At 47.3% G+C, this 119,464-nt stretch overlaps 2 protein-coding genes and 1 non-coding gene across 3 annotated transcripts; 1 reads left to right on the forward strand and 2 right to left on the reverse strand.

Annotated features, from left to right (window-relative positions):
* Window positions 1-5,263: 5,263 nt before the first annotated feature.
* On the reverse strand, window positions 5,264-36,755 carry LOC144936123 (transforming growth factor-beta-induced protein ig-h3-like). The gene is made up of 16 exons (XM_078863004.1): window positions 36,617-36,755; window positions 35,593-35,691; window positions 32,216-32,280; window positions 30,582-30,739; window positions 27,978-28,142; window positions 27,428-27,574; window positions 25,748-25,889; window positions 23,787-23,999; window positions 19,232-19,369; window positions 18,152-18,300; window positions 17,360-17,496; window positions 14,016-14,146; window positions 13,289-13,419; window positions 11,811-11,913; window positions 10,088-10,179; window positions 5,264-5,492 (listed from the first exon to the last, which is right to left on the reverse strand). Exons 1-16 carry the CDS (start codon window positions 36,721-36,723, stop codon window positions 5,475-5,477), a joined length of 1,995 nt encoding a protein of 664 aa, XP_078719130.1. The 5' UTR covers window positions 36,724-36,755; the 3' UTR covers window positions 5,264-5,474.
* Window positions 36,756-41,679: 4,924 nt separating this feature from the next.
* Window positions 41,680-119,193, reverse strand: TRPC4 (transient receptor potential cation channel subfamily C member 4). Its single transcript, XM_078863005.1, has 11 exons — window positions 118,953-119,193; window positions 100,375-100,768; window positions 67,198-67,716; window positions 64,397-64,733; window positions 60,766-60,905; window positions 54,048-54,370; window positions 52,317-52,512; window positions 47,992-48,204; window positions 45,164-45,205; window positions 44,037-44,126; window positions 41,680-42,789 (listed from the first exon to the last, which is right to left on the reverse strand). Exons 1-11 carry the CDS (start codon window positions 119,018-119,020, stop codon window positions 41,761-41,763), a joined length of 3,351 nt encoding a protein of 1,116 aa, XP_078719131.1. The 5' UTR covers window positions 119,021-119,193; the 3' UTR covers window positions 41,680-41,760.
* Window positions 51,841-51,916, forward strand: TRNAA-UGC (transfer RNA alanine (anticodon UGC)). Its single transcript has one exon. It is a non-coding gene; the product is annotated as a tRNA-Ala (tRNA).
* Window positions 119,194-119,464: the final 271 nt, after the last annotated feature.

Raw genomic sequence — 119,464 nt, forward strand, 5'->3', positions numbered from 1 at the left:
AGTGCAACAGTTGACATCGCTGTGTGTGCGCACGTGTATATTTATGCGCGGGTGACTCCGTGTCTGTCTTCTTGCATACGTGTTGGAGCTGAAGAGGTAAAAAACGTTAAGGTGCAGCCCTGCAAGTGCCAGCTCACGCCACGGCTGCTGGAAGGGCCTCCGTATGTGGCTCACACTCCCACACTGGTCAGACCATTTTATATAACTATCAAAAGTGCTCTTTAACTTTACCTTCAAGAAACTTGCACATTGAATAGAAGTATGCCACTAATACAAATGAAAGCACAATAATAATTCTATCTGCAGGACATCGTGATGCCTTGCATGGCATATAACTTATGAATATATGGCTACGCAAAACCAGCATGGGTCAGCGTGCGTCGCCATTTATGGAACTGACTCAGTGTTGCAAAGTCCAATATTTTTTTTGGCAGAGGTCAGCAAATACATCGGAACAATCGCTGTTGTTTTCCAGAGTGGTACGTATGCCTTTTGGCGTCCTCTGGTCTAACACCGTTTGAGACGAGGCTCAAAAGAAAGCTGTTTCTGGTGTGGACGAATCAGTTTCAAAGATAATGCATATATTATCAGTGTTTTTTGTTTGCATTCTGACCACAAGCATTGTGGTTAATGCAGACGTGATTCCTTGTAAAAGGTTTCAGTTTGGTTTTTTAACATCGTAATAGCTTAATTCTAGATTTGAAGCTTTCGTGACTGCAAGGATTCATACTCTTAGTTCTTTCGGTAAAGTCACGTAGGTAAAAAATGAAATTAAAATTAATAAATAGAAAGTAAAAAAATATGTTTTATTTAGTTTTTAAAATAAATAAATAAAAACTTTTAAATTACTTTTAATTGCATTTTTTGCCTACGTGACTTTACCGAAAGAACTAAGAGTATGAATCCTCATACCTGTTTTTTGCCAGAAAAAAGGGGAACAACCTTTAATGATGGTACGTATTTTATCGACCCCGGAGATGAAGCCAGGCTGATGCAATCTTCCTCCCTCCCGTCCAACATTCATTTTTGAGCCGCCGCCCGCGTGCTATTTCCACAGCGCTGTCCAGATGGGTTTTGTGGCCATCGTTTGGTTTTCTAAATGAACAGAAAAGCCAAGGGACCGGCATTGGCATTAGTGCCCAAGTACACATTTTTTTAAAAAGAGCAACACTCCCCAAATTCATCATTGACACTGCCTTACAACAGGAAAATATGTCAAAAGGCTGATTTAATATGCCGTGACAGAAAGGGCAGAAAGATGCGTGACTTTCCAAGGGTTTGTTTGATACTTGTGGGCAAATAATAGTCAACTGGCTCGCGTGTGAATTCTAAAACCGTTCATTTGGCAACAATCTCAAAAATGCCAATTTTTCTCCAGACCAGTGGTGGTGTGATCTTTAACTGCATACCAGTCACTCCCTCTCTCTCTGCCCTCCGCGGCTCTCTCCGAAGATGGGCCCAGATACGTCAGCCCCACTCTACGATTTCTCTCATTCACAAGGCAGTGACGGCAATAAACGTGGTGATGAGTGTGTGTTTGTGTGTGTTGGGGAGCGGTAGTGTAGCGGTTAGCGCTACGCTGCGCTATGAACCTAGCGACCCGGGTTCGATTCCCGTTCACGGCCAACACCAGTGACGATTATCTGAACCGGTCCTGGGCCTCCCCTAGGTCGAATCAGCCTGAAATGAGCTCCCAGTGCAGTGTGTAAGCATCGCCACTGGAGAGACAAAGGTGGTCGGGCGAGGTGCTGGCCCACCCACCCCCTCGTGTACCGTTCCGGCCTTCATAGGTGCTCGCTAACAACACTTGCCCCTACAGTCTGTTAAGGCTATATATGGGTGATCTTTGTCTCAGTTCAGCGAACGCGCAGCGCATTGCCACGGTATTTTTAAAGAAACTGCTTGACGACAGTGTAATGCGCGGGAATGAAACGGACGCGCGTCGGCGAAATAAATTCGCAAGCACCGAGTCGATAAAAACACTTTTATTGAGTAGCTTTGGCGACGTCAGCAATCAAATCGACGTCCAAAATTTGCGCCCACGCGGAGATGCATGCAGTAAAAAAAAAAACCGTTCAAGTCGACTGCACACACGGATGGTCTACGGGAATCCGATATGTCATCAAGCAGACACTATTATACATTTTTATTCGTAAAGGAAAAAAAATATATCTTAATATTACAAATTCCGGGATGGCCGACTGATTCATTGCTTGGGTAATGGCTTTTCACATCGTGCCCTCGTCGGGTTCATCTAAACAAGTGGGCAAAATCCGGCTCATGTACCACCCTCACGGGAAACGTGGAACATTCCAAAATAAACACTGCTCATCTGCAGTGAGCCGTGCGAATGCACCGCTTGCAGGGATGTTCAATTTGGAATGTTCCACAAACAAGGAGGTGATGGGGGGATTTTAACCCAAGGATAAGCCCAAGCGTTGATCTCAAGGTACGCCAAGGATGGGCTATGTGGTGTCAGCTTATCAATGAATGAAAACATACATTGTCCCTTAAAATGAGGGATGGTATTTCCTCTACATTGATTCGTGGTAAATGCACATCCGCTGAAGTTTAGAATTGCCGTGATGTCGTTCGGGAGAGAATGAAGGTAAAAATAAAACTACAAAAATACAGTGGCTTTCGATGATTAATTCTGAGTGGGTTTACACGTTGAGGCAGATTCAAATGTGCGGCATTAATATTTGCAACGTAAATAATACAAGAAGGAAAAAAAAACATTGGCAGTATGATATTCAAAACAAATAATAATGATAAGGGAAAAAAACGTCATACATTCTACAACACATTACAAACGACTATATGTGTTTATCTGACATACAGCGGAACCTGTTCAATAAGCGAACACACGAGAAAATGGTAAAGACACACACAGGATAATATAAGAGAGATATCACGTGCAGATTGCTTTAAAATGGTTTGGATAGAGCTCAGTTTTTTTGGGACAGCATGGTTCCCAAATCGTGAGGTTGATGAGTTAAATCCTGGTCAAGGTCAGCTCAGCGCCAGCACCGTCACCTCTCTGGGGCCTGTACATTAGCACCATTTGGTGAGGCTGCTATCCACAGCTTGGGGGATGAACAGTGGTTGTATGAAGGGGGGGGGGGTGACTAGTGGCCTCCATAGGAATGTGGAATTTCCATCACCGGTTCAAAGGAGAGAATCACCACCCAGTGTCCGTCAGAACAGAGAAAATCTGACTTAATTCATTTGAAAACGTGTCGCCTTACTGTGGCTGTGTGGTTGAAAGCCTTGTTTGCCGCAGCAACAGCGCGTCGCTTTAATTCCATTGTAGTTTCAAGCATTAACCTGCGGTGACCCTAACTGACATTTGACCTTCACTGGTGCCCTCGCCCCTCCCAATGGGTTGCCAATAACCCGCGGTGACCCTGACTGACATTTGACCTTCCCTGGTGCCCTCAATCCCCCTTCCCTCCCCTCCCAATGGGTTGCCAACAACGCCAAATCGTTTGGCTTCTCAGATGCGTTTTCCGGCGGTGTTCTCGCGTCGTTTTGGCAGCAATGACCGACGTCTCGCTCCACGCGATGGGTGCATTTTTCAGGAGCCAAAGGTGGAGCGGCTCAAGCTCTGCCTCAACACGCAGCCGCTCGGCAAAAGAAAAGAAAAAACCCTTCCAGAGCAGGAAGAGTACCGGCCACTGTTGTTTTCTTGTTGTTGTTGCGCGGAGGTATTTAACATTCTGAAATCTCGTTTATCCGAAAGCGCCCCCCGGCTTGGAAAAACGGGCGTCGCTCACGTCTGCCGTGACGCAAGAGAGTGCCGTTTGAAGCTTCGCGCTTCCGCAGAAGAATGGCATTAAGTCGTGCGAGTGCTCCCGATGTTTTTCCTCGCCGGCTCACTTCTCCGTCGGGAGTTGTTTTTTCAGCGAGCCTATCGTCAAGAGCCACGTGGAGCCATCAGCGGCAGAGTCGGCCGCGAGCTCACTCCATTAGCTTGGGCACGCAACCTCGCAACGGCCATTACCTGACTGCGAATGTTAAACAAAGCTCCAATTAAGGTCATATCGCCAAGAATAGTTTTTTTTCATATCCATCTATTTCGATTTTTTTTTGTAATCTTCATATCTTGTGGATAATTATTGCAGTTGTAACAATTGGCTACACGTTAATATCGTATCGATTAAATAAGCAATATATTTTATTGCATGTAGATAAGAGTATAAATAAAATACAAACTCAACAGACTATATGTGAATATAGTTGTTCAGCGGTTAGCAGACTGCACTATGAACCTGGTGGTCTGAGTGGATGACTAACGTCACCCACACCGCAGTGACCATCGGGGTGAAGTATGGTCAAACAACCACTACGACCGACACACCATGGGGAGATCCTGATCCACGAGTGGATTGACAGGGGACTGTGAGTTTAAGTTTAAATACGGCGTGTAATGATACAGAGCAAACGCGCTCCCACGGTAGAACATGTTTCTGATGCCATACATGTCTGTTGACTGCGATGGAAATTCCACATTCCCATGATGGAAAACCAGTCTATCCATAGTAGCGCTCATTTTAATAACCCCTAAGGTGACGACGAGCTGAGTTGACCTCAAAACCAGACTGCGTATGCATACAGCTTTGTACACGCACACACTCGCACACGCTCGCGCACACTCGTACGGGCTTATCCGCGGCAGTGCTTGCGTTGCGGTGTACCGTGTTGCTTTTTAAATCCTTTATATTAAGTTCGCTTGCTTTGCTTAGGACCGTGCAAATCTTTCGGTCGTTTTTTAACCCACTTCCCGTGATCCAATCGAGCTGACGTTTTCGACACAGACTCATTGTGCGTGACAATTAATGTTCGTGAAATTTTTCCCCCAAAATTTTACACTTTTTAGGACAAAAATATTATATTTAATTACCAATTGCTTAATGGTGCAATGCAATCATCTAACCCATATGTGGCAGCCATCTCAAGCCAGAGGACGAGAGGACTCTAGCCGCCACGCATATAAAGGATTTATAGTGAAAAACTTTGTTTTTACGGGTTATACTTGTTCAAGTCTGCCGTGGCCGCGTGTGAGTCGGTCGCCTTTGCTGTTGAGGCCGAACAAGAGCAAAGCGTTGTGGCTCGCTTGCCTTCATTGACTCTGGGGGGGGGGGGGGGGCGTTGGGACCGTGTCCACAAAGCCGCGGCGGAGTGCGTGACCGGCGGTGACCTCGTAAGCGGCACGCACCGCGCCGCGACTCCGTCCCCGATAATTAGCCAACGACGTCGAATCGAGGGGCTGGGAGTTGTTGTTTTTTGTATATCTCTCGAAGACAGGTTCCGCCGTACCTACTATTTCTCAATTAAAATCCGTGCATACAAAAGAAAAACCTGAATATGGAATTAATGTGCTCAACTGTGACCCTGGTAAGTTCTTCTTCTGAACACCCTCTTGTTGCTTCTGTTCGTGTTTTCACCACGCGGCGTCCGTAGTCCGACCGTCCTCACATGCGCCTCGGTCTCTGCGCGGGGGTGGGAGAAACGTCAGGGCACACGGAGAAGCACGGCGGCGCGACGCGCTGTAGCGGTGAGGGCCGTCGCCTCCCCACGCCGTGCGGGTCAAGGGGCGCTATTTGACCATACTTCAGGGTTGCTGAAGGCCGGGGAGAGTAGACGTGGAAGCGTAGAAGTGCAGTGCAACAGTGACCTTTGCTGCACTGCTCTCTGCTGCTGCTGCTGCAACAACGGTGGTTTTTTTTTTAGGAGTTTGACAGAAACGTTTAGATAGATGGATGCCCGATAGCTCGGCCCTAAATGGTGACAAGCCTCTACCAGTTAATAACCAAGATCCCCCGTAACCCCAGGGCGCTACTGCTGATCTGAGCACCGGGCTATGAATATCGCCGCGTAAAATTAACGCCGCTAAAGGCGCATGAAAATATAGTGCCCTCCTAAATTTAACCTGACATGCTTCGTGTGAACTGCTTGAGCGTACGGAAATAAACACATCCCAAGTGCTTGGGTGAAGAGTGAGGGGCCCTGTCGCCGCGTTTCGTGTTGTCGCTGCGTTCCGTGTTTTGCAAACCAACGCTGAGTGCGAGGGAAAACGCCGCAGAGGGATTTATATGAAACGATTGCTGTACGTGGATGTGGCTCTTGCTTTAACGCAAACACATAAATCGCTAAATATGAAATACAAGCCATTCAATGCACCAATTTCGTACGAATCATAAGCGATGCGATGCACGCATCATGAGCCTAACAATCGATATTGATGAAGGAATCGATGTATCCTTACACTCGGAGATTAATTTCAGCTGGATATGTCCCGGGTCAGTGACCCAGAGGATAGACTTGCACTGGACACTGCACATCCTGTTCCACATCCACTAGCACTGTTGGCTACGTACGGTGTGAAAGAAATTCAACATACATATGCCGCATCAATTACGGCTGTGTCTACCAATCACGCGCCTACTACTCTCAAACCAGCGACTTGGAATACGTTCAATGAGAAATTAATCCCTGGTTACACCCTAATTTTGACAGATGTTCGTATGCGGATGCTTGTTGACATACCGGCTATTCATACAATGTAGTGAAAGAGTCAAGCATGTCTAGACACTCACAGTTCCACCCCAAAAACAAAAACCACTCCTGCAACAACAACCGCCGTTCGCCACTAAGTGGCGGTCACGTCACCACGTCGCTTATGCCAGGATAGGTGCACACTCAGCCGCAGCCGCGGTGTCGCAAACATGCAGAGAGATATAACGACATCGTTCTGGCCCTTTTCGTTTTGTTTCGGGCCATATTAAATTGGTTTCGTATGTCAGCAGGAATTCAACATACTGTAAGTTCCTATAGTAAAAAAAAATATTTTTCTTTAAAGCAATTTTCCCGTGGAATCTGGAAGCTGCGGTCGGCGTACGGGAATCGGGTTCTTTGATGACTTCACTCCTCATGAGGCCACAGATTGATATCATCCCTCATCCCAAGTCACCCGAAAGTTTACACACGTTTAGCTTAAAATACCTCTGCACGATCATTATTAATAATAATGTATACGGAGTGCATTATCGCACTTGCATATTGTTTGCTATCCGCAGTCATAACTACGCCGTTACTGCCATAATTTTTGAAGCATGGCATGAATTATTTTTCTTTGAATTTGAGGATTTTATTAAATGGCAGTGCTTCGATGCGTAATTATACCTGACCCACTGTAACTATGTCAGATTCTCTCTCCCCGTAAACCTGAAGGCCAGTCGCCATACACGTCTGGTTCTTCACAGTGAAGGAGTCAACTTGTTGCCAATGTTCCCCAGGTCATGACGGACTTCTCTCGCGATATTTTAAGCAACGGTTCGGTGCTGCGTTGTATAATCCAGTGGGTGTGCGTGCATGTGCTTGACGCAGTGGTTAGTGCGCTATGCTACGAGCCCGGCGGATCGAGTTCGATTCCCGTTGACTGACCAACACCAGTGACGATTATCTGATCCGGTCGTGGGCCTCCCCTAAGTCGACTTGGCCTAAAATTTGTACTTCGTGCGATGTGTGTACATCACCACTCGGGAGACAAAGACGGCCAGGCGTGGTGCTGGCCATCCAACCCCATCATGTGCCGTGCCGGCCTTTAAAGTTGCTACTTGCTAACAGCACTTGCGCCAACAGTCTGCTAAGGCTACACGGAGGATCATTGTTTTTGTGACCACATTTGTCCACCTTTATCGACCCGGGGCACACGTTTTGGGTGCTTATCACCTTCCTGGGCATCTTAAAAGCTGGAGAACATGGTGTGACCGTGTATATATATATTTTTTACCGAACCTGTTAATGTGTTGCACCGTTGCCGTCATAATAATTCTCTTTCAGGGCCGCCCCAGTTTGGCCCCGTGAGCCATCCGGTAGCCCTGCTGCATCTTAATGACCCAGAGCAAAACGTCGATGCCAAACATGGAGAAGCAGCAACTCCCTTGAACCTTGCGAGTCAGCTCTCTCGGCCCGATTCATTCCCATCAAGCGGCGCGTAGCCTTCTCTTGAGCTTCGTGCGTAATTCCCCCCCCCCCCCCCCCAATTACTCAAACTACGTAAGTGGAGCGTATTTACAGCAGGAAGACATTGCCGAGGAGCCTTACAGACGAGGAAAATACGAACATTTTCTTCGTGAACGTGGCCTGAGGAGTAAGCTCGACGGTAAAAGATAAACACCTGATACAAATTGAAGACAGTCACTGAAAATGTTGGGTTATTTTCCGCCAGTCAATTTATGAAAAGGTTTCAAAAGAATCTCATTTAAACTTTTCGGCTTTATGTGTATGTTGAACTTCTTTCGCGCCATACATAGCCGACCGTGCTAACCGGAGGTGCGGGAGAAGGACAATAAACTAAACACTGGAAGCAGTTCTAGAGAAAGGAGTTTTCAATCAAGATGATTTAAAAGTGCACAGCTCTGGTGGCTTCCTAATATCGGAAGAAAGAGCGTTCCAGACGGTCACAGAAGCGCGCCTGAAAGCGGTGACCGTGTGGGTAAAAAGCTCTCGTGTCAATTGTGAACCAACATATGACCCAACTACTAACTTCTTTCCACGTCTGGTCACACAGTCCCAACTCTGGGCTCTCGGGTGACCGTCGGGTAGCTCCGCTATGAACCTGGCGTGATGTCTGCATGCCCAGTTGGGGCGTTGATATCAGTGCGTGTGTGGAAGTGAGATGGAGTTTGGCATTTGCAGGACTCCGAGGAACGGCGTGGAGAGAAGTCTGCTGCCAATCGTGGGCAGACAATGGATGATCGTGATTATGATGATGAATACACAACGGTTGATGCTTGTGATAATTTAGTCCTTCATCCAGCAGTTGACAACACATGGCCGTTGCTGCTGATGGTTTAAATTAATTGAATAAAAAAAACATACTTTTAAATGCAAACGTTTCCCGAATCTTTTTTTAACGATCGGTATAACACCAAATTTCCAAAAATATTCTAAACATGCATTTACACGCTCTAAATTGAAATCTCACAAGGACAATTTTTAGCTCTCCCACAAGCAAGAGACTATTACTTTGCGAGTAAAAAAAAAAAAAGGCATATAGGTAAAGGTGCAGCCCTGCAATTTCCTGCTCACGCCACTGCTGGCGGAAGGGCCTCCACTGGAGCGAGCTCTTGAGGCGGGAGTACTCGCACTTTACCCCACCGCACGCCAGAGGTTGCAAACGGGTTTTGATTCCTTACCCGTACCCGTACCCGGCCGCACCAGGGTCGCAAATGGGTACCCGTACCCGTACCTGGCCGGGTATGGGTACCCGTTCCCTACCCGTACCCTACCCGAAATGCGTGACAAACGGCTACTCACCAGTGACTCACGGCCTACCCGTACCCGTACCCGGCTGTACCAGGGTCGCAAACGGGTACCCGTAACCGTACCCGGCCGGGTACGGGTAGCCGGGTATCGGGTAGGGTACGGGTATCGGGTACCCGGTTGCGATCTCTGCCGCACGCAACCTGCCAATCGACTAACTGCGGCGAGCACATTTATGCTGCTGCTTCTGCGTGGACAGAGGCGGCGCGGGGTGGGAGGGTTAAAGGAACTCGTGTCGTTGTTTCCACTGCCGTGCCTGGGAGATCAAATCGAAGTGGCCACCTCTGGACTGCTGACGTCTTGACTGCAAGTCCAGTGTGATGGTGGGCCATTAAACTATGAACTCAAACTTTACATTTTAGCAGGTAAGGCCCCAACTGAGCTACATAGCTCTTTTTCAGAAGTAATCTGGCCATCACATGTGATAGCTTAACGGAGTCGCTTATTGCGTGGACATTTATAGCAGCCAAATAATTTAAACGCGCGTTGATTCTAAATGTGGAGGGAAAAACCTGAGGACCCCGGGCAAAAATCCACGCGACCGTGGGGAGAAAATTCAAGCTCCAAATATACAGATACACGGCATCAGGGTCAGGATGGAACCCACCACCTCCTGTATACCAGGCGAGGTAGTTAACATCTCACCACGGCAGCCATCCCCCGTGTGTTTTGTCTATCTGTTGATGAAACTGTTGATGAATAATTGATTGAAACTACAAGTAAACCACGTCCGATGGTGATTCGACGTGCGTCTCACCAGAGTGTGTTTCCGTCCAGTTAAGCGCTGAAAGATAGCGAGCTGTTCGTCAGTCATTGGCCGATCGTTCACCATGGCATTGGTCCATTGAGCTGCAACGACAACACGACGATACATTAACGCGTGGCCAAGACGTGGATTCTAGATTTGAAGCTTTCGTGACTGCAAGGATTCATACTCTTCGTTTTTTCGGTAAAGTCACGGAGGTAAAAAAAATGAAATAAAAATTAATAAAAATGAAATGATAAAAATAAAATAATAAAAATCACGACGTTTCGGAGGCAACACAAGTCCTACGTCATCAGGTGGGACCGTCACAGCCAGATTTGCTGTATCAAGATCAAGTATCAAGATCAAGATACAGCAAATCTGGCTGTGACGGTCCCACCTGATGACGGAGACTTGTGTTGCCTCCGAAACGTCGTGATTTTTATGATTTTATTTTTATTCATTTTTATTTCATTTTTTTTACCTACGTGACTTTACCGAAAAAACGAAGAGTACAAAACGTGGATGCCCCCCTCCCGCCCTGGTCCGAGCCACATCCTGTTTACATTCCACCTCCCTCCCCACCCCCACCCCCCCAAGTTCCGCTTACAACATCTCCACATCTTTAATTCTCCTCATTTAGGTCAATTAGCCGTGCCGGTCAGGCTTACATTGCTTACACGCACGGCACTGGTTGAGTGTGTGTCGGCGCATCCGTCTGCGCTGTTGAATCGACACATCGTACGTACGGCAGTACATGTATGTAAACGCACCTCTTCGATGAAGCACTTATCTACACAAAGTGTTAAGGACTTAACGATTCATCGATTAAAATCAATTGTAATGGTCACGATACATGGAGTGAATCGCGATAATTTAATTATTTGCAATTTTACGATGTCGTTGTGTGTAGTTCGTGTGACTCCTACAGCCACTGGAGGTGCCTATATTGCACCTCATTGTTAACCAAAGAATCCCGTCTGGAATGATCTGGTGACACAGAATGATGCCTTACTCCCTTTATTGCCATGGGTTTCTGTCCATCCAATATATACGCATTTACATTCACTGCAAACGTTTAAAAAACTTTCAAATGTGTCTCCTGTATTTATTTGTACAAACGGATTCAGGCGCACCTTCGAACGCGATCATATTAATCTCTCCCCAGAGTTCTGCCTAAACAAGCGCAGGCCTCAGCGCGCGGAAGCCCGTTCACAAAGACAAAGATTCCCCCGTGTAGCCTTGACAAACTGTTGGGCCAAGTGCTGTTGGCGAGCACCTATGTGGGACGTAAATCTACCCAGGACATTAAGAGTCCTATACAGTATTTTTGTTTATCAGTTCACAAAAATAATAATCACATAACACAATTCACAAACAACACATGTACATGCCGTTCTCCCCCTCTCCCGGTATTGTTATGGTGTGCACCTCAGAGGTGACAACCCGAGGCGAGTGTGCATGTATGTTGAACTTCTTTCGCACCGTACGTAGCCAACCGTGTTAATTGGAGGTGCGGGGAGAAGGACAACAAACTGGACACAAAAAGCAGTTGTAAAGAAATGAGTTTTCAATCTAGATTATTTAAAAGTGCATCGCTCCGGTGGCTTCCGAATATCGGAGGGAAGAGCGTCCCAGCGCATCCGAAAGCGCTCGATGCGGCGGGCGTCTTTGTTCGGTGGCGAGCCAAAATCCGCTGCGAGAGCGTGGACGATGGGGGGGGGGGGACACTTACCCCCGGGCAGAATGACCCCGTCAATGGCGTGAATCACTCCGTTCACACCCAAGATGTCGGCCTGCACCATCTTCTTGTTGTTCACGTAGGTGGTGCCATTCCTCTGCAATGGCAGTCAGTGGAAAAAGACAAAAACACAAGCGTCCGATGTTGCTTCGAGCGAACTGTGCTTGTATGTGCCGGGCCGAGTACACGCGCAGTCCCGTTTGCAACTCCACTGCTGGATGAGGACTGCGGTGAGCGATGTGCTTGTGAATTTATAGATTTGTTTTAAAGGGAGCTAATTGATATTTATTTTTTTGATGTTCATTGCATTGCCTAGGAAATAGTGCGTCCATACATCTGTCTGAGAACTCTTCTCTATATGATCTATCCCAACATAAACGAATTATGAATCACTGAACGATATGATTCATCATGCATAACAACAATATTATAATTTTCGTGACAAGTTATTCCGGCAATACCTCATAGCGTTGTCAAAGACAAACTCCAAATACAATTGTAATGAATCAGCCTCCAAAATACACGTGTTTAAACGAAGCTATAACAAAAGCTTCAATTTCATGTCTCCCCAGAAACGTGTTGCCTCATGAACCAATGCCACTTGGAAAACCGCGGCCTGGTCTGCACATCACTGAGTCATCAGCGAGGAGCGCGCTACTAATCATAAATAATCAGTCAAGCTTCTCAGTAGCATTTGGTTGTTTAAAGAAATCTCACAAATACCGCTGGGAAACATTAATCTTTAGGCCATGAGTGCTGTTGAATCACACGTTGTTATTTTCAGTGATTTAGCCACCTCCCTTACTAACGTATCTATTTGTTTGATTTGTGTACGGTAATGTGCTAAAGCAATACATCTAAAAAGCAGCCGCTCAATGACACAAGCAGCTAGACCCAAAGTTACGTTGGTGATTAGTGACGGTGATTATGGTGAGGCGAGACGGTGGTTGTGGTGAGTAGTGACAGTGGTTGTGGTGAGGGGTGACAGTGATTGTGGTGAGGGGTGACGGTGGTTGTGGTGAGGGGTGGCGGGCAGAGGTCGCAACCGGGTACCCGATACCCGTACCCTACCCGATACCCGGCTACCCGTACCCAGCCAGGTACGGGTACGGGTACCCGTTTGCGACCCTGGTGCGGCCGGGTACGGGTACGGGTAGGCCGTGAGTCACTGGTGAGTAACCGTTTGTCACTCATTTCGGGTAGGGTACGGGTAGGGAACGGGTACCCGTACCCGGCCAGGTACGGGTACGGGTACCCATTTGCGACCCTGGTGCGGCCGGGTACGGGTACGGGTAAAGAATCAAAACCCGTTTGCGACCTCTGGTGGCGGGTGGTTGTGTGGTTGTGGTGAGCAAACTGGGATGAGGGCTGACGGTCAGTGGTGGCGGCGGCGAGGGGTGGCGGCGAGGAACGGCGGTGAGGGGAGGCGGTGAGGGGAGACGGTGGTTGTGGTGAGGGGAGAGCCGCCGTACCACGATGACGTCGAGGCGCGTGCCCTGCGCCGTCTTCACGAGGTTGCTGCCCACGGGGACGATGCCTCCGCTCACGAGGATGCCCTGGCTGACGTGGCCATTGATCAGAGCGGTCAGCTCCTTACGATTCCCTGCGGGCGACGGAGAGATGCCCGACTCCAGCAGCTGTTGCCACCACATCCGCGGTGGCTCACACAGAACCACTCAGTCAGGCCTTGGGAGCATTCTCCTGACTGATTGGCCGAATAGGAGAACTTTGTGCGAGACACAGCAACTCAGTGTCACCGTGCAAAGCCCTTGCAGAGTGGCAGAAGCCACTGAGAAATGATAGCCCAATGAAGTGGCTTTTTAAGTGGAACATTTTCGCAGCCAAATATTACAAACGCATGTTTTTTTTTTTACATGTGGAGGAGAAAAACCAGAGAACCCGGAAAAAAAAATCTACGTGACCACGGGGAGAACATGGAAACTCCAAATATACAGTCATTGTCAGGATCGGGATCGGGATCGAACCCACAACCTCCTGCATAGCAGGCGAAGCATTTAACATCTCGCCACCGCGTCACCCCATTTAACCATTACACACGAAGGGCAGCATCCCAAGTTGGGGGGAAAAAAAGCTACGTAATAAAAGTGTGCTGGGGGGAGGGGGGGGCGCTGTGAGTGGGGGGGGGGGGCCGGGGGGGGGGCGAAACAAAGAGCGGCGCTCAGGGGAAGGGCAACGCACGCTTCAGTTTGGTGAGCTCGGCAGGGCCCAGCGATTTAAAGGCCTCGTTCGTGGGCGCAAACAGCGTCATCTCGCCCTGGCGCCCGAACTTCTGTGCCAGCCCAGCCACGTTCACCAGGGACAGCAGCGTGCTGCAACACAAAGACAAAGGTCACCCGTGTAGCCTCAACTCACTGCAGGGGCAAGTGCGGTTAGCGAGCGCCTACGATTGGCCGCGCGGCACACTGCGAGGGGGGTGGGTGGCCAGCAACCACGCCCGGCCGCCTTTGTCTCTCCAGTGACGATGTTTACACACTGCACCAAGTACTCATTTGAGGCTAAGTCGACCTAGGGGAGGCCCAGGACCGGTTCAAATAATCATCACTGGTGTTGGCCGCGAGCGGGATTTGAACTCGGTTTCCCCGGGGTTCGTAGCGCACCGCTTACCCTACCGCTACACACCACACACGCACACCGCACACACGCACACCACACACACGCACACCACACACACGCACACCACACGCACACACACACATGTACCACACACGCACACCACACACACGCACACCACACACACGCACACCACACACACGCACACCACACACACGCACACCACACGCACACACACACATGTACCACACACGCACACCACACACACGCACACCACACACACGCACACCACACACACGCAGACACCACACACGCGCACACCACACACACGCACACCACACGTACCACACAAACCACACACGCACACCACACACGCGCACACCACACACACGCACACCACACACACGCACACCACACACAGGGGGGCACACGGGGAGACGGTGGTAGGGTGGGCGGTGGAGGAGGAGGGTGGAGGAGACGAGGGAAGGGGCGACGGGCAGGCGCAGGAGCGGGGTGAGAAAGGTGAAGCTCGCCCTGGGTTGAACAGAGGTCCGTGTGTTAAAACAAATGAATGCATCCACTCAGCGATGCCGAGTAAGGGAATTTTAAACAACGACCGAGGGAGAGAGGAGTTGGTGGTGGGGGGGGCAAATAAAGCGTCTGGTTTCGTTTCGGTAGGCTTTCGTATTTCTCTAACACGTGTTTGTTTTAAATATCCTCCTATATTTTCCTTGAGTGAAGAAAAGTTTTTTTTTTCTTCTGCAGGACCATAATTAATCAAAAAGGCATGTGGAGAGATGAGTATGAATGGCGTTGTGTGTGCGTTGATATCAGTGGGGGAGCGGCAGTGTCGTCGTTCGCGCACTGAACTTCGGACGTTGCTCACGGCTAACACCAGTGGTGAATATCTGAAAAAAAGAGGTTGTGGGTCTCCTCTGGGTCAACTTAGCCTCAAATGAATAAAATTCACAGACTGTTGGGGCAAGTGCTGTTAGCGAGCAGCTACGATGGCACCATGCCTGGTCACTTCCTTACCATACCAGGTACTTATTTAAGGCTGAGTCGACCTAGGGAAGGCACAGGACTGGTTCAAATATTCGCCACTGCTCTTGGTCATGAGCGGGTATCGAACTCGGGTCACCGGGTTCGTAGCGCAGTGCGTTAACTGCTTTGCCACCGCTCCTCGTTACTATTGTTCCACGAAGACTACGGTTGCCCGTATGGCCTTAAACAGACTGTTGGGGGCGAGTGCTGTTAGCGAGCACCTGCACACGACCATCCGCAAAGACAGACGGGGGGAACGTTGCTTGCTTTATTTACAATTTGTGGCCACCAATCCAGATGCTGAGCCTTGCCAATCACAACAACGGGCAGAGGTGACTCAACGTCCAATTCCTGTCAACAGGTTGGGTTGAAGCGCGTATACGTGTGGGAGGGAGGGAGGAGTGGTGGAACTTCTTAGCAATAGAAATGTGGCTTCGAGGTCGGTCATTGTGCGTTAGGCAGCGTCGCGCATGCAGAACACCTGGTTTGTTTAATTGGGAATCTGAACTTTAATGCTTTTTTTTTAAATCCACTGTTTAAAGAAAAGCTTCACGCTCCTGAGATGACGCAGCTGGTCATGAGGTCGCGGCGTTGCGGACTGCGGCGCTACGCCGGCGGCAGTCTGCGCAGGGCATTGCAGAGACAGATCTGTTCGTTGTACTGTAATTCTATGCCCCCGCATATACGCTCACTGCCGTCACCAGCCCGTACTGACCAGCGTGGTGAAGTACGATCAAATGATCCCCCAAATTCCTCCATTCATCCAACAGCAGACTGAGCAAGGTGGATTTAGGAAAGGTTTTTCTACCACTGACCTCCATACAGCCTAACAATCAGAGCCTAGAAAGAGCAAATGAGCATCAAGGAACATCATGCCGGACTATTATCCAAGCTCTCACCAACCAAGGGATTAGTAAGCAATATAGTTATATGATCAAACACATTTACAAGGAAGGAACTGGTACATACACGCACACACGCATGGGTATTATGTATAACCAGGTAAGACACCACGAAGACAAAGGAGGCCTGGGGTACGAACAGAATATGTGGAGTTCAGAAATATTTCCGTGCAGAAGACAAGAGTTGTAAATTCAACAAAGAATACATCAGCAAAATGAAAGTCGGAAATGAAGGTTCATTTTAAAACACATTAACCACGAATAAAAATGTTCAATAAATAATCCGATTATTATAACCACGTAGTTTTGTAAATCAAAAACGATCCCTTGCAATGAAGACATGTCAACATATAATGTAGGAAAGCTCGTTAAAATGTCCTTGCCAATTTTACAAATTGGTAGTTGTGGTATGAACCTCGCACGCAATGCTCTGCTCTAGTGAAAGATGCCACAGGGATCTTCAATGTTGATTTATTTTCTTCCAGCAGACAGAATTCCAACGAAGTAACGCGCGAACGAGACACATCGCGAACGGGAACAGACAGGAAGGCTCCAAGACTCCCAAAGGCATCGTTGCTTGGCTTAAGGAAATCATAGCTTCCTTCAAAACAGGTTGAGCCGTTCATGAACCACAAGGTCTTTTCATCTCTGGATGGCAGACGTGTGAAGCCTTGATATTACCAGACATCTGTACGCGATGTGATACGGTGGCGGGACGTTAATTATTATCATTATATTTACAGAGAAAACATCAATCGTAGTCTCGTCTTCACGGCTGACGGTAGGTAATAATTATACCTTAAAAAGAGCGTTGAGATTTTCAAACTGTTGACCAACTCTCAGCCTCGGATTGCCAATGATTATTCGACGTAGCATTGCCGAGCGATTTAAAATCTACGTTTCAGTGGACAGCTGCTATTAAAACCGCGGTGAGAATCAACAGCACTGGCGTTGCGTGCGCACGAGGGAGACAGATAATGGCGCAGCTCGGGGTCCCTCTTGACGCAGGACGCGGGGCGGACTCACCTGAAGCGAGCGTCGTTGCGGAGGAGCTCCATGATGGTGCTGGTGGCCGGCTTGATGACCTTGTCGACCACGAAGAGTGCGCCCGTGTTGGTGGACTTGTCGCGCACGTTCACGCACGACGTCTCGACGCAGATCGCCTGGGGGGGGGGGGGGGGAACGCGACGGCGTCAATACCGCCGCGGCGGTCGGATCATCCTCGACACGTGCCCCATCCCGCCCGATCTCGGCTTTGGCAGGGGTCGAGGCTGGATAGCGCTCGGATGGGCTGGCCACCACGCATGGATCGGGTGCTGTAGGCATCGGCAGAGGGCACTGCAGAAAAATCTATTGCAACGACGGCTGCGCTCGCCGCCTTCACCAAACGGCACTGACCGCGCGTGGGCAAAGCGTGAGTCTTGAGCCCGGGGCAGGGGAAGACGCTCCAGTGGGAGGGGAAGCGAATGAGAACGTTACCGTCCACTGCCATGGCGACTTGACGTGTCCTCTGGTGGCTCACGTCAGGTCGAATCCTTCCCTTGGCAACTTTTCCGATTACTACCGACAATCATTTTCTGCACGTAGCCAACCGTGCAAATTGGAGGTGCGGGGGTAAGGACAACAAACTAAACACTCAAAAGCAGCTCCGTCGATCGCGCGAGCTCAGTCCCTCCTCCGTTTGCGCGCTGGAGGAGACGATCGGCGGCGTTCTCGGCGTTCCCGCCGCGGACGGCACGGGGGGGGGGGGGGGCACTCGCTGCGAGCCGCGTCGGTGCGCGAGCGTGCGACGGGGAGGGAGAGACGCGCGGCACTTACCCGGTGGTAGAGGAAGACGCGTAGCTGCTGCCCGCCAAGCGTCTCGAGTTTCTGGCCGTGATACAGCTGATTGGAGAGGTGGCGGCCACGGACCACGTGATTGAGCAGCATCTTCTGCGTGCTGTCCGACGAGGTCGACATCGCGGAATCTGTCGGACGGGGAACGCCCGAAGCGTTTCACGGCGACGTTTCGTCACGACGGTCAAAACAAACGTCGTTCGTGCGTACGGCCGATCTCGCGTTCGCTGCGGCTCGAGCGCTTTTGCCCGGCGGCTCAGTGGCAGGGCAAGCGACTCGAAATCGGAAGGCTGCGAGTTCACATTCTGGCTGGGGTCATTGCCTCCTGGCATCATTAAAACGAGTTGCCCTTTTGGCGGCGAGCCGACAGTTGGTTGTCCTGCGGATGAAGTCGTCGTCCCGGCGGAGGGACAGGGAACGTTCGCCGCTGGCTCGGGGCCATAAGCAGGAAACGAGCACCGCCTCAATGCCCACGTGAGCAGGGACATCGCTTTGACTTTCGAGAGAGCTTTGACAAGGGGCACCCGGCGATAACAGCAAACGACGACGACGGCAATCGACATCAATGATGTGACGGATAACATAACAGTCAACACCCTACCACCTGGTTGATTACGTTCTTCCTGAGAATGCAAAATTTGAGAGAGAGATGAAACACAGAACCAGAGACATATAGACAGACATCACAGATATCTGTCTGCTTATATGTCTGTCTATAGGTCTCTGGTTCTGTGTTTTATCCCTCTCTCAAATTTAGCATTCTCAGGAAGAACGTAATCAACCAGGTAGGGTGTTGACTGTTATGTTATCCGACTCTCTGTTGTATTACATTACATGTCTAAGTATACTAGATTTGTGTTTCTATTTCATTTATACCTGATGACGATTGCTTGTGTTGCAATCGAAACGTAGTATGCTAGTATTTAATTTATTACTTTCTCTTTATACGTCACTTTACCGTAAGAACCACAGAGTAATTCCTGCAGTCACGAAAGCTCCAAATTAAGTATCAATGATGTGAGGCAGAGAAGCCCCCCGCCCCTTGCTGGGAGCAGTCCCTACCTTCCATGGCGCTGTCCTTGGGCGCCAGGATCGTGTACTCCTCCCCCACCTTCAGGCTGGACTTGAGGCCGGCCTCTGCGAAGACGTCCATGAAAGTCTCCACGCCGTACTTCTCGGCGACGTCGAACACGTCCTTGGCTGCGGGCAGACGAGGGGTCGGGGTTCTGGGTTGGCGATGGCGATGGTCGGGGGGGGGGGGGGCGTTTAAACGACTCGCGGCGTCTCCTGAGGCCATGAGATCAAAGTCTCGCGCCCTGGAGTCAACGATTTCCAGGGTCCATCGATTTAGTTCTGTTTTTTTGTTGTTGTTCGATTTGACGTCAGTCGCACGCGAACCGTTCCAATCCGTAGGCGACGGGGAAACCCATTTCTACAGAGAAAATTTAGTCTGAGTGAAGACGAGTTGAAGATTTCTCTTTTTTTAGCCAGGAGAGAATTCACAGAGACCAGTGTCAGTCTCATTTGCAAGGGTGACCTGGGAAAGACGGAATCGGTCTGTGGTCGTTACTCTGTCTCACTGATGCCTCTCGGTTGTCCACATTTTCTCAACGTATTGGACGGTGGGCTAAGACAAAATGACGGAATGCAGTTATTCTGCCACACTCTGAGTCTGAAGTTTCCTACTTTGGGATGTTTGGCCAATACCATTACCAGTTACATTGAATGTGTTTTAATTATGGCAGGATGAAACTCATGCCAAACAAGGTGGGGGAAACATACAAACTCCATAGGGAGAGAGGCACGCGTGTTACCACTGGGCCACTCTGCCGTCCAAAGTGCCATTCATTATGAACTCGATGACAATTAGGCAGTCTGAGCTGCGTGGTTGACATGTTGGCCGAGACGTTCGTTTTACGTTTGGGATTTTTTTTACCGAATGTCTTTTCAATGATTCACAGGAACACAGGAGAAGAATCTAGAAACAATCATAGTCTAAACTAAACTATTTTACCAGGTAAGGCCCACTGAGCTAAATAGCTCTGTGTCAGAAGCGACCTGGCCACAAATGGTAGCTCAACAAAGTTGCTTATTACGTGGAAATGTATTGCAGCAGCCAAATACTATAAACGCGTGATGTTGATTCTAAATGTGGAGGGAAAAACCGGAGAACCTGGAGAAAAATCCACACGACTGCGGTCAAAACTGTGGTGTTTGCGAACACTTGGGATTCTTACTCTTTGTTTTTTCGGTAAAGTCACGTAGGTGAAAACAAAATAAACTAAAAAGAAAACAACTAAATTAAATCACGACGTTTCGGAATCAACACAAGCATCCGTCATCAGGTGTGACTGCTCCAGCAAAGTTACTGTAGCGTATGAAGAGGGCTATTTAGAGACACGTGTCTATATAGGGTACTAGGGGGGGAGCAGCCAAGGGATCGGGGGGGGGGCATGCGGCAGGTAGTGTGAATGCTCTCAAATCTCGATAGGATGACGCCAACGCCATGGTGGACACGTGGAAGTTTAGACGGATTAGACTCAGACGTGGGACGTTCTGCCCATAGAACTCCGCCTGACCTCTGAGATTCTCCCGTTCAGAAACGAATAAATAAACGCATTTAGTAAGATATCTCACCTCTTCTTGGTTCTTTCGGTAAAGTCACGTAGAAGGGAAATAATAAAATAATAAAAATAAAACATTATAAAATATGATTTCCCTTCTACGTGACTTTACCGAAAGAACCAAGAAGATGAATCCCTGCAGTCACGAAAGCTTTAAATCGAAATATATCTCACTTCGCTTTGGAGGAATTGGGTAGTCGTTTTTTTTAGGGCGCAAGTGTCATTGATGTGTGTTGAGCATTTGTAAGAAGATACCATTTGTATGCTCTGTCACTGATTAATTACACTGTGTGTTATATCTTACATATGTGTTTCTGTGACTTTTACTGACCATTATTTTATTATACTGTACAGTGCTCTAGAACCTCTGTGCGGCTTGTTGCGCTTTAGAAATCTTTCAAATAATAAAACATTGTGAAATCTCTACACCGTAAAGTGTGCGTGTAATGTATTTAGCTCGATCAAATAAACAAAAAACTGATGTCGAATTCTAATTATTTTACCTTTGCTAAGAACGTATCACAGCAGCACAGCGTATTACGCAGCTGTGTGCGAGTGATGTAGTATGACTGATGGGAATAATAAAACCCCATATCCCTCATCGGGCTGGAGCAACAGAACTATCTGCTCGAGGTCTTAGGCTCGGGAGGGCCCAAATAAGGGCTAACGACTCGTCAGAACTGACATCTCGTGCAGGGGCTTAAACGCAAGGGAAATCCTCTGAGGTCATTTCCCAAACGTGAAACGTCCAGGCGTGCGGCCAATTTGGTCCGTCGTAAAACACCGGCGCCCGTTCGCGTTTAAATTTTTATTTTTTTGCCGAGGCCAAACTCGAACACCGTGAGGTGAAGGGCACAAACCCTTCACCTGAGGTGAAGGGCACAAACCCTTCACCTCACGTGCGGAGGCGTTTCAAGAGTGTGAATTATATTCAGCGGCGATACCCCGATTTACGTCTCGTCCCTTTGACGTCGGCAATTCATTATGAACACCGACACCCGATTTGCGGCGCTTCAACCCCCGCTCACGGCATCATCTGTCCCTTCTCAGCCGTCACCCCCACCACCGACTACCCTGTACGCGAACCACTTTGCGTCGCGCGTAAGGAAATGGATCGTGCTGCAGAGCGCAATGTATTATTAACGTACGGTACTTTGGCGATTGGGAAAAATTGCTTTGACTGACGTCGTCTCAATATTTCGTTGTCGCACCTTACAGGAACGCATCCCTGACGTTAACTGGGGTATTACTGTGTATGATTTGTCGACAGTGATACACCACCTCTCGTTAAGAGACTGCGTGGTTCACAACACTGCGGTCTTAAAATAATGAATAGGGGGCACCGCAGAGGTGAGATGTTAACCATCTCGCCCGGTACACAGGAGTGCGTTGGTTCGATCCCCAGTCTGACTCCTGCTGTATATTTGGAGTTTGCGTGTTCTCCCTGTGGTTGCATGGATTTTTATACGGGTCCTCGGGTTTTCCCTCCACATTTATAAACACGCGTTTAGAGTATTTGGCTGCTATAAATGTCCACGTGATCAGCCACTTTGTTGAGCTGTCATTTGTGGCCAGGTCGCTTCTGAAAAAGATCTACAAAGCTCAGTGGGCCTTACCTGCTAAAATAAAATTAGTTTAGTTTATATAAATAATAGGTGACATTTCAGGCAATGCCCCCTCCTACAGAACACATAAAATGCGTACAACTTTTTCTTTCAAGGCCGCATTGTTCCTGATGAATGTGTTACGTTTGTTGTTGTTGTTATTTGTGCATTGCTGCCAAAGCGGCAGCAGCATCACAAAAAATGTGCACGGTTCATGACGACGGATGTGTACGTACTGTGTGCATGTGGGTCTACACATTTGGTACGATGCTTTGTTGACACTCACACGGCAGGGCAGTGAGTGTGCAGTAGAAACAACAGTTGGAATTCCACACAGCACCCATCCTAGCATGCAAGGAATGCAGTACACTACACCTGGACATGCCTCTTGCATTTGATCTTTTGAAGGCACATATTCAAGTTCTGTCTTTCACACTCTGCACAAGGGTACGCCAAGAAGCACGCTATTCACCACACGATCTGTCATCACCCAGCACTCAACCTCACCTGCTCTCTCCAGTATATATATAAAAGATTCTATGTCATCATCATCATCATCAGCAGCAGCAGCCATATTCTATCCACTACGGAATGGAGGTGTGCCAAGGACGTGGCAATTCCTCGCGGCCCTGCGACTCCACAAATTAATTAATTTCGTTCCTGTGCGCGATCTGATTTCACCGCTCCAACTGGCACAGCGGCAGTCCTCTCTCGTGTGTTGTCTCCTTTGACTGGCAGTCCGTTTACCTGTCTCGTCCGTCCGTTAACATCCCTTCTGGCGATTGTGTTTCGTGAGGACGGCCAGGAAACTCTAAGGTCTACCACAAGGATGGAGCAATGGGATGACCGATGAGCGCCGCATCGTTGCATCGCGAGGCCGTGACCGACGGCGACAGATTGGGCAGGCCTTCACCCAGCAGCGGATAGATCGTGTCTCATTCCCGATGATGATGACGATGATTACACTCGATCAATCTGTTCTTCATTGCATATAAGTATACATATGTCACGTAGCCTTTTTGCAGTTGTGCTGTGTTTGTTCTTAATCCGCGACGAGCGGTTCAACCCGAGGACACATCGGAGGGCCTTTGCGTATTTATTTAAATAATGTATATTAATTATAACTATCAATCACATATTTTAATTTATTTGGCGATGCTGCTGCTGCCGCTGGCAGTGGTGCAGAAGCAAGTTGAGCCAAAAAAAAACCGAGCCAACTCGACGCACTCGTCAATGATACCGTTGCGGCCTTAGAATTAAGCGAATCTACGAATACAATCGGCGACGTCCCGGGCTGAATCGGTCCCGGCTCTGTTAATTGTTCCTCCGCCGTAGGCCCCCCGTGCCACCGGCCACTGCGGAGTTCGCGGTGCCGAGGCTGCTTTTCACCTGTGTCGGGCAGCAGCAGGTCGTCGATGAGGTGGATGACCCCGTTAGTGGTGACGATGTCCTTGCGTATCACGTTCACCTTCCCGTTCAGGGTGATGTCGTCGCCGTTGCACGTGACCTGCAGCTTCGTCCCCTCGGCCGTCTCCACGGCGGTGGTGCCCAGGATGGACTCGGAGCATTGCAGGGACGAGATGAGGTGGTTGTTCACCATGGCTGTCGGGACAGGAGCGCTCGGTTATTTAGGGAGAGAGGATATAATGAACATCGTCATCGTCGGCATCGTGAGACATTTTGTGTCCACTGCTAGATGAATGAGCAATGTAAACTCTGCCTGCCTGTGTAGATGCACGGGGTAGAAGGTATGCAATGATTTGTCCCTCTGGTGACGCTATACATCCCGATACCTCTTCTTGGTTCTTTCGGTAAACCAAGAAGATGAATCCCTACAGTCACGAAAGCTTTAAATCGAAATCCCTATACCTGTCCGCCCATAAGGTTTACCCGTATTCTTGTACAGGGAAAATTAGTGTCCTGGATCATACGATGTTACGCCGTTTCAATACGGGCCAAAAAGTATTTTTGTCTATTTGTTTGTGTTTCTCCCTTGTGATGGGACTTTGTGGGATGAACGTTGAGATTTATAAGGGCGCGGGGTGACCAGTAAGGTCTGAATTGGTCTGTAATAAAGTAGGCACTGATAAGGGGGTTGCCAGATATGCGTTCTCACAATTAAAAGTTTCGATTCGATTCGCGAATCCGCTCCTTCTGGTCTCATTTTAACCGTCTAATATCTCGTGACCATCTCGTTTGCTGTATGCATGTTCGTTGAACTTCTTTCGCACCGTACGTAGCCAACTGTGCTCATCGGAGGCGCGTCGATGGCTCTTGGTTGATCGCGTTCAATGCCAGAATTGCGCGCGGTTTTTCGCGCGGCCTCTTAAACCATTCTTGGACGCGGCAATCGACGCATTTACAATGCGTGCAACGATCTACGCTAGTCGATAAATTTGACACCGCGCGCCTTCTACGCAGGAAGGCAACGCACAACTGACGGCTTTAAAACACCGCGTGCTCTCTAGACGGCAACTTAGCGACGCGGGTACAATCTGAGATTGGGGCGGGCAGAGTGGGAGGGGGGGGGCTCACACAGGGAACGACGTTGCAGTCATCGGTGATTATTGCGCAGCCCATCAATCCGCACCACAACGGGGAAACCCATTTTAACCCCCTCCCCCCCCACCTCCCACCTGGGAGGTAATCACCCCGGAGCGTTGATCCCTGGATCTGACACGCGCTGGCTTAGTACGTGACACGGTAATTAGCTCCCCGAATCGTACCGGCCATCTCATGCTTGGTTGTTAGACTTTCTCAACCCCCCCACCACCCTCGGCTCACCCCTCGGCCCACCCCATAATTGTTAGTGCCAGGAACTAAGCGTTACGGGAGGCCTGCTGCTGTCTCAAGTGGTTTTATTTCATTAGTTGCGTTTCTTCGGCAGTAACGACCCACAATTATGCGCTAAGTGTGGTGCGTGCGTGCGCGCGCATGCATTGCACGCCACGAGATGACCGCGCGTGCAAAACGGCATTTAATTTTGTCCCCGGGGGAGGACAAAAATAAATCGAGACCAGCATTAAAATATGAATTGCACTCAATTGAAACACCTGTTTGGCTGAAACATCCCTCCACGTGGAAATGTGCACGTGGTGACAATCGGCCGTGGGACATACCAAGCACCGCGATTTCTGAAAGGGTATTTCTTTTTTGTTCGTTAAAAATGCTCGCCTCCAGAATGTCGAGTCGATGTCCAACCAAGGGAACATTCAAGTACGACGTTTGAGCCAGATTTGTCGCGCAGGAGTGTTCCATTTAGCACACGAAGGCGATATTGAAAACGTAATTTCACCTCTTCCTTTTTGGAACGACACAGTCCCCCCCCGCCCCGCTGCTAATTGAATTACCCTTGAGTGCCGGAGGATCTGCCAGGATTCTGTTGAGCGTTCCCTTGGGGATTTTTTTAAACGCCTCATTGCTGGGCACGAACAGAGTGATGGGCCCCTCCGAGTTGAGCATTGGCATCAGTCCGGAGGCCTCCACTGCCGCCTGCGGACACCACGAAGAGACAGAAACGCAGATCTGAGATGCGAATGGGCGTTCATGGCCGTAGCTGCGTCAGCTAAAGAGGCCACGGTCAAGATATTAATGTTTTCTTTCACAAAAATTGGGCATTTAACTGTTGACAAAAGCTTGTTTTTTAGATGTATTTCCAGTGATGCAACATAATCCCCTTATCCCAGGCCCGGCTCCAGCCGTCGATGCTGTTGACTCCCTGCCCCTGTTCACGTCGAGGTTGAAGAACTTCCCCTTTCTCCCAGGCCCGGCTCCTCATGGATGGATGTGAACCATCGTCAACAGTGGGGTGTTTGGTGGTTTAACTGCCAAGGCGAGTGAACTTGGCCGGACCCGAGGGATGTTTGGTGGCGGTAGGGCCCAGCCCCAGAAGCCTCCTCAAGCCGGCACTCATTTCTCCTCCGCTTACGATACGAACTGCCTCTCTCTGCAGAGATGCGGGTCACATCTAAAGTTCACAATGAATACAATGTTGTCTTGCATTTGAAAGCTCGACTCTCATCACGGACGAGCAAAGACAAAGACCCCCCCCCCCTCCCGTATAGCCTCAACTGGCTGTTGGAGCAAGTGCTGTTAGCGAGCACCAATGAAGGCCGGCACGGCGCACGAGTTTGTGATCAACACCACGCACGGCCGCCTTTGTCTCCCCAGCGGCGACGGTTCAGGTGACCGTCACTGGTGTTGGCCGTGGGAGGGAAATGGAACTCGTGTCTCTGCCGGGTTGGTAGCGCAGCACCAACACCACGCCATTCGCAACGAGGTGACGTCACAATGGTGCCAGGCCAGGTGCACTTTGAGGCCACGCGAAGTGTCGAAGGCTCGCTGGCAGGAGGTCTCGGGACAGACCCAGCGGGTTGGTTGCCATGGGTTGGCTGACTGAGATGACCGGCAGACGCACCAAGCTGTTGCCCCCCCCCGCCCCTACTGTGCCAACTTGCTGCGTTTTGTTTTTATCCGCCGGGCGCTCCGCTCGTCGTTGTGAGCGTCGCTCCTCTAAGGCCCTCCATTGTTGTTGCTGGAGGGCGACTGACTCCAACTGCGCAGCAGCAGCAGCAGCGTCCTTCAGGAGCCTCTTCCAGACACGCGCGTGTGGGGCCGTCCATAAATGACGTCACGCGATTTTGGACGATTTTTGACCCCCCCCCCCCTCGTCACACGGCGTCACAAAAAGTCAGACCCCCCCCCTCGAATATGACGTCACAAAGCTCTGCCCCCCCCCCCCAAAAATAAAACATGATTTAAATCGCTTTAAACTATTGTCATTGTAGTGCGTATTTAATGTGGCGCTGCACTCTGATGTTGTAGGAGAAAATTTATTAAAAAGTCTATTCAATTAAGTAGAACGTGTTGTCTATATTTATTCAAAGTTGAGCATTTTGATGTGACGTCACATTTCTCAAACACCCCCCCCCCCCCACCCCCTCGTCACACATCGTCACAAATGTCTGACCCCACCCCCTCCCCCCCCTAGGTGCGTGACGTCATTTATGGACGGCCCCCTGTCCACACACCCGCATCGACTCCATGTCCTCGTCGTAGCTGATGACATCGCCGATCATGTTGGACACGGGCACGACGACGCGGTCGATGACGTGCACCACGCCGTTGGTCGCCAGGTGGTTGGGGCGGATGAGACGGGCGCAGTTCATGGTGATGATCTGCGAACGACAACGGGAGAGAGAGAGACGCTCTCGTTTCGAGGCCGTGACTCAGAGAGGGCACTCCGGGGGGAGGGGTTCAGGGTGGTGCTGAGAGGTGCAGGAAGGCCCTGTCCTGCGATTATAAGCGTCAAGCAGTTAGTTCACCAGCATTGCTTGAAGATACACTGTGCTTTGAAACCGGTGCAGAGTTTGCGTGTATTGAACCAAAGCTTGAACGTCTTTCGCACCGTACTTAGCCAACCGTGCTGCTGGGATTGTGCACTTCCAGAAGGCCACGTGGCTGATGGCACGTGTCATTTGTGTGTGTTTTCTTTATTTTATTTGCGCGGAGCGACAGACGCGTGTGCGCGACGGAGACGGAGCAGGTGAATCAGGTGGGTGCGGGCGGGCGCGCTCTCACCCCGTTGGGGTAGTGGTTCACGTAGAGCTTCTGCTTCTCGTACATGGAGGTGAGCACCGTGCCGTCCTTGAGGTCACTCGTGAGCAGCCGCCGGTCCACCATGTGGTAGCGCAGAGCGTTGAGCAGCTCGATGTTCACGTTGGTCGTGAGCGAGTCGCGAACCTCCTGCACGCGAGAGGTTAAACCAGGGATCAGGATTTAGTCGCGAACCTCCTGCACGCGAGGTTAAACCAGGGATCAGGATTTTCCTCACCGAGGGCCGCTAAAGGACTTTTACAAACCGTTGGCGAGACAGGCAATTAAACAATTTGAACAATAATGTCGCCTCTTCTTTTTCTACATTTCTGGTTTTGCTCATGAATAAAATCAATCGGTATGTCTTGACAACATCAGAGATTGGTGCCAGAAAGATGTTGCACTACTTGGGCACATTGGCACAAGACGGAGAGGAAAGTGGACCCCGACAGGGTATCTGCCCATCGTGATGATGATGATGATGTTTGCCCACGTGAGAACGTGTTTAGATTGGCTCCGTCAGGTGGTGGAGGGTTCTCGTTAAACATTGGGATACCAACACGACCGAACCCAAAGTAAACTAATGATGAATCATAGTGCTGGTCATGAATGGATCGATATGTGTTAACGGGCCGTTTCAAAGTGGTGGTTGTGGGTCATATGAAATGAAGTTATGCCCGTGCTTATTAACACGAGACGCACACACAGGAATATTTGTGTGTAGGTGCATATGTGTGTGTGTTAGGCCATGTGTGTGGGGAGCGGTAGTGTAGCGGTTAGCGCGCTGCGCTACGAACCTGGCGACCCGGGTTCGATTCCCGCTCACGGCCAACGCCCAGTGACGATTATCTGAACCGGTCCTGGGCCTCCCCTAGGTCGACTCAGCCTCAAATGAGTACCTGGTGCGATGTGTAAACATCGCCACTGGGGAGACAAAGGCAGCCGGCCGTGGTGTTGGCCACCCACCCCCTCGTGTGCCGTGCTGGCCTTCATAGGTGCTCGCTAACAGCACTTGCCCCTACAGTCTGTTCAGGCTATACAGGGGATCTTTTTGTGTTAGTCCATGTGTGTGTGTACCTCCATATCTGTGTGTGTGTAAGTCGATGTCTTTGTGTGTGGGGGTCAATGTCTGTGTGTGTAGGTCGATGTGTGTGTCTGTCTTTTTCGCCCGGGCAACGCCGGGCACTTACCGCTAGTCTCCTATAGAAAGGAACAACGATCAAAAGAATGCCCCTCTAATTGTATAACCTAACAATAGCTTTATCCAGGGTTTCGGCCGAGGAGGGGGATACACACACACACGTGGACTTACGGGGACTCCTTCACGTTCCCTAGCGAGCATGTGAATAGACACGCGCACACACACAAGGGAACATTGATCTGTACGGTCTAATAGTAGACCGCTCTTATAAAATATCTTAACAAAGCTTTCAACTAATCGCCAACATCTTGCAGTGTTCTTAAAAAGTATAGAACACCCTGTGAAGTGCTGAATAGGAACAAGTTCCCACACACACCGATTTCATCTTTTCGCTAACGGCCGATAATCAGGGCTAGGCACCCATGAGAGAGAGAGAGAGGGAGGGGTGGAGAGAGGGGCACGCACGGAAATAATAACAATTAAAAAAGCTTAAAGTGCCATTGGCAAAAGCCCTGCGCTTGTGCGCTTGACTTAACAAAGAGTGCAACATCGTTCTCAGCGGGGGGAAACCGTTTGGCCCCAACTAAGTGGTGAATTGAAGGACCCACCCTCCAGCTAATTTAAACCCGGACGCCGATGCTATACAGCGCTAAGCCTGCCTCTAATGTCATGCACAGTGCACACAAGGCAAACGCGCAACAAAGACCGATTTCCCCAGAGAATGAAAAGGACCTTCAAACGAAATACTCCCTGCAATTTTTGGCGGAATTAAAGTCACGTGCATTTGCTAAAAGCACGTTTCAAATGCACGGCTTTACACAGATTGACACTTCTTATCGTGCGAGCAAACAGAAGCTTCTGTTTGCGTTGTTCACTCCCGAGAGGCGGCTGCGTAACGGCGTCGCATGGCTGCACGACCCCAGAGGATGACACCGTGGGACGGCTGCTGTCACCTCTTCAGTCGGCCCCTCACCGCAGCCGGGGGGGGGGGGGCGACTGAAGGTTCTACCTCGCAATTCAATGACTTGTCCCTGTTAGGGGACACAATTCGAATGATACTGGTAGGAACCTCCTGGTTCCACCAGCCCACAGGGGATTATTGTGTCCGTCCGTCGTGCATCCAAAAATGGGAGGGGTCGGGCTGGGTGGAGAGGGTGGGGAGGGGCTGGGTGGGGAGGGGAGGGTGGGGAGGGGCTGGGGGGAGGGGCTGGTCATCCCGTGGTGCCCTTATAAAACTCAACGTTTAGCCTACTCACGCCAGCTTGTGCCCGCCCTCACAGTCGGGCATATTTGCGGAATACACCACGCCGCCGTTGACCCTGGCCACTTACCGAGCAACCCAACGTTCCTACCAGCTCCCTCCGCAGGAATGTGTTTAATTAATTATCTTGGTAGCGTTGTGGTTAAATGTATCGAGCCGAGGCTCCCGTGTGCAGTGGAGGACCTACCTTGGGCAGCTCTAACCACGCCTCATTGCTGGGAGCGAACATGGTGTGAGCTCCAGGCCCCTCGATCTCAGGCCGCAGTCCCGACTGGTTCGAGTATTTCTGCGTGAGAGTGGCCTCGATGGGATCCAGCGTCTCGTAAACGTTCACGATGGGAGTGACTGGTGCACGGAAAAAAAAGGCAGGGAGGAAAAACACGTCGTGTTCACGATCACAACAGCAGCAGCAGAAGCAGCGGAAGCATTGAGATTATTACATTTAAATGCACACAGTCGCTGGCATACAAATATCTCCTGTATAGCTTTAACAGACTGATGGGGCAAGCGCTGTTAGTGAGCACTTATGAAGGTCGGAACGGTACACGAGGAAATGGGTGGCCAGCACCACGCCCGGCCACGTTTATCTCCCGAGTGAAAATGTTAACACACAGCACCAGGTACTCATTTGCGGCTGAGTCAACCTAGGGGAGGCACAGCACGGGTTCAGATAATGATCACTGGTGTTGGCCGTTAGCGGGAATCGAACTCGGGTCACTGGGTCCATAGTACAGCGCGCTAACCGCTGCGCCACCACTCCCCATCATTGTGTGTTTTGTGTGCGATGGGGGAAACACAAAGCACTTGTGAAACCCACATCCTGGCACAATGTGGGAATGTTTTCATAACAGTGCGCAGAAGAAAAAAACAAGAATCTATTCCTAACACAGAGGAAGTGGAATTGAGTCTTGGTCATGGTGATTTGATCCCCATATTGAAATTGCATAGACAGCATAATGCTCACTTAGACCACTGACAACCAGCCCCAACTCAGATATCATTGAACGCCAGTGGTGAGTGATATTAGTTCTGGGAGGCCAACACATGATCGACATGGCATGCGGAGGTATTCATCCAGCAGTGGAGTTAAAAAGTGATGTAAATTATTATTATGATATAGAACCAAACCTCACTTAATCTCGTTACAATTCACATATTCAACGTATTTCATTTTATTTAACTGGATGGTTTGTTTTATGAATTGTGCAGAAATATATAATTATTTGAGAATGGTGGTAAAGGTTTTAGTTGAAACTATGAAGATATTGATTCATATGCAAAGATAATTCACTTTGTTCAAAAGTATAACGGGAGGGGGCGGGGGGGCTTACAAGATTTCCCATTATTCTCAAATATTTAACGCTGGGTGAACAAATATTCAGGAGGCACACATATATAACATGTATTTTTAAATCATTTATATTAAGTTCACTTGCTTGCTTGCTTGCGCGCTTACGACCGTGCAAATCTTTCGGTCGTTTTTTAACCCACTTCCCGTGATCCAATCGAGCTGACATTTTGCACACAGACTCGTTGTGCGTGACAATTTATTTTCGTGAAAATTTTTTTCCTAAATTTTCCACTTTTTAGGAGAAATTATTTTTTTCATATTTAATTTAAAATACCAATGTGATAAAAATGAAACTCTTACTCAAGAAAAACAGAAATGAATAATAAAATAAAACCGATGCCACGCATATAAAGGATTTATAGTCAAAAACTTTGTTTTTACGGCTAAATTTTTTTTCCTGACACCGACGTTACAGTGATGGAATGAGGGTTCGCCCGTGCTCACATCGATGAGCGTAAAAAGACACTCACTTGCCGAACAGCCATCGACGCCGTCCACTCTGACGTAGCCTGGGCAGCACTCGTGGGTCACGATCCTGTGCGAGAGAGGGCAGCGAGAGGCCCACGTGTGAAAGGCAGGCACCGCTTGCTCCCACATTCCAGGACAAATAAGGCCCCCAGTTGTCCAGCAGTGGCCTCTTCCTCCAGATGCCTGCCGTACATGTTGCTTTCCCCGTTGCCATGCCCGGGGCCAAGCTAAACCCTGACCTTTTGTGTTGTTGTTGTTGTTACACAACGGTGGGCTTCTTCAACAGGTGGCAACACGAATTATGAGTTCCTCCTGCCTTGCTACCGGGAGGTACGGGTCCCGGAGTCGTTCGTGCACATGACAGGTTTCAGAGCAAGGGTCAAATCCCTCACTTTATTTCGACGCCGCATCTCCCATAATTGATGCTCGAAAGGCCCTCTGGGGTTTCTAGGTGGGTCAGTTGTAAGTGAAATGACTTATGGCTTTGAAGCCACTTTGTCTACCCACCCTTTCGTCTCCCCCCCCCCCCCAACAATGTGTTTTTTTTTTTTCAAAAGGAATGACAGCCCTGCATGTGGCTCGTCCAGACGCGGGCGTAGAAGGTGCAGGCGGGAAGCAGAGTTACTCATGCACAGTCTGCGGCCTGACCTTTCAAACAATGAGCGCCTGCCAGACATTGCGCTCATTTTTTTCTTCGTTTTTTCCATTATGTATTTCCCGAGGCACCAGCTCCCTCTGCCCCCCACCCCCCACTACAACCACCCCCTGGCGGGTTGAAGTCTCAGAGCCAAGCTAATTAAGAGGCCGTTTAGGATTTTATGCCCCGCTAAACGCGTCCGCAAATCGTGCGAGGGCTTGTACGAATTACACATCCCGGGCAGAGCTTATTTTCGGAGCGCTGGGTTCACGCCCTGCGCACACACCTGTACACACACACACCTACACACACCTGTACACACACCTGTACACACACCTGTACACACACCTGTACACACACACACCTGTACAAAGACAAAGATCCCCCGTATAGCCTTAACAGACTGTAGGGGCAAGTGCTGTTAGCGAGCACCTATGAAGGCCCGCACGGCACACGAGGGGGTGGGTGGCCAACACCACGCCCGACCGCCTTTGTCTCCCCAGTGGCGATGTTTACACACCGCACCAGGTACTCATTTAAGGCTGAGTCGACCTAGGGGAGGCCCAGGACCGGTTCAGATAATCGTCACTGGTGTTAGCCGTGAGCGGGAATCGAACCCGGGTCGCCAGGTTCATAGCGCAGCGCGCTAACCGCTACACTACCGCTCCCCATTCACACCTGTACACACACCTGTACACACACACACCTGCACACACACACACCTGTACACACACACAGACCTGTACACACACCTGTACACACACACCTGTACACACACACACCTGCACACACACACCTGTACACACACACCTGCACACACACCTGTACACACACACACACCTGCACACACCTGTACACACACACACCTGTAAACACACACACCTGTACTGATCGTAAATGCAGATGTGCGGGAGTCGCCGGAGCTGACGTGAACCCTGAAGCCGGAGCTGGCTACACCGTTCAAGCGGAATGAAGCAGATATGCAACAGTGTTCTTTTACATTAAAGTTGAGGGCGTTTCAAAGAGTTGTGATTCCAAAACTTCAGTCTCCCATGACCACCACCACTGTGCAACTTTCCACGTCTATCAAGTCAAGCGAACGTGATCTACGTTACACAGAAAGCATGGACATTTCCCGGTGCAACGGTGCGACTCACTTGAAGTGTCATTATTATATTCGCGCCATACCCACACACCCACGAAAATAGCAGGTGTGGACCAAATATAACTGGAATGGACTGAGCAGGAATTGTGTTGCCTCCTATACTAGTCCAGTGAACTCCATGCCTTGTTTTATGGACGGGTTTTCACTATGCCCTACAAAGTGCAGGACAGATCGTGGAAGGGGAGTGGGGGGTAACCGAGTCAAAAATAGGGTTTTGCAGCGTTCCGCTTTTTTAAAAATAGTCCAAAAGACTGCAGAGGTCAACAAATACCGTTAACTCTACACACGTGTTCAATTTATTAAACCGATTCGTTCAACACTCTGACGGGGGGGGGGGGTGGAGGGGGGCTACGTGTTTACCTGGTTATTTTTACAAATGCCGTCACACGATCGATGTGACGAATGTGGCGTAATTTTGGCAAAGAAACGTTCTTGGTATCCGACCCCCGGGTGCACCACTACGTTGTGGGATTTGAACCCACGACCTTCTTGCTTGCGAGGCAAGCGTTCAACCAACTCATCCATCCTCACGTCTATATTTACGCGTGCGCAATAAAAGTGGTGCTAACGTACAAGCGCACAAACGTGACGGCGTGAAAAAGTTCACGGTGCACTCTCCGTGCACCGTTTAATGTTGTTATCGTGCAAAAGGGCTTCAAATTATCCGTAGCGTGCCGCATTATTTGATTGCGTTCAGATGAGACCTTTTCAACCCATCGTATATTACGGGGATGAGTAGTATTCTATGTTTTAGTGTGGAAATACTCCGTTCTGACACAGTGGTTCATGCACTTCACTATGAACCCAGCGACCTCAGTTTGATTCCCATCAGTGACAGTGATATCTGAAACGGTCCCGAACACTGCCTTAATCCATCGTACACTGACCAGAGTAGTGAAGTATGGTCTTTTAGTTTCCTTGACTTTGGTGGGAGAAGGCCTTTATCCAATAGTGCATTTACAAAGGGCTATAGATTGTTGTTTATTTTTGTACACTATTAAACTGCATAGCAAACAGTACATAATCACATATTTACCATACCGTCATTTACATGTTTTTTTGACACTAGTGAATATCATATTAAATACTGGAATGAATCTGAGCTGCACACACAGTACAGCTTTAACTAAGTTAAATTATTTATACGGAAAGCCTTACTGAGTCTTTAAACTAATTTAACTCAATTTATCTGAACGCCATTTCTTGCATTCTCCACCGACACAAATAATAATCATTAATTATATTTATTCATGAAGCCTCACTGAGTCCAACGTGGGGATTGTTTGGCCAATTCCACCGGTAAGTGTTTGGCATCATGTGGGAGGAAGCCACAGAATCTGGAGAACACCCAACCACCTCGCGGTGCCACACCTACAACACCTGGCAAACCTCCGGTGGCTTCGCGCCCCAGTACCAAACCAGGCTCAAGCCCAAGCTTGTCATCTGGATTACCTCGAGAGAAATTCTTAAGTCCTGCGGAGGCACAAGATTCGTAACCAGATTGCTGGGTTGGACCCAACACGTCTGGCTCATTCAATGCGAGCTGTCGCTGAAACGAACGCTCGCTCCGCACTCACGTTTTCTTGCCGCAGATCTGCTTCTGGTACCACTGCTTGCAGTTGGAGTAGTATTTCTTATCTGTGTCCACCACCTTCTGCACGGCGCACACGTTGGCCCTGTGGTGAGATCATCAGCTCGGTTAATGCGGAGCCAAAGATCCCCCAGACAGCCTTAACGGACTGTTGGGGCAAGTGCTGTTAGCAAGCGGCAACTATGACGGCCGGCACAGCACGCGAGGGGGTTGCACCACGCCCCGTTGCCCCTGTGGCGATGTTTACACACCGCACCAAGTACTCATTTGAGGCTGAGTCAACCCAGGGGAAGCCCAGGACCAATTCAGATTGTCGTCGCTTACCCACGGACATACGCGTACGCCTCGCACAGCGTGAACACATTGCTCGCGGTGTCTAACGTGAACAGTTAATCGTAATAAATGTAATTAACGTGTTCACCTCTGTGGTGCATATACCCTCTAGAAAGGGAATTTAGGTCTAACATTTGTTTTTAAGCCGTGGAAAGGCTGAACTTATTTTTCTACATGCGTCGTTACACACACAAACTTTGAATACATTTTTTAATTCCATGAGTTTTTGCGGTGCGTATATATACATTTTTACTTGGCATGTTAGATACGGAATTGTACACGTAACAATTCTGACCAACATTGTGAATTAAATTTGCTTAAATGGAAGTACTTTCAGAAATGTTGTCATATATAAAATAATGCCTTAACGTATAAGTTGCTAAAATACTCTCTCTATATAAATGTAAATCGCACCTTATCTCATGGGAGATGAGTACACGCAAGAAAAAAACGACATTTAAAAATCTCACGAAACAAAGGTAATCGAGAAGACATTGCCAACAAATTAATCGCGCAATAAATTCAACGCAGCCCTTTGCAAAAAGCCATCGCTTTTTGCTCCGACCGCAACCAAAATTTGACCGTCGCTCGCAAAAACGTCGACAAGCGGCAAGATCTCGGACGAGAAAGAGAGAGAGAGAGCAAGAAAGATGGGGGGGGGGGGGGGTTGCTGTTACCCTTGTGTCCGGCCGCGGATGCGACTGTGGGACACGGTGCGGTCGAAGTGCGATGCGTTCGCCACCAGCGAGAACGCTAGCGCAACGAGGAGACACGAGGCGAGCATGGTGCAGGTTCCCAGAGAGCCGAGCAGCGACACGAATGGGGTGGCCTCCGTCGCTCCACCGTCGTTATATAGGGGCTCAGGAGCCGGCTCCGGGTAGGCGGAGAAATTGCGGCCACGTTATTTGAGTGCCACTGGCTCTCCCCCCCCACCCCCCCCAAAAAAAGTGTTTTTCAAAGTGCGGCCACGGGGGGTTTTGCACGGAGGCAAATGCCCTCCAGTGGCAAGGAGGGGTAATTTTGCGTGTCACGCAATCGTTTTTAAGCTCCTTTTGTCAATCCACTGCTGGATGAAAGCATCCCCATGCCGTGTTAGTCGTGGGGGGGAGTAGGGTAGGTGGTGGCGGTGGGGAGAGCTGTTTGACCGTACTTCAACACGCCGGTCAGTGCAGGTTTGTGAAGAGGAGACCACTCAGGATTGTTTCAAATATCGCTCGAATTTTTATGTTAGGCGTCTGACGGAGTTGGGTCGCCAGACTCGTAGCGCAGCGCGCTAACCACTGTGCCACTGCTCCACCCTGCCTGTACCGTGTAATATGCATCGGTGGCTGGATATCCTAAGAGTTTGCACTCTCACCGCTAACCTAACTATTTCAGACTCTGTCTTCTCGACAGAGCTGCTCTCCACCTGACGACGGCTGCTTGCGTTGTGGCCGAAACGTCGTGAGAATTATTTCATTATGTTTAATTTTTATTATTTATTATTTCCATTCTACGTGACATTACCGAAAGAACCAAGAAGATGAATCCCTGCAGTCACGAAAGCTTTAAATCGAAATTTAACTATGGACATTAAGTTGACGTCGTATGCCGTTGTCACGGCCCAAATCCCACGTTTGAAAGATTACATAGAGCAAGGCCACTCCACGTATCACTCGCCAAAGTACCAGGGGGGGAGCATTGTCAAAGTTCCTATGCTCACTCGCCACCGATGCTAGCCGAGGTCACGGGGTTGTGAGCATAGGAACTTTGACAATGCCCCCCCCCCTGGTACTTTGGCTCGCCGTTGTAAAGGCTGAGTGATGGCTGCTGTGGAGCATTAGTAGCTCAGATGTCACGAGCCGCTGATGTTCGCCATGACTGGGGAATACAGCTCGGGTTGTCAAGATTGTCGATGGGAATTTGTGGATGTCACTCATGGAGAGTTTTCCCAAGATTCTGATCCTCTCATCCGTCAAGGTCCACATTTTCATGTTCCCAAATCTTCAAAGACAAATTTAAATTCTGCACGGTGTTGGGGCATGTAGAATGTAAGTGTGGAATATCTATCCAGGATACTTCAATTTAGTGCCTGGTGTGAATTAATTGTGCGCTGATTTTTGCACATTCAAAAACCACAAATATAAATGTAACCAAATATTTCACTTAATAATGACTGTATTTGTCAGAAATAAGCCAAAATACATTTTAAATACAGAACTCTGCTGGTCTGCTTCCACTGGGGCAGCCAATTGGGTGCAACGAAATCTCTTACCAGCAGTCCTATTTGTCCAGTTACTTGTGGCACATTCACACATTTTCTCTTACAGATAAGTGGAGTACAATCGGGTTAACCCCGCGGATAATAGTATCCACAATGATAGTGATTCCCCACACATCGCCAGTACGTTGCGCGGGGCCTTATTGTCCGGACTCAACAACTCTTTGTGCCGTTTAAAAAAAAATAGACAGATCTTACATGGTGATGTAACTCAAGTGACCTCTGGTGGATAAAATGCTCAGTGGTTGGCAGATTTCTTCGGCTCGAACACGAACGGTTCAAAAACAAGAGTCGAACAAATCTGGCTTGCATCGCACTCTCGCAAAGGAGCCATGGATACATTATGTTTGTTTGAACGTGAAGTGCCCTTTTTGCTTAAATATATATTTTAACAAGACAACAAACAACTTGGGATCTCGTACCTTCATTTAGAACGTTTTGTTCCAAGCTGGTGGGGAAATTCTGAGCGCACCCTAACGGCGAAACCACAATTCCTCGGGCAATAAAATCTTGAAAACTATAAATAATGAACTAATGGCTAATAAACATGTTCATAACTATCAATGCTTAATTTTTGTCCATTATACACATCCTGGCCCATCTAAGAACAGATTCCAATATGAAGCAATTCACGATTTACTCGTTTGCCAACGGCTTCCAATTTATGGTCTCGGTGCAGGCGCTTTGTTCCTATGCACAGTAAACACAGTTTAACCCTCGCCCTTATTCCTCGTGATGCTTGCCAGTGGCTTAAACAGCTTAACGGGGTTAAGAAATGGGAAATTTTCCACCAGGGCGGTCAAATATCGCAGAGGTGAGAATTGTGCAGCCAATTGCCCAGTCGAAAGTTCATATTCTGATCCGCGGACTAAATAAATAAAATAAACTCATTTAATTTTACCAGGTAAGGCCCCCTGAGCTGTATAGCTGTTTTTCAAATGCGACCTGGCCACAAATTAGAACTCAACGAAGTGGCTTATCATGTTGAAATTTGCAGCAGCCAAATACTCTAAACGCGTGATGTTGATTCTAGATGTGGAGGGAAAAACCGGAGGACAAGAGAAAAATCCACGTGACCACGGGTAGAGAGAGAGAACATTCAAACTCCAAATACTCAGGCAGAGCCGGCCCAGCCACTAAGCGACCCTTGCAATTGCAAAGGGCCCCGTGGCCAGCAGAGGGCCCCCTAGAGTCACTGCTAGCTAGTGGGTGAAAAAAATCATACATCAAAGGGGCCTCCAACCAAATTTTGTTTAGGGCCCCCAAAGGTCTAGGGCCGGTTCTGTACTCAGGCAACAGGGTTGTGGCTCGAACCTACGACCTCTTGTATACCAGGCGAGGCCGTTAACATCTCGCCGCCGTGGCGCCACGATGAATGTAGACCGGACTCCAACGAAAGAACCAAAGAGTATGGATTCCTGCAGTCACGCAAGCTTCAAACCAAGATTGGACTCCAACACTCCATGGACTCGCCAGCACCAACCTCTCCTATCTCGTTGCCACGCTGTCGTTGGGGCGGTGACACGACCCAGCCGTGGGCAGAAGTTCGCGGTTCGAATCCAACGGCCACCTTGGTTATCGCTGCGCGTGCACTAACCGTAAACACAGCGTCTGCTTCACAGGCCACGTTAAATATCCCGCGGCGTGATTCACAGGAGCAGGACATTGTGACCTGCCATCGTGGTCCAATAATTGAGAAGTTACCTGCGAATGACTCGATTGGTATCACACACGGCAACATTGCCTCCCCACTGAGATGCTACTGATGATTGCGTCTGTGAAACGCAGCGCCTTTGTGGTAGCCTTGCGCTATGGGCGCGAATATCAAATGTATGACATTCTTATTAATATTGATTTGCAAATCTACGTCTCCATTGTATTGCAATCATGCCCGCACACAAACCGTAAATACGCACTCATCAATTAACGATTACATCCGTATGTTTATTACATTGCAATATAACAGTTTGTAGTGTCGTCGGCTACTGCATTAATTACGTAACACAGCGTTTTGTTGATTTTCCTCGTTTCAACAGTACATTGGCAAAGATATAGAATCCAGTGTATGCTTTGTATACAATGCATAGTGGCGCTCTACACATACCTATGCAGTCTATTCCAAATACAGCGGGTACGTCTACACAACATCCTCTTGCTAAAAGTGCGTGCAGGCCGCATGGCTCAGTGCTTCTCATATGCGCATATTGCCAATCCGTTTGGCAGATTAGCAGAAGGATTATATGCTGCGCGGTGCTCTTAAAGTCACGCGTAGAGTGTGTAACTTTGGCCTCAAGGTCTCCGAACACCGTAATACATTTGTGGCAGGATGCGTGTTTCTGTTTTTTTTTTGCAGCAAACCGGACAGCGGGATGAAAATTCACAGGCCTTGCTAATTGGTGCGAGGCATAGTGGCCTCCATCTGTTGCCATGACGATGTACAAGGGTACATGGCAGGGGGTGGGGGGGGGTTAATCAACTACAGAGTAAACAAAGCAACGTTGGGGAAACGTTAGAATGTGATTAGGACCGTCGGAGCAATGTTCAATCAACATTGGTCCAACGTTCCAATATCACTGGGAGCCGTTATAGTAAAACATTTAAAACACAAGCTTTAACAGGCAAAATATAACAAAAAAAAACAACTTAAACTATACTAGTACAGTATTGGAATATGACTTACAAATATGATCATTGGTAAAAGTTGAAGAAAAAAAACCTAAATATATTATTTTCCATTTGGGGGCCACGAACAGACGGCCATCTTGGTGCAGTCTTGTCAGAAAAGTGATCAGGTGACCGTGAGCAGCCAATCACGAGGCTGCAATCCTCCCTACAAATGCATCCTCAAAGTCAAGAGATTGTGATCCTGGAAGGAATGGCTTCCAATTTCGTTGCAGAATTCAGCCTTGAAGCTGGAAACCAACGGCAGCTTGCAGCAGCACACGAAATATGCTCAAGGTCTCACTTTGATCCAAAATCAAACTAGCTTCGCTTGCAGCTTCCACCAAAGCGTTGGCTCCTGAAGTAGATTTGAAATTTGTCTTTGAATCAAACAGAACGAGCAGAAATGGGATTATTTTGCTTTAACTCCTACGAGTTTTGGAGTCTTGGAAAGTTGTAAGCATCTACATGTGTGAACAAATTCATCTCTTAGATGCCATGTGACGCAGCGTCCACATAAAACGTGTGCAGTTTATCAGTATTCCAAAAAGTACTCCCTGCCCTCAGCATCTTAATTTTTAAAAAGTTTCTTTACTAGTTTCTTTCGAACACGTATCTTTTCAGGAGCCTGAACAACATAACATTTTTATCAGAACAAAAAAATCCACAACTTCTGCCGCAGTCCCAGTTCAGAAGAAGCAGCTTCCTCGGACAAAACTTAATCGGTTTTTTTAATCTTCCAACTCCAGAACTCTAAAGTTCACAGAGTACCTCTTTTGTTGATGTTGCTATTGATGTCAATATATATTTTTTTCAATCTTCAATAAAATGGCAAGTACAAGCGGCTCGAAATAAATAAAAAAAGAACAAAAAAAACAAACTACGAACGAGCCATTGAGATCAGAGTCGAGTTGTTACATAGGGCCCCGACATGCCGTGCCACGGTCCATCCCCAAACACCGCGTCCTCCTCCTCCTCTCCGTGCTCAAACACCACGTTGGCGAAGTCGAACCGCGACGACTCGGGGCTGAAGACGCAGGCGAGCCTCTCCAACGATCCCTGCGACGCCTCGTCTCCCCTCTCGTCCGCCACCATCGACGCGCTGGAGGAAGCCGCCGCGCAGTCCGCGGCCGTCGCACGACACGGGGGGCCGGTGGCCGAGGTGACGGAGCAGGGATTGGCGGCGGCGGCGCCGCGCGACGGCGAGCACCCGGGAACGTCCGCGCCCGCGAGGTGCGACGGCGAGTAGAAGCCGAAGCGGAACCGCCGCTTGCGCCGAGGCGGCGGTGCCGCTGCGGCCTGCACGCCCGCCTGCCGGAGGCCGCTCCCTCCTCGCCGCCGCGCCACGCTCTCGGACAGCGAGCGGATGCGCCGCACGTTGCGCCGCGGCAGCAGCTCCAGCTTGCCGAGGAAGCGGCCGCCGGGCCGCGGCAGGTGCCTGTTGAGCCGCCCGCCGACCCCGTTCACGCACGTCCCGCCGAAGCCGCCGAACCCGTCCGATATGAGCACGCCGTTGCTCCCGTGGCCGAAGGAGAGCGCGTCCCAGGTCTCCGCCTGCGTGGGGATCAAGAATTCGGGCCGGCACGCGGTGCGCGCCTCGGCCGGCTCGCGCCGCTCGCCGCCGCCGGCATCGTCTGTCTGCGGGGGGCGCGGAGTGACGTCGAACGGGCAGCCGTGGGGCGGGTGGCCTCCGTCTCGCTGGGTCGCGTGGCCCGCAGCGCCGCCTCCGAGGTCAGAGTCGTCCGCCAGGCTGGCGTGGGCGCCGCCCCCCGCCCCGCGGCGTGGGAAGCACGTGTCCGTCTCGGGGCTGCTCTTGTCGGGCGTCGTGGAAATCTGCGAGGTGTCAACGGACGAGCCGCGCCGCTGGGAAGCCGCGTCGAGCATGCTCATGACCTCGTAGCGGAAGCTCGAGATGTCCTGCTTTAGCTCCTGGGGACAACAGAGATTCGGCCCTTGGCCACCACATCCAACTGGGCTACTGGATTAGTTGAGAATCCTTTTGAGATATCTCGTGAAGCAGTGCAGCTCCCACGTGTTCGCAAACTGCCCGCAGAAGCAGATGTCATAGATCTACTTATGAGATTACTTCTAATTTCCTTTAATCCACAGATTAGGAGATAGAGTTTATCACACACCCAGTATATGGGAAAACTTTTGTCGCATGAAAAAGTAATATACTCTATATATTACTTCTGAGAGCTTGGAATTTATCCAAGTTCAGTGAAAAAATGTAATACAGGTTTTTTGGGTTAGATCGCATAAATATATAAATGTGTCGTCAACCCGTCACCATCCGACACAGCCAACTAGTAAGGTTTGTCACTTAAACAGAACGTGCCAATTCATCACTAGTACAGCACACCGGTGTGTTGGAGAGCCAAGCCACAACATTTACAATATGAGTACGACGTTTCGCCAGTAATTACAACTAGCATCATCAGGTGACAGCCAGATTTGTGAAGTCCTCCTGTTTCGTTCCTGACATAGAGGGGTAGATGTGATGACAACACTTGTGTGTGGGGGGGGGGAAGTAATGAATCTATATAAATGACTGGGTATTCATTGCCATTTGGGTTACTTATATGGTAATCAACGTGCATTATGCATTATGCGAGCCCATTGTCCTTGTACTTCTTGTCGATTGTGTGTACTAAAATAGCCATACCAACGGCAATCCAACGGATTTAACGACACATTTATATATTTACGCGATCTAACCCAAAAAAAAAACCTGTATTATAGATTATATTGATAATGAAAGCCTACGTGTTAAAAAAAAAAACGTACAGTAAAACCTTGGATTGCGAGTAACTTGGTCTGCGAGTGTTTTGCAAGACGAGCAAAATGTTTTAATAAATATTAATTTGATAAACGAGCGAGGTCTTGCAATACGAGTAGTACGTGTTTACGCTTTGTCTGCCGAGCGTCACGTGATCACAACTGATATACGAGTGCTTTGGATTACAAACACGTTTCCGGAACGAATTATGCTCGCAATCCAAGGTTTTACTGTAATTGTTCTTTTGTGCACTCATTGGGTTGAGTGCCCTGATCATGAGTATCAGGACGATCATACACAAACCTCTCCAAAATGAATACCTTATTGAGCATGTACCACTGAGAAGACGCCAGCAGCTAGCATCTGCTGATGAGCTGCAGCAGGGCCGAAGCCTTACCTTGAAGCTATCCTCAACCAGGCTCTCCCCGGACCTCTCGTTCCTGACCATCGCTGCCACGTAGCGCTTAACGAGATTCTTGATGACCTCCTGAAACACAGGGTGGGGCGGTGAAATCGTAAAATTTTATTTTTAAGTTATACTGGATGGCGGGCGGACAAAGGATGAGTCATTTATTGTCCTTCCTCCGTTAATGTCTTAATGTGGCCCATTCCCTCATCGACAGTGTCCCCAATGGCTACCGAGGGGTTTGTCACGAGACTGGTTCCCAACACAGAATGCTCGTGACTTATGACCACGTAAATCACCACTTCTTAATGCTCGTGATCGCATGAGAAACGACAGTTCATGAGTGTGATGATGCAGTGGAGCTCCGTAATAGGCGTTTATAAAACTAGTTAAAGAAATAACATCAGCGCAAACATATAACGTCTAATGCAGGAAGCAAATTAGCATGGGGAATAATGATGTATTACAGTGGAACCTCGGTATACGACCGCTTTGGAATAAGTCGAATCTGGTATACGTCGTGTTTTTTCGAGAAAAAAATGTCTTGGGATACGACGTCTTGCTTGGGATACGACGCGTTTGCTAGAACTTGTATGGGTCGGGATGAGTCACCGCGTTCAGTACCCGCGTATGCCCCTTTCACGACTGAAACAAAGCGAGAGGGGCGGGGTGGTGTGGGGGAGAGGGGCGGGGTGGTGTGGGGGAGAGGGGCGGGGGGCGTGGGGGGCTGCCCCCATGGAGGGTGGCGCCCCGGGTCGAGGCGCGCGCGACGTGCGGGGTTGAGGCACGCCACGTGACCAGCGCAGCTGGAAGCAGCGCGGTTCACGTGGCTTCTGTATGCATTTTAGTAATTAGTGTCTAAATTATTTCATACTACCCCATTAATGTATAATATGCCATATAAAATATCATTTATTTTCCTCTGGAACGGATTATTTCCTTTCCCTTTATTTCTTATGGGAAAAAATTCGTTTGGTATACGTCATTTTCGGTACAAGTCCTACCTTCTGGAACGAATTAATGACGCATACCGAGGTACCACTGTATTATATTATCAGTCGTGAGTAATACATCAGCGGGGAGCGGCTGAGCGTTAAATATCAGAAACCCATTGTTACCTGATATTCATGAGTTCTTCTTAAGTTGTCTGAAGTCTTCTTCTATACAGATAAAAGAAAAACAATGTTAAATGCAGTGCACCAAAATTGGTTTATGGTACATTTCACGTAAAAGTTTTGTGGTTGGTTGAATGGAAATGGAGCAGAAATGTGTTAGCGTACAATATTTGGTTTAACACGTTGACTTTCCAAAACAAAAACCTGTATTATGGATCGTACAATATTTGTTTACGTGTGTCGGAGTTTTTGTATTTATTTTCCAGGACGTATGCATGTTGGATTTCTTTGGTGCCGCACGTAGCTAACAGTTCTAGTCGGAGGTACGATTTCCACCACTTATGACAAGAATAAACCTCACCACCCACAGTCGTTAACCCAGCTTCTAGAAATACGGGCACGCTGCCACAGTGATGTAGTGGTTTGCACACCGGACTTGCAATCCAGAGGTCACCGGCTCGATCTCCTGGCATGGTGGTTGAAACAGTGGTGAAACTTTCTTAAATCCCCCCCCGCCTCCACCATCAAGCGGAATAAATGGGTTGAACCACAGTTATTTCTTTCGGACTCTGTCTTCTCGACAGACCTGTTCTCCACCTGAGGACGGCTGCTTGCGTTGTGGCCGAAACGTCGTGAGAATTATTTGATTATGTTTTATTTTTATTATTTTATTATTTCCATTCTACGTGACTTTACCGAAAGAACCAAGAAAACACAGTTATTTCATCAGCAGGTCGCATGCGGTGACGTTGTATTCTGTTCTTGCGATGATGGCAGTCGTACGTTCTGGAGCTACATTTCAATGTCGAGACAGTGTGGTGTTGTTATTCATCCTCCTTCGTTCATGGAGTGCAGACTACAGTTGTTTGACTCGACGGTCCACAGTTTTGGTTGCACGGCCCTAATTGTGCCACTGTGGTTTGTGCATTTAATGTTCCACATATGGAAGGAGATGTGCGCATCGGTCTGTTGTTGTTCTGATGGTTCCACCGGTGTCTTCGAGCAGGAATGTCAGAGCCAGGAGGTGCGATATTTTGGGTCTTGATGAGGTGTATATTTGAGAGGTAAAGTGTGGGTACTCCCACATGTTTGAAGATGGACTATCTCGAGCTCCCTTTGGTGGAGGCCCTTCCGCCAGCAGTTGCATGAACAAACAGTTGCAGGGCTGCACCTTCGACTTTGTCCATAACTACGCTCTCCAAGAACTAAACAATTCAGAGATTTCAAACCTTGAGAATTAAGGTCCACTGCCAAAAACGTGAGCATATTATACACTCCTCATCTTGCGGTGCTCTGGTATTAAATGATGGCTGCAGTAAATGGTTTTTCAGTCTGCCTCTAAACTATCGACAAAGCTGTCCATTGGAGGAAAATGCAGTAAAAAAAAGAACGGATTCCAATTTATTTCGTTACCAAATATCGATCCGCCGCAGTGCAGCAGTTTAACTCCGCTGCTATATATAGAAAACTGCCGATTCACCTCTGAACTTATCGAATCGGTTCCTGGACCGAGCGCCACCCCTTTATTGCTTTTTAAACTTCCTGGTGTGAGCTGGGCTCGAGTGATTGAACATGACCGGCTTCCACCATGCACTAGGCATGCAGAGGTAAGAGGCAATGGCGCAGCAGTGCAATTTCCTGCTTGAACCACTTCTGGTTGCTGGACTTCCACGAGGCAATTTTGGCCTACTCTCTCATGCTCGGAGAGGTGAGATTACCCACATTTTACACTTTACCCACCGTATGCAACCTCCCGATCGATTCACTGTGGTGTACCCAGTTACACTAAACTAAATTATAATTCGTTTTTTTTTATTTTACCACTGAGCTACATAGCTCTTCTTCTTGGTTCTTTCGGTAAAGTCACGTAGAAGGGAAATAATAAAAAGAAAACATGATAAAATAATTCTCACGACGTTTCGGCCACAACGCAAGCAGCCGTCCTCAGGTGAAGAATGAAGAAACGTCGTGAGAATTATTTTATTATGTTTTATTTTTATTATTTTATTACTTCCCTTCTACGTGACTTTACCGAAAGAACCAAGAAGATGAATCCCTGCAGTCACGAAAGCTTTAAATCGATACATAGCTCTTTTTCAGAAGCGACCTGGGCACAAATGATAGCGCCACAAAGTGGCTTATCATCGTGTAAATGTATAGCAGCCAAATACACGGAGGACCGAGAGAAAAATCCACATGACCACGGGGAGAACATGCAAACCCAAATATATAGGAGTCAGGGTCGGGATGGAACTCATGACCTCCTGTATACCAGGCCAGGTAGTTAACATCTCGCCACTGTGACGCCTTACTGGGCGAACAGAGGTGGTGGCGGATTTAACAAAAACCTGCCCCGTTGTTTCAACTGCCACTCCGGGAGACTGAACCAGTGACCTCTGAACTGCAAGCCCAGCGTGCTCACCATTACACCACAGCAGCATCCACAGTGGTGTAGACGTATTCAACTGTATTACAATCATAAAGTTGTTATATTTGTAGAACGTGGTATGACTTTTAAGTAAAAAAAAATCTCACCGATGACGATTTCATCTCATATCAGATAGCTTCGGATACGCGGTCTAAATTTGGATTATAGCGTGCTTTGATTCCTTTTTGGTGGCATCTTCATTTAATTTGTATTTGAAATCGGCCAATAAATTTGCATTACGGATAAAGATGTGTATTTATTGGGCACTTAAGATACCTTCCATCTCATCTCAACCATTCCACTGCCCTGCTGTCGTCTAGCCAAACGGGGCCCTCCCAGAGTGGCATCTGTCCCTGTTCATAATTCCTGGTCAATTTTTTTTGCAGTGCAATTGAACGTTTACCCCGATGGCGCCGAACTTGCGATGCTTCCTGATGGGCTCGCCTGCCGTGCCGGGGCCGCACGGGCAGATGCAAGCGCGCACGTAGCGGCACAGGTACCACGCGGACTTGGGGCTCGGCACGATGTTGAAGGGGGGCGGCAGTGTGGCACCCTCCTCGAAGTAGCTCATCCACAGCTTGGTCCGCGCAAACTTCCACTCGATGTCGGCGTGGTCCTGCGAAGGACGCGGGCGTGTTACAGGGCACGGGGTGGGGGGGGGACTCGACGCAGGGCCGTTGAAAGTGAGCCCGAGGCACGCTGGGCCGTTCAAAGAAAGATCCAGCGTGTTCTTGGTTCTTTCGGTAAAGTCACGTAGAAGGGAAATAATAAAATAATCAAAATAAAACATAATAAAATAATTCTCACGACGTTTCGGCCACAACGCAAGCAGCCGTCCTCAGGTGAAAAACAGGTCTGTCGGGAAGACGGCATCTGAATGAAACACCCCAGGCTTGGAGCCTCCTACGCATTCCACAAGTAGTGACTAATCCCATATCTGCATTTCCCATAAATATGCTAAATTCCTCTTGATATGCACATTCTTTTGTCAAGGCGCTCTTCCCCCTCTAACCCAGCTTAAATATACGCTCCAAGCCTGGGGTGTTTCATTCAGACGCTGTTTTCCCGACAGACCTGTTTTTCACCTGAGGACGGCTGCTTGCGTTGTGGCCGAAACGCCGTGAGATTTTATGATGTTTTATTTGTGTTATTTTATTATTTCCCTTCTACGTGACTTTACCGAAAGAACCAAGAAGATGAATCCCTGCAGTCACGAAAGCTTTAAATCGAAAGATCCCGCGTGGCTCGTCACTTTGTCCCAGCGCTGCAAGAGCCAAGCTATCGAAGCATCAGAAAAGGGCGCATGGAGGAAGATGTGGCGGAACTAAGATTGAAGTCAGAATGTTGAGAATCAGAATACTTAAGAATATAAGTTCACCGAGTCTGTGAGTAGAATATCATGGTCAAAAGTGTCAAAGGCTTTTGACAAATCGAGGAATCGTGAACAGCAGTAGTGGCCTTTATCCAGGTTACTGAAGAGAAACTCTTATACTGCACATCATCATAGCTGTGGCCGTGCAGCAATCCTCACGAAGACCAAACTTTGCTGTGCAGGAGATTGCGAATTTTTAGGTAGCACTTTATTTGTGATTGAAGTATTTCATTAAGTAGAACGTGTTGTCTATATTTATTTAAATGTGTGCATTTTGATGTGACGTTACGTTTCTCAAACTCCTACCTCCCTCGTCACACATCGTCACAAATGTCTGACACCCCCCCCCCCCCCTAGGTGCGTGACGTCATTTATGGACGGCCCCTTTGGCTGAGCTGCTGCCCCTCCCCTGCCCACAACGCCGACTACACTGTCCATTGTTCTTTAGTGGTCACCCATCCAAGCACTATGCAGGTTCAAACCTGCTTAGCTTTCGAGGTCTTGATTCCACGTGATTTGGATCAGAGGCAGATGCACGTGTGATGGTTTGGCATGCAACGATCGCATAACTAAAATGAAATCTGCTCACAAAACCGTACAAAGTTACACGACTCCTGCAGCCACTAGAGGTCGCTACGGTGAAGTAAATATTACTCTAGAAACAAATTAAAAAATTCACGACGTTTCGGAAGCAACACAAGCCTCTGTCTTCAGGTGGAACCGTCACAGCCACGACAGCTGTATCAAGTAAATGAGAGATCACAAGAAATACTACCCCGTATATATAATGGTTGAGGGGGGAAGGGCCAGGAACCATTATATATACGGGGTAGTATTTCTTGTGATCTCTCATTTACTTGATACAGCTGTCGTGGCTGTGACGGTTCCACCTGAAGACGGAGGCTTGTGTTGCTTCCGAAACGTCGTGAATTTTTTAATTTGTTTCATTTTACTTTAATTAACTTTATTAATTAAAATTTTTTACCTACGTGACTTTACCGAAAAAACCTAAGAGTATGAATCCTTGCAGTCACGAAAGCTTCAAATCTAGAATGACTCTAGAATTGAATCGTGACCCCGAATTGTGGCAATTTATCAAATCACCTGGTTTAGGGAGGGGGGGGGGGTGTTGAATCATTGCTCCCCTCACACAGCGTTCAGTTTTTCTGTCCCCCTGACTTGGCACGAATGTTTCTGCGTCAGCAAAACTCGGCGCAGATGTTTGTATCATTCCGTGTAATTTACTTTAGCGCCGGAGTTGACGATGCATCTATAATGCTTCTTTGTGCTGCTGCGGCGAGCCAGCAGCAGCAAGCAAGCAAGGCAGTAGCGGCACTGCTATTGCAGCCGTGCAATCTACTCAAAATAAACAGGCGGTCTTTCCACTAGGTGGCACATTGGCAACGCATTTAAATGGTTCGCAGTGTTTTCAAAGCTGCTGCTGATGCTGCGGCTGGACTGGTCATGTTGGCGGCACGGCGTTGACTCAATCGGGGCCACCCAGAAACGCTGGACTGAACGAAACGAGGAGCGCTGACTTTGGACATTTCCCCGTGAATTTTGTGAAATGGAGCACGTCGCTGGCAATGCAAAACAAGAACCAGAAATAAATAATAAAAATCGCCGAGCATTGAGCTTGCAGTACGGTGCACGACAGGATGGAACACAAACGCTGGCTTGCTTTGCTTTTTTAAAATGTATGAACACCCCACTTTTCTCAACTGAAATCTAAACAATTTTACTTTACCAGGTAAAGTCCACTCAGCTATTGAGCTCTTTTTCAGAAGCCACAAATGATAGCTCAACGAAGTGGCTGATCTGGAAATGTATAGCCGCCGAATACTTTATAAACACGTGTTTATAAATGTGGAGGGGAAAACCGGAGGACCCGGTGAAAAATCCACGCGACCACGGGGAGAAAATGCAAACTCCAAATATACAGGCATCAGGGTCAGGATCAAACTCACCAGGCGAGGTAGTTAACATCTCACTACCGTGGTGACCCACCGTGTTTTGGAAAGCATTACAACTTGTCTATGAATATTGCCACTTGTACCATTTTCCAACGAAGTGAATTGGGTTTTTTTCCATTTGGCTATATATATTATTTTCTATACCAAATATTTATTCTGCACACTTGTAATGTGTGTGTAGTGCATGGGGGGGGGGGGGGGGGTGCAGTCTAGAATTGAAAAGAAGGCGGTGGTGGTAGGAAGGGTATGTATGTGGCCTGGACTCATGGGTTGAGGGCATGTATTTTGTCAAATAGATGGGATCACACAAGTGGTTTCACTGAAAGTTTTCAGATAGATCGACTTCCTCGTGGGTGTACCAACTCGTGCTTTTAACGAGAAATTAACACGCTATCTATTAATGCCTCATTAGAGATGCTACATGATGTTAAAGAACACCTGGGAAATTAGGAATTCTTACTCAACGATCAACACGGATACCCGAGGGGCACGTAGGATCCATTGTGAATGTGACCTCGTGTGGACAAAACCATTAGTCGCAATTTGTTCTCATTGATCCTTGTGATGAGTCTGCAAGTGTTGTCTGTCGTCAGGCGTTGTCAGAAATGTATTTTATTGTAATGCTACAATCGCGCGCAACTTTGCGGATTGCGTTTTGCAGGTTATTCGTTAGACGGTTAATTTTGGTGTCACTCCGCGCTGTTCAAACACGGTTGCAATTCATCGGAACATTTCAAATTGAGGCTTATCAGATGAAGTATAAGACAGAGGCAAGCCTGCCGGGTAGTGCGCAGCCAAAATACACGTGAAACTTATACACGATGAGCGTCCGCTTACATAAATACATGACAGAGCCCAAGGGTCAGTGTTTACATATCCTTAAAAGTAGGCCCTGCTTACACGGGATGCTGCCGTGGTGTAATGGTTAGCACACTGGACTTGCAATCCAGAGGTCGCCGGTTCGATCTTCCGGCGCGGCTGTTGAAACAATGGGAACATTTCTTAAATCCCCCCCGCCTCCGTCCCCCCTAGAAAGTAGAAATGGGTTGACCACAGTTAGTCGGTCAGCAGGTCACGTGAGGTGGGCCAAAGCGCGGGTAATACCACCTCTTCCAGGGCGTTTGGAAGAGTAGGCCAAAATGCCCATCTCGAGGGGCTCTCTAGAACTCCCCTTAAGTGGAGGCCCTTCCGTCAGCAGTGGCGTGAGCAAACAATTTCATTGGTGCTCCATAAGCGCTTACATCTTTAGGCCCTGCTCAAGACCACTATTAGATATGCGCTCACCACCACGGCCCCCACTCTCACAAGAGCAGGGACAATGGCTGGTTTTGCATTGCTTTGACCTGGCCAGGTGGGTGCGTGTGTGTGTGTGCGAGCACTGACCGCGATGAGCTGGTAGGAGTTGTTCATCATCGCGATGAGCATGTTGAGCAGCACCACGAGCGAGATGATGTTGTATGTGCCGAACATGGTGGCGCCCACGAACTCGGTGAACTCGTGGGGCGCGCGCACGTTGGTCACGTAGAGGTTGATGAGCCCGAAGATCGACCAGAAGAGCGACTGCAGCGTCTCAAACAGCCTGGCACGTCACGGGGGAAATGAAGAGCGAGAGTGGGTACGTGATAATTTGTATATTTATCCAGGAAAGTCACACTGAGTCATCAGGAGGGCCCTGCATTGGGATTTTACTTAAAGATTTTTTTCAGCCAATTTGTGTCGATTTATACAAGTGGGAGGTAGCCGGAGCACCCGGTGGGAACCCACGCGCACAGATGGAAACAGATGGTGACTTTTCCACTCACTGTACCACTCACTGTCCTGGCAAGTCAGACTATGTCACCACCTCGACACTCACGGGAAGGGAGTTTCACAAACATTTGTGCGATCTGCCAACCCTCGCTGCCTCCACAGTGCTGGATTACAGGCCACATGCATAGCCACCACCGACCGGCCAAGGGTACTGTATGCATTTAGAGGTGCACTTAAATGCCCAGCATCTCAAAGCGCCTTACATATCATCTCAATCCGCCTTACATATCATCTCAACCCTTTAGCAGCTTAGCCTAGGGGACCCCCAGTGGCAGCTGTCCCTGTGCGGCACCAGGAGTTCGCAGCACCGGCCTGAAAATGGGTCCTGTCTGCCAGTAGGAGGTTGCATTGCTACGTGACATTTCCTAATTATGCAATGATGCATGGATTTGTTGATTAACATCGATCCTTAAGGCAATTGCACAATTGGAAAATTTCAGGGAAATCATATTCGTTGCACGGTTTTGTAATGAGGGTGTTAGCAACTTGTGATCTTTCTAATGATCAGCAAAGTGTTATTAAGGTTTCTTTTTGAAATGTTTCATTCGTGGGGTCCCAGCTCCCCTAATAATGAGTTGTCACTGCAAGAAGGGGGAGCAGGGAACATTCTTGAGATTCGGTGGAGACATCTCTGGGTGAAGGGCAATGTTATTATTGTTGTTGTTGTTGTTTAAAAAAGAAAGAGTATAGGAGTTACGTGTGAGAGTAGAGTCAGGAGCGAGAGAGGCTGGGAGGAGACAATTTCGTGTGCATGGAAGGGTATAGCGGTTCATCTTCAGGTGCTACAAGGGGGTGTTAGGGGAGATGGAGAACCACAACAGATGCCCAAACCGTCCAAAATCGATGATCGTCAAAACCTTAATGTGCACGAGCCAGTAAGCCTGAAATTAAATCCATGCAGTGCAATTCAAATTCAATGTCATTTATTTCACCAAGTGAAATTCATTAAACCCTTTTGCATGAGGGGACCTTGGTAACCATACTCTTAGGTTTTTTCGGTAAAGTCACGTAGGTAAAAAATAAAAATAATATAAATAATAATAGAAATAAAATAATAAATCACGACGTTTCGGAGGCAACACAAGTCTCCGTCATCAGGTGGGACCGTCACAGCTAAATTGACTGCATCAGTAACCGCAGCTACACAGTGGCAGTTATTTTATAGCCTGCTTAGATTCGGGCTGCTGTACCGACACGCATCGGCATACTCCTGCGCACGACGTCACAGGCACGGAATGATTTGTGATTTGGTGACATGCGCGCTCGCCCGCACGCCCGCCCGCCCGCCCCCACGCTCGTGCCCACGTTGAGAAAGCGTTGTTTTGCTTCTCGCAGCGGATGCCCTTGCAGGTGTCATTCCCCTGCCCGGCGGACGTCTCGTAGTAGAAGTACAGCTGGTTGAGGCCGTTGGCGAAGGCGAGCAGCACGAGGCAGTAGATGAAGAGGAACTTGAGGATGTCGAGCAGCATGCGGCCCAGCGAGATCTGCAGGGGCCCCAGGTGCGAGTTGGCCGTGAAAAGCGAGATGAGACGCAGCGAGCTGAAGATGTTGGCGATGGCGAAGAGGGCCTCGGCCACGAGCGTCGGGTGCCACATCTCCCACTGCTCGCGCGCCTTCGAGCCGCTGTACTGTGAGGGTAGGGGCGGCGAAAGGGAGAGAGGGTGGAGATGGAGGAAGGATTGGCAGGGTGAGATATTTGTCAGCGCCGTACCTCCGCACTGGTGGTCCGTGTGACCTCCAGTTTTGGATTCTGTGAAGGAAGAAAAACTCGTGGGTTTGTGCAACACTTTCCAACGCGCGTTTTGCCCGCAGAGGGCTTTAATTAGCGGCAATGACGGCAGCGTTGATATTAGGCACACGACTAACGGCAGGTCTGTCGATGGCGATGAGATAACGGGGCTTGGATGACGGCTCTGACGAGCAATTGACGGACGGGGCTAACGCGTAAATGCTTTCAAGTTGAGTTGCAAAGCGTCAAGAATGCTTTGCAAATGTTTTTTACCTGGAATGAAAACGCACGTAAACACATTACGGTACAGCATTAATCGTGGTGCATAAGATAATTTGATACATATATAAAAAAAACATACTCGCCATGTTTATCGCGACCGCTGCCTTATAACCGAAATACGTACGGTATGTTTGATAGGCTTACACATATAGAATATCTTGAAATGTTATCTGATGTTGCAGGTAATGGTGTACTAGATATTATACAGCTGTAGAAATAATAATGAACACGTTTAACACGTAGACTTTCGCGACCAATATTATTCATAATAAAGGTTCTTGGGTCAGATCGCGTTATTTATAAATGTGTCGTAACCCTCCACCACCCGACACGGCCAAACAGTAAAAAAAGTGTCACGTTGACAAAAGACAAATAGTTCACTACTTTAACCCACCGGTGTGTTACTGTTTGGCCGTGTCAGGTGGTGGAGGGTTACGACACATCTATAAATAACGTGATCTAACCCAAAAACCTTTATTATGAATAATGAACAATTTCGATTTAAAGCTTTCGTGACTGCAGGTATTCATCTTCTTGGTTCTTGCGGTAAAGTCACGTAGAAGGGAAGTAATAAAATAATAAAAATAAAACATAATAAAATAATGATTTTAAAATAAAACATAATAAAATAATTATTTTAAAATGAAACATAATAAAATAATTCTGTTATTATGTTTTATTTTTATTATTTTATTACTTCCCTTCTACGTGACTTTACCGAAAGAACCAAGAAGAATAATGAACAATTTACAACCCTTTGTCAATCCATTGCAATATCAAGGCATCCCTGCAGTATATCGGCCATTGGGGGGTCGGTTGTTTGACCGTGCATCACCGTGCTGCTGAGTGCGGATTGGTGTAGGCGCCTTCGATTCCGATGTCTCGCCGCTGATTTTTTTGCCATGGGTGAGACTCAAACTCAGGTCACCTGGGTTCGCAGTGTAGTGGGATTACCACCACTGCACCAGCGCTCCCCTTGCCCCCTCCACCCCCCCACTCTCCCCATTCTGTAAGAAGGTAGTGTTTTAATGGTGAATGGCATGAGCTTAAAAGGACTCCCTTGATTAAACTGTCACACGACAATGCAGCAAATTGTTTACAGGAAACACCATTAACAAGGCTATGAGATCCGTCATATGTGCACCCCGTGGTGACAGGTTTTTTTATCCTGAAAAATACAGTCCTTTTCAGCTTGGCAGTTCCATTGATGGGGTTTGAATTAATTAAACATGTGACTTCCTATCTCGGAAGGCAAGCACGCTAAAGAATAAGCCTTGAAAAACAGCACTGTCATGTAGAAGACTACACACAACCCTTTCATAGCTTTTGAATGAATGAATAATATATTTTGAAGATATGATAGACACACGGACAATTCATCCTGCGATTTCAAATGCTGCCTTTTCTCCTCGATGGAGTATGCCCATTGTTGTAGATAGGGTTGCCTTTAGGCCCATTTATATCCGGCGCAGAGAGACACGCACCAATTCCTGCACAAACCCGCGCCCCAAAGTGCGGCCAACCAGACGACGCAAATTAAATCGCCGTGCGGCCAGACTTCAATGACCATTATTGGCCACTCTTTCGAACGGGGAAGCATTTTTTGTAAGAAACTGGTAATTGAGTAGATCACTCTGCGCAAACCACTCTGAAGTTTGGTGCCACGTCTGTGGCTTTTTCCATGAAATCCTGCGAAAACTAACGGAAACAGCAATTCTACGCGGTCATTCGTTTGATTGCTTCGTCGTGAGATTGAGCCAGTGGGTGGCTTTCGTTGGTGCCCCGTTGTTAAAGGTAACAACATCCTCACGTTACACCTTGCGAAGTTGATTGTTGGAGTCAAATATAATTGCCCCTGCTTTTTTTCTCTCCTCAGTTTAACCTCAGAAAGAATTTGTGGCTTCCAATATTTCATATCTGGGAGACAAGCTGACAGCACTGCTAAGTCAGAGACCCAATCGGACTTCACTGAAATATTCTGTTGTGTCATCGGTGTAGAAATGAAAGTTCACCTCAAATTGTCGAATTATATTGATTTGGCAAATTGTGCCATGGCTATGACCAGGGAGACAGACAACGCGCTATTGAAAAGTAGCAATCGCCACACCCCCAATTTGCTTGGCAATGGCGACTGCTCATGTGCAAGTGCCAAATCAGCGCGTGCATTTCTTGCTAAATGTGGAATGCAAGATCGGGCGTGCATGTTGGGAACCAGACGTGAAGATTCTGGTCTTTAAAAACAACTCAAAATGTTGCGTTATAATTTTTCCTAATTATATGCCATTTGTGCTGTTGGTGTCATTTCATGAGACGTATTTCAGTTTTGAACCTCTTGCAAATAGGCAGTGCACCACCCAGCTTCTGGAAAATGACAGAATTCTGAGCTTTTAAAAAATACCTTGCAATCGCTGAAGATTCACAGATAAGCTGGTGAGCCATTGACTTCTATTGCCCAAGCTCTGGAGTTCTCGATATACGGTATAAGGCTTTCCTGGGTCAAACAACCTAAGCAAGCGAATCAACTCCGCTGTATGTGAGAATCCAGTTTAATCCACGGGTGGTTGTCCACACTCAAACTCAAGATGTCGGTGATGCCAGCTCAGTGGTCTGATGCAGGGGTGCAACTATCGGAGGCAGGCCGGAGTGGGGGGGGGGGTATGTGGCAGCGTTATGCGACACATAGGGGCATAGTGGGCTCAGTCGGCCACAAGAAGGGGGGCCCAGAATCAATAGATAGACAAGTAAAAAAATGTAATGAAAAGGAATAAAACAAAAAATTCCAACAATTAACCATAAATGCCAAAAAAACATTGTTACAAATGAAATAAATAATGTTTTCGAAAAATGCATTGCGTACAATATAGCAGCGCTACTACTGGTGTTTGTTACTGAACACCACGCTTTTTTCCAAATGACATGCGCATGAAAGCAAGACGCTTGATAACGCAATTGCGAGCATTGTACCTGTAAACGTTTTATTAATACCGTCACCGTGAGACTGTCTTCCTCTAAACCCAATGCACGGTGCAAATAAAATAATACATGGTTATAGCCTACATATGATTGGAAATGGGTTAAACACATTCCGTAGCTATTTAAGTAAAAGGGAGTCGGGAGAAAGGAGTGGGTGCCCCCAGTCGTATCATCCATACCCCCGTTAAAATAGGCCGTTACGCCCCTGGCCCTGATGCAGTGTTAACCCGCTGAGTTATACGGCCAGCTCTGGGAATCTCTTCATTTTCTTGGTTCTTTCGGTAAAGTCACGTAGAAGGGAAATAAAAAAATAAAACATAATAAAATACAATTCTCACGACGTTTCGGCCACAACGCAAGCAGCCGTCCTCAGGTGAAGAACAGGTCTGTCGGAAAGACAGCGTCTGAATGACGCTGTCTTTCCGCCAGACCTGTTATTTTATTATTTCCCTTCTACGTGACTTTACCGAAAGAACCAAGAATATGAATCCCTGCAGTCACGAAAGCTTTCAATCGAAATTTAATCTCTTCATTGTGATTGCATTTGATGTTTGGCGCTGGGAAACTCAACACTTCAGACTAATCTCTGAGACGTTAGCGTCAGAGCGATGTCTAGCGGAAGGTCAACAAAGCCCCTTCTGCATCGTCAAGCGTGGCCAGTGATGCCGACTCACGACTTGGCACAGGAACATTTAGGCCTGGCAGAGCGCATCGACTTTTGGCAAAGTTACATAAGCGTCGAGGCTCCGTGTACGCGCTGGGTTCCTCTTCGAGACTCAGTGTTCGAGCCCGTGGTCGGGCAGGGGACTAATTAACGTTACATTTGCACCGTGCAAATCTTCTCACGAGCGAGTCGTGCCAATTCATGGACGATTGTCCGGGTGAAAATAATAAAATGGCCACCTCTCGTTATTTTCCCTGGTCACTCTCAGCTGCCGGGCCCACATTTTTGGTGACGAATGGCATATCATCGTCATCGGCCATCTTCTGAACAGTTTCAATTACGCGTTTAACCTGTGTCTGCTCTCTAATCCGCGTGTTCTTCTTTCCATCTCTCAATGTAATTTCACGCATGCATAGATGGAGGCTCCGCCAGACTCAAATGGCCTCCACGAACGTGTGAAACTGTAGACTACGTTTTTTTAAAAGAACGAGGTGGGCAATCAAGGAGAGAAAAAAAAAGTCAAATGGTGTTCATATGTAAGACAAATTTAAGGTATAATTAAAGGCAATGCTACACCCAGGGCAGGAAATGGGCCAACGGCGCTTGTTGATGGTTCATTTAATTCGTATCGAGCGGTCCCGTCATTGACAAAACCTTCCTGATTAACTGGAACCAACATCGATACGTCAAATTACCTTGCCCAATGTCAGCACAGCGAGGTGCATTACGGACCCCCGAGGACAGCCGCCGCTGGCGGTCAGCCTCGATGCACGGAATCAGAGCGTTTGCTGCCTAAACCGCCGTGACGCACATTCAGTCGCTGTGCACATTTAATCCGGCGCCGCAGGGGTTTGCGCCGACCGTGCTTCTGACAGAGGCGGCGGCCGCTGCTGTTTACGTGACCACGCCAAGACAAAATCTCGCTCCACCCGCGTGCGCCAGACTGCCAGCCAGCCGGCCAGGCCGAGATAGCGTGAAATCCAGCCCCGGGGCAACGAAATAGAGACACCAGCGTATCCATTAACGGGGGTTCGAGCGCCCGTTACTTGATTACGGAGTAAACAAGTTGGGGGTTGGAGTAAATGGTCTGGCCGAGTGGTGCTGTGGCACAGAGACTCGACTCGCAGTCTGGAAGGTTGTGAATTCATTTCCCAGCTTGAAGTTGATTCGGAATGTCGTGCTTCGGGGGAGGGTGTGAATACAATTTGTACCGCTTTGTGGAAAGGCAACGTAGTTTGAGTCATGGATGGACTGGCTCCCACCATAGCAATGTGGAATTTGTGTCACTGGCTCAAGGCCCCTAGTGGAGATGAGTACTACGCAACACACATTTAGCTTTTATTTTAGGACACTCTCACGTGTGGGCCAGTTATACTTTTTTTTAAATCAATGACTATAGCAGGAAAATTTGATGTTAATTTACTTATATTTTTACTTATTCATCCAGGAACGCCACACTGAGCTGTATGACTCTTTTTCAGGAAGGTCCTGCATTGGGTTTTAAAAATATTTTCAGCCGAGTAATGAGTATTCTTAGGTTTTTTCGGTAAAGTCACGTAGGTAAAAAATTAAAATTAATAAAAGTAAAATAAAATAATATAAAATAACTTTTATTAATTTTAATTTTTTACCTACATGACTTTACCGAAAAAAACCTAAGAATATGAATCCTTGCAGTCACGAAAGCTTCAAATCGAGTAATGTGTGCTTATTATACACAAATGGGAGGAAAGGAGTGCATCTGGAGAAAACCCACGCATGCGAGAGGGCAACACTCTATCCCCATACAGATAGAAACAGATGGCAATTAGTCAACTTGCTGCACTGCCTTCTACTGGCGAGCCAGGGTGTGGCTCCTCCATGAGGGGCATTTAACAACATCTGCACAGTGATTCACCAACCCTCCACAGTTCTGGATTGCAGGCCATGTGCATATCCACCGTCGCCCGGCTGGAGAACAATCCATGTATACAATAGCCGATGGTCAACTTGTAGGCATTCACTATTCACTGTGTGAGAACACTACGAGTTGCCCTGTCTCCTTTCCTCAATACATGCAAAACCATCACAATCGTCATCGTCTCCACTCGATTATTGTCAAGCAAAACCAGAAACATCGCAACCCTCTAGTGTGACCTTGTTTAACGGGGGGATGGGGGGGGGCATATGCAAAATCAGAGGGGGTACAACACCAGCCGATGTCAAACATACAATTCACAAATGTTGACTATATACACATGGGGGGGGGGGGGGCGGCGGGGGTGCAGTGGGGGTGTGTTCTCACTCAAGCCCTCCTTCTGGGTCACCAGGCCTAAACGACAGCCCAGAGAGGGCATCATCAGCAGCAGTGGCGGCGGTGGGGGCACGTGACTTACTTTCAGGTACGCCACGAGCTTGAGTGAGATGGTGGCGAGATAGAGGGAGTTCATGACAAAGTCCATCAAGTTCCACCAGTCGTGCACGTACTCCGAGAAGCCGCCATCCCACATCTGCTTGATCTCAGCCCAGATCAATCCTGCGCGTTGCACACGGGAAGGAACGCCGTCCGTGAGAACGTCCAGAATGGAGCGACGGATCGAGCTTGCGCGCGGAAAAACCTGACGGATTGTTGGATCGCAGGAAATGTGAGAGAGACGTGGCGATGGCTCGCGGAGGCTTTCGTCCGGCAGTGGAAAACTCGTGGCTGATGATGATCACACAGGGGTGATGAACGCATGCGGCAGGTTGCACATCGTGTGGTTAATATTGTGGATGCTGTAGTTGCTTGACAGTGCCCAGGCCAAGGTTGCTGTCAAGGTCGTGAGGCTAGAGCCCACATCAGGCAACTTTTAATGCTGTGTTTCCATGACACCGGCAAGTGTGCTGGCTTTGTGTACCAGGTTATTGCCAGGATCTGCTCACGTGTATGTTGAACTTCTTTCGCACGGTTGGCTACGTACGGTGCAGGGAAAGGACAACAAACTAAACACAAAAAGGAGTTCTAAAAAAATAAATGTTTGATCAAGATCAGTGGTTCTTAACCTTGTTGGAGGTACTGAACCCCACCAGTTTCATATGCGCATTCACCGAACCCTTCTTAATTGGAAAAATAAAATATGATTTTTTCAAATTCAAAACATAGGTAGGTATATGTTTTACTGGTGCACAAAATGAACCGTGCGTCAACATCACTGTGTTCAAAGAACAAAACCAGCAAAACATGACTTTCACACAAAAACTAAATAATGAATACTTACTGCAAATCACTGTGACTTCTACTGTTGCCTTTCAGAGACCAGTTCAGAAATGCGCGGCTTCACCTTGGCAAGTGCCACTCTCATGTCATCTAGATTCTAGATGTAAAAGTGCATAGCTCCAATGGCTTCATAATAGGAAGAGCGTTCCAGACGGCCACAGAAGTGCATCTGCGAGGGCGGGATGCAGTGACTGCCTTTGTTCGATGGCTAGCCAAGAGTCACTGCTGCTAGGATGACTGGAGATGGTTTATGCTACGTTCCCATGACAATCCTTACACCGGTTTGACCTGACGTCAAGCGAGTTTGGTTACACGGGGCTTTCCACTACGGAGCTGCAGTACTCTGACCTGGGATGCCCTCGGAACCAATGTGGAAATCGTGGCTCATGAATTGTGGGCATATAGATTTTGGCTGTACTGTTGATTCCGGAAACCAAATGGGCCATTCCTGGGCCACTCAGCGCGGATGACAGTGGTTGTGGAAACTTAGCACAAGTATCCTGGGCTGAAGTCTTAGCACAAGGAAGCAAATAGGTGACTCAGCTGGCAAGTGCTATCCTGTGTCAGAGAAATCAAACAATTCTGCTGAGTGGCTGGGTTTGAAACCTGAGCAGACCAGTTTGACTTGACACACACGCGAAAAAAAAATCACTGAATTTAATTTACGAGCAAGTCTGTGCATTATTGAGTGTTAAATGTTGCTATATTGATCAAATAATGACAAAATTAGATGAGTTATTATTTAGCAATACGTGGTTGGATGATTGCAATTGTGATGTGTTTAGACGCTGGTTACTAAAGGTGTTTCCAGGTAAAGTGGATGATGATGATGTTGGTGGTGATGATGATAATGGCGTTGGTGGTCTTGGTGTCGACAGTTGGTAGTGACAATGACGATTCTGATGAATGACCGAAGCAATTCGGAGAAGCTGTACGATGCCTCATCCCTGGGTTATTCCCTGCCACCGGTAGGGGTTTAGTTTTACCCGGCAGCTGATGCCAGTAACAAAATTAGAAAAAAATAATTGAAATATATAAATGACAAAAGCATTAAGGCCAAGAAAATGTGCTCTTAATGAACATTAATTTTAATGCAGGATACACGAATCAGATTCCAATTATACCCTTCAGCAATTAAAGTGAGAGCAGATGTTTAAATACAACAATTAAATTAGCTTCAACTTCAAGGGGTTCTCACACACACACGCACGTCTACGCATGTGTACAGTTATACGACATTATCCACTCCACGCAGTTGGGCTGCACGGCATCTCTGATGCGTTCTCGGGTTGTTACTGCTGCGTGTCGTTCCGCACAATGTCCGAAGTTTTGCTCCACGTGCTGGGAGCTTCTACAGGAATGTCATTCTTAATGAGCCCAGAACGTCATGCGGGGTGCAACCCGACAACGTTCCGACCTGTCTACCCGTTGACTCTTTTTTTGAAGGCTGAGCCGACCTACTGGCGGATAAGTTTGTGTTCCAATAACAATACAATTGCCACAGGCGCTGTATGTGTGTGTGTTGAACTTATTTCGCAGCGTACGTTGGCCAACCGTGCTATTTGGAGGTGCGGGGGAAGGACAACAAATCTAGATTTGAAGTTTTCGTGACTGCAGGGATCCATACTCTTTGGTTCTTTCGGTAAAGTCACGTAGGTATAAAATAAAATAAATCACGACGTTTCGGGCGCAACACAAGCGTCCGTCATCAGGTGACTGAGCGGACCTAGCGGTGATCCAAGAGACGGGTGAGATATCACTCGGAATGAAACTCGGATGACCGGGTTTGTACTGATTGCGGGCACCTCTGAGGTCCGGGATGTCACACAAGGCGGTGGTTGTGGTTTAGTAGCACGCCCGGACGTCTTTGTCTGCCCAATGCTGATGTTTATGTACCGTACCAGGTACTCGTTCCAGTACAGGACCGCTTGTGTTGCGATCGAAACGTCGTGGGCTTTTTGTTTTTAATTTAGATTTTTTTGTTTTCTATCTACGTGACTTTACCGAAAGAACCAAGCATATAGGCATTCACAACTTACTATTATTTTACAGCCCTTCTGTAAATCCGCTGCTGGAAGAAGGCCTCCCCCATACACAACGAGTTGGGGCACCGGCGTTGTTTGTGACCATACTTCACTGCCACCCCCCCCCCCGGCTCAGGTTTCGACTCTCGCCCGCCGACAGAGGTCGCAAACGGGTTTTAATTCCTTACCCGTACCCGGCCGCACCAGGGTCGCAAATGGGTACCCGTATCCGGCCGGGTACGGGTACCCATTCCCTACCCTACCCGAAATGAGTGACAAACGGTTACTCACCATCTTCTTGGTTATTTCTGTAAAGTCACGTAGAAGGGAAGTAATAAAATAATAAAAAATAAAACATAATAAAACAATTCTCGCCTCGACAGACCTGGTTTTCACCTGAGGACGGCTGCTTGCGTTGTGGCCGAAACGTCGTGAGAATTGTTTTATTATGTTTTATTTTTTATTACTTCCCTTCTACGTGACTTTACCGAAAGAACCAAGAAGATGAATCCCTGCAGTCACGAAAGCTTAAAATCGAAGGTTACTCACCAGTGACTCACGGCCTACCCGTACCCGTACCCGGCCGCACCAGGGTCGCAAACGGGTACCCGTACCCGGCCAGAGGAGTTTGTGAGAGCACAAAAAGGAGCGTGGCTCCGCCGCGCCGCCCAATCTACTCCACGAATATTTCTACGCCACGCACGTGGAGGAGTGGGGGGGGCAAGCAAAGCTTGAGAAGGCACGAACCTAATATCCAGGGCAGGATCATCCACTCGACAAGCGTCGGGGACGGCCCCTGCATGTTCGGGTCGGTGCGCGCGATCTGCTGCGACGCGAGCAACAGCAGGAAGAGGAAGGTGAGGTACGACGCCGTGTGGCAGATGAACTTGATGAAGGGCTTCCTCAGGAAGAAGGCCATGCGGCTGCGTGGCGCGAGCAGGTAGCACACGGAGAAGAGCGGGAAGAGCAGCCCCAGCGTGGCGCACGTCACGAGCTTCACGGCCCAGTGGCGGCGCCGCCAACCGGGGAAGCCGTCGTACCACAGCGACGCCAGCAGCTGCTGGCAGTTGGGCTGCGCGACAAACTGCGGACGAACGGCAAAGGACGAAAAATGACAAAGGTCCCCCGTGAACTCCGGAGTTGCGTTCAGTTTGTTTGGCGAGATTATTGATGGAGAAAAAAAATTCGCCGATGAGGTTGCTGGATGATGTACTCCCACGCCACGCTCCCCCGCTGAGCCTCCACCTTGAGTTTGCGTGGTTGGTGGTGGTGTTTTTGGCAAGAGCCCTCCATAAACACCGTGGAGCCCATTCATAGCAGCCCGAGCAAACATTGTAATTTTTTTACGCCATTACATTTCATCAAGGTGGACTGAAGGTCATACGATAAAATACGTGGATTAGTTTTGCCATGAAGAAATCAAATAACGTTCAGGCCCATCTGCCTTTAGGCCGACAGGCTTTTCCTTGATAGAGAGGACACCAGAACTTGTGACGCATGCAGTGAAGGATTAGCAGTGTCGCCATCCCAGAAGAGCTATTAATACGTGGTGGCAACAGTAGCAATGCTGCCTCGAGATTTCTGGGAACAATCCTCGGGATTAACTATATCTCACAAAGTATCGATCAATGGAGGCAAAGCCAGACGATACTTGGGCAGTGGGTTATACCAAGGGTCAGAAATCAAAGCAGCTCTATCCAAATTAATTGAGGGGTCATGCTCATCTCCATTGATGGCTTTTAACCAGTGCTGGAAGTTCCACATTTCCATGGCAAGCAACAGTCCCTCCGCAAGATAATGCCTGTCGACCATTCAGCAGTGAATAATGGCAAAGCACCGATTTTATTTTGTATTACATATCAATATTTAACAGCCTCTAGAAGATATTAAACATATGGAAGATGCACAGATGAGCTCAAAGCAGCATTGAGGGACATACCAAGGAGGTGAATGGGTATTGCTCATGCTGATGACAAAACTGTATACTCACGGATGCGTGGGGTCAAATGCAGGGTCACCAGAAAGGTCTAGCACCAAACTTTAATTAACGAGCGTGATACTTTACTCCGTAAGCAATTGCCAAGGCCATGACATTTTACAGTAAACTCAAATGGGACCTAATTTTCACGGTCAAATGCATGTTCCTTAGCCACATTGGCCGGAAACTAGAAAAAATATATATATATTTTTTTACAATCAATGGGATCCACATGAAGAGCACCGACCGACCTGTCGCCAGCATAAACTCAATGCGATGTTAACTGAGAGACGCGTACATTGCAAGCATTTGCTTCTGGTTTAGATCATTTGGCTGCTATACATGTACACACAATAAGCCACTTTCGTTGAGCTATCATTTGTGGCCAGATCGCTTACGAAAAAGAGCTACATAGCTCAGTGGGCCTTACCTGGTAAAATAAAAATAAAAATCTTTAGTTCATTAGACCCGCAGAATGCGGTCGCTCTAGTCAGAATCCTGACAGCTAATCAGGGCCGAGCCTGCATCGCCTGCTTTGATAGGTGATCAGCGGCTCGTACCTAAGTAACCCAGACGTGACAGAGCGTGGTACGGTGGCGAGTTGTTAACTCCCTCACCTGGTACACAGGAGGTCATGAGTTCGAGCTAGATCCTGACGCCTATATATTTGGAGTTTGCGTGTCTCTCTCCCTATGGTCGCGTGGATTTTTCTCCGGTTCCTCCAGTTTTTTCCTCCACATTTAGAATCAACGTGCATTTAGATTATTTGGCTCCTATACATCTTCACATGATATGCCACTTTGTTGAGCTATCATTTGTGGCCATGTCGCTTTTGAAAAAGAGCTATATAGCCCAATGGTGCCTTACTTGGTTAATGTAGAAATAGTTTAGTTCATTAAACCCGCCGAATGCGGTCGCTTTAGTCCAGGGGTCGGTAAGCAAAATAACAAGAAGAGCCATTGCTTTCAAATTCGGTCAAAAACTCAATATTTCAAGAGCCGCAACGCAATGCGAATACAAGACGGTTGCCCTTAATAAATAATAACATCACGAAGCAATCCTTCAAGAGCCGCACGTGGCTCCGGAGCACACAGGTTGCCGACCCCTGCTCCAGTCGGCTTTTCGAAGGCTAAGCAAGACCGAGCCTGCATCGCGCGCTTGGACTGGCACGCGATGCAAGTTCAAGTTCATGTATTAGGTAGAGCCCTGTGAGCCATTCGGCTCTTGAATCGGGTGCAACCGCAACAAACAAAAAACAAAAACATGAACAAAAAAACATCTTAAAGTGAATATGTGACTGAGTGCAAACAGAAAATCCAAGAAAAGACAGCAAACTATTGCAGAAAAAAGCACCGTACACCAACGCTGTGTGCAAAAATCCCAGTGGGATGCAAGTCAAACAACCAACAACAACCACAAGACAACTTAGATTAAGGCCATCAGTCTAACTCTGTACTACAACAAACAAACATGGCTAAACCAATACACTTTTCGAAATCACCAAAATAAAGCCATGAAACCAATGAAACAGTGGTCATAGGAACTGTGCGCGGGGGCCCATGGCACGCACCTCCTTCTGGTGGTACTTGATGGCGAGCTTGAGCCTCTCGAGGTTGAAGGCGTCCGGCGTCTCGGGCGCACCGTCGCTCTCCTCCTTATAATTGAGCACGATCTCGAGCTCGCGCGTGCTGCGCGTCTGGTCGAGCAGCTCCTTGGCGAACTGCTTGCACTGCTGCGACAGCTCCTCGTACTCGGCCTTGAACTCGTTCTCCACGCGGCTCAGCTCGCACAGCTCGCAGCTCAGCGTGAACGCCGTGAGGAAGGGGTCCTCGCTCGCCAGCGCCACCAGGCACGGGCTTGCGAGGGCGCGGTAGACCGCGAGTCGCGAGCGCGAGTGCCGCAGGCCGTCGGCCTCCGAGCCGGCGGCGCACTGCAGGCAAGCGCAGCGAACGGCGTGCGGCCGGGGCACCGAGACGCCGCGTGTCAGGAGCAGCTTGATGAGCTCGTAATTGTTGGTGTGCGCCGCCAGGATGATGGGCGTCATGTCGGGCGTGAACTCGGACGAGTGACCCTCGGCGAATTCCGGGAGCTGGTCGGCAGAGATAGACGCGCGCGTTAGGAAAAAACGTGAGTTCTGGTGGTCGCGGTGCACCGACTAGGGGAGGGCCCAAGGTGCGGTGACCCCTATGGCCCCCACGACTTCGTTTCACACGGCCCGAGGCCACTTTGAGGCCTAACCGCATCTAAACGGCCGAGCAAACTATACTTTACTTTTCGATTTAAAGCCTTCGTGACTGCAGGGATTCATCTTCTTGGTTCTTTCGGTAAAGTCACGTAGAAGGGAAGTAATAAAATAATAAAAAATAAAACATAATAAAATAATTCTCACGAAGTTTCGGCCACAACGCAAGCAGCCTTCCTGGCCGAAACGTCGTGAGAATTATTTTATTATGTTTTATTTTTTTATTATTTTATTACTTCCCTTCTACGTGACTTTACCAAAAGAACCAAGAAGATATACTTTACTTGTTGTCGCGAGCAAACCAAGCCGCACTAATCGGGTGTTCGACGGGGGAATGTTTTTTGATCTGGCAACAACGCCGCATTCATAATAATTGGAGCGTGCTCGGCGAGTTCTGTCACAAGAGCTTGTTTAATGTCCCCTTGGCCTTTCTGTGATCATCAACCATCAGGCGCATGCGGAATAATTGGTGGTATTCATTTTCATACGAATAGAAAAGATTGGTAGTCGTGCAAATGCAGCCAAAATTGGAGTGGAGCTAAGGAACACTCCACTGTGATGAGTGCAAGTACAAGGTTCCAATTGGTGCCTCATCGTAAATTACCAGCCAAGATCGCCATGAAAGTCATCCTCATTCATCAAAGCCTTCAGGGACACGACACCGAGCATAGTGCCAAGTGAAAACGCATCCGTCACTACTTCTCAGGTGAACACAGTCATGCATTGCAAGCGGAAACTTAACGTCTCACTTAATATTTTCCGGATCACAAGTCGACCGAGAGGTGGCCCATGCCGAGTTAGGCACTGCCTTGGCAAAGATGTGTACTGGATGTGGTGCCTGGGGTGATGGGATATTTTCTGGGTAACTGACCCGGACAAGAACCCGGCTGAAGTTAAGCCCCGGGTTGTAACCGTGCACTTTTACGGAGGCCCGCCGCCCCCCCTGAGGATATCTGTGCTGAGCTGATTCCATAAGAAATGAGAGAAAGTAGCAAGGCACACACCTCGATGGCCCATGACAGAACTGCGCGCTGCCATCAACAGCTGGCGACGGCACCCGCCCTCATCCCTCCCCATGTCACGCGAATGCACGCACCGCGTACGGAGATTACAGCGCCGCACAGGTGTTCCATTCACCGCTGGGTGCCCCCCCCACCCCACTGCACACTACTAACTATGCTTCACATCCTACGGTCACAGAATGACGCGATCACCTATAATACAGGGTGCTTAAATTATTTTTTAAACGGAATTTGAGTTTTGTATTCCGTTATTCCATTTGAACGCTGTACCAGATCGTGTCGATGTCTCTTCTCGCTTGAGAAGGAGATGTACAGGGCGCTTCAAAAATGTTTGAACACTTCTGAAAATTTGCAGCAACGCCACGAGAAATGCGCCTTCGGGCTCTGGAAACCACCTGGAGAAGATTCCAGGCACGCATCGACAATGATGGCGAACAAGTGAGAGACTCTTTGACTTGTTGAAGCTCTTAATGTACATTTATTATCAAATGTATTATACGTTGTATTTCCATTAAAAACGATAGTCTCATATAAGTGTTAACATTTTTTTGAAGCAGCCTGTATTTTCGTCTTTAATCAGGAACGAGTGCTCTGAGTTGTGCAGGCTTGGCTCTGAGCAGTGTGGGCTGATGCATTCCAAAGACCGCTCAAGTGATTGTTGGAGCTCTTCCCATCCCCATAGGGACGTGGCATGACGAACGCGTGCGTAATGCGTTTACGTATTAAATATGAAGTGCAGTGTATTGTTTGAAATGCTGAGCATTGGTTCGTAATAATAGTCTTTACTTACAGTCCCTTGTCAATCCAATGCCAGACGATGCAACTCTCCCACGATGCGAGTTATGGTCAGGATTTGATATCGTCTCATAGCACGATGAGATAACCACTGAGCCACCACTCTCCCATAACGGTAAAGCCAAGAATACTAGTTAGAAAAAACGATCACATATATTTGAAACGGACCCAATAAAAAATTGGCCAAACGTTGAAGCAGGACCTCCTGTAAATAGTTTTTTTAGGTTCAGTGAGGCTTTCGTGTACAACTGCAGTTGGGACTATATCACATTCATGGTGTCTGTTTAAAAATTCCATTAAAAAAACCTTCCACATCAATAAAATATTCAACAGCCTTATTACAATGTGTTCATTTGAGGTAATCATCACAAAACTCAAGCTACACTTTCAACCCTGTCAAATTTATGTCAGAAACACTTTTTCATATTTGCATACGAGGAAAAGTGCCTGTGAATAAGTCATCCATAATCTCGGAAGCTAAGCAGAATTGAGCCTGGATAGTGTTCGGATGGGCAACCACCATGCATGCCAGGTTGTCATAGGCTGCTATGGGGACTGTGCTGCATGGTGAGCAGTGGAGGGCAGTGCAGCCAAATACATTGCTGTATTGTACTTCTATGATACCATATATAGGCCCCCCCATCCTCCAACCCCGCGGTGACCAGCGTGGTGAAGTATGGTCAAATAGCTCACACGACACCCACGACGTGGGGAGGCCCTCACCTCCCTCTGTGGACCGACAGAAATGGCCGCACGTGTAGATGAAATTGTCCGAGAATGCGTAAAACAAATTAAGGAAGTCTTTCTATCGAACGTTGACGCAAGGCCACGACTTTTCTCCTGGCTGGCCATCATTAGTGCCACCGCCTGGATAAAACCCCCTCTGCAGCATGGGCACATTTCGTTCTGCTCCTGTCCAACAAGGGACCAAGGAGCGTCCCAGATGATTGGGCTGTCGTCCAGACATCACGAACGATGGCAAAATAAATCTGCGGAAGCCTTTGTGTCGTTCTCTAGCACACACGCGCGCGCGTATACACACACACACACAGGTGCACGCATCATTCGGTGGACAGCGAGCTATGAATAACTCCTCCGCTGCCAGGGTCATTGCTGTGTTCATGCATTCGCATGAATTATGAGGAGCATGGTTTTCAAACAGACGAATGTAAGGAACCACTTAACCACTTTTGTAAATAAAGAGGTCACACTACGTAACAGAATGAGCAGTGGATATCGGATGACCCTAACGGGTTCTTGAAAGAGGTCTTTTGAGTTAAGAGACTAAATCAAGGGTTAAACTTCAAGCGGTCACTCTACGTGTGTTATGTGTGTTATACTTCCAATTAAAGGGGAGTGGTGGTGCAGTGGTTTGCGCGCAGCACACTCTGAACTCAATGACCTGAATGTAATTCTTGACCACGGCTAACATCAGTGATGAGTGACGGCTGAACAGGTCCTGGACCTCTCATTCACCGCCTACACCAACCTGGACCGATCAGCGCGGTAATGTAATGGGAAACATAGAAATCCATCATTCGGAGACCTTCCAGCAAGTGGAATTATAAAGGGATGAAAAAGTATTACTTATAAATTATTACTTTAGATATCAATGGACACTAATGTTGTGACAGTGGGATATAATGGCACAATTAAATAAACCGACTGCTGTAACAATGCAGTGACACCTTTCAACGACCAATAAACCAAAACGTAGGAAAACAAGCAAAACTGTCAGCGTACCAAAAAAATACAATCACGATATAAAATGCTGTAAACCACCGCACGTCCTACCACAAATGAACCACAGATGCTGGCACACGCCTCAAGAAACCCAATAAACCCAATGCCGCTGTACAGCACTGCGATGAGGAACGCCAACACCATCGCTGACGTCGAGACTCGGCAGGGCCCCGAAGCCAACGGACAGACATTGGGAGAGTGGGGGGGACAAGCTTGACGTGATTCCCTCGGTGCATGTCTCAGGGTTCCAGCCCGTGGTCTTACATGGGAAACAATGGATGTAGCATTCGCACGGTTCAAAAGTGCTCCATGAGCGAGCAGTGCTAATTTGTTTTTTTTCGGTAAAGTCACGTAGGTAAAAAATAGAAATAAATTAAATGACGACGTTTCAGGCGCAACACAAGCGTCCTTACACTAAGCGGTGTGCCTTAACTAATTAATTAAAATTTATTAAATCAATAAATTAATTCGGGATTTAATTTTTTTTTTACCTACGTGACTTTACCGAAAAAACCAAAGAGTATGAATCCTTGCAGTCACGAAAACTTCAAATCTAGAATCAGTGCTAATTTGTGGGCGATTGTGGTGGCGGGTAATCATAATAATCAAATGTCTATTTGCTTTTCATTTTGCTTGGTCGCTCTTAGCTGTTGGGCCACAGTTTCTGTGATTGATAGAATGTCATCATCTTCATCGGCCATGATCAATCCATCGCTGGATGAAGGCCTCCCCAAGTTGTCTCCATCTGTTACGACCCAGCGACGTTAATCCTCCACCCAGGACATGATTTCATTGCTCCATCGCCCCATTGGATACACCGTCATCTCTTCTAGGTACGCGTCCTACCTAAGCCCATTTTCTTTTATAAACAGTGTGAAAGGGGTAATTAATTAATGTTTATTCTCGAATCTACGTGTTCTTCTTTCTGCCCCTCAATGTAATTGCATGCACGTATCTACGTAGTTTCTTTTTTCTCGAGAATCCATTTGAAAAATCTAATTAATTTTTTTGGCCGCTCATCATTTTTCTATCTACGTGACTTTATCGAAAGACCCAAAGAGTACTCATCAGGCGCCAGCCGATTGAGAGCTGTGTAAATGAAAAAAAAAAACTGTACAGCAGTATAAAATCGATGCAGTGCAAGAAATTAAACTCAGAGATATTTTGTAAATACAATTCATTTTTTGCGATTTAAAGCTTTCGTGACTGCAGGGATTCATATTCTTGGATCTTTCGGTAAAGTCACGTAGAAGGGAAATAATAAAATAAAATAATAAAAATAAAACATAATAAAATTATCATATAGAAGGGAAGTAATAAAATAATAAAAATAAAACAATAAAATAATTCTCACGACGTTTCGGCCACAACACAAGCAGCCGTCCTCAGGTGAAGACCAGGTCTTTGTTGTGTTGTGGCCGAAACGTCGTGAGAATTATTTTATTTTATTTTTATTATTTTATGACTTCCCTTCTACGTGACTTTACCGAAAGAACCAAGAAGATGAATCCCTGCAATCACGAAAGCTTTACATAGAAAATTATCATAAATTGTCCCCCCCCCCCCCCCCAAATAATACGAATCCTAGGCAGAGATTTCTAAGCGTAATACACGAAGACTAACATGAGGGTAATTGCTAGGTAGTCAAGCCAACCATGTGCTCTGTGGAAGGCTGCTCGTGGGGTTGATTTTTTCAGGCGCAGTGAGAAATCTTGCAATCACGACATCAGCCGTCTATGCCTGCGCGTGTAATCAAAGAGAGTGGCCTTAGTCCCTTAGTGGAATCTGCATTACTTTAATGTAAAGATGCAAAAAAAAACCACCCTGAAATCTTTGCGTTCAATCCAAAGGGGTTTCTATATTTAATGAAAGATCTATGAGAAAAAAAATAACATGTACCACCTATAGGCGCTGTGCAAACAGAGCGATCGCTGTTTAGTGATATCAGTTGAGTGAATTAATTAACAGCGAGAAATAATTAACAGGCTTGCAGATGGATCGATCGATGAACTGATGGATGAGTTTTCAACTCGAGGGCCACTTCTACTGCAAGTGGATGTGTACGAGTGTGTGTGTGTGTGCATTCTCCAGATAATGCGCAACCCTCTGATGGGCGTTTAAACGTTCAATACCGTCACACCGCAGCGTTCTGAGTTAGGACCGCAGTGTGCCAAGCGAAAACAGATGCTCCCGTGCACTTTTTTTTTCATGTTGCAATGGGAAAACACGTGATGGGTGTTCTGATGGCTTTGCACATGATGTACCTGATACATGGTTGATGACGTTTCAAGTATATTTCGGTAAAAGCACCAGCCGTTTCTTGGTCAGCAGGTCACGTGTGGTGGGACAAAGTGTGGGTAACGTTCACCTAGATTTGAAGCTTTCGTGACTGCAAGGATTCATACTCTTAGTTCTTTCGGTAAAGTCACGTAGGTAAAAAATGAAATTAAAATTAATAAAAATAAAACAATAAAAATCACGTTTCGGAGGCAACACAAGCTTCCGTCTTATTTTTATTAATTTTAATTTCATGTTTTACTTACGTGACTTTACCGAAAGAACTAAGAGTATAACGTCCACCTCTTTCAACATGTTTGGTAAAATATCCCTCGAGTGAAGGCCCTTCTGACGGCAACGGCATCAGCAGGAAATTAGCGGGGCTGCTGCTTTAACTGCACCTCTGACTGGCTGGCAGTGGCGGCTCGCGACTGTGATTCATTCATTGCCTTGTCGGCAAGGGGTTAGTGCAGGGGTCGGCAACCTACGGCTCCGGAGCCGCATGCGGCTCTTTACGGGCTGCTTCTTGACGATATGTACGTATGTACAGTATGTACTCAGATGCATTGCGGCTCTTGAAATACTGAATTTTGTACCGAATTGGAAAGAAATGGCTCTTCTAGTTATTTTGGTTGCCGACCCCTGGGTTAGTGGATCGCATAGATTTGTGAGACTTCCAAATCCGCTGGGCTGCTAAGTGGCCGTGAGACGGAAGCCATGAGACGGAAACACCTGAAGTGAGTCGTGAAACCATCAGTGTGAACATTTGAATGCTGTACCATCTTATGCGCACGTTTGCTCCAGGTACTGTGGAGGGCAAGATTTTCCATTCATAAAAATGAGCACATCCCCTAGCAGGATCGTTTTCTAGATGATCCTTATTATTGACTTGCTGGTGTCACCGTGGCACTTTTGTGCAAAAGACACAGGAAATGAGCACTCACAAATTGCAAATACACAATTGCATTGGTTTGCCACCTGTCCTGTTTTTTCCAAGATTGTCCTGTTTTTGAGGAAGTCATCCGGTGAAAGGCGGAACTCTTCCGTGGACATTAAAAGTCCAGATTTTATTCAGTTAATTTAACAATAATAAGAATAATGCACCACTCAAGACAATATATATACATTTCGATTTAAAGCTTTCGTGACTGCAGGGATTCATCTTCTTGGTTCTTTCGGTAAAGTCACGTATAAGGGAAGTAATAAAATAAAAAAAATATAACATAATAAAATAATTTTCACGACGTTTCGGCCACAACGCAAACAGCCGTCCTCAGGTGAAGACCGGGTCTGTCGGGGAGAATTATTTTATTATGTTTTATTTTTATTATTATTTTATTACTTCCATTCTACGTGACTTTACCGAAAGAACCAAGAAGATGAATATATATCCATTTAGTGCTCCACTCTTCTGGTAATTGTAATATATTCTTCTTTCCATGATATTTCATGGCTTTACGTATCTCAAGAGATGGCAGCTCATTTCGTACAAGAAGAATTAATCACAATTATCTGGGGCATCTGCATATTATTCTGTAATGCATTCCTGAAATCCAGCTCTCTGGAGGCAAGGATTGCGAATTATGTAAACATCACCTCGTGTCTGTGACACACCAATCCCCAGGGCTATGAGGTGGCTGTTATTATTTATGATTTCATTATTATTACGCTCGTTTCCCCCCCCCCAGGATTGTGTCACCGAGTCTCCAAACTCTTTTTTTTGCAGTCTCCAGCCAAGTTTTCACAGTAGGGGGGGGGGGGAGCTGCGGTGTAATCCCCAAATAAGTAACTTGCAGGAATGTTTTTCAGCATTGAGATATATCGCCAACACCAGCAACATTATCACGGTGATCTTTTTTGCCGGTATCAAAGTATGAAAAATAAGAATAGGTTTTACCCTTTGTGGCAAGAAAACAGGTGTTATGTTCAAACGCCAAATATATACCTTTGGAAGGAATCAAGTCTGCATTAAGCACACTTACTTGTGGTGAACGTGCAAACAAACTGATAATATATGCATAGCTTTTGTCGGTTTATCATAGAATATCGCAAGGAGAGTGTTGTAGATGTAGGTTGCGATGGGTGGCGCACGTGTGTAAGGGTGAAAGGGAGAGAGGGCAGATTACCTAGACGGGCAATGAAGCGACACCCAGAAGGTGGGACAAGCATACGGAGGAGAGAAGGCCTGAAGGCAGACGGTGGTGGTGGTGAGACTGTAAGAGTGGCCCTTAAAGGTCGAGTATCCACTTTACAACAACTGTCGGCTCCAGCGGACTTAAAAGTGATGGTGGGAGGTGGTGGCGCCAATGGCGTTAGTCAACACGACCTTTTGAAACATTACAAACAGGGCCCTCTGTAACATGACTTTTGAGATTCGTTTGAAACGTCCCTCAGTAAATGAATGGATGTTAACGTTACCCACCAAACACGTGTCTTACGAGCTGACAACTGCAATAACCATTTAAACAATCCATGACGGAAAGTTCCCCAAATTTACCCAAACGGTAATTAATTAGTTCAATGCCTTAACATCTGCAGACGTGTGTGTAGGACAAAAAAACCCATAACTCTCCAATATAATTATTGTAAGCATTTAAATGTGTTGCTTAATATTGTTCTGAATGTATCATCACACAGTATTAGTATGCTGGTAAAATCTTGCTATAATAAACAAAACACTCCATTCTAGATTTGAAGCTTGTGTTGCCTCCGAAACGTCGTGATTTTTATTTTTTTATTTTTATTTTATTTTACTTTTATCAATTTTAATGTAAAAATTTTACCTACGTGACTTTACCGAAAAAACCTAAGAATATGAAAACACTCCATAATTGATTGAACAGAGTTTGCAACGAGAATCTTACTGACACAATGCAATGTAGATAATGCATTTAGGCAAGTGTAACACGGAACATGCATGCCATGTGCCTGCTCATAAATAAATGTAATAAAGCTCGTGTGAAGAAAACAACAAATAATTTCGATGATCCTAGGAGTGGAAATATATTGAGTAATTGCAATCAAGGGCTAAAAATGCAACTTAGAGCCACAGCTATGAAAAACACAATCCAGAGAATCTGGCGTTTTAATATTTTGTCCCCCATTGCTCTGTAAAGGCGATGACCACAATAAAAAAAATCGAAGAAAAAAAAACCGAGACCAATCAATCACTTATATTCAGCTTGTGTCAGCAGCCGGATTATTACTTTGTGCCGTTTTGACCAATCTCGACACCAATGTTCAAAGGTGACCCGTGACCACAATCAGATGCCTGGAATTGCATTGTAGGTCAAAAGGTCACAGAGCAATGTCAGACCACTTCAGAGAATGTTCCTGAGAGAGGCTGCCGATGCCGGGCTGGCTGGGCTGGTTTGGTGGGTAGCTTGATTTGGATGGGGAGACAAAGAAGCATTCTAAATAAAGGGCACGATATTGTTTTTTTAAAGAGCTCTTTTTTTGGTCTTTCCAGGACTGCCCCTCTGAATTAAATCAGTCACGCAGGCCACTATGAGACACTGCACACCAATTGTGGCAGTGAAAGTCGATGCCAAGACTCGCAGGTCTCTGATTGATGTCCCACTGACTGCGCATGCATGGAACCCGCAGTCGCCACTACCACCACCGCCACTGCTCCCACCACAATCACTGAAACATCTACTACTATCATCATCATCGCCACCACCACCACCATCACCAATATATATGATCCTTGCCCGAAGATGAAAAGGAACCGTTAAATTCGCTTTGATCAAAGACTTCGTTTTGTAGATATCTCGAGCGAACGCGTTCAACGCTGTGTGCATTTAGCATGATCTGTAGCTGAAGTTGACAGCGAATCCAGGTGTTGCCATCCATTCTTAAACGGTCATTGCTGCACAGCCCACATTACCACCCAGCTGTTGGCCGTGTGGCTCATTATTGCAAGTGTATCCATTAGACGCACAATGATGCATTGCAGCTTAGATTAAAATCAATTATGCTCGCAAGTGCATACAATCATGTGCGTAAAAATGTAATTACGCACAATCGATGCAAATTACATGCAAATGATATGCCGTGACGTTGAGGCTAACGAAGCGATCAAAACTGCACCAACGAGACAACAAAAATATTGAGAAACAATTGAAACAAGACGGTGGGGGTCGTGGTGACACTGGCGGTGGTGGTAACATTGAAGTGTCGAAGGTGGTGATGGTGGTGGGTGTGGTGGTATTAGTGGTCAGGTTGATGGTGGGCAAGGTGGTAGTTATGGTGAGGGTGGTGGTGATGTCGGTGGGAGTAGTGGTGAGGGTGGTGGTCGTGGTGGGAGTGGTGGTGGGGTTGATGAGGGTGGTGATGGTGATGATGGTAGCAGCTGTGGTGGCAGTAGCTGTTATTATCTACAAATATAATATTTCGAATGGATATTTCTTGACCTATATTTGTGACATATGTACATTTAAATCACTAGCACGTTTTTACACCGGTGCGTGGTATAAAAAAAATCACACTTTTGACAATTATTCTCCTGCGATTTGCAACCCCGGTCAGCAAATCTTGCGGGGTGCGTAAAAATCCGTTCTCGTGATGTCGAAGCAATTGGAAGGCGAATGTCATCAGCAGCTGAACACGAAGCTTCACAGTCTCTTGCCGTGAAGCAGCACCCGGCCTGATGACTATTGGCTCCGTGTTTTGGCTCGTGCCCGAGACTTGGACGGACGGTTCCTAATCCTAACTCTAAAGCATTTGGATGAAGAACGACATGATCCCAAAGCTCTACTTTCCGTACTATCCATTCGCAGTTCAAGAGGACGACGACGACGATGCTCCAGGCCCACCTCAGGCTCGCAAGGCACGCAAAAAAGCAGCTGCTGCTGTTGCTGCTCCAGGCGTTCGCCCTCCTGGTCGACCCAAAAAATCGCGTGCCCCAGAACCAAATCAACGGTCAATATTGAAAATTTGTTTTTAGCAAGTCTCAGTACACTAAATAAACCTTCGAGTCACGTCAAACTTGCGACGGGGTCTATTAAAAACTGATTAAAAGTTTAGATTTTAGACTGCTTTATGAGGATCGGTGTGTTAAGGTGCACCAGTGGACCGCCAATACGTCTACGTGTACTTTAAAAAATATTGCAATTTTAGATTTCCAATTTCATGCAGAATAATACTATTCAAGAATCTGCCAGCTACATCATGATCCACATTAACCCCTTGTGGGTTGCTGGAACATCACAGCCTCCCCGTCATACCAAACTCATGCCTAACAAGTGTAGAGGAGTAAAATGGAGACGTGACGTCAGGTGTGCCGTTCAGTGCGATGACGTCACGCCTCCTAGGGTACTTAAGGGATACCCCGTGACGTAAGCGGGGTCACTGTGGGAACGGGTAGAGTAAGCAGGGTGAAGAAGGAACCAGGGGTAGAGAGAGGGATCGAGTAGGGAGTCTGGGTGGAAGCCGGTGGTAGCCGTAGAGCTGCTTCTCTCTCCGCTCGGTGGAGTCGGCAGAGTCCACGATCCGACACGAGAGAGAGAGAGACCGGAGCTAGCCGGCAGGGACCCGGACTCAGAGTAGGTCCCCTAGCCCCTGGGAGTTGTGTACCCTGCTGTGTATCATTGTAACAGCTTTAATAAACCCTGGCGAAAGCCCTTCACTTACCTCCGTCTCCGCGTGCGTCCGTCGGAACTTCTCTACACAAGCAACAATGCCCCCACAATCGTTTACAATGTGAATGTACAATGTGAATATTCACCGTGTGGGATGCCTGCAATGATTCACTCCACCAGGGCTTGATGGATTGTCATCATACAGCATTGTGATTGATTCACGATTCAATATTTTTTGTTCTCGTTTATATTGCCTGCTTGTACATGCAGTTTTGTTCACTATATCAGCTTGCTACTGCTACCACGAATAAATAATAATAATTATTATTAAACAACACTACAGAAATGTGTATATGTATGTATTTCTAGATTTGAAGCTTTCGTGACTGCAAGGATTCATATTCTTAGGTTTTTTCGGTAAAGTCACGTAGGTAAAAAATAAAAATTTATAAAAGTAAAATAAAAATAAAATAAAAATCATTCAAACGCTGTCTCCCCGACAGACCTGGTCTTCACCTGAGGACGGCTGCTTGCGTTGTGGCCGAAACGTGAGAATTATTTGATTATGTTTATTTTTATTATTTTATTATTTTCCCTTCTACGTGACTTTACCGAAAGAACCAAGAAGATGAATCCCTGCAGTCACGAAAGCTTTAAATCGAAAAATAAAAATCACGACGTTTCGGAGGCAACACAAGCTTCTGTCTTCAGGTGGAACCGTCACAGCACGATAGCTGTATCAAGTGTATGTATGTTGAATCTCTTTTGTCAATCGGAAGTGCGGGGGAAGGACAACAAACTAAACACAAAAAGCATTTGTAAAGAAATGGGTTTTTAGTTTAGAAAATACTTACACAAGTGTCGTCAGGAAATGTGCGTCACTGCAAGTTACCCGAAGTCACACTAGATCAAGTTAAAAACTGTTACGATGCAGCGTGCATGCCAAAATCTCCAAAAGCTAAACTGAAGTAATTTATCACAGAGACGTATCGTAGCAAGAGAAATATCCAAAGCCATTTGGAACAGCTGCCATTTTACATATATATGTAAGATTTGTTACATTTTATATTTTACAGTTGCAATGTTCAATGTTATTCTGAATGACAAAAACTGCTCTGCGGATTTTTTTTTCATGAGAAATGTTGCACAGTTTTAAATTAAACATGTTTATGGTGAGGCTCGTGCATAGGGATGGTTTGGCCTTTAAGCCGGCTCTCTGTCAGCCCTTCCCGTGCCCCCCCCCGCCACAACGTGCATTGAAAGGAGATTCACAGCCCATGGATGTTTGGAAAAAAACAGGCACTGACCGAGAAGGCGTCAGGAGAGAGAATGAATTATCCTCCAGCAAAGGCAGAAAGATTTGTTTCACTGCAGAAATTTGTTTAATCAGTGGACCTACCACCAGGATGTCTGCAGCGCCTGTCCTTCTTGCCCCAAGCAGACTCCAAAATAGCCGTTCCTGCTGGCAAAATGATGACTTTAGAGACAAATCCGGGCAACGGCATTAAATTGTACGTCGGTAGGAATACACCGTCAGAATCATCGCTAGCGGGCGGAGGAGGCAAGCTTTAGTAATTGCATGCGGACCTACGGTCCTTTGCCAAACAGCGATTGCCGAACAACGACTTAAAGATTGCTGTGGAAGGCAGGCACATGCGTTGCTCATCAAATCGGCTTCGGCACACTTGTGGGACCCACTCGGCAAAGTCTCACAGGTTCAATGACTGGGCAGCCGTGTAGCGGATTGTGTAAAATGTTTTGTTACACACAAGTGGTGTTTTCTTTGTTTTTTCCCCCCAAATTGTATTTATCGCGGTCACGTCGTGAGACAGAGAATCCATTTGAAGCTCTCACACAGCAGTGCACCCGTCGATGTTTGCGAGTGGCTAACAAGAAGCGGACATCACAGAACCACTTCTGATATGTCCCTTCAAGTGACCTCTGATCCACACTCGGGGTGCATATTATCACATGCTCTGCTGCAACGAAATGTTTGTTGTATGGTAGTCAAACCGATTTTATTTATTTATTCTCAGAGCTGGACTCTAAGCAAATGCACGGAAACAGATTTAATATGATGGGTTTCCTCGCTGCCGTCTTTGATGACCAGGCAGAGACCATCAGCTCACTCAACTTGACAGCCCGCTTTAATGACAAGCTGCTCCTTGCATTCAAATCCAAGATCTTAGCAGGGCCAGTTCAGTGTCCTGACCTCTTGAGCCACGGAGTCCGCTTACAAGCGTTTGTTTTTAGGATTGCATTCATATTTAACGAAGGTTCTTGTACGCTCTACCATCTCGGTTAACATTTGTGCTTGTGGTAGGAACGCAATTGTTAATCGAATCAAAGTGATTCTTACGCTTGCAGAACCTACAATGAAACATCCGCGAAAGAATCGTTTAATTATGATTTACTCAAATGCTGTAAAATGAATGCGCGAAACTACACCTACTCAACGTTTAAACGGAAATGTAATACCGTACCTCAATCATAGAATGAGTGCTGCAATGATTCTTCTTTTTCAAAAAGGGAGACAAAAACGACGTGTCTCCCTTTTCGATTTGAAGATCTTCGGGCACCAAATAGTGGAAGTTTTAGAGGCCAACCAACCACGTGTCCAAGCTCGATTGAGGAAAGGCGATTCCACCGTCGACCACATACACACTCTCAATCAACTCCTGAAAATGGTCCCACCTGATGACGGAGACTTGTGTTGCCTCCGAAACGTCGTGATTTTTATTTTATTTTACTTTCATTAATTTTAATGTTTTACCTACGTGACTTTACCGAAAAAACCTAAGAATATGAATCATTGCAGTCACGAAAGCTTCAAATCTAGAAAAAAAAAAATCCTGAAAATGGCATATGAATATCGACGCCACTATTGCCTGGCCTGGAGTTGATTATGAAAAGGAATTCGATTCAGCGGAAACGTAAGTGATCATCCAGCGTTCACGAAACTGAGGTGTTGATTAGATGTCATGTTGACATTGCCAACGCCACTCCGAAGGAACTGCTGCGTTGAGATTGCGCGGAGAAATTGCACAAATCACAAGAGGAAAGCACAAATCATAAGAGGAGTCAGGCAAAGGAGACACGTTCTCACCGAGGATATTTACAGCGACGTTATTCGACATCTTCTGAGAACATTTTATTTTCAGAAATAATGGCACAACGTAAATTGATGGGGAAAATAGTTTTAGTCGTTTCGGATTTTGCTGTGAAAATTCATTACGAGAAAGGGATTGCAGAACTTGACAAAGGAGGCTGCAAGTTTTGGACTTGAGATGAATAAGAGCAAAACAAAAGTACTCGATATCGTGTATACATGTAACGAAATCTCCAGATGCTGTTTACATCAAAAGAATGAAAGCTTCAAATCTTGAGCAGTGACCATGTGAAATTAAATTAAATTCAACAAACACAACGCGGACAAGATAACCATGAGGTCCGTGGTAACACAAACGGTAAATTGTTGAGGAATCTGTTTTGAATGGACAGAGGCAACATTGGGGCTTGTTGCATCAGTGCGGAAATCGATTGAGTGTCATCTTCCTGACGGCGTCTGTTATCAACGGTCGAGGAGTGTAACTTGAAATGTGTGGGCAGTCGGGTGTTGAGCAGTGGAAAGGGAAGGGCATGACCCAAGATAGCCATGAGATAAATTGTGTGGACAGGCCACAGTAAAATACATGAAGAAATAACAAACCGAATCGTGAGCAGCAGGACAACTCGTGCGAGGTATGCAGCGATACGAAGACAAAGACAACGATCCCCCGTATAGCCTCGACAGACTGTTGGGGCAAGTGCCTTTAGCTAGCACCCATGAAGACCGGCACAGCACACGACGGAGTGGGTGGTCAACACCACGCCTGGGCCGCCTTTAAAGGTTTGATTTTAAATGAAATATCACCCCCGACTCAAGGGAGGTTTCAAAACATTGGACAGCACTGATTCAATTGGGTCGGATTAAAATATCAGAAAATTAAGACAGGAATGTCAAAAATGCAGCACCCCCTTAATTCATCAGGGGGAATACAATGAACGTTTCATATTTCTACCACTCGAGGACAACAATCCGTCCATGTGCCGCGCACGGGATGATTTCATCGCTTCGTCTCCGCGGCGGACGTGATCCCTCAGGCGCGCTCCTCGCTCCGGCCGCCGATCCGCCGTTAGTCTCGACCAAGGAGCACCATTCCCTTATAGGGGGCCGTCCATAAATGACGTCACGCGATTTTGGACGATTTTAACTATTGTCATTGTAGTGCGTATTTAATGTGGCGCTGCACTCTGATGTTGTAGGATAAAACGTTTATTGAAAAGTATATTTAATTAAGTAGAACGTGTTGTCTATATTTATTTAAAGTTGCGCATTTTGATGTGACGTCACATTTCTAAAACTAACCCTCCCCCCCTCGTCACACATCGTCACAAATGTCTGACCCCCCCCCCCCAGGTGCGTGACGTCATTTATGGACGGCCCCTAGCCACGTGTCCAGCCCAAGCCCACGTTCATTGCGGTCAATATGTGAGTTGGGGAGACCTTCATTCAGCACTGGATAGCTCACGTGTTGTTTGTCCTCCTTCCCCCGCACCTCCGATTAGCACACAGTTGGCTACGTACGGTGCGAAAGAAGTTCAACATACTGTACATATTTGGCTGACGTTGATGATGATGATGACTCGAGAGCAGTGTGCGGACGTCAAAGTTGGTGCATAATGGGCAATGATGAAGAAGACACCACATTCCCTCACAAGCTGCTGTGTGCACTCAAATATATGAGAGAAAAAAAACACATCTTGTCTCACTACGGACTTCATTCAAAATTCCCCATTGCAACAACAGCCACCACAATAAAGGCAATTATTATATCATCAGCGGATGAAGGCCGTCCCATGACATCAACAAATAAAAGGCCATCTGATCGCTGATATACATATTTTTGTTTGTCAAATTTTTATTGCACAGATGTGTCTTCAGGTGTAATTAAAAAAAAACAACTCACATCGAGTTGGCGGATCTCACAAAGGGTGTTACATATAAGGAGTTCCACTGGTTAGAAGCATCAGCAGGCGTTGTGACCCGGGGGAGCATTACTACTGAAGCATCTTGTGAATGGAGTATACGACTTGGGATAGAAACAGAGTGGAGTTCAGTCAAGTAAGAAGGAGCAAGACCGTTTAGTGCCTTGTAACTTAAAAAGCAGAATCTTGAAATCGGGCCGAGAATGAACTGGGAGCCAATGTAATGAGGCCAGGATTGGTGTAATGTGGACAGATTTTTTTTTAGAATGTGTGAACACTCAGGGGGCAAGCTGCATGTTGTACAACTTAGCAATGTCTTCGCGGATATTGCTGTAATGAGTGCCTTGCAGTGATCAAGTCGAGAAGAATTGAAGGAGTGGATTTAACTTCATTGCACCGGCAGAGGAGAGACAGGGTTTGAGTTTGGCAATATTTCAGAGATTTGGTAGCAAGTTGGGAAGAACAATAAAGCAAGCTCTCAATGACGGATGTTGGGAAGTTAACCTTGTAGAGTTGGTGTCGGGAGTCCAATATAATTGCCTCAGTTTAGACTGGGAAAGTTTCGTGGCATCCAATATTTAATATCTGGGAGACAAGCTGACAGCACTGTCAAGCTAGAGACCTGATCGTGCTTGACTGAAAGATACAATTGTGTCATTGGCATCGAAATGAAAGCTCACCCCAAACTGCTGACTGACATTGTTCAATGATAGCATAATAATCATAGAGAACAGTTGAGGGCCCAAAATGGATCCCCAAGGGACACCGCATACTTCTCTTGATAGCAAAGAAGTAGACCTCCCCCCAAGCGACACTGAGACAACAATGTCACCTGTTTGAGGGATGTGAGGTAATTCGTCTCAAAGCAGTGCTTGAAACTCCCAGTGTCCCTGAGGGGAGGTCGAACAAAATTGAATTATCAGCTGTGTCAGAGGCTGCCCTTGAGTCTTGCAAAAAATAAGAACGTACTTTTTGGCCAAAGGCAGAGTTAATAAGTCATTGACTACCTCAACAAGATCAGTTTTCCGTGCTATGAGCTGGAGGGAGTTCAGGTAGAATTTTCTCATGTAAATCTTTGAAAGTTGAGGACATTCTGTAGCTGATCTGTCTCCACATCTCCACATATTAATTAAAAAAAGATCCATTAGCCATTACAGCAGCTTTGCAGATCAATATTATTCAGCAGCGTTTATTTAAGCAAGCAAACCCTGGACCAGATTAAACCTCCTGGGTCTCGTCAGCAGTCAGTATTGTTAAACAAATGCTGCTAGATTATCAGGTGCAGTTGGCAAGAACACTCCATGTAATCTATGGGACCCCACTTTAACACAAAAAGCAGTACATGTGGATAGGCTATTTTGTGGGCAAAACTGTAAAAATTAGATGGGGAAAAATGCCTTTATATTTTGTACGTTTATTTACCGAGGAAAGCATCACTTTAGTCTCAAGACTCTTTGACAGGAGGGTCTCGCCAAGTTTTCACAGTAGGCGTGACGTAGCTGCGTATACACCTGGTTAAGTAATTCTCGGGAAATTCTTCAGCATTGGGATCTTTATTTCCCCCAATACCAGTTACGTTGCATTTTTCTTTGGCTCTGGGAGGAAACTGGAGAACCCAGAGGGAACCCATGCAGAACAGGGTGAGGACATCAACCCCACATAACGGAATTAAGACCACACAGTGTGCCTATTCATAGCATTGCTCGAGGATAAAATCATTGCATACCTAATTATAACATAAAGCATATAACGGGTTGATTTTTCCAGAAATGGCTCTGCTCTAAAGGAGGGTCAGGGCCTGAAACAGCCAAATATAGTTTGTTCTACTACAGGGCAGTATTGATGACGAACGTGGTGAGTCAAAGAAATAAATAATGCCAATGTAAATATAATCAATTTCTTTCCTACTTTTAATCACATTCTCAAGTAACAAACCGGATGCGCTTTACCCCGCCTGCGGTAATGTGGTTGCTGTGTCGAATACGTGTCGCGTGTCAGTGTCTCGTATCGTGTAACATTTGAGAAATTGTGTGTGCACTCATAAGAACCCGCCATCTGGCTTCCCTGGTCTCTGTTTCTAATTTTTAACAGCCTGTGACTGGGTACGTAATCACGTCAAGAGCCGAGTGGGGAGTTTGTTGTTGTTGTTTTTCAAGGGAGTGCTAAAATCGGAGATCAACTTGACCTTCACGTTTCATGAAAGGCATGTGTAAAAAAAAAGCATGTGTTAAAGAAAATGTGTAAAAAAAAGTTGGTTAAGGGGGAGTGCCTTTGAAATATATTAGCAGGTTAAATTAAATACGATTGAAAGGTGTTCTACACACCTGATGGATATCTAAAGACCAAAACAATAGACCACTTGGCTGACGGGGTACCTACGCAGACGGACAGTCAGGAAGTGCGTTATAGGCATCTGATTGGTGCAGGGAGGCCTCAAAGAGGATTGGTTACGGCCAGAGAAATGAACTGATTGGTTGAGAAATTCAAACGTAAAAGGCGGGAAAAGGAGGGTGGACTGTCGGGGTAACGGTTGATAACGATTGGAGAAGGAGGACGAGCATTAGCTGAGGGAAATGGGGTAAGTGAACCTTTGCGAAAGGGGGCTCGATGGATATAAAAGGGGAGAGCACGAGGGGAAATGACGGTTGGAGAAAATACGAAGTGTAAGCATCAAGAACCAAAGCCGGGGCCTATGAATAGCGTTGTGTCCGAAATTATGGCTCATAATAAGAAAGCAAGAATGTGTCGGCATCACTATAACCGGTGTCAGAATTGGGGTTTCTGACAAATGTCGCGCCCAATCTGATGAAGGCACCCACCGGTGACGTCCGACGATGAGGAGGTCTTCATCCAGAATGTCTGGGACGAAGAGGACCCGGAGACCAATCTCGGGGACGTGAGAGAGGCTGTGGGGGCGCCGGTGGTGACAGAACAGGGGCAGCCGCAGCAACCGGAGCATCCAATCCAATCACCCGAGCGCCGCCCATGACCCAAGGATGGGAGCGGCTAGAGGGACGGATCGACTGCTTCACAGACGTGGTCTCCCAGCTCGTGGTGCAAGCTCGCCGGGAAGGAGGGGAGAATGGGAGTGGTGGAGGTGGTGGCGGGAGAACCGGTGGTCGGCGCCATCCGGCCGACCGCTGTGGAGGCCGGGGAGCCAGGGATGCTTGGAACACTGGTGGTGGCCAGGACACTACTGCCAGAGACAGCGCCGGTGGAGCACAAGAGAGCACCCGACAGGCCTCACTGGCTGGGGCCGGTCTTGTGGCAGCAGGAGGTAACTGGGGAGCCTTCACCAGGTGGTTTGAGGCCGCATACCAGGCATTGGACTGGACGGAGGAAGAGGCGTTGAAGGCACTGCCCACGACTTTAAACGATGAAGCCCTTGCCATCTTCAAGGCCATACCGGCAGAGCGAAGGGCCACGCTGCAAGCAACCTGCCGCAAGATGGCTGAAGTTTTTCAGCCGCCATCCAACGCGAAGAGGAAGTTCCAACAGTGCAAAAGAGAGGAAGCAAAGTCGCCCCTCACCAAACATAACACTCTAACGGCGCTCGGGCAGGCGGCTTACTCTCGGCTGGACAAAGCGGCGTTGCATTCGTTAGTGATGGAGAGAATGCTGGCCTTGGTTCACGAGATGGGCGCTGTACTGTCCATAGTGGAGGAGGAAGCACAGACCTCCTTGTGGGTAGCCCGGTGTCTGCGGGCACAAGAAGAAATGAACTAGCGGACCTGAGTGGTGGCACCTATAGATAAAGGTCCTGGGGTGCGGCGCCTGAACGTCCTGCCCAAGCTGCAAAACAAGGGTTGCCCCACCCGTCACGGTGGCAGTTGCAGGCAGCGGAGAGCCACTGGAAGGAGTGGTGGTGGCGGTCCATGGGTGGACGAGGCCCAGAGGGACGACTCCACAATGACCTCGAGGTTGGGGGCCAAGAGGGGAGAGAGCGACTCTAGAGCAGGGCCTGCCCATCACCTACCATCGTTGAGGCCGGCCCCGGCACATTGGGCGTAGATGAAGGAACGACCCTCTGCCATCAGCGAAGACAGCGTCCACCTCTTCATCGGTGGCTGCTGCACTACAACACCAGGCGAGCCTCGACACCCCAGACACCCGGCTGGATAGTTCACCTCACGCATCTATGGAATCATCACCTCTCACCACCTCCACCGCCACTTTTGATGTACCATCAGAGTCGGTGAGCGTCGGGAATAACGGAGTCGCGAAATCCCTTAAAGAGGGTCGGGACTCACTCCTCCACAGGTGGCTCGAGTCGGGAAACCCGTGGAAGAAGCTGGCTCAGCGGGTCGAAGCGGCAGCCGCGGGGACCTCGGTTGTGGTGGGTTCTGTAGAAGAGGTCTGCATTTTGATTGATACGGGGGCGTCGGCCACTATTATTTCCCACCAGATATTTGACTTGCCACCGTCTAGTGGCCGTCGCTTATCGCCGGTCTCCAGCACGTACGTGGCGGCAAACAGCGGTAGCATGGGGATTGTGGGGCAAATCTATGCGCTGGTGCAGATTGGGGAGTTCGCCTTGTCGGGACACATTGGTTTCCAGCACGTTAGCCGTTCCATGCCTGCTGGCAACCGATTTCTTAAACAGAATGCCTCTCCGGATACGCACTTACCAGGGTTGCATAGAAATGCCGTCGGGAGCTCGCATTTTTTTCCTGCAATCGGTGGGCCAGTGTATGCAACGATTGATGTCTGTTGCAGGTGCTGGTCAGTGAGTCCGTGATTGCACCTCGAGCCATGCACATTCTGGTACCCTTACGATACCGAAAACCGCAAGTGACAACATGGTTGGAGAGAAGACGAAGTTCAAGGATCAAGAACAGAAGGCCGGGCCTAGGAATTGCGTTGTGTCCAAAATATAGGCTCTTAATGATAAAGCAAAAATGTGTGTCCGCGTCACTACACATACGTTGACAGATACATGATCCATTTACACAGGGCTTTATTTTTCATTGATATATTGCTGCCCGCCCATCACCAATAGCAGGGCGAGGGACATGGGGGAGGGGGATGGCGAGGGAATATGTTCCGGAGCTAAGCTTCGGACAGCTCCAACTCAAATTAAGCTCTACGTTAAAATACAGAGTATGTCAACATTCTTTTGTTTTAGAGAACGCAATTGATTTTGACAATTGAACCTTATGGCGGTACCCCGGGGTACCATAGTACCATAGTACCCCGGGGTACCATAGTACCCCGGCTGTCGCATAATGTCCGTGATGCAGTCATTTTTAGTCTGTTGATGGTCGGCGATGCGGCAATCGACTCACTCGACGAGCTGTACACGATACACTTTGGTGCATACGAGCGTTCAGGGTTTCAGCGCAATCGTCCTCGCTTGCGTTTCGACGTCGCGGAGTAGCACCGATTTCTGATTGATTGGTACCCCAGTCGCGGAGTTAAGTACACCCCTGGAAAATTGGTGTCCCAGAAATTAAATATATAATTGCATCGGCCATTTTGTATTATTTGGTACCCCGGGGTACCGCCATAAGGGTCAATTGTTCAGGTGGAGGGCAATTTTTCGTTCCAGCTTGCACAAAAAAAACAAGATCCCCCATATAGCCTTAACAGACTTTTGAGGCACGTGCTGTTTGCGAGCACCTATGAAAGCCGGCACGACACACGAGGGGGTGGGCGACCAGCACCACGCCCGGCCGCATTTACCTCCCTAGTGCCAATGTTTACAGATCGACCTATGTATGGGAGGCCCAGGATCCGTTCAGATAATCGCCACTGGTGTTGTCTGTGAGCGGGAATCGAACTTGGGTGGCCGGATTCGTAGTTCTGCGCGCTAACCGCTACACTACCACTCCCCAAGACACACACAACACACGTACACCCCCGATTTTTTTTTAATGGTGCAATACGCTCTATTTATCTATCTATCGTGAGCATACAGAAAGTCCGACATTGTGTTCGCGTGTCCCATCTCAGAGACAATGCCGCCTCCCCTTACGCACGCAGCTTAGCGAGGGTCCGAGTGACGCAATGCCGCATTTCATACGCACCGGTAGCGCGTTGTGCGGGGCGAGTGGAAAATAAGCGCATAAATCAGGGCACAAAGGCGCAATGTTCGCGGCAGGTGTCTGCGTAGGAATAAAAAACACAATCTCATTAGCGCACGCGGCGAGAGATTAACCGGTGTGCGGAGGGCCGGCGGTGCGGAGGGCCGGCGATGCAAAGGTTTTTTTTTAACGATCTGAATGGCTTCTAATCTTAGAGGGGCCACGTGGGTGTACATTGTGTTTGCAAAGCCAGTGGCCGTGAGTGCAGTCAGGCGCATGTTTGTTCACGTGTCAGATCCACGCTTGTTCAATCACATGCGACACCTCAATGATGGAAATTTCGTAAATACATTGCAGCATTTGTTTTTTTTTTATGGGAAACTGTCCCTTGGCCATCCGCAGCCACCCATCATTAGTGTTTTTTAGTGCAGTAATTATTTTGTGTAAACTCGTGAAAAAAGTTGCGCCGAGGGCGAATGCAGTTTACGCACAGTCCATTAGGCAGAATGAAGAGCGTGTATGAATGATCCCATCGTTATACTAATGTGAGATGTTCTTATTTGTATGCTTTGGCTTCAGTTTCAATCTCGAGATCCACATTATGATATACTCTTCTGCCGCAACTAATATGCAACTTTTCTGATGAGCTTGAGGAAAGATGTCTCGTTCTCAAACGGCCACCTACGTATTGATTTATTTTGCGCTGATAAGGCTCCATTACTGAGAGGGAGTGCTCTCATCAATTGAACCTCGCATTTGCTCATCAAGCCTAACTTCTAGTGAGATCCAGAAAGCCAAAACCAATGCGTTGTGTGTTTGCTTCATGAAAATGCTGCAGGTTAATATAAGGGCAGAAGGCCGAAAGGGTGATCGACATTTAATTTTACGTGGAAAACCAGAACAAAATCAACGGATGTATTTCCATTCATGGACAAGGCACTCTGCATCAAATCAGCTTCCAACTAAAGGTAGCAGCAGGAAGCATATGTAAACGTTAATAGGTATTTGTAAAACAAATTTCAGAAATTAATGGCACCGCATTCGTCATGAACGCTGTCTTATTACGGACAAACAAATGTCGCAAGCTGACATTTTGGGCAACGTCCCTTCTTCATTGCAGAAAGTGAGGCGAGAGAGACTGTGAAGTCCTCTGTCTGGCCCGTCCCCCCTACTCTGAATAAGGGTCGTTACCCAAAACGTCACCTTACGAGATATATAATGTTGATGTCATGAAGCAGCGTTGGTGATGCATGCGGCGAAATGTTGGTTTATTTATTTATTTTCCCCCTTCATGTTTTTTAAATTTTTTATTTCAGTCAAGAGACTTAACTCACACGGATAGCATTCGTAGGTGGTGCTGCCGGACCTACCGGATGATTTTATTTCTAATCGTCGGTGTCATCATCCGCATCCGTGAAGTGCACTTCTCAGAGACATCGTGAAAAAAATCACATTCGCAAGCTGAAATTCAGTTCACTCGCTTGCAACACTGCCTTGGTTGCGGTGACCTTAAGGTCGTGAGAGAATACTGTTGTCTCCGTGAAAGATGTTTAGTTGGAGACGCCACCGTATGACTGCTCTTGCGGGTGTGAGGAGCTACCGTACAGAATAATTTTCTATACCTCTGTTGTGGTAACTTTTGTTCTTTTTTCTACCTTTTTGTTTTCATACAATTTCTTCATATGTTTATGCAGATTTTTCCTATGGGTTTTATTTACTCTTTGGTTATTTCGGTAAAGTCACGTAGAAAGAACATTTTGTTATTTATAATATGCATATTATTTAATTAATTTTCTTTCTACGTGACTTTACCGAAAGAACCAAAGAGTAATTCCTGCAGTTACGAAAGCTTCAAATCTGGTTTCATTTACTTATAAAAAACAATATAATTGCTAAACATAGCATTTAGCCCTGAATGTGATTATGCGTATAATTGTTCTACAGCGTTGTGAGATGCAATTAGCATGAATGACGCTATGAAAATAAAAATAAAATATATATCCTTGCTTTGCTTGTGGGTGTAAGAGGACTCCGGAGTGCAACCAACGTAGGTTATTAGTACTTTGGCTAGTATTTTGACAAAATATGCTATTTCTCTTTCCCGTGTCTCATTTTCTATTTAGGGGCCGTCCATAAATGACATCATGCACCTAGGGGAGGGGGGTCAGATATTTGTGACGATGTGTGACAAGGGGGGGGGGGGGGTTGAGAAATGTGACGTCATATCAAAATGCGCAACTTTAAATAAATATAGACAACACGTTCTACTGTATTAAATATACTTTTTAATAAATGTTTTCTCCAACATCAGAGTGCAGCGGCACATTAAATACCCACTACAATGACAATAGTTTAAAGCGATTTGAAGCATGTTTATTTTTTTTGGGGGGGGGGGGCAGAGCTTTGTGATGTCATATTTGAGGGGGGTCTGATTTTTTGTGATGCCGTGTGACGACGGGGGGGTCAAAAATCGTCTAGAATCGCGTGACGTCATTTATGGACGGCCCCTTAGATATTAAAAAAAACCTCTCCTGTGATTAAACCTTATAGAGCTTGATGGGATAAGCTTGTATAAAAAATAAAAACATATTGAGCAAACATTAAACAATAAATTTGATCAGTTAAATGTACATATGTAAATGTGAAATGCTTTGTGACAATACAAGTGAGTTTTCATTCATGCCTCTGCTCAGAAAGATGGTTAATTAACTCAGATCCTTCCACAGTGTCCTAATCCAATCTCCGATCAATTTCATGATTGCTCTCGCTGTCTTTAAGAGCCTTCGATGTGCTCGCCCATTTCTACTGCTCCTCTCTCATTTCGTTTAAATACCCCCCCCCCCTCCATGATCCCTCTCTGGCCGAGCCACCACGGGTTCCTACCACAGCTCCGAGTCAACTTTCGCTCACTGGGAGGTTGCTCGTTCTTTGCTGCCCCCAATGTCTAGAACTCCTCGTCCCAAGCCATCCATGCAGTCGACTCGCTGTCCCCTGTTCAATACACACTCAAGGTCTTATTTTTATTCAGACTGTCTGTATCTCTGTATAAATTAAATAAAATTCTTCTTGGTTCTTTCGGTAAAGTCACGTAGAAGGGAAGTAATAAAATAATACAAATAAAACATAATAAAATAATTCTCACGACGTTTCGGCCACAATGCAAGCAGCCGTCCTCAGGTGAAGACCAGGTCTGTCGGGGAGACATACTTCTTTTATTATGTTTTATTTTATTATTTTATTACTTCCCTTCTACGTGACTTTACCGAAAGAACCAAGAATATGAATCCCTGCAGTCACGAAAGCTTTAAATCGAAAGTTAAATAAAATTATTGTTCTGTACAGCGTCTTGAGATGCAGTTGCATTTAGATGATATAAAAAAACAAATTCAATTCTTAATATATTTGAAAGCTTTTCGCTCCATATAATATGCACAATTAATATATATTAATTAAGCCTACTACCCGATCCAAAGTAAACCAGCGTTGCGCCTAAGTTAGTGCTTGAATGGGTGACCACCATGGCTTGCCAGGTGTTGTAGGTGTGTGGCGACGAGGTGACCATGGGATTGACCGTGCTGATTGTCTCCTGTGGTGGGTTTTCTCGGGGTCCTTAAGTTTCCTCACACACGAAGTCAAACTCTCATGGAATTGGCCAAACAACTAAAAGGGAGGACCCCTTCTGGGAATATCTTCTTTTGACTCAGCGAGGCTTGTCCTGAGTAAATATTTGACATTAATATCATTATATTGATGATGAATTATATTAATGATATTAATCAACGTGGGGAAATGCATTTAGTACAACGTATCGGGAGAAGCAAGCAGGTAGAAAGAAAAAAAACAGCCACAAATGAATTGCAAAGTCCTCATATCTGAATTTCTGCCCATACATTTGAATTAATTCTGCCTCAAAGTCTCTGGAATTACCCCGAACTTATCAGAGGAAAAGCTCCTGGTACAGGATTGCAATAAATAAAAAAAACGCATAGGGACCTCACCAGCGGATTTACATATTCATCATAAAATAAAATGTACCCTGCATTCTGGGCGTGGAATGGTGAGGTGGGGACTTTCAGAATATTTAAGAGAGTGGTGGTGAAGCGTTTTAGGTCAACAGATCCATTCCTATAGCACACAGGCCACTTGCTGCTGCTGATTGAATTGCGAGGAGCAATGATGGAGAACTACTCTCGTTTTAGCCACAGTAACATTTTCAGAAATGTTTGCCTTTTTTTAAAATGGACTTTGGGTTTTTCATTCCGTTATTCCATTTGTACGCTGTACCATTTCTTATCGATGTCTCTTCTCCCTTGAGAAGGAGATGTACAGGGTGCTTAATTTTTTTTTTTTACACTTCTGAGAATTTTCAACAACACCACGAGAAATGTGCCCCCAGACTCTGGGGACCACCTGGAGAAGATTCCAGGCGCGTGTTGACAATGATGGCGAATGCGTCGAGACTATGACTTTTGAAGCTATTAACATACATTTGTTATCATATTCCAGTGTATTATCCGTTATTTTTCCATTCAAAAGGATAGTCCCATATAAGTGTTGAAACATTGTTGAAGCACCCTGTATTTGGTCCTAACTGGGCTCTCAACCTGGTGATAAGTAAAGGGTCTAACGTCTAATCTCATAACAATCGCATTGTACGGCCCATTGTCGACACAACACTGAGGGTTGGTCGTGGGGACTGTTCGACCATACATCACCACCCCTGTCAGTGTGAGTTGACAAAGGGAGAGGGTCCGCACGACTGCTTCGGGTATCACCCGCCGATGTTCGCCATGGCCAGAAATAAATCTCAGGTCGCTGGCGTGCTAAACCCTTTCCGGCTAAATCTAAAAATAGAAAAATGAAAACGTCGCGAAGCGTTGTCTTCTAGGAGTGAGCTCACGGTTTACGTGAAACTTTTTATAATCTGTACACATATTCTTTGGGACTTTCGGTAAAGTCACGTAGATAGTTTCAAAGAAAATAACCAAAAACTGCGACGTTTCGATCACAACGCAAGCGATCGTCATCAGGAGGAGAAAAGAGGGGGAAAGCTGCTGACGCAGGCTGTTTTAAAGGTTTAAAATGGGTGTAGCCCAAGGGTCATAAACGAAGTGGGCGGGGCTAGTTATGTTAATGTGATAAATTAGCATGTTTGTGAGAGATTACCATGTTAATGTAAGATCGGAGAGCGGCCTCCACAAATGCGCGAAGGTAGCCACAGGTAAGCCACCTCTGCGCCATCGTGGAGGAGATGTACAGGGCTCTTTTTTCCTCCTGATGACGATCGCTTGTGTTGTGATCGAAACGTCGTAGTTTTTTGTTATTTTCTTTGATTGAATCTGTACACAATTTGTCGTTCCCTCGAGGACGCCGGCATTTTTAAAATCACCTGCTTAAGACTTAGCCATGAGCATTCGTGGCCCTCCGTGAACGTGGCTGCAATCACAATGCTTCCCTGAGTGTCTGTGACATCTGGCTGTGGGTAGAGAGGGGTCACGAGTAGTGACGTCTGACGGGACTCTGTTGAATCTGACTCTCATCGCCACTCCTGGAGTGATTCCAATCCGTTGTAATAACACGGCAAGAGACAGGCCATTTCTCACGGCTGTGCAGCTATTTATTGTTGGGGATTTCTGAAAGATTGGCGACCACTGGGAAAGAGGATGATAAAGATCCACGCAACATCACCAGGCACAAGAATGGACCATTTCAAAATCGCCATATTTGAACACTACCTGCAACTTTGTTTTGGTAGGAATATAACAACCGTTCATGTACAGTTCGCAAAAAACACAGGTCAACTTTACCAAAAAAGATAATGAATCTGGATATAGATAGGATAGCGGAAATTAATTATTCATTAAAATAAATGACTGTGTAAGGTGTTGTTTTCTTGGAGAAAGCCACCAACATTGAATCCATTGGCCTTTAGCCCTTCAAGAGTCATGTTTCCGAGAAGTACTTGTTTAAATGTGGAAACCTTGGACTGATTTCCACTGCAATGAGTCATGGGAGAGGTGTAATCATTTACGCCAGTGCCATCGGGCTTCTGAAGCTTTCGACCGAAGCATCACTCCCACAGACAATATGGGCCAAACAAACGAGCTAAAAATAACGTCCAACGTGGAATTAATACCAGTAGACGGTAGACCAAGGTGCACCGCATTCATAATGGCCACATTTTAAAACTGCCTGCAACTTTGTTGAATAAACTTTTAACAACTATTCATGTACTTCGTGCAAACACGGGTCACCTTGACCAAAAATTATAAAATAATGTCAGGCCGTCGCCTGTTACTGAGACTCTGAAACTCAGTGCTGCCTGTCGCATGGTCGGCAAATCGGCCCCACTAAACCGCCTCTCCCGCTACTACGCCTTGCCGAGTGGGGAGGAGGAGGGTGTCTGGCCATCCATATGGGATAAACTGAGCCAGAGGGCCAACACGGTGAGAATGAGCTCGTCATGAGCCAACAGCCGTCCACACCCACTGAGATGCCAGTGATGACAATGAAAAATAAACAACCCACCTCCAATTTTTCGATTTAAAGCTTTCGTGACTGCAGGGATTCATCTTCTTGGTTTTTTCGGTAAAGTCACGTAGAAGGGAAATAATAAAATAATAAAAATAAAACAATAAAAAATAAAACATAATAAAATAAATAATTGTTTTATTATGTTTTATTTTTATTATTTTATTACTTCCCTTCTACGTGACTTTACCGAAAGAACCAAGAAGATGAACCCACCTCCACAAAAGAATATCTTGATAATCCAGAGGCCTGGAATCCCAGAGTCGGAAAAATTCCATACGGTGACAGGGAAGACACGACAGAGAAATGTCGTCTGGGACACACAAATAAGCAAGGTCTAAGACACTTAGGAAACTAGATTTGTTGAATTCCTTAGAGGAGGAGAAATTATAACTTAAATTCTGTGCAGAATCTGCAAGGCCATCTGACAGTCTGGCAATTGGCCAATGCAATGGTCCAAATGTGTAATGATATCGATATTTGAAAAAAAGGAAATATCATACAATGTAAATATAACCATTTATTTATTTCTACTATGTTTTAAAAATGTGTCAACCCACAGGTAGAAGCCTCTTTATAGGAAGAAGAAGCAGGTGTCAGGGCTGGAGGAAGTACAGCAGAACACATTTTCAACCTCTGAGAAATATAATGAACATCAGAAAGACCTCCATCATATTTTTATTGATTAAAAAAAAGCCTTCGATCGTATATGACAATAAGGTCTCATGGGGGCGGGGTTATGAAGACGTTTAAGAGTCCAAGTAAAATAATAGCTGAAGAATCATTATACAACAGTACAATGGGTGGAGATCTGATGGAAAATGCTTTTAGTGAGTCGTTCCACAAACAACAGGGTTGTCCGTTATGACCATGCATATATAACGTGTATTTAGAACACGATGTCAGACGCGTGTAAATCGTTTGACAGTTCTGTACCATTCTGAGAATGATTGATCTGCAATCTTAGATTCGCAGATGACATTGATCTGATTGCAAAGTCAGCAGAAGGATGGCAGGTCTATGAAGTTACCCTTGACAGGGTGGCAACATCATATGGAATTGTAATTAGTGGCGAGAAAAGCCAGGCGATGCCCCGGTAGGAGAGGACATCTATGTAAGGAGAGAAAAAACATGATTAAGGGAACTCCTTTAAACATTTCGGAGCAAACTTCAAGGAAGACAGAAGATCGGAAAAGAGGCTTAGACCAGATTGGTCATTGCAACATGAATGTTACAAAACACAAGGATATGAGAAGACAAAGATGCATCTCTGCAGTCCAACATTAATATACTCCAAATAAGGTTAATCGTTATGGTATTGCCGTATGTGTCTCTGAATCTTGGACACTGATTAGTGACAGCTAACAGGGGATTCAGGATTTTTGAGATGTGGTGTTCCTAAGACTGATTTGAATGCCATAGGCTCACTTGTACAAATGAGTCAATTCGTGTTAACATGACTAAAGAGCTTAAGTTCATCTTGTTTAACCAGGTGAGAACTCAAGAGGCCAGAATAGTCTCCACTGCAAGAGTGACCCGGGGAATTAGTCTGCCAGTATGGGCCACGATTGCTATGATTTGGGATTATACATGCTCTTGCGAATGACGTCAATGGATCTTGAACGTCCATTGTGAAGTAGACGCCACGTAGTATTATTACCACTACAGTTAGTACATGCGCGGTAATAACCAGGGTGGTCGCACGGATTCAAACCGGGAACCTCTGCAACAAGCGGCGAAGGCGCGGCCGCTGGGCTATCCCTCCACTCTCACACATCCGATGAGCACGGTTGGCCACGTACGGTGCGAAAGAAGTGCAGCATACGTACATGCGTAGGGGATTCACTTTCTCACACGCCCCGCTACACGGAAATATTTAATCGTACGGCAGTCAAACCAATAAGTTTCATTCTCGGTGACGGATTTTTGCTGCTCGATAAAAAATTATTGTAACAGCAATATAGTAGTATACTCTCTGGTTCTTTCGGTAAAGTCACGTAGATATAAAAGATAATAAAACAATACGACGTTTCGGTCGCAACACAAGCGTCCGTCATCAGGTGAGAAAGAATGGTCTGCTGTTGTGGCTTTATATAGGCACTGGGGGGGGGGGGAAGGGGGGGTAGAGTCGTGGCTGCAGGAGTTCACGGGGGGGAGAGGGGGGAGGGTTTGTGGTGTGCAGGGACGGGTGGGGGCTGGAGAAATTAGTATGTCAATGTGCTTGAATTAGTAAACGAAAACAGCACGGGTGTAAGAGTGAGAATCACAGCAGTTAAAACTTGACGTGGTGTATCACGTCCTTCCAATGATTGCTTAATCTGCAATATACTTCCTGCCGTTAAAAAATGTTTTTATTACGCATTTTCCACACAATTTGCATGATCCATGTTCTTGTTTTTTTTATCCGAGCCACCCACCCCTGCCCTGCAGTGCCGGATTAAGCTAGTGCGGGGCCTGTAGCGCATGTTATAAAGGGGCCCTAAATAAAATAAAACACAAATATTGAAACAAATGTTTAACTTGCATAGTAAAGTAATTGTATTTTTTCATTTGCTATACAGCCAGATAAAACGACAAATCGCTAACCTTAAACAGCCAGTCGTTCATAAAAGTTGAAGGCAGTATAGTACTTTAGTAATAGAGCAAGTGCAGAATCACTAAACCGGAATTGATAGCTTGAAAGCATTTAGCGCGGGGCCCTTGAAAGTGCGGGGCCCGTAGCATATGTAGCTATATTCTTTGGGTCTTTCGGTGAAGTCACGTAGGTGGGTTGAAAGAAAATAACAAAAAAAATAACAAAAAACTACGACGTTTCGATCACAACACAAGTGAACGTCATCAGGAGGATGTCGAAACGTCGCAGTTTTTTTGTTCGTTATTTTTTTGTTATTTGTGCAGTTTATATTTATCCCACGTTTGTAATGGGACCCGAATGCAGAGTGCAGTGACTTCACACTGAAACCTTTCTTATTCTTTGTGTAAAGTTACGTAGATAGGTTCAAATTAATAAAAAATAAAATTAATTTCAACCTATCTACGTGACTTTACCGAAAGACCCAAAGAACATGAATTCCTGCAGTCACGAAAGCTTTTCAGTCAAGATTCATACGTAGCTACTTCTGCTGCTGTCCACCGGTGCCCTGCCATTCCCCACAGGAAGTCGCGCGTTCACCTGCGCGCCCGCTCAACCCCAAAGCAGAGGTCGCAACCGGGTACCCGATACCCGTACCCTACCCGATACCCGGCTACCCGTACCCGGCCGGGTACGGGTACCCGTTTGCGACCCTGGTGCGGCCGGGTACGGGTAGGCCGTGAGTCACTGGTGAGTAACCGTTTGTCACTCATTTCGGGTAGGGTACGGGTACGGGTAGGGAACGGCTACCTGTACCCGGCCGGGTATGGGTACGGGTACCCATTTGCGACCCTGGTGCGGCCGGGTACGGGTAAGGAATCAAAACCCGTTTGCGACCTCTGCCCCAAAGCCGACGCTGCCGACGACCTCACCTGTGGCACGCACTTGATGTGGTCCAGCAGCAGCTGCACGGCACCTATGGCCTCCTTGCGGATGGCGTGCAGGAGCGCGTCCCACGCCGACAGCTTGTAGCTCAGCAGCAGCTCGACGATCTCCAGGTTGTCGTTGTCGATGGCGAGCAGCAGCGCGCTGCGCCCCAGCGGGTCCAGGCAGTTGACGTCGATGTGGCCGTAGACCGACACGTCGTCCAGCGCCCGCTTCACCGTGCAGTAGTCGCCGCTCTCGACGGCCGCCAGGAAGGCCCGCTCGGCCGGTGAGAGGCCCGCCTCGGCTCGCACGATGCGCAGGGGGATGCGGTCGCGGCGTTGTTCGCTCGCGCCCGCGCGTCTGTAGTAGGACTGGGCCATATGTCCGGAGGCCACCCGCCTGCGTGGCGACATTCGGGGGGAGAGAAATGTTCGCAGTAAGAATTCGCCCCCAACTGCCGCGCGGCTACTGCGAGATGTTTACTGCCTCGCCTGGTCTACAGGAGGTCGTGGGTTCGATCACGACCCTTGACGCCTGCTGTATGTTTGCGTCTCTCTCTCTCTCTCTCATCATCACGGTGGCTATGAGAATTTAACTACCTTGCCTGGTCTACAGGATGTCGTGGGTTCGATCCCGACCCTTGACGCCTGCTGGAAATTTGGGGTTTGCGTCTCTCTCTCTCTCATCATCACAGTGGCTAGGAGATGTTAACTACCTCGCCTGGTCTGCAGGAGGTCGTGGGTTAGATCCTGACCCTTGACGCCTGCTGTGTATTTGGAGTTTGCGTCTCTCTTTCATCATCACCGTGGCTAGGAGATGTTACCTACCTCGCCTTGTATACAGGAGGGCGTGGGTTAGATCCTGACCCTTGACGCCTGCTGTGTATTTGGAGTTTGCATCTCTCTCTCTCTCTCATCATCACCGTGGCTAGGAGAAGTTAACTACCTCGCCTAGTCTACAGGAGGTCGTGGGTTCGATCCCGACCCTGACGCCTGCCGTGTATTTGGAGTTTTCATCTCTTTCTCTCTCATCATCACGATGGCTAGGAGAAGTTAACTACCTCGCCTGGTCTACAGGAGGTCGTGGGTTCGATCCCGACCCTTTACGCCTGCTGTATATTTGGGAGTTTGCATGTGTCTCTCCTCGTAGTTGCGTGAATTTTTCTCCGGGTTCTCCGGGTTTTCCCTCCACATTTATAAACATGCGTTTAGAACATTTGGCTGCTATACATTTCCACGTGATAAGCCACTTCGTTGAACGATTATTTGTGACCAGGAAAACGAGCTGTATAGCTCAGTTGTCCTTATCTGGTAAAATAAAAATAGTAAAATAGTTTCTGCCCGTGATACATATCGCGGCTTCATGATGGTTGCCCTGTGCTTTAACAGCGGAGCGAACACCACATTTTTCTCACGCTGATCTTCATGACATAAGCAAACGATTGTGTTGACTGGATGATAACCGAGCCACTAAATTACTGTGTCAGTGGTAAGTCAAAGCAGGTACTGTACGAGGTGAGTGGTGGCCAGATGGCGGGACGGCAATGGATTTTAGAATCCGTGTGAAGCTTTGAGTGTTACCCTGGTCGTATATGTAGCATAATACCAAGAGGAACCACCACCCGGTCAGCACTAAGGCGACGCAGGTACAAGATGCCGAGAGGTGACCAGAAGATGGCACGACCAGCAACGGACTTTGCAATGTGACCGTGCGAAGCGTGGAGTTGTACCTCCGTCTCGAACATGTGCGGCTTTTTGCTTTCTGCAGGACACTCTGGTTTACTCCCACACGCCCCAACGCGCATGCATCGAATTAGCCAAGGACCCTGCTGAAAGCGACGTCTCGAGACACGGCAGGTAAATATAACACGGGGCAACGACGCCTCTCTGCTAAAGGCACAAACTGCGCTCGGCATGGGCGGGTTCCGAGGACGTTCCAACTTACAGCCCAGTCCGTGTAGATGTTGAGTGTGCAGACTGTGCAATTGCATCTGGCCCCGTGGGTCGGGGGGGGGTGCCCAGGGTGCTGCGCTACATAGAGGGGACCCCCCCCCCCCGTTTCATTGCCTGCACAAGGGCCCATTCCGGCTACGGGACGGCACCGATTGCACGCTTGAAGATGCGGTTGACGCGTACGAGCAGGTCACTGCAGTCGGGCATGGTGATGATGTACACCTGTAGCCCTGTGTGCGATCACGTGTGCACCTAGGGGCTGTGTGATGAATGGAACCAGTCAGCCTGCGGCCGCGTCTGCGGCACCGAAGCTGTTATGCCCCTGCCTGCTGCACGTATTTCATTCTTTGCTTTTATTACCTTGACTCAACAGGGAAGTTCAACCTGTGTAGGCCCCCTCCCTTCCTCCTTAGGCCCCCAGGCGCTTCCTCCGTAGCTGCAATAGGGGCGCCGCGGTGGCGAGATATTAACTACCTCGCCTGGTGTGCGGTCGGTCGTGGATTCGATCCCAACCTTGACGCCTGCTGTATATTTGGAGTTTGCGTGTTCTCCCCGTCGTCCCGCGGATTTTTCTCCGGGTCCTTTTTATAAACATGGGCTTAAGAGTTATAAATGTCCACACGATGAGCCCTTTCGTTGAGCTATCATTTGTGGCCAAGACTTTATCATGGGGTGGATTTTTCTTACCGATTCCTTGTTTTTCCACGAGCCACAGCAGGATGTACAGCAAGTAGGTTGCTTAATCCATCTGTGCGTAACTTGGGTGATATTTCCGTCAGTGTGTGGGCTTTCTACACAGGCGTATGTGTCCTTTTGTGTGAAACGACGATTCTTTCCTGCACCTACTGGACATCTGTGAAAAAGAGCTTCATAGCTCATCGGATTTCTCCAGTATAAATACATATTCTGATTAAAATGGAGTTAGCCGGACATGTCAAATGGGGCTGTCTCAAAACTGTGCTGTACTTAGACTCAACCCGATAAAACATGCATTTTGAAAAGAGCGATTTTATGCAAATATTGCTTTGCACGCAACATACGTACAGCACACCACGATACCAAATGTATGTACAGGGCGCTTCAAATTTTTGTTTAACACTTCTGAGAATTTGTAACAATACCACAAGAAATGTGCCTCCGGGCTCTGGAGACCACCTGGAGAAGATTCCAGGCACGTGTCGGCAATTCTGGCGAACAAGTGGGAGACTTTTTGACTTTTTGAAGTGTATTATTCGTTCTTTTTCCAATTAAAATCGATAGTCCCATTTAAGTGTTAACATTTTTTTACGCACCCTGTATATAATTTTCATCTTGCCTGACCAGCGTGGTGAAATATGCTGCGTCAGTGCATATAGGCACATTACATAAGTTATGCACGACTGCATAAGAAAACACTTAATTTTTGTGAGCCTCGTTAACAGCATCTACAGACTAGATTTGCAATGATTATGCGCTTACTTTAGTTCCCATTTAATTTGCCTAAATTCAGTTCAATTGAATCCCATACCATATCGTCTGGTCTAACCCGCTGCAGTTCACTTGAGCAAAATTCAGTTCGGCTTGCGTTGACTTATCTCTGTAATGGAATTATAAAGTGACCCTGTGAAAATTTAGCGTCTTCACGAGGTCATTTACGGATTCAAAATGAGAAATACAGCGCTGATAAGTCGTCTATAAATAATCGTGTTGTCATGGTGCATTGTAACTGCAAAGTCACACAGGGGCGAGTATTGCACTCTGTCTTAATTGGTTAAATATATTATATTTCATCACTGGTCACACCCGTCTCGGAGAATAAGGGACACACATGCCACGGTAACCCTGTCGGAAGCAGTGCAATGAGTTCCGTATTTTACCAACGCCTGCCAGGTTCAAAATTACTGCGGCGTATGCGACTACCTGGTCGCTATCAATCACACGCTCATGACGAGCGGCTCTCGCTGACAAGCAATTGGGAAAGTTCCGCGAAAAACCTGGGAGAGATTGTAAAACGTATCACTCCCCTACCCAGAGGAGCAGCACGCCTGTAAATACGTTTTGTGATATACGAGGGGCTGGTTTTAGAGTTTTCAACAGCGAGACGGGAAACAAAACCGTGCTCACAAAATGTTAGATTTAGACGAGTGTTGAAGAACATTCTTTTGCAATGGCTGTTTGTATAGAACGACTCGTAACTTCCACGGGAATGTGGAATTCCCACCTCTTGCTCAGGGCTGTAAGTAGTACACGGGTACTGTACTACATCATGCTCAATTAAGCAGGGGACCACATGGGCTTTTTTTTGTTTCAAGTTTAGAAAAATATACATATTTCTTAGAAACGTATGTTTACTGCATTTGACCAAATTGCACAGGCCGTGCTTGAACTCACCATATTTCGGTAGCTAATTAGCGTTGAGCCGAAATGGTATTTGTGGTGGGTGAACAAAACGTGCAAAAAAATGTTCATAGGCAGCAGCGAGGCGTGGTGGGCTGTGCAGATAAATAAATTGAATTGTACTTCTATGCTCCCACGTCTCTCCTCCTCACCTTCCAACTGCCTTGCATGTCAAGGGCTGTCATGTGTTTTAAGCCCTCCCTGTAGATAGATGACCTTCATTAATAACCAGCTGAGAGCACACTAAACCCAGGAGCTTTCTTTTTGCAAGGGTTTTAATAAATGCAGCAACCGTCGCCACGCATTGCAATGTGTAAACAAAACCATGCATTTTAAAACGTAATTAAGAACTGATTAATTGCTTTTTGAGTGCTCTCAAAACCATTCCTAGAAAATGTGTAAACGGTAATTTTTTTTTTACTGTGGTTCGTCAAACCACTGGTTCGGTCGATGAAGACCGCTCTATGCTGGTGGTGATCTCCGGGATTGTTTTACCCGAGCCCACCACACTGATCAGTGCAGCCTACTGAAGGGGGAACCCAGAACCCACTACAGATATCACTCACCACTGATGTTATCGGGGGCAAGCAATCGGACTCAGGCAGGGTCCACATGAAGGCAACGCTTATTCAATAGAATGGGCAGATTGAACTGCGTGTCTGTATGACGAATTTCTTGGGCACCGCACGTAGCCAACCAATGCCAATCGGAGGTGAAACGTGTTCCTCACATTCTCAAGTTTATGGAACAAATAACAATCGTGAGAGATCTTTAACAGCACAAGAGAAGCGGTAAAAACAATCACAGCTGCGATGCTTGGCGATCACCTGGGACTCTTTGAAATCTTGATGCAATGTGTGTTGCCAATACCATCAGATGTTTAGAGGGATTGATACTCACCATCTTCAAATTACCAAGTGTGTGGACGTGCATGTGTATAATGTGTGCGGGGAGCGGTGGTGCAGCGGTTAGCGCGCTGTGCTACGAACCCGCCGACCCGAGTTCAAATCCGCTCACAGCCAACATCGGTGACGAATATCCGAACCGGTTCTGGGCCTCCCCTCGGTCGACGCAGCCTCAAATGAGTACCTGGTGCGGTGTGTACACATCGCCACTCATGGACAAAGGCGTGGTGCTGACCACCCTCCCCCTCGTGTGTCGTGCCGGCCTTAACAGGTGCTCGCTACCAGCACGTGCCCAAACAGTCTGCTGACGCTGTTGATTCTTGCCTTTGTATAGTTTTATCAACTTGACTAAAACAGCTGTTTCTCTATATTTATGTAACAGTGGATCAAAACCTTTGCGGACACGCTGTACGTTTTGTACAATTACTCAGGGTTTCATTTCAGCCGGAGCTGTCCAGAGCTGAAGTCCGTGAAAAGATTCAACGAGAAAATGAACCCACCGCCCCCTCCTCCCACGGAACACATACATGACGCGTAAAATATATACGCAATCGTTCACCTTATTCATAGCGTATGCGGGAATATCATGTAACTCTGATGCTTATACAACAGCTCACAGTGTGGGTTTATTACTGTCGTAGTGCATCGCCGTCTGTCAGACATACCTTGGCTGTCTTCAGCACGACAAAAAGAGTGCAAATTGCTTAACAAGCGACGCTTCCGCCTCAACAATTGAGGCCTCATTATTCCCCTCTCCTCGAGAGGATCTTTATCATTTTGCCAAAAAAAAAACCGCCCATCCGGATCAGACGCCCCCCCCCCTCCTTCACCGCCCCCCCACTCACCACCCCCCCCCACCAATTTGTGTAACGTGGCAACTGACAGAGCACAATGTAATTCGACGAGCGGTCTGCATGTGAAATTTCGCAATGGAACTAGGATTGAATTATAACAGCCTCGCACGAACAATAAAACACGATTCCCCAAATGTCCCTGCTTGCTTAACATCCCCAGCACGTTGACCTCTGTGTCTGTGTGCAGAATAAATTGTAATTAATAATAACACTGTGTAACAATATTTGTTTGTTCCTAGGTTGTAAGTGTTATTTCCTAATTGCTTATGCCTCAAAAGTACAGAAAATGGCTATTATTCCCCACAAACTTAGCTTTTTTGACCAGGACAGTGATATTTAGAAATTTACCTATTTTCCAGAACATTCCAGATAGATTCAGTGCTGAGTAAACTTTCAAGTAATATAAATAGCAGTATAAATACAGGGGCATTAAGCCTTCCAGTTCAGCTTAGTTCCAGCTGCCTAAGTGGATACATATCTGCATTTTTCTGAGATGACATCGAGAGGCTGCAAGCATCCGGCAGACGCATTTTGCTATGTCTGCGGCCAATTTGTCAAGACATGAGCAAAAAGTACTCAGTGGAAGCATCTGCTAAGATGTGTGAGGCCTACAAGGCATATTTCGGCATGCCTGTCGGGGATCAAGACAAACCCTGGGCACCTCATTTCACCTGCGAGCAATGCAAAAAAACTCTGGAAGGTAAGATGGGCAATTGTTGATCGGAATTTTACGTTATAAAATTAGTTAAAATTGTAAAAGTTTTCAATTTTAAAATGTTTAAAAATTTTCAATGTTATTGAAAAAATATATAACATGAAAAATGTTGCGAGAATCTCTTACACATTAGTCTTGTGTAAAATAAATGTATTTTTGTAGGATGGTACAGAGGGGAAAAGAGAGCCATGAAGTTCGTTATCCCAATAATTTTTGCGAGAACCCACTGACCACTCAAGCAACTGCTACTTCTGCATGGTGGACCCTTACAAACGTCGGACTGGCAAGAATGCACCTGCTATCACGTATCTGGACCTTTCTTCATCCATCACCCCAGTGCCACACTGCCATGAGCTCCCCGTACCCACTCCCCTGGAGAGAGAGCAGCCGTCTTTAGAGGAGAGCAGCAAGTCAGAGAGCGAGAAAGACGTTGCAGATCCAGATGACAATTTCAGAGGCGGAGCTGAGGAGAGAAACCCATACTACCCCAACCAAAGAGGCCTCAACGACTTGATCAATGATCTTGGTCTCAACAAGTACAATGCCGAGCTTTTGATGTCTAGGCTCAAGCAGTGAAACTTGTTGGATGCCAGTGTGCAAGTCGCAGATCACAGGAAGCGTCACCAACCTTTTTGCAGCTTCTTCACCCGTCAAGATGGGCTCTGATTCTGCCACAATGTGACCAGTCTGTTTGAGGCAATCGGAATAGCCTTTCACCAGAATGAGTGGTGCCTCTTCATTGACAGCTCTTCCAGGAGCCTCAAAGCCGTGCTGCTCCATAATGGTAACAAGTACCCGTCTCATCCCCTGGCTCACTCGGTGCACCTCAAAGAGGATTGCAACAGCATCAAGACCTTGCTGGACGCCTTGATGTATGAGTACGCCTGGGAGGTCATCGGAGACTTCAAAATAGTGGCATTCCTGATGGGTCTCCAAGGCGGTTTTACCAAGTTTCCCTGCTATTTTTGCCTTTGGGACAGCAGGGACACCAATGTGCACTACCACAGGCGGGACTGGCCACAGCGGACCGAGTTCTCTGTGGGGAGGAACAACGTCAAGTGGGAGCCACTGGTCGACCCCCGAAAGGTGCTGATGCCACCACTGCACATCAAATTGGGCCTTATGAAACAATTTGTCAGAGGTGTAGATAAGGAGTCGGCAGCCTTCAAGTACCTTCAAGACTTCTTCCCTAAGCTGTCTGAGGCAAAGGTCAAAGCCGGTGTCTTTATCGGACCACAGATGAAGAAGATCCTGGAGTGCAATGAATTCCCCAAGAAGCTCACTAGGAAGGAGAAAGCGGCTTGGAACAGCTTTGTTGCAGTGGTTCTGGGCTTCCTGGGCACGGCACAATGGGCTGTAGGATGTCCCTCAAAGTCCATATCCTTGATGCTCATCTTGATAAATTCAAGGAGAACATGGGAGCGTACTCTGAGGAGCATGGCGAGCGCTTCCACCAGGATATACTGGACGCCGCTACCAAGGACAGTATAACGAGAACATGATGGGAGACTATATTTGGGGGCTGATTCATGAAAGTGATTTACAGTATAATCGAAAATCTCGAAAAACTACTCACTTCTAAATCTTTTGTAGTCATTTTTTTATTACTTTAGTATAAATACATGTTAATTTTGATTAATAAGTTCTTTTTTTCTGACTCTATGTTAACGAAAAGACACAAATTCTGATTTAAAATAAGTCAATTTCGAAATATTACTGTCCTGGTCAAAAAAGCAAAGTTTGTGGGGAATAATAGCCATTTTCCATACTTTTTAGGCATAAGTAATTATGAAATAACACTTACTACCCAGGAACAAAAATTGTGCTACATAGTGTAATAAATTAGTGTTAACATTGCTTAAAGCAATATGCTCACAAAAGCAATATTGCTGAGGTCAAAGGGTAAGAAGGTGAAGGCGCAGCCCTGCAATTGCTCACGCAACAACTGTCGGAATAACCTCCACGGGAAGGCATTCTAGAGAGCCTCTCTAGAGGTATTTGGCCTACTCTTTCACCAATAAGGGGTGTTATGAATATATAATATTAATACCGAAATGTACAGCCCTTTGTCAATTCATTTCTGGATAGAGTCCTCCCTACGCAGTGTCAGTTATCGGGGTTGTTTAATCATACTTCACCACACTGGTTAGTGCGGGTTTCTGCAGGTGCAGAGAGGGGCCCAGAGTTGATTCAAATACTTAAGGAGAGGGGATGGTCGGCAGGGGGGGGGTCAATCGGCCCCATCGCCACCCCCTCGCCCCCCACCTCCTGGATCCGATGATGTTCGCCGTGTTCGGAAAGGGAACTCACGTTGCTAGATTCATACCGCACTGCGCTAACCACTGCGTCACACGTCCACCCAGCACAGACCCAGGCACGGTGGAAAATGCGAGGCTATTGCAAGGCACAATTGTTCACCTGGCACCGCCAAATGCTGACACAGCGAACGTCTTACTCGTGTTGTGACCCCCACCTCGTGGTTAATAACAAGAGGATGCAACAACAACAACAAAACATAATCCAATGTTGGACAGAAGACACCGAGGCCGTGCCTCCGTGTCTCTCTAAGATTGAAGCTTCACTCGTAAGGACAAAGACTCCACGTTTATGGTGAGCACGCTTCGTTATAACGCTGCACTGACGTCACTTTACATCACTGCATTGACGTTGGCAGTAAAACCTCAGCGGTTGACGATACAATGATGTCACTGCGGAGGCAAATGGCACTTGAACGTAAGATGTTAAGTATTTTTTTCTCATTAACTGAGACATGCTGCCTAGGTGCGTATCTTACATGGAAAAGGCGACTTCGTGGTTATAGATTGCGATGTACATATGTGCATATGGCCTGGTATGACATGTGAATCAGAGACGTGGACAATGACAAATGCAAGTTAACGAAAGATGAAAAAGTGCGCAACGAAGCATAACGAACATATGTATATTTTCAAACCCAGGTGAGAATGCAAGCTGCATGCTTGTAATTTACAACGAGAGACGGAAAAGAGGAACATGCGGATTCGAGAGCGTACGCAGGTCAAGGGACCTCGTATGGATAGAGTAAGAATAAGTAATATTAAAAAATAAACACGCTTTTATGAAATGTACTCGTAATGGCAGAACTCCACGACTCCAGGAAGTGGCCCCGAAGCTTGCCATAGCGTAAGGGACCGTGGCCAATTACAGCCAACATCAGTTGACCGTGGACAATTACACACAAGCCTAAACATAACTTATTAAAAAAAAATTCTAAATATATATTGTTTTCTGATAGAATATAGTATTGTCATCAGTATGACATAAGTATACCAAGTTTGCAGTCGATACCACATTGGGAAGTGGGTTAAAATTGAGTTACAAGATTTGAGGATACGACAACAACGACAACAACAACATCAACAACAGACAGAGTGAGTTAAAAGAAAGCGTGTACAAAAAAGAAGTGAGTGTGGCTTTGGACAGGACACGCGGCTACAACGAATGAACGATGGCTGGTGGTCGAGGTCGAGACTAACGCAGGAGTGACAGCCGAAGGAGGGATCTCTCTCCCGAGAGACAACGTCCACCCTAGTGACGCTCAGCTCACGGAATCGTCGCATCGCGAGGCCGTGAGAGACGGGCGACGGCTCGGGGAAGCCTTCATCCAGCAGTGGATTGATCATGCCCGCCGCTGCCGATGACGCTAACGATGGGTCATCGTCTTCTTGGTTCTTTCGGTAAAGTCACGTAGAAGGGAAATAATAAAATAATAAAAATAAAACATAATAAAATCCAATTCTCACGACGTTTCGGCCAGACCTGTTCTTCACCTGAGGACGGCTGCTTGCGTTGTGGCCGAAACATCGTGAGAATTGTATTTTATTATGTTTAATTTTTATTATTTTATTATTTCCCTTCTACGTGACTTTACCGAAAGAACCAAGAAGATGAATCCCTGCAGTCACGAAAGCTTTAAATCGAAAAGATGGGTCATCGTTCAAGGTCTGTCCCGTCGTGAGAGTGTAAGCTCTCCATGAGCACATCTGGGATCGGTTGCTCCCTGTTTGAACCGGCATTGGATATCCAAGAGGGAACGCGTCACACGCAGCAGCCGGTACCGTAACCGGAGCATCAAATCGATGCAGTCGTTTGGTTCGAAGGCGAGCGAACCTGAGAGAGTCTGGAACGATCGAGTGATGGGGTTGTACCAGCCACCCTACCTACCTACCTACCGTCGCACAAGCCGGACTAATTAGTACAGAGAGGCGACGTTATAGGCTTTGTAAAGTTTAACACTACGAATTAATGATCATCCACGGTCCATCCACGGTCAATCCACTGCTGAACAAAGGATTCTTAAGCCTCGTGACGATCCATGCAGCACGTGGCACGCGAGTCGGTCTCATCACCTCCTCCGTCTGTTCTCTTGGACGTCTTCACGGAGGTCACGATTAAATAGCAAGAATGCACGTGCACAAGATGACCTCCTCGATCGTCAGCAGCGATCTATCCACCTCCAAAGTGAGGCCTCACCAACGGAACAATCCACACCGGGCACCGGCAAACGAGCTGATTTCACCGCTCCGTCTCCTTGGTGGACGGATCCTTCGCGGAGGTGTTCCACCCCTTGCCTGCCGCTCACGTGTCTCGACGTCGATATGTTGTATGCATGCTGAACTTCTTTCGCGCCGTACGTAGCAAGCCGTGCTACTCGGAGGTGCGGGGGAAGGACAAGAAACTAAATACAAAAAGCAGTTCTAAATAAATGAGTGTTCAATGTAGAAGATTTAAAAGTGCACAGCTCCAGTGACTTCTTGGTATCGGAAGGAAGAGCGTTCCAGACGGCCACAGGAGCGCATCTGCAAGCGCGCGATGCGGTGGCCGTCTTTGTTCGATGGCTTGCAGCCAAAAGCCGCTGCTGTGAGGATGACCGGAGTTCGCGTGACGGTTTATGCTCCTTGATGAGATCATTAAGTGGCCGTCCATAAATGACGTCACGCGATTTTGGACGATTTTTGACCCCCCCCCACCTTCGTCACACGGCGTCACAAAAAGTCAGACCCCCCCTCAAATATGACGTCACAAAGCTCTGCCCCCCCCCCACCCCCAAAACCATATTTCCATTTTGAAAATAAAACATGCTTCAAATCGCTTTAAACTATTGTCATTGTCGTGCGTATTTAATGTGGCGCTGCACTCTGATGTTGTAGGAGAAAACATTTATTAAAAAGTCTATATAATTAAGTAGAACGTGTTGTCTATATGTATTTAAAGTTGCGCATTTTGATGTGACGTCACATTTCTCACCCCCCCCCCATCGTCACACATCGTCGCAAATGTCTGACCCCCCCCTCCCCCCTAGGTGCGTGACGTCATTTATGGACGGCCCCTAAAGGATGAGCGGCACGGGACACGGAATCTGACCACAGTAACATTTCACGCGTGCTTCAATTGGCTTATTATTTTTCGATTTAAAGCTTTTGTGACTGCAGGGATTCATCTTCTTGGTTCTTTCGGTAAAGTCACGTAGAAGGGAAGTAATAAAATAATAAAAATAAAACATAACAAAATAATTTTCACGACGTTTCGGCCACAACGCAAGCAGCCGTCTTCAGGTGGAAAAACAGCATAAATAGTCGCTCCAAGCCTGGGGCGTGCCATTCAGACTCTGCCTTCTCGACAGACCTGTTTTCCACCTGAAGACGGCTGCTTGCGTTGTGGCCGAAACGTCGTGAGAATTATTTTGTTATGTTTTATTTTTATTATTTTATTACTTCCCTTCTACGTGACTTTACCGAAAGAACCAAGAAGATGGCTTATTATTGTGTCAAAATAATATCGATAGACATGAGGTTGAATCGAGAGATGCGAAGCAAACACAAACTCGAATCGCCTCGCTCTCATCTGCTGCCTGCGTTGCGGTCCGCTAATTCCGTTACCGCCGGAATTGGCCAATGCGTCTCAAGTATCTCACGCCATTATTCAGCATTGACATTTGATGTATTGATTACTCGGAGAGAAATATGTTCAACCAAAAGAAGAAATGCCATGCCTTTGAAATTTGGGATGGGGGGTAGGGGTGGGGTGGGGGGGCAAGGAGGAAAAAAACTAAACTATTCCAATGTTTCGTCTGTGTGCATTCACAGCCTCCGCAAAGGCCACAATTCCACATTTACGCCAACCAGCAGGACATGATGCGTCCTCATTCATATTGGCATTAACACTCGAATGGGGACAGCGCTGGCGACGAGCAAAGGACGAGTGAACACAGCAAGTGTAAGCACCGCATTCTCGGGATTGTAAGACGTTTCGCAAAGTAAGTCAGACCTACAACTCGTGCCCGCTCGGTGTCGTCAATGACACTACAAAATATAAGACAGAGACCCCCCCCCCACCCCGTAGAAGGGAAATAATAAAATAATAAAAATAAAACATAATACAATTATTATTTCCATTCTACGTGACTTTACCGAAAGCACCAAGAAGATGAATCCCTGCAGTCACGAAAGCTTTAAATCGAAACCTTAACAGACTGTTTCGGCAAGTGCTGTTAGCGAGCATCTATGAATGCTAGAACGGCACGCCAGGGGATGGTTGGCCATCGCCACGACCGTCCGCCTTTGTTTCCCTCGTGGCGATGTTTACATATCGCCCCAGGTACTCATTTAAGGTTGAGTCGACCCAGGGGAGGCCCAGGACCGGTTCAGATAATCGTCACTGGTGTTGGCCGTGAGCGGGAATCGAACTCGGGTCGCCGGGTTCGTAGCGCAGTGTGCTAACCGTTACACGACTGCTTCCCCCACACAAATCTGGTCTCTGACAGTACAGTATACAAATCTGGTCTCTGGCACTACAGTATACAAATTTGGTCTCTCACACTACAGTATACAAATTTGGTTTCGCGCACACCCACACGTCTGCTGCATTATGAGACGCACCACCAACTTTTGATTTAATCCACGAAAGTAAGTCTTATAAACCGGAGAATATGGTGACCCTGCTGATGCATACACATACATTTCGATTTAAAGCTTTCGTGACTGCAGGGGTTCATCTTCTTGGTTCTTTCGGTAAAGTTACGTAGAAGGAAAATAATAAAATAATAAAAATAAAACATATTATTATTATTTTCCTTCTACGTGACTTTACCGAAAGAACCAAGAAGACATACACATAAAGTTTGACAAAATAGAATACGTGTCTGTGCATCTGGGCATCATGGCTATCGCAGCTGTGATCTCATTTCAGCAGTAGGACATAGCAGCCGAACTACATGGACCTTCTTCTTCTGCAGTGCGTTCTCGACTTCCATTGTCTCAAGTTGCCGAGAACATTCTTTTCTGAGCACTCCACAAGCTCTTCTTGAAATTGCCCCGTCCCTGCGCGTAGTCCACAATTGGCCCAGCTGTTTAACCACCGCCAGTGAAAAAAAAACCACCACAGTGGCCCCGCAGCGACCTTGGCACCAAAAATGTTTGTCCTTGAGACTTGCGCGAACATTCCAATGTTTTGGAGACGACACGTCCACGGTGTGGTGGGCAGCAGCGAGCTAAGAACTCACTGCTGCGCTCCGCTAATTGTGTGCGGCAAAATCAAGGGCAAAGCTGCTCCGTGCAGTCTTTAATGTACCGTCGGGGCAAGTGCTGTTAGCGAGCACCTATTAACACACGGATTCTCAGAGCCATTGCAATGGCTTGCCGTGTTACAGCGCTAGAGACATTGTCGTTATGAAAGAAAAAGAATGGCCCAGGCCGGGACAGATTGTTGAGGTGAGTGCTATTGAAGAGCACCTATTGAGGGCACGATGTGCATCACAACCCTGATCGTGATGCACAGGGTGTCACGTGGATGCTAGAAGACCTCCTCAATGCCGAGGCCTGGAATCAAACCTAGATCCTCGATGAGCAACTCGTCACAGAACCCCACACACATACAACTTATTTGGTGACAATGCATTGGCGGTGACGCACAAGCACACATAACAATAATAATAAACTCAACACATTCGCTAATAACAATGTGACCTTAAAATAAAAAAAAATTCACATCGAGTGAAATTTCAGGCAACCGCCCATCCTCATATCCCGCATACGTGTTTGCAATCAGTTAAAAACATGACAAAGATCTACTCTAATAAATTAAATCCTTTACTTACATGCAGGCGAGATCCCACGCTGTCGGAACCTCACGCCAGGGGTGGCACGAGGCATAAGCAACATCCCAAGGGACCCAAACGGCGCGTGGGTCCCCAGACTAATGAAACAATACGGATGCACTAAATAGTAGCTCGAATTCAGATCTCAATAAGCATGAATAAAAAACATTTTTTATCTTCATCTTTCTCTATCTTCTTATTGGTTCTTTTGGAAAAAGTCACGTAGACGGGAAATAATAAAATAATAAAAATAAAACATAATAAAATAAAATTGTATTACTTCCCTTCTACGTGACTTTACCGAAATAACCAAGAAGATGAATCCCTGCAGTCACGAAAGCTTTAAATCGAAATTTTATCTATCTTTTTAAACTGGGTAAAAACCTACTACTATATTTTGCTACTGGTAAAAGAGATCTCATAGTGTTTCTCTATCTTGTTTGCAAATATCGCCTCATCTTAACACATCTCTGTCTCTAGTTTACATCTTTCGATTCACTGTTATTTTGGTCTCATCTGTACCACTCTTCCCTACATCTCATTGACACATGTATCTTCTTCATGCCACATTTCTCACATCTCGCCAAATCCCGATCTCCATATCTCTTCCACGGGGAGTCTATACGAATTGAAGGGTGGAGGGGAAGGGGAGAAGTGGGGAGAGAATATATATGTATACGGGCACCGAACGTGTCAGCGCCATAACTGTGTATCGCTGCATAGAGAACCGGGCGAATGGAGCGAGCAATATACTAACCACATCAGCACGAGATAGACCGCACTTGTAAAAGGCGCAATCAATCATCACATGCATACCCGCACGAACTCCGCGCCTCAATCTTGATCAATGTGTCCACGGAAGTGAAATATTACTGAGCCGCGTGCCTTTTAATTCCCCAGGGAGGGTCCCAGCTCTTATTCCGCCATCGGGGCTTTACTGTTATAAGCGCCACGAGGGCTTTCCACCTCACACGGACGTAATCCTCGCCCTGACCCTCGCCTCTCTCTCAAGCCTCTTCTCATCCCCATCTCGGGACCTAAGCGGGGTTTGTGTCTCTGTCCAATTCAGTACCTTGCGCGAGCCGCGGCTATTGCCACTGCTCAGGGCTTACATTTTCACCGAACACGTCCTGGGTCGTTGCCAGATTGGATGGAGTAGGTGGCATCGTAACTAGTGCCCACAGGCACAATGTTGTGTATGGCTGCTGAGGTGTGCCGGGTTTACAAACATTTTGTGGGACGTTGGCCCTGCTATGACTACGTCCAAAATGATTTCCGTTCCCGGCACGCCACACATGAGATGGAGCGATGAAATAAATCATCGCACGGGTTATTGGTGGGTTATTACATCGCTGGATCGCGAGTGGTGGTGGCGGCTTTCATCCAGCAGTGGATTGACCATGGCTTATGATGATAATTACAACATCCGATGGAGAGACAATGCCAGTGAGGACAAGTGGCAGAATATCCTCAGTAGAGGGCACCCTGCCTTATTCCCCTGCCCAGCACTGTGATAGAGGAGGGCATTGGGTTCTGTGATGCGACTTCAAGCCTTAACCGAGGTTGAATATTCGCATCGCCCCTTCGATGCAATCTATAGATTCACACGGACATATACAGAAACTGCCCTTATGTCGATCCACTCTTGGATGAGGGCCTCCCCACGCTGAGAGGCTCATGGGGGCTATTCAACGATACTTCTACCACGAATGGAGAATGCTGGGGTGCATAGACGTCGGGACATAGCACGGCACAACAATGTACGTCTGTTTCTGCACTGTCGTCTGATGCAGAGCACGTGGCCTCACGGCCCATAGCAACCTGTTTACGCATGGTGTTGCTCGCCCATCCAGTCATTATCCAGTCTCACTCCTGCTGAGCTTCCGATATCTGACAAGATCGGGCGCATTCAGGATAAGATTACCATTATTCATGAGACAATTGAGTGTTTTTTTTACAAGGGAGATCTGGGATTAAAATTACGAGTAGCACACATGTCAATTCACTGGCTTGGCCAGAATTCCGCCTTTGCGTTCATAGCTAGTAAGATGTAATCCTCGGACTCTTCGGGTGCCTCAATTCCTGTTACATGAATGTAACTGGCTATATCCACACTTCCTTTGACCAACTCACCCGCAATGCCCTCGATCTCGTCAAGATCTCAGAAGCTAAGCAGGTTGGAGCCTGGTCGCTGCGAGGCAGTGCGAGCACCCTGCATGAAACAGGCGCTGCAGACCGTCGCGGAGCCACGTTATCAGCAGAGGGGCAGTGCGGGAAAAATCAATTGTTGTACTATACCACACTAGTCTATGATCCCTGCCAGCCCACACTGGCCAGCGTGATGAAGAATGACCAATTAACCCCCCCCCCCCAACGGCCCTCGCGGGTACAAGGAGGCCAGAATCTAAAGATGGACTGACAAACGAGGCTACGCGTGTGTACATGCCGAGAACACACGTGGTGTCCCCGCACGACCACATCCAAGCGCACCCTAAGTTGGCACGGAACAAAAGGTGACACCACCTATGTGACAGCGAACCGGGCAAGCCCACCTTCCCTCCAGTCCGAGAGGCAATCGCTGACGTCGTCGGCACTTCGCTAAATCACCCGTCCCAAGCGTTGCACACGAAGCCGAGGCAGTAGACGCAGGGAACGAGAGTGGCCTACGGATCAGAGGCTACAAGCACCGTTGCCCGTTTGGCGCGCGGCAGAATTCCGATCCCAGGGGGGATCGTCACTTTGTCATCCCCGCGATGTTGATGGTTCCCGCTCCGCAAGCCAGTGCCATGCGAGTGACGGCGCCCGAATGGCGAGAGAGGCGTTTTGTTGTTAGGAAGCCAAAGTGCCCCTATCCGCAACAAAACTGTTTGCGCTCACACGCGCAGCATAACAAAGACAAAGATCCCCCGCCCCCCCCGCCCTCCGTATAGCCTTAACAGAGTGTTGGGGCAAGTGCTGTTAGCGAGCGTCTATGAAGGCCGGCATGGCACACGAGGGGGTGGGTGGCCAATACCATGCTCGGCCGCCTTTGTCTTCCTCTAGTGGCCAAGGACAGGTTCAGATAATCGTCACTGGTCTAGGCCGTGGGCAGGAATTGAACTCGGGTCACCGGGTTCGTAGCACAGAATATACGTAACCGCACAGGGTTCTCGAACGCATGCTCTCACGTGTATGTATGTTGAACTTCTTTCGCACCGTGCGTAGCCAACCGAGCTAATCGGAGGTATATTGCACATATGAGTAAATCTGAAAGGAAACAGCGGCTACGGTTGCAGGAATTCGCCACTGAATTTTTTACAAAATAATTTGGAGAATGCCGGGGGTTTTATTCAATTTTTTGAGTGTGGCCGTTCGGCCACCCAACAGGGCCACCCAACCAGACGTAACAAAAAAGCTCAATTTGTGTTTCATTTTGCTCCCCCCCCCCCCCCCCCCCAGGATAGAATCAGAGACCGCTGTCACGGTACACCAGAGGTAATTTGCATTAATAAGAGCCGCGGCTAATGTGAAAACCCTATTGTCCGTACGCATACAATGCACAATGCAATTAAGCGACTAAAATTAATCAATGCATTTCAAAGCCATCGTTATGATCTCAATAATCTCAATCCTCATCATGATCGTGATCGATGCGTGGGGGCACTCACAGTTTGCAGATCGCAGCGAGCAATTCTGCCTTGACGCAGAAGCTGAATGCTTTGCCTCCAAAAATCATTTAACTCTCCCTTGTTAGCTCCAGCCACATTCAGGGCGCTTTGCGAGGAGGCGAGCGAACGGGCAGACGACACGAGACGAATCCTCCACCGTCCAGACGAGCGCCGTCCACCTCCATGCAGAGCGAGCGAGCGAGCGATGGCTGAGTGGAGTGAGTGTGATGCGAGCGAGACTGCGCAGCGCGCGCGCGCGCGTGTGTGTGTGTGGTTCTCTCTCTCTCTATTCAAAGCTCTCCCGTCTTACCGCCCAGCGGGGTCTGCATGCGCGGTGTCTCCGACTGGGCTGTGCATGCGATCCCTCCGCTCAATGAACGCGCAAGAGCGCCGGGGATGAATGAATGAGTGACCCGCGACCCACGGCGGTGCTGTGCGGCAATATTCGCAATATTGTCGGCTGTGTTTGTCGTGCTCAAATTCGACTCAACGACGAAATGTACTTTGGATTG

The sequence above is a fragment of the Lampetra fluviatilis genome, chromosome 15 (assembly GCF_964198595.1).
Source record: "Lampetra fluviatilis chromosome 15, kcLamFluv1.1, whole genome shotgun sequence".
Lineage (NCBI taxonomy): Eukaryota > Metazoa > Chordata > Hyperoartia > Petromyzontiformes > Petromyzontidae > Lampetra > Lampetra fluviatilis.

Excerpts from the sequence above, each read along its gene's own strand:
- LOC144936123 (XM_078863004.1), bottom strand. The coding sequence starts at position 36,723 with ATGCTCGCCTCGTGTCTCCTCGTTGCGCTAGCGTTCTCGCTGGTGGCG. Across the intron at positions 25,890-27,427 it reads AGGACATGGAGTCGATGCGG|GCGGCAGTGGAGGCCTCCGG; the intron begins GTGTGTGGACAG and ends TGGTGTCCGCAG. Across the intron at positions 10,180-11,810 it reads CGGGGTCATTCTGCCCGGGG|CTCAATGGACCAATGCCATG; the intron begins GTAAGTGTCCCC and ends TTGTCGTTGCAG.
- TRPC4 (XM_078863005.1), bottom strand. The coding sequence starts at position 119,020 with ATGATTTTTGGAGGCAAAGCATTCAGCTTCTGCGTCAAGGCAGAATTG. Across the intron at positions 52,513-54,047 it reads CAAAACAACGCTTTCTCAAC|GCTGTTTGAGACGCTGCAGT; the intron begins GTGGGCACGAGC and ends GTGACGTGCCAG. Across the intron at positions 45,206-47,991 it reads GCAAGTTCGGCGCCATCGGG|AAGAAGACTTCAGACAACTT; the intron begins GTAAACGTTCAA and ends TTATCTGTATAG.